The 144,179-nt window shown below is 51.6% G+C and overlaps 1 protein-coding gene and 1 long non-coding RNA gene across 6 annotated transcripts; one reads left to right on the top strand and one right to left on the bottom strand.

The window, feature by feature from the left end:
• Positions 1-68,800: 68,800 nt before the first annotated feature.
• On the bottom strand, positions 68,801-126,377 carry ELFN2 (extracellular leucine rich repeat and fibronectin type III domain containing 2). 5 transcript variants are annotated; one of them, XM_065581455.1, is made up of 4 exons: positions 126,254-126,377; positions 106,513-106,699; positions 87,821-87,869; positions 68,801-71,950 (listed from the first exon to the last, which is right to left on the bottom strand). In XM_065581455.1, exon 4 carries the CDS (start codon positions 71,412-71,414, stop codon positions 69,009-69,011), a length of 2,406 nt encoding a protein of 801 aa, XP_065437527.1. In that variant the 5' UTR covers positions 71,415-71,950; positions 87,821-87,869; positions 106,513-106,699; positions 126,254-126,377; the 3' UTR covers positions 68,801-69,008. The 5 variants fall into 5 exon arrangements, with proteins under 5 accessions (XP_065437527.1, XP_042699505.1, XP_065437544.1 ...); XM_042843571.2 differs by lacking the exon at positions 87,821-87,869; XM_065581472.1 differs by lacking the exons at positions 106,513-106,699; positions 126,254-126,377 and adding an exon at positions 125,880-126,087.
• Positions 126,378-126,575: 198 nt separating this feature from the next.
• On the top strand, positions 126,576-139,993 carry LOC101934536 (uncharacterized). The gene is made up of 4 exons (XR_256460.4): positions 126,576-126,710; positions 127,876-127,971; positions 128,898-128,991; positions 139,959-139,993. It is a non-coding gene; the product is annotated as an uncharacterized LOC101934536 (long non-coding RNA).
• Positions 139,994-144,179: the final 4,186 nt, after the last annotated feature.

Below are 144,179 nucleotides of genomic sequence, written 5' to 3'. Positions count from 1 at the left end.
ATTTAAGCTGAAATGAGTTCATTATCCTTTGGAGGTGTCCTGGTAACTGACTCATTGTTATGGAAACTAACCCACCAATCCGATTCAGGGCATCATGCCCCAAGACGCTGGAGCTGAAGATTCCTCTCAGCCCATTAGCCAAGCCCAAGCCATCCTGAAACAGCATCACCCATGCAGAACCTGACCTGGCTTCTCCTGCTGAACCTCCCCCTCCAGAAAACCCTGTGTTACCTCCAGCACAAGGTGGAGAGACAGATGCAGGTTAAAGTGGGGTCGGGGGTGGTAGGCCTTCTTGTGCAAAGGCAGGAAGTAGCCTTGCATAGACCATAAGCAGGGGAATATCTATGTTGTGGCACTTTAGGCTGTACCATGGGTGGGGCATTGAGGGATGGAGGAGCTCTTCCATGCACGAGTCCCTCCCAGAACTGAGAATGGGGATCTTCAGCCGAGGTCAGCTGCCATCACTTGGGTCACTGACCAGAGCCCAGAAGGGAAGGCTCTTTGGCTAGCTGGGGATGGACTGCCTGACCTGCTGTCCCTAATTGCTGTGAACATGGCAGCCAGCCATGATGAGGAGACATGGGGTCCAGAGATAGGAAAGCCAAGGGAGGCCAGGAGGAGACCAAGGCTGCCTAGCGAAGGAGGAACATTCCTATAGGGGCTTTACTCTGACTCCTAGGGGGTGAGGTTTGGGATTCACTCAGGCAGGGGATGGGTGCTGATGGAGCCCATTCAAGCTACCCCACTGCACCCTTCTCTCTGACATTGAAAGGTGGGAATGGGCAAGCTGGGTGGGACTCTACCTGTCCTCCTTCAGCCTTTCCACACAGTACCCAGACTAGCCACTGGGTGTCGCCATTGCTCCACTGATAGCCCCCGCGGCAGGTGCAGTGGCGTGGTTGGGCAGGCCAGAAGGGGTAGTTGGAGGAGGGAAATGGGGACTGCTCATCTCTCCAAGAGGGGTCTTTGGGATCCCGTTCAATTCCTCCTCCTCCCTCACCAGCTCAAAGATATTACAGTCATCCCCCCTTCCATATGAAGAGCTCTGGACCAGGTCCTCTCTGGAGCCTTGAACCAGGTTCTCTCTGGAGCCCCTCTGGACGGGGTCCCGAGCAAGGACCGGATGCTGAAGGACAGCAGTAAATTGTCACCTAGTGCAGTGCTGGAGCAGGGCGGGTGGTACCTCCATCCTCCAGGGCTGGAGCACACCCAGATAAGGAAGGAGAGCTTCGCCGGGCTCCCTGGTGGGGAACTCGCCTAGGAGGCATAGGCCAGCCGCTACCCAACACTTCACCTCCTAACACCGTGATGGGGCGCAGGGAAGACAGGGCGGGCTCCAGGCTACTCCTGCCCAGCAGGTTGGGATGGGAGCAGAGACCACAGACCTCCTGCAAGGAGAGCGGCACCCTCATTCAACACACCAACTGATGCACCCAATTGCCTGCTGCCTCTTCCTTTCCCCTTACCCCCCCCCCCCGCCCAGCCATTCTCCCCCCCCCCCACACACACACACACACTGGATTTGCCATGGCAAGGTGGGGACTCTTGCAAGTGAGCTCCTTGATGGGGTGGGAAGTGGCTTCTGCAACTAGCATGCACAAGCTGCTGGCTCTTCTCTCTCCCCCTTCGGGCTCCATGTGCCAGGATGAGATGGATCCGGAGAGGTACCGTTTTGCTAAATCTTGACACTGACACTTTTAATATCCATTAGCGCCGCCAATCTGCCGGAGAGCATTAGCCGAGATATACGGATGTCTCTCTCCCCGTTCCCCTCCCCGCCAACCCAACACAGCTGCGGCATCAGCTACTGACGACTTAAGAGGCCTTGGTTATTTTTGAAACCTTCCCCCTGCCCCTCCCCTCCCCCCAGTCTCATTTTATCTCTTGGAGAAAGGCTGGTGCCCACCTCCTCCCAGCCTGAATGTGAGCAGGAGAGGGTAGCAGGGTGCCTCCCAGGTGGGTGGCGCTGTGTGTGGTGCTCCATCCCCCCAGGGCGGCTGTTATTGACTTTCAAAGATGGCAGAAGAGCTAAGGAGGTGCAGGGATGAGGGAGTGTGGAAGGAGCTGGGCTGCAAGGGGCCCTGGGAGCGGGAGAGATGGGAGACCAGAGGATTCAGAGGGATGGAAGGGACCGACAAGATCACCCAAGATCACACGCTGCTGCTCCTGAGAGTGTTTGGAAGCCAGAGGACAAGCAGAGAGGTTGCGACCTAAAGACTCAGCGTTCCTCCGTTCAGTCCGTATTCATTATTTGCATTGCAGCAGTGCCCACAACAGAGGTCCGCCTCCCACCCATCCACCCCGGTGCTGGACACACACATAGTCAGAGATGGTCCCAGCCCTGAAGAGCTCACTAGCTAAAGAAAGCCTCAAGATTAGTGTCTTCTTCTACAGATGGGGAACAAAGGCACAGAGAGGGGACGTGAGTTACCCCAGGTGGCACAGAGAGTCAGTGGCAAAACTGGGAATTTAACCTAGATCTCCTAAGAGCCAGTCCAGTGCACCAATCACAGCTCAGGCTTCCTTTCATTCTGCCACTGACTCCCTGTCCAGCCTTGGGCACATCACTTAATAGTTCTACGTTTCAGTTTCCCCCTCTGCAAAACAGGGTTAGCCTCACAGGGGTGTCACATGAGGTTGAATTGGAGCTCTCTGGTGAAAGCTGTCAGTCAGTCTTGAAAGGCCAAGTGCTCACTTGATGACAGGAGAGAGTCTGTGATGCATTCAGGGAGGTACCACTAGGTGCAAAGGGCCAGAAGCATGAAGCAAGGTGCTAGGGGAAGTGATTAAAGGTAGCAAGGAAAGGGAAGGAGTTTGAGAGGCTCCACTTTGTTCAGAGAAAGGGACCAGAAGGAGGACTCTCCAGCTGGATTTTCAGCTGTCTGGCTGACTCCAAGCACCGACACACATGCTCATGCAAGGCCAAGGAGGAGTCTAAGGCTACATCTACACTACAGGGGGGAGTCGATTTAAGATACGCAAATTCAGCTACGTGAATAGCGTAGCTGAATTCGACGTATCGCAGCCGACTTACCCCGCTGTGAGGACGGCGGCAAAATCGACCTCTGCGGCTTCCCGTCGACGGCGCTTACTCCCACCTCCCCTGGTGGAGTAAGAGCGTTGATTCGGGGATTGATTGTCGCGTCCCGATAAATCGATCCCCGAGAGGTCGATTTCTACCCGCCGATTCAGGCGGGTAGTGTAGACCCAGCCTAAGTCAGACACGCTTCCCCAGAGGTCATTCCCTTCTTCCTAGGCTCATCACTGAGTTCCTCCCAAGTGGAGGGTTTTATGAAGGCACTGGGGGACCTGCAGATGCTAGAGCCAGTGCAAATGAGGCAATAACCGTCTGTCACTAGCACTCAGCTGTAGTGAGACACCCCTGTAAGGTAGGGAATCGCTCCAGTCTGGGGAAACTGAGGCACAGAGTACCGGCGTGACTTGCCCAAGATCACACAGGGAATCTGTGGCAGAGCTGGGACTAGAGCCCAGGGGTCCGGCTGTAACCACTCTAAGCAGGCATAAGATCCCAGGTGTGTGCGGGCCCAATGGACCCAATCCCATCATCACAGTATCTGAGCACTTCACTTGGCAGCAGCTGCTGGGGGGGAGGGGGAAAGTAGCATCTTTCTCCTTCAGCTCTTGGCTCCCTGACACCCCCTGACGCATTGACACCATCCACCATGTTCCCAGCCCACCAGTTTGCACGGAGAATCTTTAGCTGCCTGGTGTTGGCACTGCTGCTTCCCTGCCCCCCCACCCCAGCTGGTGACAGAGGTAATACTGCCGGGCTGGCGTTACCTGTGCCCTGTCACAGACATAATGCCATCTGGGCACTGGTAATTTTAATGGCCTGCCTGTTGTCATTTTTCTTGGCACTGTCCTCCCACAACATCTGGGAGCCCAGCAGCAGCTGCCTCCTTGCTCAGTGTTTCCTTTGAGGCAGTTAGCCAGCTAAAGGGGAGCCCTTCCCACACGCTGCGTCTCTCTGACCTCTGCTGCCTTCCTTGGCGCTGGGACTGGGATGTTTGTGCATGTGACATACAAGAGCATGCAGGCACGGGAGAGATTTGTCTGTGTCAGTATGTGAGACACAGGACAAGGGGGTGTGGAGGTGTGTGTGGGTGTGTGATATGTAGGACTGTGTGCAGGCCGCTGGGTATTTGTGTGACAGTGGTGGGGCATACATGGAGGAGGCCCTGCACAGGTCAGTTACTGAATATGATCCAACATGAATGTGTCAGATTGTCTGTGATATGGGACTACATGCAGGCATGTGGCAGTGCAGGCCTATGAAACGGGAGAGGGTGTGGGTGTGGCAGAAAGAAAGAGAGATTTAGGAGAAAATGCAGCTGTCAGTACACGAATGCAGTATAACGGTGGGCGCGCTGGATTGTCAGTGTCGATATGAAACAGAAATACAAGCCTAATTTTCAACGGTGCTGGGCACCCACGGTTCCCATTGACTTCAGCTGGAGTAGCAAGAGGTCAGGACTTCTGAATACTGTAGAAGACCTCCTGTCTGTGTGTATGGTACAGGAGACCGTTTGTGTATGTGCACCAGTGTGTGTGTGTGTGTGTGTATGCACCAGTGTGTGGTGAATGCGAATGCCAGTGTGCATGATATAGGAGAATGTGTGTGTGTGTGTGTGTGTGTATCATTGGGGAAGATAAAGGACAACGTGTGTGTTTGCATTAGTGTGCGTTTAAATACATGTTGCACCCATGTGCAGAAGCCTTTCTCTCTGTGAAATATAGAAATAAATGACTGAGCGTGGTGGAAAATATGCATGTGCTTGTCTGTCATATAGAGGAACATATGTGCATGTCAGTGTCATTGTGTGTGATGCAGTGGTGCTTGTATTTGTCGGTACTGTGTATTTGTAATTCTAGGGTATATGCTGCTGCATGTTTACTATACGCATGTGATGTAGCAGAATATGCATGTGCATGTCAGACTGCGAGGCATTATTAGGAGAGCAGGTGCGGGCATGCCTATGTGTGAGATAATACATGCATGACAGTGTGTGTATTACAGAAGTGCATGCATGTTTCTATGTGTGATATCAGAATCTAAAAATGGCACAGGAGTGCATCTATGTATTCAGTATGCTGGGATATAAAGGTACATGCATATGTGTTTGTAACAGAGGTGCATGCACATGTATATCAACATGTGGATGTGTGGTCCAGAAGTCCAGTGCATGTGTGTGCATGTGTTTGATACAGGAACAAGTGCCTACATGGATGGGAGAGAGACTCTAGCATGGGCTCACAATTTGGCTCATGAGACCAGATGCATGATCACATCAGGAGCTGATTGAACCCCAGGGTAAGGTCTTTAAGTATATCAGTTCCCATGTTGGCTCTGTCTTCAAAGCACCAATGAGTTATTTTCACCTTGTTATCACTCCCAGACCTGATGAGATGATCACTGGGAGATAAGTGCCCATGTGTCTGGGAGACAAGCAGAAAGAATCACAGGCTGCAAACCATCTGTACAGCGTTCTTCAGATTTTCTCTTGGGAAAACCCTTTCAAGAGCTTGGCTGCCTGGGATCTGATAACCGGTTTAAAGTCTCTTGTGAAGTCTCAGCCTCAGCCCCAGGCGGGTTGCTCCCCTACCCCCAAACCACCAGCTCCCTGTTCTCAGCTGCTGAGGAGCCTTTGACGCAGTTTCAATCAGGGAAGCTGTCACTCACTCCATTGCTGGCGCTAGATGTAGAATTGTACATGTTCTTGAGTCAGTGCCCTTCTGAAAGGAACTTAATAGCTTGTCAGAGAGTCAGCTTCACTGCTATGGGGAAGTCAACAGCTCCAGATTGTCTATAAGGAAGGAAATTACACTCTGGGTGCCACCCTCAAATTAATCTAAATTTCAGTCTAGGGGGAAAAAATGTCATCTTCTTCCCGCCAGCTGATTGTCATAGCCCATGCATCCTGATCAAGGCTGAAGTACCATGGCAGAGCCAATAGCAGGGGATGCTGCAGGTCAGGATTTAGGGTCCCTAGATGGGTTGTACTGGGAGCCGAGGACTAGAATAGCAGAGGGAGCTGAAGGCAGGCAGAGAGGGGCATTGGCAGAACTGTGGGATGGCCTGGGAATGGAATAGCAGGGAGCTGCCGGGCAGAGGTAAGGGCCATTGAGGGAGCGGGGTTGGGGTGTGTCTCTGGTCTGGAACAGCAGGGGATGCTGCAGAGCAGGACTGAGAAGCATGAGCAAGGGGGAGTGATGGAAGCTTCTGAAACTCTTTGCCAAGCTCGAGCTTGACCGTAGTGTTTTGTTCACCTAGCGCTATAGGTGGGCGTGGTGCTGTACAGAGATAAAAGAATACACGGTCCCCGCCTTGGAGAGTTTCCAGGCTCAGCCAGCAAACTGGCCCTGATTCCCACCTGAGGCCTCTAGACTGTACTGTAATGCCCAGTTAATACCACTAACAGAATAATAAGAATGGCAATAACAGACCCATGTCTTCACTCTCGGTCTCCGGTATTTCAAACGTCCCTGGAATTCTTCCAAATGTAACAATAACCAAGAGGGAGGCAAAATCAAGGACAAAACCTTTTGAAGCAAAGGGAGCGCGTTGAGGGAGGAGGAAATTACCTGTGATCAACCCTGCCTTTATTTCAACACACTACCGTGGGCAGGGGAAAAGGTCCCTGATCTCTCCCCCCACACATACACACAAACATGCTCATTTACCACCCGGGGTTTCCTAAGAAAGCGGGGGAAGGCCAATACCTGCAAACACACACACAAAGCAGTGTTTGAGTCAAGCACCTGTCAAAGGCACAGAAGAGGTGGACAAGTGACTCTGTCCTTGAGGGACAGCACCTGCTGGGCTCTGCTTCTTGGGCTCAGCATGGGATGAGATTAATTCCCTGTTCATTTGTCCCCCGGAGGGGCCCTTTTAGCTGCAGACAGCCCCTTCCTCTCTTGCTTTCCTCAGCCCGCCTCTTGCGAGATGCAAATGGACGCCTGCAAACCTAGAGAGAGCCCAGAGCACCACTTGGCCTGTTGCCTTTTTGGACTGGTGCTCCAAGCCAGACACATGGTGCCAGGTGTGTGTCTCCCCACCATGCTGCTGAGTCGTGACACAGGCCTGTTCAGCTGTCCTAAGATGTGGGAGACAGCTGTGACAATGGGGGCCCGCCAGCAGATTTTGGGGACAGACAAAGGAGACTGGGATGGTTCAGCTAGATTTCCCCCTTGCTCGTGAAAAGCCACGGAGCCGTGGACGCTACCATAAATCTGTGCCTCAGTGATCTCTTAATGTGGTCTGATCTATTGTGTGTCTGTCCGTTGTGTCTGTCTGTCTAGGCTATCTACAGGAGTCTATAATGTGATCCGTTCGCCCACCCATCTGAGTGTCTCCCATCATCGTGGTATCCGGGCACCAAGCAGCGGTGCTTCCGCCGCTCCCCAGAAGTGACTGCATCGAGGTTTGCTGCAGCCATTCCCACTCTAGCATCCTGCCATCCTGGCCTAGGAGAGACTCCGGTCCCCCAGGAGAGGCTACAATGACTCAGTGACTCCATGATATGCCAGAGAGCACTTGTGTAGGTTTCGTCCATGGATGGGCAGAACACTGTGGAGACAGATGGAAGGGACTGGTTTGAGTAATCCCAGTCCTCACCCGATATCTCTGTAAGCATTCATGCCACTGTTCCAACTGGCCCTGTGTGTCTCATCCTGGTAGCGAGGATATTTTTAAGTAAGCCCAATTTACCCACCCTCCCTTTCCCTTTGAATGCTCTCTCCACCCACTCAGTGGGCTCTAAAGGCATGGCACACTCTGGGGGATGACTTAAGGACACCAGGGTACAATGGTGCCAGGTTTGTGAGGTGAAGACCTCTGGTCTTCATGCCATGATGTTGTTATGAGGACAGGGTGCTGGCTGGCTCAAGGTGATATGGGAGCTGAGGGACATCCTGGAGTGCAGGGAGACAGCATCTGGGGGCAGTGTGAGCGTTGCGGGGATATTGGATCCTGATGGTGCATGAAGAATATCAACTCCCACTGTGGGGGATATGGAAGCGAGGGGTGACAGGTTATGATGGTGGCATGAGTGCAGGAGTGGTGACTTTGGGCGGGCAATAAGGGAGCTGGGGGCATCTAGTTCTGGCCATGCCATTAACATTATGTCAACCTCAACATGAATCAGCAATGTGATGCTGTTGCAGAAAAAGCAGATGCAATTTTAGGTTGCATCAACAGAGGCATAGCATGCAAGACACAGGAGGTGATAGTTCTGCTCTACTCGGTGCTGGTTAAGCCTCAGCTGGAGTACTGTGTCCAATTTTGGTCACCAATGTATAGAAAGGATGGAGAGAAACTGGAAAGGACCCAGAGGCAAGCAACAAAGATGATCAAAGGGATGGAATGCAAGCTCTATGAGCAAAGGCTGAAGGGACGGGGTATGTTCAGATTGGAAAAGAGGAGATTAAGGGGGGGAATATGATAGTGGTCTTCAGATACTTGAAAAGCTGCCATAAAAATGATGGAGAAAAGTTCTTCTCTTGCCATAGAGGGCAGGACAAGAGGCAATGGGTTCACACTACAGCATAGCAGATTTGCATAAATCTCAGGAAAAACTTTCTACCTGGAAGAACAGTAGGACAATGGAACAGACGCCTAGGGAGGTTGTGGAAGCTTCTTTAGTGGAGGTTTTCAAAAGGAGGCTGGATCGCTGTCAGTGGTTTAGACAACAAATCCTGCATCTTGGCAGGGGGTTAGATCCTTGCGGTCCTTTCTGTGATTCTATGTGCACACAGAATGAGACCACCAGCTGGAGTTACCACCCACTGTGACGATGACAGGCTGGTCCCTTCTCCTACAAGGCCAAGTCACAGGGCAAGTGAGTGCTTAGATATTACAATGAGGAGGCAGGAGTTGTAAAAACCAGATAGATAGACAGATAGACACTAAACAGCCCTGAATTCACATCAAGCTTAGCAATATGCTCATTTTGGCCCCTGGATTTGCAGTGACTGCAGTCGATAATGCAACCCCGAGAGGTGAGTAATGGGCCTCCTCATGGGATCACCTCTTTACCCAGCCTCTGTCTCTTCCTGCAGCCTTCACCCCATTTGAGGAATGAATACATTCTTTTATGATTGAAATAACGCTGATAAGAGGCAGGTCTTCAAATTAAGAATCTGAGACTTGATTGCAGCTCTTATCATATTTTTCCATTCTTCCCCCACCCCCACTTCCCACCAGAAAATAAATTGCTTCAATAAATTACATCTTTAATCTGCACAGGGGACTGGCGGGCTGGGCTCTCCTTCTAACGTGCTGTACGGTGAGATAATCATCCCCTTCCTCTTGCTGCACGGAGCAAAGTAATAGATTTTAAACAATTCCATTATTTGACGATTTCTGCTTTTATTAATACAAATTGCCTCCACTCGCTTTCAATTAGAGGGTTTTTATTTTCTAATAAATCCTAATCAGATTCTTTTAAAAGACACCTAAAAATGGGGAGGATACAACAGTTTCCAGTTAAACAAAGTGCCAATGAGATGCTTGTTCCTGGCCGCCCTCCATTTTTTGTCTCTGTTTTTCTCTATTCCCCCCCTCCCACACACACACACACACACACACACACACACACACATGCCCTGTCTCTCCTTCAACTCCTCCTTCCTCTCTCAGGTTCCCCTCCCCCCCACCCCACCTCATCTTAACAGAATCCACTTTCTTCTTTCCAGTTGGCTTCTTTGGAATCAAATTGTATCTCCCTGTCTCAGATAAGGAAGTCAATAAGGTTCCCATTAACTCCATTGATTGTTGCCCTCTTCCATTATTCTCACTGGGTTCCCAGGAGCTCTGCCCACCAGATTGTGGCTTTTGTGCTGTTCTGTCGAGGTCCCCTTGGATGTCCTGATGTGAGAAAACTGAAAGCTTGGAAGCCGTGTTAACTTCCAAGTGACCGGTGCCTACTGTAGTGCTGCACGCTTGGTTTCCAGCCAATGGTTCCCTTATTTCTTGGTGGCATATTAATTATTATTAATAACAAGTCCAGTAGGGCCTAGAAGCGTCACGTGAAGTCAGGGCCCCGCTGTGCTAGAATCTATACATATAGAATACAAAGAGTTTACAGAGGGCGGCCGAAAGGAAGTATCCCCATGATTTGGGGTATGTTTACACTGGAAAAGGGAGGTGTAATTTCCAGCTTGTGTAGACATACCTGTGCAAGCGCTGATCAGGCTAGTGTGCTAAAAATAGAAACGGAGCCACAGTGGTGCAAGGGGCTAGCCATCCTGAGTGTGATCCCATCTGAGACCCTTGATAAGCACTCAGGTGACTAGCCCCTCCTGGTGCTCATGCCATTATACTTCTATTTTTAGCACTCTAGTTTGATCCGAGCTAGCACCAGTATGTCTCCTCCAGCTGGGCACGACGCCTCCAGCTCCAATGTAGACGTACCTTCAGATGGAGAACAGAGGCACAGACAGACTAAGTGACTTGTTCAAAGTCACCCAGAGAGACACTGGCAGAGCTGGGAATTGGACGCATGTCTCCTGATTCCATACAGTTGGATTGCTGCTTCACCTGGAGGTCTCAGGAGAGTATTAGGCTGAGTAGGCCTCAGCTGGAGTATTGTGTCCAATTCTGGAGGCCACATTTCAGGAAAGATGTGGACAAATTGGAGAAAGTCCAAAGAAGAGCAACAAAAATGATTCAAGATCTAGAAAACATGACCTATTAGGGAAGATTGAAAAAATTGGGTTTGTTTAGTCTGGAAAAGAGAAGACTGAGAGGGGACATGATAACATTTTTCAAGTACATAAAAGGTTGTTACAAGGAGGAGAGAGAAAAATTGTTCTTCTTAACCTCTGAGGATAGGACAAGAAGCAATGGGCTTAAACTGCAGCAAGTGAGGTTTAGGTTGGATATTAGGAAAAACTTCCTAACCGTCAGGGTGGTTAAGCACTGTAATAAATTGCCCAGGGAGGTTGTGGAGATTTTTAATAAAGGTTAGACAAACACCTGTCAGGGATGGTCTAGATAATACTTAGTCCTGCCACGAATGCAGGGGACTGGACTAGAAGACCTCCTGAGGTCCCTTCCAATCCTGTGATTCTACTGTTATAAATGTCCTGTGTCCCATGAGCATGGGCCATTAAAGAGCTGCATGTTAATGTAGTGCATTGTGATGGTGTCACATAATGACTGTGCCCCAGGACACACAATAGTGTCCTGCAGTGAGGCATCATCACAACTAAAGATGCAAACAATGCAACACAGTATCATAGTGCCCTGGCTATCATGCCAGCAGGATACCAGTACTTGCCATTGATGCACTTCATGCATTGTGCTTTACAGAATACATCCGTACAGACAGAGACACCATTCATCCCAGCCTGAAATGCAGCTGCTTCTGGGGTGGAACTTGGCAGCCAATTTGCACCACAACGGTGTGACAGAGGCAACAAAGTGAAAAATGTCTCCTCCTGTCACAACTGCAGGGGCAAGATGGGTCAGCAGGATGCAATCACCCACGCTGGCCAGGAGAGGAGGGTTAAGCAGTGAGGAAGTGGACTCTTTAGTGATCACATGTGGTCAGGACGTTGGTTTTAAGCTTCCTCTGAAAGATGGCGGCACAGTGTCCCCATAGCATCATGCTGCGGCGCTGGTTCAATACTGACTCCGAGGGAAGGACTCGGCCTCCTGCGTCACCAGCCCAGGAGCAAGAGCTCACCCAGGATGGCTCAGGAGGTGTTTGGCCTCTCCTCTGGGGAGGGCTGAGTCCAGAAGGACGTGCTGGGTGGGTGTTCCAGGAGGCATGGCCCTGCTGCAGGCCTCTTCCTTCTGGGCCTGCCAGGGAACATTGCTCAGCTGCTGCTGTTCTCCCCAGAGGTTCGGCCCAGCGAGTCGGCAGCTGCTATGGCAACCAGCCTTGGCTGGAGAGAGTGAGAGAGAATGAGAGTAGGGGTGGCAGCGGGGGATGGGGGGGCACAGCCTGCTTTGGGGGAATTGATATGCAGAGGTCGTTCCCTGTCACCATCCTCCATCCTTAGCACACCAGCCAGCTACAGGGGACACATGGCTGAATGTCAGAGGCAGGGGTGAGGCAATGCTGTTGGGAGCAACACGCGTTGGGATGGGAACACAAGGCTCTCACCCATCGACGTGCCAATGTGCCATTGTGCCCATGGCCCACACGCCAATGCACGCTCACCTACATCCCCCCAACGCACACCCCACACAAACACACATATGCTCCCCGAAACACATGCACCAGCTCCATGCACAGACACACCCCCCCGTCTACACACACCCAGAGCCATGCAGTAACATCACCCTCCTATGTGCACAAACCTGCACCCACATCCCTGCACACTTCCATCACCTGCAGACACACAACCCTGCACCCATACATCACCCACATACACACACCCCTCCATGTACACCCATGCACTTAACTCACCCACATACACACACCCCTCCACGCACACCCATGCACTTACCTCACCCACATACACACACCCCTCCACGCACACCCATGCACTTACATCATCCACATACACACAACCCCACGTACACATGCACCCTCATAAATACACTTGCATGTACACCCAGTCCATCCACACAAGGACATGCATACATTTGCACAGACCCCCACCAATGATATGCACCCAAACACCAACACAAACTGACTTGCATTCCCACATCCACCCTCGCTCCACGCAGCTACAGCCGCCCACGCAGACACATATACCCCCTCCCCCCCTCCTAGCCCTCAGTGAGCTGGTGGAGCAGAACAGATGGCTTTAGCAATGAAAAAAACAGTCATTCACTCCCCAAGTTCCTTCCTCCACGTTCTGTTTGTTTTCGGAGCGCATCCGCCACCGGAATAAAAACCAGACAAGATGGTCTGATACAAACACCCAGCCCTGTTCCCACCAGGTGTGAAGTCCCACCCCCTCGTGGCACCCTCTCCTTCTGGCTCCCAATAACTTCTTTCAGCATCCCCTCTCAGATCCCGGCTGCATCTTCAGGCCCCAGCCCTGCTTCCTTGCTTGCCAAGGACTTGCAGGGTAACCCTTTGCTTGCTAGAGACCAGTTAGGCCCTGGGCCCTCTGTCAAATCCTGGTGCCCACCTCCCACCAAACGGAAACTCACTCCAGCAGGTACAGACACGCACCCCATCCACTCAAAGACAGCCTCCTTCTCCTGCCCCCTTCTCTGTCCCAGCTGTCGCACTGTGGAATACAACCACACAACCCTATGTCCTGCACCGTTCTGACCACTTGCTTCTCGTGGCAGACAAAACCCAATGTGCAGTCAAGACAAAGAGAGGCCCTGACTCTGTCCCCCCCGGAGGGTTTCTCCCTGAGCAGCAATGGGACCAGGAGCAGGCCCCTGCTAGGGGTTTTACACTTTCTGCTGCTGAGAAGAGATGGCATTTGCTGTGCCAGTGGGTCCACGTGAGAGAGGAGACGCCCAGCTCCCTCCAGCTGCAAGGCTGGGTGTGATGGCCTTACCGCAGGCATCCCATGCCTATGTTCTTTGGATTGCTGTAGCCGGTGTGGCAGTCAGGCGGGAATTAGTGTCCAGTCTCTGTCACTGGGGCACTCTCCCCATGCGGGGCCATCAGTGGGCAATGGGCAGACAGACCCCCCTTCCGGGACACTTTACCCCATCAGTGGGCCTGCACCCAGTGGGCTGGCTCCTGGATCCCCACATTTCAGCAGCTGAGCCTCAGGCTCACGCACACACACGCCTGTGGCAGATGAGCAGCGAGGGGGCCTCCCTCCGTCTCTAAGCCAGGAATCGAGCAGAGCATCGCCAGGCTCAGAATTCCCACGGGGGCCTAGGAAACGCCCACTCTTCTGGGCTTTGTCGTCCTCTAGTGGCTGGTCCACGAAAGAGAGTTATGGGTCCAATACTGTCATGGCTCATGGGCTCCATTGTTTAGCTCAAGCAGAAAAGGCTCTTGCTTTTGGCACAGAAGATCAAGGGTTCACACCCCCCACAGGGAGCCCAAGCAGCATCAGACCCTGGCAGGCCAATTAACAAATTGTACGTCCGTTTCTGAGTCAACTCAGAGAGCCCAGGAGGTGACAAAGAGCTGGCAACAATGTGGTAGGAGCTGCCAGCTGGGGTCGCTGGCTCTATATCTTACAGGCTGAATCATCTCGATTCCCCCTCCTCCCCCCTTAGAACATGAGACTTTGCCTTTGCCATGTTTCCTTATATAAAGGAGCGGCAAAGCTCCGTTTCATCGCTGAGAAAAGGGCTGATGTGCCAGAACGCAGCCAATTAAAAACTGTGCAACAGATAAACAGCCTTTGTATTTCTAGATGGGCTGGGGTCCCCTCCCCCCATGCTGTCTTTCCCCTCCCCCCTCCACGTGAAGGAAACAAACCATAAAGAGAAAACCTTCTGAGAGATGAAAAAGAATTTTTTAAAAGGAAGGCTGGATAAGGAGGTAATTGATAACACAGCTGGTGCGAGGCGAGGCGGGGGGGGCGACGTATGGTGTGGGGGAAGAGGCGAAGGTTGGAGTCAATATTTCATAAGGAGGAAGCGGGCCAGAGCTCTGTAACCTGGTGTATTTGGCAGGTAATTAACAGCTGTCAGGGCAGGGGAGCTGAGAACACAAATTTGGATTGCTCTGGAAAGCAAAGCCCTGCAGAGAGAGGGCGTGGGGGAGAGAGGGGAGTGAGCGAAAGGGGTTGGAAAGAGGACGAGTGGGTACATTCTGGGGAAGGGGCGTTCAGCGTGCACTAGCGGGGGGAGTGCAAGTTAACCCTAAAGAAAGGCCTCTGTTGCCAGAGCAACAAATATACCAAACCTATTTCCACCATATATAGAGACACATACAAGGATGATACACCCTCAGTAAAGATGTCTTTCCTACATGTCTGTAGACCACTTATTGCCAACAAAGCAAGGTGGGTAAGGAGGGGGCATCACAGGTGGCCTGCTGAGCCATGAGGAAATCAGGACAGCAAAGAGGAATCCTCTGGAGCTAGGGTTGCCAACCTCCAGGATCAGCCTGCAGTCTCCAGGAATTAAAGATTAATCTTTAATTAAAGATTATGTCATGCTCAGAATCCCCTCTTTTCTTCCTTAGCATTTATAAAGCACCACACAGTTTTCAGAGTGCTGGATAAGCCTCAACTAACTATAAGAGTATGTCTACACAGCAGCTGGGAGCTGCTCATCTGTCTATTCACACTGGGAAACACCCTCCCAGCTGCAGTGCAGACAGACCCTTAATAGCATTCGTTATTTGTCTTGTAGTGCCCAGGAGCCCTGATCATTGTGCTAGGCACTGTACAAGCACAGCCCTGCGAGAGAGGGGAGCACTGACCCCAGCAGACAGATACCCTCTCTGCCACAAGTGACTTGCCCAAGCTCACAGACATAGCAGAACCAGAATTAGAACTCAGGGCTAGTCCCCTGTTCAGCCCACTAGACCAGGGGTTCTCAACCTTTTCCTTTCTGTGGCTCCTCCCTCCACCCCCCAAATATGATATAAAAACTCCACGGCCCACCTGTGCCACCACAACTGGTTTTCTGCATATAAAAGCCAGGGCTGGCACGAGGGGGTAGCAAGCAGGGCACTTGCCTGGGGCCCCATGCCACAATGGGCCCCACAAAGCTAAGTTGCTCAGGCTTCAACTTCAGCCCCAGGTGGCAGAGCTCAGGGCACAGGGCTTCACCTCTGCACAGCAGGGCTTCGGCTTTCTGCCCTGGGCTCCAATGAGTCTAACGCTGGCCCTGCTTGGTGGAGCCCCTGAAACCTGCTCGTGGCCCCCTGGGGGCCCCAGCTCCCTGGTTGAGAACTGCTGCACTAGACACCACTTTCCTTTGGGAGGCTGCCTTCATAAATCCAGATTTCACTATCCTGTGCTATCTTACCCATCCCCTTAGCCTGGGTCAAGGAGGGTGCTGCTTCTCTGCCTCTCCTCTCTAGGTCACCCTGGGGGAGATCACAAGGAGTAAATTAACATGGGGACAGTCTTTCCCCACTGCCTCAGCAGAGCATGCGGGTGCAAGCTGGGGGAGAATGCGGAAGATCCTTCCTCCCATGGAGTGGTGCCCTCCCCCCTTCTGTTAGATCCCCATCTCCTCTCCTCCGGAGGGACTCCCTGCAGCTGGGGACCTGGTTCAGTGAGGTATTGATTTGCCATTTACACTGAGAAGTGACCATCTCCGTTTTTTCCGGCTATTTATTACCGCAATGGCTCATTATGGATAATTGTTCTCACCGTGACTCCATTTACCAGGGCAAGGAGGAGAAGGAGCCCCCATTCCAAATGACAGTAAGCTCATCAGGAGAGATGTATGGGCCTTCCTTAATGTGCAGAGATGGGGCCCATGGCAGGCTGGGCAAGGGTAAGGCCTGATGGCACCTGCAGGAGTGAGAAGAAACAGGGAGGTGGGCTGGGAAAGGAGGGGTGGAGGGAAGGAAAAGCGGGGGAATGGAGGAGAAGCAGAGAGCTGCTGCTGCTCATACAGCCCCTCTCCTAGGGTGAATAGATGTCCCGATTTTATAGGGACATTCCCGATTTTTGGGTCTTTTTCTTATATAGGCTCCTATTACCCCCCACCCCGTCCCGATTTTTCACACTTGCTGTCTGGTCACCCTACCCTCTCCTGAGCTCCTGGTCTGCATGGCGCTGCCTATCTTTGGAGGTTCCTATTAAATTCCTAATTCTGGCAGCTTTTGTTTTGCACTGGGCTTGTATAACCTGACAGCCCTTTTGGTGATGTTAATAAGCCCTTCAAAGTGGAGTGGTGGCAGGGCCCCTGGGGAAGCCAGCAAGGAATTTGACTCTTTCAAACATATGCAGGAGCTGCACTTTACCCAGCTTGGAGGCAACGGCTTTCCCAGTATGTGCCTGTGTTCCTGGCCCGTGTGTGTGTGTGTCACTGTACACATCTGTTTCTTGGGTGGCTGGAGGAAGGTGGGACAAATGTGGGATTTTTGGCAATATTTCTATGGTGGCAATGTGTTTCTCAGTTTCCCTCTGGTTTGTACTGCTATGGACTGAGTGTAAACAGCGGGAGACATGAGATGTTTTGTCATGTAGCTGTGTGGGGTGATATGAATGGGCCACTAAGGACTGGCTGGGACCAATCCATCTCAGTGGAAGACCATGAGACAATGGAACCCCAATGACTGAACAATTGACTTGGCTAGGCAATCCTAGCAGGACAATGGGAGGAGATGATGACAGGAGGCGTTGGTAAGAATTGGGCTCACACAGAGAGAGAGCTCTCCTGGGACTAAGACAAGGGAACAGACACAGAGAAAGGAAACTAAGATGGTTCCTAGCAGCCTGGCACAAGGGAGCCCTGGCTTTGGCCAGTGGGAACTTTGTCTTAACCTTTGCTTCTCTGTGCTAACCTAAGAACAATCCAATACTCGTTCTGGTTGACCAATAAACCCTGCTCTGTTCTGAAAGGCTGCCTGGTGTGATGTCACTGCAAATACTTGCTGAGGTGCACTGGTCCCTGAAGAGGGGGAAAGTCTCTGACCACGAGTCTATCTTCTCAGTTGGACTCGCTGGGCAGAACTCATGGGGTGAAACTGGAGTGCTGGATCCAAGAGGCTCAGTCTCAGATGTGCTGAGGCTACATGACCTGCCCGTAAGGAAGAGTGTGACCCCCTTGGGTGTCTGGCACTCTGAGAGACAAGGGATTGTTAAAAATCCAGGGAATAGCACAGATCACTGGATCCATGGCAGAAGGTAAAGGAAGTGTGTGGACATCTGTGCGCCCTACTGTGGGGTTGTGAACCAATGGATTCTCACCAGCCCCAGGGAGTTTGGCAGACAATCACAAAGGTGACTTGGCCATCCAGCTAAGTTCCAAATTCCACAGCATGGGTCAGGATAAGACTTACAAGGAGAGGCTGAGGGAAATGGGCTTGTTTAGTCTGCAAAAGAAGAGAGTGAGGGGGGATTTGATAGCAGCCTTCAACTACCTGACAGCGGGGGTTCCAAAGAGGATGGAGCTCGGCTGTTTTTAGTGGTGGCAGATGACAGAACAAGGAGCAATGGTCTCAAGTTGCAGTGGGGGAGGTCGAATATTAGGAAACACTATTTCACTAGGAGGGCGGTGAAGCACTGGAATGGGTTACCTAGGGAGGTGGTAGAATCTCCATCCTTAGAAGTTTTTAAGGCCCAGCTTGACAACGCCCTGGCTGGGCTGATTTAGTTGGTGTTGGTCCTGCTTTGAGCAGGGGGTTGGACTAGAAGACCTCCTGAGGTCTCCTCTAACCCTAATCTTCTATGATTGTATGATAAGCTGACCACTACAAAAAAAGCAGGGGGGGTGGGAGCAGCAGATCCTGGCCCCGGGGGTGGGGGAAGGAGAGAAGTCAGAGAGCATGTAGTAGTACTTAGAAAAGGGGTAGATCAGTATTTAGTTCAGTATCACCTACACCCAAAGTCACTAGTCCCACTTCCCCCATAAAACCTCTCACTTCTCAGACAAGTCTGAAGTTTCTTAAGGAGGCAGGCCCCAGCCTGTGCCCAGCTCTCACCAAATTCAGTACCTTTTCCCCCAAAGTGATTGCCTGGTTTTCCCTTAGTAATTCCTTCAGCCTCCCAGTCTTTTTGAGTGCTACCTCACTATTTTCTCTCGCACACACACTCCATGGCTAGAATGAGCTGGCTGGCTCCCTGGTTTATGTATACTCCAGACCACACCCACTCCCAGCAGCCTCTGAGAGGATTGGTTAATTGGAATCAGCTGCTCCTCAGGTTATTTTTTTCCTCTGCCCATGTGACAGTTCACACTGTTACATTGGTGTGTGCCCATCTGTGCATCCAAACACTGGGTTGTGTGTATTCACATCTGTGTGTGGCCATGCATTGAATTGTGTGCACGTCTGTGTGCCCACACATTGGGGTGAGTACAGCCATCTGTGTGCCCACGCCCTGGGGGGTGTGCACGTGTAGAGGTGTATACACACATCTGTGTGCCCATGCACTGGGGGGGTGCACGTGTTGAGGCGTATACACACATCTGTGTGCCCATGCGCTGGGGGGTGCACGTGTTGAGGCATATACACACATCTGTGTGCCCATGTGCTGGGGGGTGCACGTGTTGAGGCGTATACACACATCTGTATGTCCATGCATTGGGGTTTACGGATGTAATAGTTTTATGACCTAGTTGCAGGACCCTCTACCTATCACCTTAGTATTGCTCCTCAGAACGTGCCGAAGGGTTAAAAAGCTGCCCATTAGGGAAAGCAGGAGACCACCTGAGGTGTTTTGTCATGTATGTCATGATATGAATGGGCCAGGGTCACTAAGGACTGGCTGGGGCCCTACAGAGACAATGCAAAGCCCAGTGACTGACCAATTGGCACTTACCAGCAGGAGGCTCCCAGCAGGATGAACATGGGCTTGGCTTTCCAGCAGAACAATGGGTGGCGGTGACAGGAGGCAGTGATAAGAACTGGGCTCATGGAGACACAGGTCTCTTACCTACAGCAACAGAAAAGCCCCTTCGGTGGCTGTAGGACACTTCTGCACTATGGCTCTACAGCAACCTAGCTACAGCGCCGTAGCTGGCGACTGTCGCATCCATAGTGTAGACAAGCCCAGAGAAAGGCAACCAAGGTGGTTCCTCATTGGAGCCATTGGCTTTAGCCATTATGGACTGTGTCTTAACCTTTGTAGTGCTATGCTAACCTAAGGATTTCCTGCTGCTGTGTTCCAGCTGACTAATAAACCCTACTCTGTTTGAAAAAGGCTGCCTGGAATCGCTGCTGCTTACCTCAGTGGGACTCACTGGGTGATGCTCACAATATGAAACAGGAGCATTGTAGCCTGGAGGCTCAGTCTGAGGCATTGAAGCTGCGTGGCCTACCCTTATAGAAAAGCAAGACCGCCTCGGGGATCAGCACACTGCAGGGGTCCTCCCAAGGGACTGCTTAAAGGCCAGGGCATAGCACAGATCCTGTAAATCACACACATCTGTGTCCATGCACTAGGAGGTATGTACACAGCTGTGTCCATGGAGGGGTGGGGTGTGTGTGCACACATCTGTGTGCCCATGTGTTGGGGGTATATATACCCATGTGTTGGGGGGTGTACACATCTGTGTGCCTGTGTGTTTGGGGTGTATTCACCCATATGTTGGAGGGGTGTACACATCTATGTGTGCATGTTTTAGAGAGTATGTATGTTCTGGGCTACGGGTGTGCTCATGTGAGATGGGCATGTGCCTATTTGCAAGGGGATGTGCACATCTATGTGAGCATGTAGTGGGGTGGTGTATGTATATTGGGGCTGGTACATGTGTGTTTATATGTTGGCAGATGTGTGTGTGGGGGGTGGCCTCCCTCCTGTACCAGCTGAGCGCCCGTGGAGCTGCAGGGCGGATGATGTCTGGATGGCAGCGCTGCACTCACAGATGCTGTGAATGATACAGGCCGGCTTTGGCAGTTCTCAGCCGCTCAGGATGAGACGCTTAACTTGCACAGACAGCCGGCGCTGGGGGCAGCTGGCAGGGGCTGGAAGCCGATCGGTTATGACAGGGCTCTGCGAGGGGTGGTTGGGGGCTTCTGCTTGTCTGGTTTCCGCCATAGACTGATTACCTAGCATCAGGCTAACGGGGACATCTCCGACTCAGGCAGATCCGAGGGGACAAGTGCAGAGCGAATTAAGTGGAAGACCATCAGGGAAGCCAAAGCATTAGAGAGCCAAACGCTCCCCACTCATAACACCACTGATCCCACCTCTCCCTCTGTCACTGGCCACCTCGCACACTGCCGCTTGTTTGCTTATTGCTCTGTCCCTCGCTTCTCCCTCTCTCTGCCTCCTACCCCAGAAATGCTCCCTCTCCCAGAGCCCCTCTACCCACCCAGCCCTGACACTGCCAACATCTGAGCTGGTGGCATCAGTGGGACTTGTCCCTTCACTGCTGTTCGACAGGGTCTATGTCTACAGTAGGTTTCCCCACCACCGCCCCCTACAATTCTGACTGTTGCCAGCTCCAGTTCAGCTCCCCCTACCACTAGCCACAGTGGGAGCCCTATTAACAGGCTGCCAGCTGTCCCTGCTGTTTTCAACACCCTGCCCTGCTCTGCCTTCACTCTGGTGTTATTCTAGGTGGGCGGAAGTATCCCAGGGGAGGAAAAGCCCAAGTATCTATGGGCCAGAGCCTGCTGAGGAGAACCCAAGAAGGGGTGAGCCTCAATGGGTGTACAGAGGGTATCAAGGACAGGAATGGGACGGGCCCAGATCATACAGCACTCCAGTTGACCACTGGTCAGCGCAACACTGCGGGACTGTTGCAGCCAGCATAATTTAGAACTATTCCGGTAATTGCTTTAAGTTACACCAAGGGCCGTTTTGGCCCCGAGTGGCCCCAGGGTCAGGGAAGCGGAAAGGTGGCAAAAGCTCAGCCCAGCTGAGGATCTGGCTGGCTATTGATCACATGCTTTCTGTGGTGGGGGGCGTGGGGGGGTGTTGCAAATGTTTTTGTCCTGCCTACACTAGCAACCAAAGTGCTGTCAACACCAGACGAGGGGATGCGAGGGGGCTCGTTGCTAACAACCCTTGTCAGTGATGGGAAGGAGGAATGGAGGGAGGGAGGGATGGAAGGAAGGGGAGAGGCGAAGGAGGGATGGAGGTGAAGGCGAAGGAGGAACGGTAGGTCAGCCATTTTTTTTTAGTGTAGACATCTTCCATTCTCACCCAATATTCCCCCTCCTCAGGCCTCCATCCCTCCCACACATTCCTCTCTGCCATCTCCTCATCCCACTCTCTCCCTCTCGCTCGCTCCTTCCCTCCATGAACAAACCCTGCGACTGCTGGTGCTTTCTCATCCCACATTTCCTAGCTTGGCGGGGCACCTGATTTCTCCTTCCCCGTGTCCCACAGACTGAGAAAGAAGGGAAAGGCAGTGGATAGCATGCCTTGGCTGGGAGAGCAGCTTTGCCAGCCATCACCTCGTAAATCTCACTCCTGTTGGAGCTTTTAGTGCTGGAGTCACTTAAAACTGCTGCATTTTATCAGGTTAAATTGATTAATGGGGCAAGGAGAGGTGGTGTCCAGAAAGCTCCGACGGGAGACTACACTGGTCCTTGCCGATGGCAGAGTCCCTCCCTCGGTTTTATTCTGCTTCCTCTCTTTGCCACTGCTGCCTTGTCTCCTTAAATAAGGAGTAAGCGCTGTCCAGGTTAGTGCCTGGAATAGTCAGTCCTTCCTCAGGGAGACCCGGAAGAAGTTATGCTCATGTTCAAAACTGTTCAATAAAGAGGGGGCAAAGGGAGAAACAGCGTGCGAGGGCTCACTGGGAAGGGATTTCTGTGCCACCTCCCTCTCTGGGCAGCAATCAATGCCCAGACATTGTGCCAGGGAAGGTTTGCACTGATACAGGCTTGAATGTCAGTGTGGGATCAGCGTGGACATTCTCAGCGTGGAGGGGATGTGGGGTTTGTCTAGGGCAGCACTGGGACCCCGTTGTGCGAGCAGTGTGGAGCACAGCTTGGCGGGAACGGTTTTCCTGTCTCGTGAAAATTTTCAAGGTGGTAACATTTTTTCCCATTTTGAATGAGGCCGAAATGTCAGAATCTCAAATGTTTTTGCAAACCAAAAATTGGGGGGAGGGGGGAATATTCAGTTCAGGTTCATCACCGCATTTCATTTTGATTTCAACCGCTGGCTATATGTATTCTTTTTTGCTTATAATTCACTTAAATTTTAAAATAAAATGTTGCTTCAAACCGGAAAACCCCAATTTTTCCATCTGTAAAATGTCAACACCAAACACAAAGTGTTTTTCAGTGAGGAGTTCAACAATGCACGTACACACACACACACACACACACACACACACACACACACTTCCTCAAAACAGGTTTCAGATTCGACAAATCAGAATTGTCTGACCAAAAAATCCCCAACATTTCATTGAAAAGTTCCCGACCAGCTGTAGCATGGAGGGCATTGGGGCCAGTTGATCGCAGCAGGGCAGAGTTGGGCTTAGGGTGACCAGACAGCAAGTGTGAAAAATCGGGACGGGGATGGGGGGTAATAGGAGCCTATATAAGAAAAAGACCCCCAAATCGGGACTGTCCCTATAAAATTGGGACATCTGGTCACCCTAGTTGGGCTCCCACTGTGGATACCGGGTATGTGGAGTTGGGGCTCACCCAGGGAAGAGTTTTGACCCCACTGCAGCCAGCGGGACCAGGTGGGTAACCCTCGGTCAGAGCGCGTCACTGGCTCTCTGGATCCTTCCCTCTTGGGTACATTGCAGGGATTTCTGTCTGATTAGATTTCATTTCTTTTTTGTTTCTGCACTTCTAATGGCAAAACTCCAGTATCACTCTCTGATAATGTGAGATGCCGTTTTCCATTTCCTTCTGCTCTGGGATCAGACACTGCCGTTTTCAGACTCTACCTGTTCCCTGGGTCTGGCCAAGGAGAAGGTTGAAATCGGCAAGCTGCAGTGTCCCCTGATATTCTAGGCCTGCTCTCCTCCTCCCCCACTCCCTGCCAGTTCATCTCCCTCCCAACTGAGCAGCACCACCTTCTATGCCTGGACCCAAATCTCTGCTCTGCCAGTGCCCCTCAATCCTCACCTGAAGCAGTCCCCACCCCCCACACTCACTTCCGGGCCTCTTCTGTGTAGTATGTTTGTCAATGTAAGTTTCTGCTACCTCTTCCCTGTTAACGTCCCCATTGCAAAATCCTCCCCGGCCCTTACGTCATTGTTCTCACAGGTGCAGAGCTGATTGGTAATGAAGATCACTAGTCACATTTCTCGCCTTGTCTCCGCTGGGCATACAGGGGTCACAGACCTGAGCTTCATGTGGCAGCTGCCACACACATTCCCCAGGAGACCTAGCCCCCACAACCCAACCACAAGGTGCACTAGGCTCCCGGCGCCAGACTCTCTGGCCCAGCTGAGCTGCCCCAGAACCAGAGGCCAATGGGGTGGGGTGGGGAAGGAGGCTTTAAATTAGGGGCAGGCCCAGTCCCCAAGGCTGCTCTAATTTACCCTAAGGGCTGTTCAGGCAGCAGGGGGCTGGGTTTGCCCCCACTACCTTGGGGGCCTCCTCTACTGATTGGTTTAAGATTTCTTTGTGCCACCAGAGTAGCCTTTACACACTGGAGAATCCAGGCCAGGGTGTTTAGTCTAGTGGCCAAGAAGTCCCAGCTGGTAGCCAGGTTTCCTCTGGCTTAACAAAGGTTCGCAAAGGCTGGTTGTGACCCTAAGAACCCCACAATGTCAGCTGGCAAAGGGGTCATTGTTCGATAACAGCAACTTCTGTCAGGCCTGACAAACTCACTACACTAGCACCTCCCTTTCCCAGCATTTATCCATAATGAATGCTGTGTGAGATCTTGAACAAAAGCCAGGATCGCAATGGTAATTAATAGCGCTCTGAAATGTAGGTACTGACACGCTGTAAGAAGTCACGTGTAGATATGCTGGGAAATGTGTTTTAAAGTCTGAATCAAGGCAGGGCTGACAAAAAAAATGTCTGCCAAATAGAGGCTGTGTATTCACCTGTCCACTTCGGTTCACATGTAAATTACGCATTGCAAGCCGACACAATGGATGCCCCGAAGTCAACATGAGGCTGGGAAATCAATATGGGGTCAGCACATCGAAGAATGAATCCCAGAGTCATCCTGACACTGGTCAAACAATGAATTTTGGAGTACATAAGGGAAAGGCAAAAAGGCCTGCCTTTATCCTGGACCAAGGAAGCAAAAAGCACAGCGTTTTTGCACTCAGGAAAGAGGGATCCCAGCCATGTTGGTTGGAGATGCTGGGAGATTGCTTTAGGTGAGATAAACTACTTTGGACAATGGTTGAGCCTCTTAAGTTTAGACTCTAGGAAACTTTTGTTTTATATGGAACCATTCTGTTTCCATTATCCTGACTCGCTACTCCCTTGAATCTTCGAGTCTCGACTCTTTGTTACTAAACTTATTTTTCTTTTCACTACAAACATATTTCAGTGCAGTGGCTTAAGCAAAATGTTGCTTCTGGATTGAAATCCACCTAGGCGGTGGGTGTATCCTCCCTTTGGGGACAGCAGGCCTGGTAATTCTGTGAGTGTCAGGTGAAGTGGTCTGGATGCTGTAGGGACCCCTCTGAGGACTCAGGGCCTATCACCTGAGCGAGTGAGGTCTGCGGGGACCAGGAAGGCAGTGCTGGTGGTTTCAAGGAGCTGAGCTATTGCAGGTGCAGACAGGACTGCCTCACACTACGGGCAGGTAGTGGTGAGGTGCCTCACAACCCTGGGGAGTGTCACCCACTGCCACCCAGCTCTCCTCCTGATTCTCCACTTGTCACGGCCCACATGTGGGACACAGCGTATGCCGAAGGCCCAGCCTGAGGGACATACCACCGTCACCCAGGCAGGAAATGTATCCTATGATGAGGCCCATTCCTTTCATGTCAGTGACACTCTACAGCCTCCACTACGGGAGTGTCTATTTCTGGTGTAAATCATTTCCCACATCAATAGGGAGAGGGACACCAAATCGGTGTGCAACATGGGGTGCTTTGTGTCTAAAACGAGCCACCGCCTTCAAAAAGAGGAACGTTGGAGAGGTGTGTGAACCCAATGCTCAAGGGTGTCTAGGAGACACTCTGGCTGGGCTGTTCAGAGGGGCCTACAGGATTCAGGCGCTCAGTTCCCACTGAAAATCAATGCCACCGACAAACCTTGCCCAATTTGCCAGAACCACTCAGGGCCGGCAGGCCACAATCCATTAGTGACTTGCTGCCTCCCCTGGGGAAGTATGGTGGGAGAGAGAGAGAAGGGTATGTTGCAGTGTTACTCCTGGCTGGCACCCATGCTCTTTGTGCCTCAGAACAAGGGGAGAAATCTGGGGATCCTGCAGGGGGCACCGGAATATCGGGGGGGGGGGGTATCAATAAACACAGGAATCAACATACCTCCTTGGTGCTTCAAGGGATTCTCACTGAGGTTTCTGATGGAACTGGAGGTGGTGGGCGAGGTCAGGGATATGTAGGATTCCTAGCGCCACATGTCTTTAGCTAGCTGGGATGGATCCGATACAGGCAATGGATGGGCAGGCTAAACAGAGCAGAAAGATACACAAGCAGATACTTAGGAAGGATGAGGAAGTCAGACGATCCTGGGGAGGGATGGCTAGCCATAGCATCCCTCCCGCAATGGACCCCAGTGACAGGCTCCGATGGGCTGTGTGGTGCTGTGGCATTTCTAAACTCTGGCAGCACTGATGAGTGGGGCCACCAGGTTGGGTTTGCCGCCTGGGGAGAAAGTGCAAGGAAGGAGGGGAGGGGAAGAGCAGAGAGGGGGACTGCCGGGGGAGCTGTGACTTCAAACAGCTGCTGCCTCCTGTTCGCTCTGCCTAGATTCTGGGTGCAGAATAGCAGGACGCACCTGAATGCAGAGCCAAAACCAAGCCACTCAGGTTACGTCTACACAGGAGCTGGGAGGTATAATTGCCCACTCCAGCAGACACTCTGGTGTGAGCTCTGATCCAGCTAGCATGCTAAAAATAGCAGTGCAGCCATGGTAGTGCAAGTGGCGGGAGGGGCTAGGACCCCGCGTAGGATCCCATACAAACCTATGGGGTACATACTCGGGCGGCTAGCCCTCCCAACGCTCATGCCGCTGCAGCCACACTACTATTTTTGGCATGCTAGCTCAATCAGAGCAAGTGTGGGTATGTCTCCTCGAGCTGGGATGACAATCCCCATGTTGGTGTGGCCATACCCCCATATGTGGATACTCCCGGCCAGAGAGACAGGAGAGCAATAAAGTTCCCTTTCCGTCCCACGCATCTCTGCATGCCCCTATGCTGTGGGTCTGGGGTCAAACAGGCTTCCGGAGGTGCCTGCAGCCACTCCCTGCTCTACCTCTGGCTGCTTAGAAAGCCTCCAGGAGTCCTGGCTTTCTGGAGGTGTCTGAGAATCCGAAACTCCAGCCCTGCACTTGAACCTTCCCCTGTTCTTTGTTTTCAGGAACCTCAATGGTGAGATAGGCGTTCAGTGGCCCAAGCCCTGATCTCCTTCAGCTTCTCTCTGCTGAACGTTCATCGCTCTTTAACCATCTCGGCAGAGTGCTGGCTGTGGGGGTCGCTGTAGGTAAGAGGGAGGAAGCACTGGCTGTGGGGGGAGTCACTGGAGGGAACATGGCGGGAGCGCTGGCTGTGGGGGGAGTTGCTGGAGGGAATGAGGCAGGAGTGCTGGCTGGAGGGGGGATCATTGTAGACCAGGGGTTCTCAAACTGAGGGTCAGGACCCTTCAGGGGATCGCGAGATTATTACATGGGGCGTCACAAGCAGTCAGCCTCCACCCCCGACCGCGCTTTGCATCCACCATTTATAATGGTGTTAAATATATTTAAAAGTGTTTTAATTTATTTGCGGGGGGTCACACTCAGATGTTTGCTGTGTGAAAGGGGTCACCAGTACGAAAGTTTGAGAACCGCTGCTGTAGACAATGCGGCAGGAGCACTGGCTGGAGGGGAAGTCATTCTAGTTCACAATATGGAAGCTCCACATATGGCCCCCGCTCCCATACCTCACGCTCCCCACAGCTGTCAGACACCCTGCCGCAATCGTGCCTTGTGCGCAGCAGCGTGCGAAATCTCCATATCATTCCAAGTGGGTGCCTCCCCTTCCCCTTCGGCCATGTGCAATCGGCACCGCGCACAGACGGCGTAGGCTGACTCGCTCCTCTTTATGTCACGGCTCGGGCTGCCTGGTCCATCTCCCCTGGAATCATTTTGATGAAGAGAGAACCAGAAGTACCTCCCCTCTACCCTTCCCGCAAAGCCCAACTCATTTTCCCCAGTCAAGGGCAAGAACATTTGGCTTCTGTCTCTCCCTTTCTCCATCTCTGCCCCCCCCCACACCCTGTGCTATATTTTCTCTTCTAATGAGGGCAACACCTGCTTCCCAACCACATTTCAATACTCCAGAAACCTTCCCCCATGCATGTGAAACATCGTAATTGGAATGGGGCAGGAGCTTCCACAGTCTGCAGGACACCGCGGCATCTCAGGTCCCCCGTGCATGCACACATCCAGTGCCCCTTCCCTTCTCCATTCCCCCCACCCTGCAGCCCGGTTTGGAGCAAGCCTGCAATGAACTCCAGCACATGGAGGAAATAGGGAAAGGGAAAGAGAGAAAGGGAAGCTCTGTAACTAGCTTCCTGGGGAATGAGAGCAGTGAGGGAATTGGGGGTGGTTGGACGAAGGCGGGGGCAAAGAGCACCAAGACGGGACTGAAGGAATAACAATGAGCTGGCCAAATCTGTGGGGTACATCAGACTAGGAATGAGAGGTGGTTCGGGGGGGCAGTGGTGAGCCCCATATGGGCTCCACAAAGGAGTCTCATGGCTGGAGATGGAACCTGGGGTTAAGTTGCTATGGGACTGGATATGAAGGGCTCAACTGCCTGGATGCAAAGCTCTAAGAGTCCCACTGCCCCCAGCCTCCTGTGTCCAGTATAATCACGTGTCTGGTAATATATAATACTCATGGTGCTCCATTTATCCCGCCCAGGCTGTTGTGCAGAGGGCAACGCCTCCTTATAACACACAGGGCCAGGCTTAGAACCCATCCAGTTTATGGGAGGCAGATTCAGGGTAAGCATCATATCTGCACATCTTGTGCCATCCTTATGGGAGATTCTGCATCTCCTCCACCTACCCCATCCATCTGTCCCCACTAAGGGAGCTCCATGCCCTTAGTCCCAGCCCATGGTTTGATGAGGCCATACTGCAGGCCAGAGCACCTCAAGCCTCTAGAAGAGAGGGGCCAGGAGATATGATTCAGTGCATGGATCGCCCATCAGGAGACGATGGGATCACTGTTGCTAGAGGTGTCCCCAAAGAATCTGGGCGAAGCTAGGTTCTGAGGGCCAGCGGGGAAGCCTGAGGCACGGCATTCACGGGAGTAGCATCAAGGTGCGTCAGACCAGCAGTGAGCACCTGTCCAAAGAGAAACCTGGTTCTTTCACTCAAGCAGCACTCAAGGCAGCAGCAGCTGCACGGCTGAACCTGGTGAGAGCGCACCTACGGGAGCTGTGCTAATTGGGAGCACAGGGAGAGAGAGGCAGAGACAGGCAGAGAGAGAATGATTGTGAGGGAGGGAGAGAGAGACAGAGGGAAGCAGACAGAGGGATGGAGAGACGTGTGGAAGGACATGCTGAGGGACGGAGTGACAGAAGGAGACAGAGGAGATGGAGTAAGTGAGCTAAGCAGAGAATAGGGGAGAAATGAAGAGGGAAAAAGCTGGAGGGAGAAATGCAGCGAGCAGAGGCAGGGAGCGAGGGCTGGTGTCATTGGCGAGGACTCTGTTAGGTTGCAATATAAATGGAAATTCTCTCCGAGCGGGATCAATGCGGCATTGGCAAATGAAACAAGGAGGCTGTAGAAACAAACAAAAACAAGACAGCCAGGGCAGCCTAGCTAATCTCTTCCCAAGACCCCTCAGATAGCTTTGCCCCATTCAATTAGTGTAGCCTGCCTGGCTGAGTCAGTGCTGTCAGAGGGTGGGACGCTGCTTGCAGATCATCTCAAGGGTGGGGGCAGATCATTGTCTCCATTGCTCTCCTTATGGGTAGATCAGCACATCCATCTACTGGGCTCCCTCTCCATTTCTCTTTTCCCTGTCCCCCTCTTTCTCTGGTCACTAACTGGCCAGCTCTGGTAACTATGACATGTTGGCTTTACCTCAGCTGTTGCCCCTCCCCAACTTCCACAGAGTCTGTTATGCTGCATTGGCGTTTCTAAATGGCCCCCTGGGGGCCCATCAAATACACTAATGGCCCCTGGAGCCGTAGCCACTCATTATTATCCCTCAATAATAGAATTAATCCTTCCCCAACAGGTCCCAGTGGAGATGGAGAGGCCGGGCCCAATCATAGCTCATGACACACAGAGTATGTTGCTGTCTAAAGACCAGGCAGTGCCTTGAGAGGGGCTGTAATCAGTAGGACTGGTTGTGTATGTATGGTGGGGTGGATGAGGAGAAGATCCCTTACAGTCTAGATGAGTTGACCTAGCCCCTGGAAGACCTCTACATACCCCCAGGGGTATGCATATCCCTGGTTGAGAACCACTAGTCTAGAAGACTATGGTCCCCAGGTGATCTGGACCCTGGAATCCTGCAGCACATTCACCACCTGACCTTGAATCTTGATCATGACTTTTTTCTTTTCTCCTCTAGCTCTCTTTCCCCCCTCCATCTACTCTTGCCCAATCCCCGGCACTCCACTCTCTTCTAGCTTCACTTCCTGTTCAGCCTCCTCTGGGCTTTTCATCTCCTCTGGTCCCACTCCCAAAATCACCTTTAACCCCTTGTCTCCTCTAGGCCTTCCCAGCTCTTCCCTTTCCACTCAGCCCAATTCCCACTTCCAGGGCCACCTCTAGGCCTCCCCTCATCTCCTTTAGCCTCACTCCCCCAACACTTCATTTTCTCTAGCTCCCTACTTTCCATCTTCTCCCATCTCCTGCCTGCAACTAATCATGCTGGAGCAGGAGTTTATTGCATGGAACAGGGTGTGACGGTCATATGCCCTTGTCTCTCACACTCCCTAGCTTCATTAGCTGCTCATTCCTATAGGTGCCCTCCAAGGGGAAAGCGGCATGGCTGTAGGAAAGCAATCACTGTGGCATTAGGGAAATGGGGTCTCACCATATTAGCCACTGTCATCTTTTCCCTTGGCTACAGCAAATTTGCACCTAGGCCTCAGGCAGTGTAAGTCCCAGAGCTGGAATGCTGAGAGGGATGGGAGTCTCTGCTTCCCCGCAGAAGAGAGAGTCTCCTCTAGCTACTGGCAGGTTTTATTTCCGTAAATGAAAATGTTGCTTACCCATCATTCCACAGGGCATGGGAGAGGGCATGGCGAAAGGATCCCCTCGGCCTAGGTTTGAACCTGGCTCCGACTGCTGCCATTACCACCTGGCAGAAGGTTTACATCAAAGCGAGGTCCCATCAGCAAGCGTGAGGCAGCCTGCGTGTCATCATGATGGCACAGCCTCCATGATACGCCTTGTGGAGTGAGACCCGGAGGATTCCCTCCCTGTGCCACTTCAGCCCAATAGCACCAATTCCACAGCCACCAGGGAGATAATAGGGAAGCTTCCCTTGAGCACCGTTAGACAGAGTGGGCTTCCCCTGGTCAGGGACATGGACGCAGTGCCATGCTGAGGGAGCAAAGGCTGGTCAAAGAGAGAGGGGATCTGGGGGGGATTCATGTTAGGTGGCTGTGCAAGCTCGATATTGCCCCAGGTAATCAAGCCCTAGTCTCCCAAGTGCAGGAGGATCGATATCCAGGTGCCTGTAAATTTAACTCCACTCTCCCTAATGCAACAGGATCTACCTCCTGGTGTGCAGGGATTGAACCCCTGTCTCCCCAGTGCAGTAGCATCTATACTGCAGTCCCTAGGAATCAGCCCCCCTTCCCTTCCCCCCGGTCTCTCCAGTGCTATAAATCTCTGCCCACAACCTGGAGGTCAAATCCCAGTCTCTCCAGTGAAGTAGGAGCTCAGTCAGGACCCAAATCCCAGTTTGCCCACTTTGGCAGAAGCTTTACCCCTAGGACAAGAACTGCGGTCTGCCCCGTGTGTCAGAACTGATGGCCCAAGCAAGCCCTGGGAATTGAACCCGGGTTTATCTCCCCAGGAACACCTCCCCAGCCCTGCCGGCTGCCTCTCTGCAGCAGCTCCCAACAGATTTCAGGGACTCTGGAGCTGTTTGTTTCTCTCTTGATTTTTCACAAGTGATTAAGAGAGTCAGAATTTGTCACCCACACAATGAAAGGAAAATGAACCTTTAATCACAGAAACACTGATCGACCGGCTGAGACAGAGTTGGGGGGGGAGGGAGAAAGTGGGGGAGGAAAGAGCAGGGAGAAGAAGGAGAGAGAGCGAGAGAGAGAGAGCAGAGAAGAGAGAATGGAACAGACAGCAAAGAAATGATACAGGGACAGAGGGGGGGAAGCATAAAAAAAGAGATTGAAATGGAGACAAATGGAGAGCAAAGAAGAGGAATATAGTGAAAAGTGGACTAGACAGAATAAAGCCGAGAGAGAAGACAGATCATAACGTTTTGAGATGGAGCAGACCGAGTCAGTCGTCAGGTCCCTTCCCTTCCCCCTTCTCCCACCTGGCCCAGCCCCTCTCTTGGCCCAGCTCAGGATTGGTCCCTGCAGCATATTTGTCAGTGCTTGCCCCATCTGGTTCTAAATGCCCCAGCCCTCCCTTGACAGTTGTTCCGCAGGCTAACTGCTCACTTGGGCAGGTGGTGCTTACTGCCCTTCAGCCTAGATGGCCTCCCCCCACCCCAGATACAGCCCCTACCCCATGCACTGCCCTAAATAATCCCCCTCTCTTCTTGTTGTTCTCATCCCTCAGATGTGTAGATGGTTATCACATGTGTTCTTAGTCAGCACTTAGCGGAGCTAAACATATTTAGCTCTTAATCTTCCCTCGCAAATCAGCTCCCCTTCCCCCCTCAATTTTGTTGCTCTTCCCTGAATGCTCTCCAGTTTGTCTCCGGTTCAGTTAATAAGTTGTCCAGCCATGCAGAGCCCTCTAGAGAGGGGCTCAGCTCCCTGCTCTGGGACCACGACGCCTCTGCACAGGCAGCCCCAAAAAATGATTGTGCCACCCTCCTGCCTCGCGCACTCCTGTCTAATTTGCCATCCACAGCGTTGCCAATTCGGGAGATTGTAGCACATTCGCAATCTTTGTTGTTCTCCTCCTAGCCCCAATGCCCAGAGTCAGATGATTAGGTGAGACTCTCAGCTTTCGGTACAGAATAAAAGTACCTTTGCTAGTCCTTTGATTTACAGAGAAAAGCTTGAAAATGTGATAAGTGTGTAGTGCAGAGGCTTAGAGACCAGGAAGGGAAATATAAAGAACCCAAGATGTATTATTACTTTTTAAAATATCATGATTTTAAGCAAATCCCTTTTGTTTTTTCCTTGGGGGGGGGGAATGGCTCATGAATTTTGAGCATTTAGGGTTGGCAGTACTGCCTCTGGTATCACCCTAGGCCTCTTTAGATCTGCCCTCTACATACTACTCCATGGCATACATTCAAGCTATTCTGCCCCCAGTACAGTCCCCCATTCCTGCTCCAAGCACAGGGATGGAGCACAGTTGCCAACTTTCACGGGGTAAATAAGCACCTCGACTTTCACAATAAGCCAAAAAAAAAATCAAGCTCATCCCATTTCAAAATAAGGCCGAAACAAGCCAGTCCCTAAGAACCCCAACACTCTATGTCCGTGGTTTTCAAACTTTTTTCCTGGGGACCCAGTTGAAGAAAATTGTTGATGCCTGCGACCCAACAGAGCTGGGGATGAGGGGTTTGTGAGGGGCTCAGGGCTGGGGCAGAGGGTTGGGGTGAGGGCTGTGGGGTGGTGCCGGGAATGAGGGGTTCAGGGTGTGGGAGGAGGCTCTGGGCTGGGACAGGGGGTTGGGGTGTGGGAGAGGGTCAGGGGGTGCAGGCTCTGCCTGGGGGTACAGGCTCTGGGGTGGGCCAGGGATGAGGGGTTTGGGGTGCAGGAGAGGCTCTGGGTTTGTAGGGACTCAGGACTGGGGCAGGGGGTTGGGGTGGGGTCAGGGCTCTGGGGTGGGGCCCGGGATGAGGGGTTTGGGATGCAGGGAAGGGTTCCAGCTTTGGGGGGGGGTTCAGGGCTGGGGCAGGGGGTTGGGATGTGGGGTTGAGGCGTAGACTTATCTCCGGCGGCTCCCAGGCAGCGGCGCAGCAGGGGTACTAAGGCAGGCTTCCTGCCTGTCCTGGCACTGCGGACCGCACTGCGCCCCAGAAGCGGTCAGCAGCAGGTCCGGCTCCTAGGCAGAGGCACGCAAGCGGCTTCCCGTGACTCTCACCTGCAGGCACGGCACTGCCCCCCACACACACACACAGATCCCATTGGCCGGTTCCCAGCCAATGGGAGTGCGGAGCCAGTGCTCAGGGCAGGAGCAGCGTGAGGAACCCCATGCCCCCACCGCCCCCCGCCTAGAAGCTGAACCTGCTGCTGGCCACTTCTGGTGCGCAGCGCAGTGTTGGAAAAGGTAGGCGCTAGCCTGCCTTAGCTGGGCAGCACTGCCGATGGGACTTTTAACATACTGGTCAGCAGTGCTGACCAGAGCCGCTGCGACCCAGTGCCTGACATGCCACAACCCAGTACTGGGTTGTGACCCACGGTTTGAAAAACACTGCTGTGTGTGACTAGATCCCCCTGGCGTGCAGTCTGGGACTGTGGTTGGCCTGCTATGCACCCCTGACTCTTTCCCCCACTCCTGCCTCTGCTTGCCCCCCCTTGCCGGGAGACAATCAAAAAAAAAAGAAGCAACAAGCCTCAAACTAGCCAACAAGCAGCTCACAAGCCAGTTAAGCCAAAAACAAGCCCAATTTCTGCGTTTTTTCCATGGGTTTGGCATGTCTGGGATGGAGCAAATTGATCTCGGGGCCTGCGCCAGAGAGCCAAACAGAGAAAGGGCTGGGGAGGAAAAGAGGATAGTGAGAGGCAGGGATGGAGGAGGGGAGTGGGAGAGTGGGGAGGGCGATGGAGTGCATACAGTAATGGAGGCTGTGCTGACTCATTTGTCAGTGCTGTGGAAGACAGTAGCACATGGAAGTGGTGGACGGGTCCAGTCCCACTGCAAGCAGCTGAGGAGACTAGGAAAGCAGTGAAGTTGATAATGAACTGTCATGGCATGAAGGGGCCGTGCCTCCAAGACAAGAAGGGGATACATGCGCCAGCTGCTCCCCCTCTCCTTCATCCTGCTCTGTCTTCTCCTCCACAGAGCCACTCTCAGTGCTCCTGCTGGGTTTCTCTCCCTTCAGAAGGGCTGCTTGGAAAGTTCATGATGAAGAGAATTGATCTTGGAGCTGGGATGCGGGGAGATGATTGCTCAGGGAAAATCCGGAGAGCCAGGGCTTGCTTTTCCTTTCACCTAGCCTAGGGCCAGCCAGAGTCCAACAATCAGGTCCACTGCATTGCTCAATCACCGTGTAACCTCAACAGCTTCAATAGCATCCCAGCAGGACACAACACACAGACACTAACACCACACTCATAGCAAACACACACCAGCACACCAGGGCGGCACACTCAGACCCAACCATAGAGAATGCACACAAATACACAACGCATCGCACATCTACACAACACAAACACCGTGCAAAAAAATATTTATCAGCATGTCATGCAGCAAGCATACACACTGAAACCTGGCACAAAGATGAACACAACTAACCTTCAGTCCAGACACACACACAGCACACACACACAGACTCAACACACAGACAGAATGCAAGTACACATAATGTAACACTCAGAGCACACATACTCTGAAACCCAATGCAAACAGCCCATGCTAACACCCAGAACAAACTCAGACAAATCCCCTGATACTCAGCATGCCATCACAGAATAAAAACACCACACACAGGTGCAACATAAACACCGACACACAATTAGCAAACACACATCAGCACAACATAAAAAGTAAACAAGCTCACGCACGCTACAACCCAAACCACGACAGCTAATTACAACACATTCTAGCATAGCATAATCATACACACATGCACACAAACACTAGACAGCAGCACTACACACACACTGACCCAGCACACAACTACACTGGCAGGGCAAGGGTAGGCTCCATTGTGAAGAGCAGTGTGATAGTGACTGTAGGCATTTAATGATTGCTGCGGGCTCGAATTACTGTTTTGTTCATCTAAGGAGCAAAGTCCCACAAGATGTCAGCTGAAGTACTTGTCTTGGGCTCTCATTTAAACCCCAGTTATGCTTATCATATGCAGCTCTCTCCTCCCCCTGTTCACCACTTCTGTCTCTTCTGTCTAGCCCATCCTTTCATTTATTCCTCGCACTTAGCTAGTCTCAAGTGAAACATATGACTAAGTCAGACACTGAGTCCCTCTCTTTTCTAAAGCCGCCAGCCCTCTCTCCCCTCAGTGCCATCAACCTGTGTGTGACCGGGAGGATCAGCCACAAGTAGCCATCAGAGAACCTGAGCTGCCCACCCACCTCTCTTGCTGGGCAGAGGAGGTGGGCAAGTGCAGAGAAGGATGACAAGAAAAATCGCTCCTGACTCCCAATTGCTCCCCATTGAAGTTAAAGGAAGTTTTGCTGTGCCTACTTCAATAGGAGCAGGACCCTAATTAGGAGCATGGCCTGACAATGCTAGACCCTGGGCGCCTGGGGGCTTGAGGAGAGAGAGCCTGCCAAAGGATCAGTTTCATTAAGGTGAAGAACAGCAAAGAGCCCTTCCTGAACTGACATCCATCTGTCAGCGGACGGTCTGCATGCAGAGACAGAGCTGACAGGGGCCCCAAGGAGAATCTCATTAGGAAGGTACGAAGGAGCCTCCTGGCGAGAGAGATGGGGCTTGTTTCACATCTGCAGGGGGCCTCTTGTGCCTGTCAGTTTGTTCCCTCGCCACAGTGGCTGAGCGGGATGGACGGGTAATACCAACGGAAGTCACGGGCACAGAAACGTGACCAGGGAGCGAGGGGCGTTGTGCTGGCTGGGACGACACAGGTGGGAATCAGAGGGAGACATTCCAAGGGTGACCCCAGACCTGGCTCTGAGCAGATAGCCTGGGCAGAAAAATGTGGGAGGCAGTCAACTCCCCAGTGACTGTTTGTGCAGTGAGTCTGGGCCACTGCAGGTGGACTTTGGCTGTGACAGCAGCCCCCCAGTGCTAGCCAGCCAGAGGCGGCTCTTGCATGGTCATGGCTATGTTCAGCATCCACAAGGTGGTGTGTTCGCTCCTGAAGGTTTTTAGACAAGTATCCGGTTGGTTGGATCAGTCCAAAGCCCAGCATGGGGTGGATGTGGGGATAGGTTGTGTGCTTGTTCCCCCCCAACACACACACACACCACCTTCTCCTGGACCAGAAATGAGGAGCTCTTGCACTTCTTCTTAGCGTATGTGCAACATGCCTCAGGTGACCAGGATTCATCACTGAATTTGAGCCGCTGGGTGGATCATTAGCTTCCCTGGCCCAGATCGGGAACTGACAGGGAGTGCGACATGAACGCTGATCCATGCCCCCCGCTCTTCCACTCCCTGGGCAACAATGGAAACAGGATGGTATGAGCATGTGCTCTCAGGGCTGTATCTCAGTGTCAAGGGTCTAATCCTTCTGCAGCACCCCTTGGGGTGTGACGGGGGCATGTGCTCACTCAGGCTCTCACCCATCCACATTGGGGCAACTAGCATGACTCAGCCCTCCATCTGCACCCTTCTGGAGCTCACCCTTGCTGGGGTTCCGAGGAAACAAAAAGAAAGGTGCAGGCAGGGACAAAAAGAAACAAACAAAAAAATCAGTCCGAGGAGCCACCAGCTTCTCTTCCTTCAGGTGGGCCTTGGGCAAGTCACAGCCCAGCTCAACGTCCTCCAGGCAACCACCAGAGAGTGCCTTGGTAATCATAAAATATCAGAGTTGGAAGGGACCTCAGGAGGTCATCTAGTCCAACCCCCTGATCAAAGCAAGGCCAATCCCCAACTAAATCATCCCAGCCAGGGCTTTGTCAAGCTGGGCCTTAAAAACCTGTAAGGATGGAGATTCCACCACCTCCCTAGGTAACCCATTCCAGTGCTTCATCACCCTCCTAGTGAAAAAGTTTGTCCTAATATCCAACATAAACCTCCCCCACTGCAACTTGAGACCATAGCAACTTGTTCTGTCATCTGGTGCCACTGAGAACAGTCTAGATCCATCCTCTTTGGAACCCCCTTTCAGGTAGTTGAAAGCAGTTATCAAATCCCCCCTCATTTTTCTCTTCTGCAGACTAAATAATCCCAGTTCCCTCAGCCTCTCCTCATAGTCATGTGCCTCAGCCCCCTAAACATTTTTGTTGCTCTCCGCTGGACTCTTTCCAATTTTTCCACATCCTTCTTGTAGTGTGGGGCCCAAAACTGAACACAGTATTCCAGATGACGCCTCACCAATGCCGAATAGAGGGGAATGATCACGTCCCTCGATCTTCTGGTAATGCTCCTACTTATACAGCCCAAAATGCCATTAGCCTTCTTGGCAACAAGGGCACACTGTTGATTCATATCCAGCTTCTCATCCACTGTAATCCCCAGGTCCTTTTCTGCAGAACTGCTGCCTAGCCACTTGGTTCCTAGTCTGTAGCAGTGCATGGGATTCTTCCGTCCTAAGTGCAGGACTCTGCACTTGTCCTTGTTGAACCTCAGATTTCTTTTGGACCAATCCTCTAATTTGTCTAGGTCCTTCTGTATCCTGTCCCTACCCTCCTGCATATCTACCACTCCTCCCAGTTTAGTGTCATCTGCAAACTTGCCATCCTCCAGATCATTAATGAAGATATTGAACAAAACCAGCCCCAGGACCGACCCTTGGGGCACTCCACTTGAAACCGACTGCCAACTAGACATGGAGCCATTGATCACTACCTGTTGAGCCTGATGATCGAGCCAGCTTTCTATCTACCTTAGAGTCCATTCATCCAGCCCATACTTCTTTAACTTGCTGGCAAGAATACTGTGGGAGACTGTATCTAAAGCTTTGCTAAAGTCAAGGAATAACACGTCCACTCCTTTCCCCTCATTCACAGAGCCAGTTGTCTCATCATAGAAGGCAATTAGGTTAGTCAGGCATGACTTGCCCTTGGCAAATCCATGCTGACTGTTCCTGATCACTTTCCTCGTTTATGTCCAGCCTACCTCTCTCTCAGGGAGCTCAGAGAGTTTGTAGGCATGGGAGCTGCCTCCTACTGAGCTGGGCCTCTCCCTTGCAGGTGTGGCAGGGCAGGGCTACTTGGACCCAGAGCATCCCTTAACCCCTTCCTGTCTGGTGCAGGGTTTGTACAGCCCCATCACACTCAGGAATACCTGGCTTTCGGGACCTGATCCAAAGCCTGTTGAAGTCAATGTGCATCTTTCAGTTAACTTCAATGGACTTTGTATCTGGCCTTTGTTTTGGAAGCCCTTTAGGGCAGGACTCCTATCTTCTTCCAGGTTAGGACAGCACACCGTGAGCACCACCGGAATACAAATGAGTAATAGTAAGCGGAGAACGTCAAAGCCATTCTATGGCACTGACACACACATCCCCAGGAGCGGCGCCAGGGTTTTTGCCACCTTAGGCGACAGAGCTCCTCCTCTGAGCATTCGGCGGCGGGGGTCCTTCCGCTCCACATCTTCGGGGCACTTCGGCGGCGAGTGAAGGACCCGCCACCGAATTTCCGCCGAAGACCCGGAGTGGAAGGACCCCCTGCCGCTGAATTTCCACCGAGGACAGCAAAATGCCGCCCCCCAAATCCTGCCGCCCTAGGCGACTGCTTAGGGTCGCCTAGTGGAAGCAATGTTTGCATGGATGATATCATCCTGCCTCTTTAAAGTCTCATGCTGATGATGTTACACGCTGGTACTTTCTCCCATTTTGATGGTGTCATTCAGATCTTTAGGCTTGCACTGACGCTGTCACTCAGGGTAACGGCAGGCTGCTCCAGGGGCCTATTTCACAGCACAGTGGCTGTGAGACTATAGCTAGAGCAGTCTTTATTTTCTCAGTCTTCTGTGGCTTGGTGAGAATCCATCTCGAAGCCCTGACCAAGACTAATGAGCCTCGGCACACCAGCCTTGAGTCCCTAACCTCCCACGAGCTGTCAGCACCAGTACAGGCACAGGCGGACGGATCAGCACCTGGAATGTAACCTCTGTCCATCAGCAGCTTTATCTCTGTTCTCCCGAGGCCTCGGGAACTTCCATCTCCAAATCAAACAAGCCGGGTGAGCGCAGGGCCAGGAAAGGTGATGCCAGCTGCCAGCACACAGCAAACGGGCTTCTCTGCCAGCTGCGGCACGCTTCTATCACTTATCTCAGCATTCTCTCCCTAGGGCTCCTTTCCCCGGGTGCTGGCAGTGCATTCAGAGCCAGTGAGCGTATCCCGGCTAGTACCCAGGAGACACCTCCATTCCCCAAGCTCTGAGTCTTGAGGGACCACACATACACCACACACACACACACACACACCCCACTCCCAGAATGCGTGTGAGATCTCATGCTAGTGGCTGGCCCATAGAGAAGATAAGGAACCCGCTACTACTGCTAGCGAGGGGCAATTTCCTTCAGCTCAAGTGGTGCGGGCTCCTGCTTCTGGAGCTCAAAGACAAGGCCTGTAGTCCCCAGCTCCTGTGTGACAATTAGTAGCTGTGTCTGCACCTGGTGGATTCATTACAAGTGCAACTTGACTTAGCGAGAGCGACTCTGTGCTGACAGCAGGCAGCCTCTCCTGCTCTCTGTTCCCTCCGGAGAGGCAGCGGGAGCTGGCTGTGTGATGGGTTATGGCCAAGCAGGTGTCGGGAAAGGACAAGATGTCCCCGCTTTCTAACCCTGGGCCACCATGGCTTTTCCAAGCTGATTTTGCTAAGGGCAGGACCTGTATTCACTGCACTTGGTGCCCCTGCTGGCTGGGGTAAGGCAGAATCTTTCATTTTCTCCAGTCCCGAGGGAAAGTGCACAAATCACACACGCAGGCAGCCGGATAGGCAATACAAGCAGCTGCTCTCTGCAGAGCACGTGCGCCTCTGATCCCCTTGCCCTCTTGAGGGAGGGATGGGTACTGTCAGCCTGCCACCTCCCTCCCCCTGCCCTGGCCGTCACTGCCCGGCTTTTTCTGATGCAGCATTGGCAGTGGCAGAGGGCAAGCTCTAGCACAGGGCAGCCATCTATATGAAAATGAGGCTGCTGCTTCGCTCCAGCCGCTGCTGACATAACTGACCGGGCTCACAAAGAGTGAGTGCCTGTCCCTTGGGCCACCAGATCCCCTGCGAGCGCCAATCACCCACTGCCGCCCTCAGCCCCGAGGTATCCTTGGAGGCCAGAACACGGGCAAGAATTCCTGCAACAGGTTCTGCTCAAATGCCACGCGCCTCCTTCAGTCTGTCTCTTACACACACGTGCACGGACAAGGTCTCTCCCTCTCCAGGGATTGTGGGTGCTTTTGAGAGCGAGGCCGGCTTTGATAGGTGCGATGTGCATAAACCATCTCTCTACTGGTCTACGTTCGGTTTGCTTGGTTCCTTGCTAGTTTCATTGTCGCAGGGGGATTGTCTTTTCCCCTCCCCCCTTTTCCCAGGGGGCTGAAAGGGGCCCACTTCAGATGAGGTCAGCACTCAGCCCCGGTTGCATGGTGTTCGGGTCATGCCTGCTGGCTCCTGGTCCATGGAGGAGGCGTTGCTGAGCGTAGGTGAGGTTATTGGCTATGCTAGTCTAAAATGTGCCTCTCAAAACCAGCAAATCTGGTTCAGGAAGGTGTCTGGCTCAAGGAGTTCTTTGTTCCAGGTTTCACCCCACTGGTGAAGTCATTTTTTCCCACAGTGTCTCCCCTTCCCCCGCAATGAGACCCCGCATCTGCTTTCTCCCGTGCTGGGAAGGCGGGTTCTGCCATTCGGATGACCCCACTGAGCTGTGAGAGCCTAGATGCGAGGCACGTCATGTCCCTCCAATGGCAGGCTTAGGCGGTAAGTAATGCCGAGCAGCCCCTGCAGCTGGTTCTGAAGCACCACATGATTGGGATGGATTATATGGTGTTTGCCATCACTCAGCACCTGAAGCAGCTCTTGTATGGTGAGCTGGGTCGACTGAGAGGGTCTTGTCCGCTCAATGCTGGCTCTGGGTGAGAACATGGGATCCCAGGGGAGGGAGCTGGGACATCATGGAACCAGCAGGAGACAGAGTCTATGCTAGTGGGATGTGTGTTCCCCCCTCACCCTACAAGGTCTGTTGTTCAGGGGTAGGCTGCCCTGGAGGAGCCCACCATTATGATCCCATTGCCTCTGCTTGGACAGAAGTGAGTCCTGGAGCCAGAGGAACACCTCTTTGTGAACGGCGCAGAGACAGATGCTGGAGATGCAGGAATGTGTTGGTGATGAGGCAGATCCACCTAGGTTTGCTATTGAAAGGGGTGAGGCTTTGGAAGCCCGTGAGCCACCAGTCTCTAGGGAACAGGATTGTGCAGGGCTAGATGGTGTATCCCTGTCTCACCACACCTGAAGGAGGCCCAGACCTCTCGCTCTGCACCCTGCCTGCTGTGGTGATGACACCAAGTCCAGCCCAGGGCTACCCTGCCCCTCAATCCTGAGAGGACAGATGCGATCGGCGTGCCAACCAGGCCTGCTGAGCCAGTCCCCCTCCTGAGCAATATGGATACTGCAGCCGCAGCCCAATGTTCTTTGAACTGGCAGAATCTGAAGGAGAGGAGGAAGATGACGACCCTTTGACTCCTTGCTGGTCCCGATGTCCTGACCAGTAAGCTGGACCTGAAGGGTGAGGGCAACATGCAGATCGGTGACTTTTTGAGATAGCACTAAGAGGAAATGGGGAGTCAAGATGCAGGTCTGTTCCCCTAGTTTGCGATGCTTTGTCCTCCTGGATTTTGCGGGATGCCTCATTTCATTGCCGGAAAACGTTCCCATCTCAAGAAGCAGCTGTGCAAGGCTAGGAAGCACACATGCGCTGTTCAGGGCATGTAGACTCCCCAGGCTCACATCTCTCCAGGTGACCACACTTCCCATCATTTCTCTTTGCTCTTTGGCCTGCTCCTTCTAACTTCCATGGCGCTGCTCATGCTGGCTCTTTAAATGTTCACGGGTGCCAGGATGGCCCTAAAAGGCACTGCTTTTTGAATTTCTCAGACAAAAACGGGCTATATCTTTTTCTTTGCAAGAGACATCCCAATCCCGCTAACCAGAGGGACTGCTTGATGGAGTGGAAAGGGGAAGCGTTCTTGAGCCACAGCTCAGAATGTCAGTGCTGGGGTAGCTGATCTTTTTTCCTGGGGGAGCTGGGACACAGCTCCTCTCTACAAAGGAGATTGGAGGAACCAGCCTTGCACAGAGAGGCACATGTTGGTGTTGTTGATTTTAATTTTTTTTACTCTCTCTGCAGATATTGTCTTTTTGCAGACACTTGGCCCTGCTTGGCTATGATCCTGATAGCATTATTGTCCTGAGGTGTGGAGGGGGACTTCAACTGCACCGCTGACTAGGTTTTAGACCGGAATTGCAAGGAGCCAGACCCTCACTCAGCCAGGGAACACATTGTCCCTGCACACCTCCAGGTTAGTGGGTTCTCACATGCTGTTAGGCAGTATTCCTGGCTGAAGGCCACTCCCAAACACATCTCAGAGGGAAAATACTCCTGGGGGAATTCTGCACCAAAAAATTAAAATTTCTGCGCACATTTCAACATTCTGCATTATATTATTTTGACAAATAAAATAATCACACCAGTTTCAATTATTTTGGTAATTTATTTCAAAATAGATGTCTAACAATACAGACAACAAAAAAGATCCAGGGATTTTTTTTTTTTTTTGACAAATAGATTCCTTACAAGGCATATTAATACAGAACTTTGAGTAATAATTAATTTAAACTAGAATACAGATTTCAAGTTACAGCGAATTCACCATTTACACTAGTTTAAACCTGCAAGTGACCCATGTCCCATGCTGCAGGGCAAGGCCAAAAGCGCCCAAGGTCTCAGCCAATCTGCTCCAGAGGAAAATTTCTTTCTGCCCCAAATATGATGATCAGTTGGACCCTGAGCATGTGAGCAGTTATCTGGGAAAGAATTCTCTGTAGTACTCAGAGCCTTCCCCATCTAGTGTCCCATCTCTGGCCATTGCGGATTTTTGCTACTGGCAATCACCGATGGGCCACATGCCATTGTAAGCAGTCCCATCATATCATCCCCTCCATAAACTTATCAAGCTCAGTCATGAAGCCAGTTAGGTTTTTTGCCCCCCTCTGCTCCCCTTGGAACCCTGTTCCAGAACTTCACTCCTCTGAAGGTTAGAAACCTTCATCTAATTTCAAGTCTAAACTTGTTGATGGCCAGTTTATATCCATTTGTTCTTGTGTCCACATTGGCATTTAACTTAAATAACTTCTCTCCCTCCCTGGTATTTATCCCTCTTGATAGGATATAGATATTCAGGCCTGTCTGCAAAGGCCTATACTTTAAGAATTTACATGTATTCTTATCGCATAGCTAGTTAGAGAGATATAAAAGAAAGAATCAAAATCACTGTCTGTCTGTGAAAGGGCCTTCTCGTACTGTGACAGTCTGAGGCTCTGTTCTTAGGGTAAGTAAGGCCTTTGGCTATGCAGCAGAGGCAGCCATAAGCTGAGAAGTGAACGGTCACATCCTCACATTCCAAACTAGTCACATGGAAATAAGGTGCTATTGGGCTGTTAGGAACACAATCCTGTCCTGATATTCCTATCACCTCCAGACAAAGGGAAGAGCCTAGAAGCTGTAAAAGGAAACTTAGTGTGATATAGGGTTACCATATTTTGAGTGTCCAAAAAGAGGACACTCCACGGGCCCAGGCCCTGCCCCCAGCCCCGCCCCTTCCCCAAAGTCCCCACCCCAACTCCGCCCCCTCCCCTGCTTCCCGCGAACATGTGATTCGCGGGAAGCCTGAAGCAGGTAAGGGCGGTGGTGGGGGGAGGAGGCGTGGCCCAGTCTGGCCCCCCCGGCGTCTCCAGCCTGGGTCGGCTCGGGCCCTGGGGTGCTGGCCCTGGGCCAGCCCCCGGCCGAGCACCCCCGGCCCAGCCCCCCCTGCCTGGCCCCCGGCCCAGTACCGCCGGTCCGGCCCCCGGCCCAGCACGCCCGGCCCCCGGCTCAGCACCGGCCCCCGGCCCAGCCCCAACCTCCAGCCCCCGGCTCAGCACCGGCCCCCGGCCCCAACCCCCAGCCCAGCCCCGCCAGCCCCGCATGTCCCGATTTTCCCGGACATGTCCGGCTTTTGGGGATTTCCCCCCGGACGGGGATTTGAAGCCCAAAAAGCCGGACATGTCCGGGAAAATCCGGACATATGGTAACCCTATGTAATAGCATCCTGTCTGGCAAGAACTCACTTATCAATAGCTGGAATGTGAAATCCTCATTTCTGTATTGTTCCATCACTGTAGTCTCCACTTCCCTATTGTTTGTCTGTATAATCTCTGTCTGGTTCTGTAATTGTTTCTGTCTGCTGTATAATTAATTTTGTTGGGTGTAAACCAATTAAGGTGGTGGGATATAATTGGTTAAATAACCATGTTACAATGTGTTAGGATTGGTTAGTTAAATTTCAGTAAAAGGATTGGTTAAGGTATAGCTAAGCAGAACTCAAGTTTTACTATATAGTCTGCAGTCAATCAGGAAGTAAGGGGGGGAATGGGAACAGGAACAGGGACACAGGCAAGGCTCTGTGGTGTCAGAGCTGGGAAGGGGGACACTAAGGAAGGAAACTGGAATCATGCTTGCTGGAAGTTCACCCCAATAAACATCGAATTGTTTGCACCTTCGGACTTTGGGTATTGTTGCTCTCTGTTCATGCGAGAAGGACCAGGGGAGTGAGAGGGTGAAGGAATAAGCCCCCTAACACCTCTGATGTATTTATAGAGAGCAGTTATATCTCCCCTCAGCTTTCATTTGGTTGGGCTAAACAAGCCAAGCTCTTTGAGTCTGAGCACCTGAGGAATGAGTGTCCCTTGCTGAGTGAAGCTGCGGCTTCTCAGAGCCAGGCTGTGGCCTCTTTCCACACAGGATTTGTAAAGCTTGCTTCCACACAACCAAGCAATGAGCATATGCATGCTGTTAAATTGAATGGTCAAATGCTTCTTGGATTAAGGGACACGGGTGCTGAGATTTCTGTGGTCAGGAGGGACCTGATCCAGGAAAAGGATTTGTTGCCAGGTAAAATGGCAGAATTAGAGCTGGTCGGGGGTTACAAAGTCCTTGCACCTTTAGCCAAAGTACACATGCAAACTCGGGATTTGCAGGCTGAGTTGACTGTTGCAATGGTGGCACACAATATTGCACTGATTCTACTGGGGAATGATTTCTTTAGTGTGGCAGAATCTGTCCCAGGGTTGGTTAGCAGTGAGAAGGAATCTTGTGCTAAAAGCCCTGGGGAAAGGGGGGGTGAAGTCACAGGGACTGCTGGGGGAATAGGGGAGTGTCTCTTAGATTCCTCTGCAGCAGTAAAGGATGCAGCTTCGGGGGCAGGGCTGGTTGTAGCCAGTTCCCATAGCCCCGGGGCTCAAGGGAAGTTCCAGAGGGAGGAGCTGGACGAAGCCAGCTCCTGTCCCATAATCATCTCCCCAGGGGAGGGGGATGTACCACCTTGTAGCAAGGAGGTCGCCACAGCTGCTGACTGCCAGGAAGTTGCAGGTCAGCAGGGGGCAGGGCCTGCCCTGGGGTACACAGAGGCATGTGTCCCAAAAGTAGAAGTTGGAGTCCTGGGGACCGCTGCGGTGGAAACAGGCCCCAAGACTCTGTAGCTGGGTGCCAGCCCAACCCGAGTGAAAGGGGAGGGGATTTTGCTGGCCAGTGAGAGGTCTGTCGTAGCTGGTAGCTGTGAGTCCACAGCTGGGGCAGGATCACCTTCCCTTTTGGGGGACACAAGAGTGTCGGACCCAGAGGGGAGCCCAAAGAGGGAAGCCCAGATGGAAGGTCGGGGGGGGGGGGGCAGAGAGTCCACCCACCTTTTGTAGGGAGGGGCTTTCCCAGGAGGAGGGTGAAAAGTCTGCATTCAAAATGCCAGCCCCCTCTCCTGTGGATCAGGTTTTAAGGAAGACCTGGAAGTCAGGTCTCCTGGAGGGGGGGTCCATCCAGCTGACCTGTTGAGAACAGAAAGTGGGGTGCCCAAAGGGGTCCAGAGCACCCCATGGAAAGATGTTGTTCTTGCTACCCTTGCAAGAGATAAATCTCTCTCTCCAGGGAGGGGGGGTGGAAATCTCTGCATGGGTGGAACTTCACAAGGGAGTGAGGTCCAGCCCAGAGAAATTCCAGAGGGAGGAGCTGAGGGCAGGCATGGTTGTGGCCAAAGACCCAAACACATGCCCAAACTAGAAGTCTTCCCCAAAGAGGCAGAAGGATCTGCATCAGAGGGTCTACCAGAGGGCACAGAGAACTGGGAAAATGCAATAGACGCTAAAAAAGTCAAATTGAGTGAACAAAGCCTGTCCACCGTAGATTTGCTGTTAACCTTGTGTCTTTTGCTAATTCACCTATGGGATAAAACAAAAGAATTCATACTAGTGGTAAACCCTTTAAAGATGTGGGACATACCTAATTTGTGGAAGAAGCTGTTGTACATGCTGGGGATGGTGACAAGACAGCCCACCAGCATGTTACTTTACAGTCCATACCTGTAAAAAGCAGCAAAAGCATAACAGGCCCATGCTGCTGTGTAGAAGGGGAAACTGAGGCACACCTCATGGCATTGGTGGCTAAATGCCAAGACACCTCCACTTTAACAGATATTGCTGTCTGCATCATGTGCCAGCAGTGCCCCTCTGCCATGTATATTGGCCAAACCGGAAAGTCTCTACGCAAAAGAATGAATGGACACAAATCTGACATCAGGAATCATAATACTCAAAAGCCAGTGGGAGAACACTTTAACCTGTCTGGTCATTCAATGACAGACCTGCGGGTGGCTATTTTACAACAGAAAAACTTCAAAAACAGACTCCAACGAGAGACTGCTGAGCTAGAATTGATATGCAAACTAGATACAATCAATTTAGGATTGAATAAGGACTGGGAATGGCTGAGCCATTACAAACATTGAATCTATCTCCCCTTGTAAGTATTCTCACACTTCTTATCAAACTGTCTGTACTGGGCTATCTTGATTATCACTTCAAAAGGTTTTTTTTTTCCTCTTACTTAATTGGCCTCTCAGAGTTGGTAAGACAACTCCCACCTGTTCATGCTCTCTGTATGTGTGTATATATACATATCTCCTCAATATATGTTCCATTCTATATGCATCCGAAGAAGTGGGCTGTAGCCCACAAAAGCTTATGCTCTAATAAATTTGTTAGTCTCTAAGGTGCCACAAGTACTCCTGTTCTTTTTGCGGATACAGACTAACACGGCTGCTACTCTGAAACCTCTCATAAGCTAGGTTTTCCATTCCTCTGATCGTCCTAGTAGCCCTTCTCTGCATCTGTTCCGGTTTGAATTCATCTTTCTTAAACACGGGAGACCAGAACTGCACACACTATTCCACATGAGGTCTCACCAGTGCCTTGTATAACCGCACTAACACTTTCCTGTCTACTAGAAATACCTCACCTGATGCATCCTAGGACTGTATTAGCCTTTTTCACGGCTGCATCATATTGACAGTTCAAAGTCATCCTGTGATCAACCAATACACCCAGATCTTTCTCCTCTGTTGCTTCCATATAGCAAAAAATCTTGTAAGTCCATCCCTAAATACATGATCTTGCACTTTGCACTATTCAATTCCATGCCATTTCTATTACTCCCATTTAAAAGATCCAGATTTTCTTGTATGATATTCCAGTCCTCCTCCATATTGGCAATACCTCCAAACTTTGTGTCATCCACAAATTTTATTAGCACACTCACTTTTTTATGCCAAGGTCAGTAATAAAAATGTTAAATAAGATTGGTTCCATAACCAATCCCTGAGGAATTCCACTAATAACCTCCCTCCATCCTGAGAGTTCACCTTTCAGTATAACCTGTTGTAGTCTCCCCTTTAACCAGTTCCTTATCCTGCTTTCAGTTCTCATATTAATCCCCACCTTCTCCAATTTAACTAATAATTTCCCATGTGAAACCATATCAAATGCCTTAGTGAAATCCAGGTAGATTAGATCTACTGCATTTCCTTTGTCTAAAAAATAAATACATAAAAAAAAATCAGTTATCTTCTCAAAGAAGATCAGGTTGGTCTGGCATGATCTACCTTTTGTAAAGCCATGTTGTATTTTATCTTAGTTACTGTTCACCTCTATATTCTTAACTACTTTCTCTTTCAAAATTTGTTCCAGGACCTTGCATACAATTGAGATCAAACTAACAGGCCTGTAGTTTCCTGGATCACTTTTTTCCTTTTCTTAAAAAATAGGAACTATATTAGCAATTCTCCAGTCAGAAGGTATGACCCCTGACTTTACAGATTCATTAAAAATCCTTGCTATTGGGCTTGCAATTTCATGTGCCAGTTCCTTTAATATTCTTGGATGGAGATTATCCGAGCCTCTTGATTTAGTCCCTGTCTGAAGTTGGGTTCCCCCCGCGGATATGGTAACTTCTACCTCCATATCCTCGTTGCCATTAGCCACCCTATCACTACCCTAAGATCTTCATTAGCCTCATTAAAAGCTAAGGCAAAGTATTTGTTTAGATCAGGGGTCGGCAACGTTCAGCACGCGGCTCGCCAGGGTAAGCACCCTAGCGGGCCGGGCCAGTTTATTTACCTGCTGACGCGGCAGGTTCGGCCGATCGCGGCCCCCAGTGGCCGCGGTTCGCCGTCCCGGGCTAATGGGGGCGGCGGGAAGCACTGCAGGCCGAGGGATGTGCTGGCCGCAGCTTCCCGCCACCCCCATTGGCCCAGGACGGCGAACCGCAGCCAGTGGGGGCCGCGATCGGCCGAACCTGCCGCGTCAGCAGGTAAATAAACTGGCCCGGCCCGCTAGGGTGCTTACCCTGGCGAGCCGCGTGCCAAACGTTGCCGACCCCTGGTTTAGATGTTGGGCCATGCCTAGGTAACCTTTTTTCTCCACCCCATCCTCAGTGCTTAGCAGTCCCACTTCTTTCTTTGTTTTCTTGTTTATACGGCTATAGAACCTTTTACTGTTGGTTTTAATTCCCTTCAGAAGGTCCAACTCTGCTTGGCTTTTGGCAGGGCTCACTTTGTCCTTACCCTTTCTGACCTCCAAGTGGTAGCTTTCCTTGCTGATCCCTCCATCCCCAATCTTCCATTCCTTGTAGGCTTTCTGCTTTCTCTTAATCACCAGTTTGAGATACTTGCTCATCCAGCTTTGTCTGCAACCCTTCCCTACAATTTTTTGTCCCTTGCTTGCAGTGCAGACTTCAGACAGCTTCTGCAACTTTGACTTCAAGTAATTCCAAGCCTCCTCCACCTTCAGATCCTTGAGTTCTTCAGTCCAGTCCACTTCCCTAACTAATTCCCTTAATTGTTTTTAAGTTAACTCTTTTGAAATCAAGGACCCTTGTTAGCCCGTGATCACTTGAACCAAGGTTGTCCTCTACAACCAGCTCTTCTATGAGGTCCTCGCTACTCACCAATACCAAATCTAAAATGGCCTCACCTCTTGTTGGTTCAGTGACTATTTGGTGAAGAAATCTGTCAGCTATCACATCAAGGAAAATCAAGGCCTTATTATTATAAGTAGCACTTGTCCTCCAATCTATGGCATGTGGCCAGAGAGCCCCCATATGGAGATCTGCCTAGTGCCTCCAATTGCCTTAATCCAGGCGGCTGAGTGTGGCTGTTGCAGGTTGCATTTGCCATGCAGGACAGGCCTGGTGCTGTAGAAAGTGCACCTGGGAAGGGTGAGAACTGGGGGGAGGGAGAGGACTAAGTCATACCCCACCCCAAATGCCACCCCTCCCCCACACACATACTCTCACTCTTCCTCATGCAAAGTCCCTGCCTCATTAGGCTCAACTGATTTAGAGCTTCAAAGGCTTTTGGGGAATTAATGATCTGGGTCATGAATATTTCCCACTATTTTGTTCTGAATGTGGGCCGGGGGGAGCTGCAGTTATCACTCAGTGCTGGGGGGAGGAGGGAAGTCCCCGCCCCTTCTCTGAAGGCAGGCACTGGACAGCATCTGATCAGAAGTGAAGGTGAAGGGAGAGGACCCACTGACCTACCCAAACAAAACCCTCCCCGAGCCCAGAGCCACAAGGATTTACATCTCTGTCCGGGGTAGGGACAGGTGTACCAGAGTAACTACATTAATGAAGTATAACCCCAACTGGGGAAACCACCAAGGCATAACTGACCCCAGAGGAAAGCAAACTGGTGTGTAAACATGATGCCCTGGCCCATTGTCAGCAGTGGGTATTGAACCCAGGACTTCTAAAAGTATGAGCCTCTGTTGCCTGAGCTAGAAGGGCCAGGTCTGCTGGCTTCCAGGCATCAGCTGGTGTGTGTGGCCCAACCACTAGAGGGGTACGGAGCACCCCACTGCATAGGCATGTTACTGGTGCAAGTGCCATCTTATGCCAGTGCAATGCATCTAAACTGGGGGTTGCATTGGCATAGCTACATCGGTGCAAAAAGACCCCAAACATAGGCTGGAAACGTGGCATGTTACAGAGCAGAGCAGACACGGATGAGAGGGCTCATAGAAATCTCAGGGCCTATCTATACACAGCAGTTGTAGTGGCATAGCTTCTATCACCGCAGTTAAATTGATGCAACTAAACCTAGCACATGTGTTCATGCACGGTGCAAACTACATTGCATGTGAAGCCATGTGTCTGCACAACAGCACTACGTCAATTGAAGTGCATCTCACTGTGAGGTGGGAGCCCAGATCACCTTTCATTGCTGCCAGCGGTTGCAGTATTCTGAGCAATTTTCACAGCTGATTGGGAAGTATGTCTTGGAGGCTGGAGTTACTGTGGGAGAAGGGGAAAATCCCATGAGTAGGGCCCTACCAAATTCATGGTCCATTTTGGTCAATTTCACAGTCATAGGATTTTAAAAATCGTGAATTTCATGATTTCAGCTATTTAAATCTGAAATTTCAGATTTAAGTTGTTGTAATTGTAGGGGTCCTGCCCCAAAAAGGAGTTGTGTGTGTGGGAGGGGAGAGTCACAAGGTTATTGTGGGGGGCGGGGGGTTGCAGTACTGCTATCCTTGCTTCTGCTCTGCTGCTGGTGGTGGCGCTGCCTTCAGAGCTGGGCAGCTGGAGAGTGGCAGCTGCTGACCAGGAGCCCAGCTCTAAAGGCAGAGCCGCCACCAGCAGCAGCGCAGAAGTAAGAATGGCCTGGTATGGTATTTCTGCGCTGCTGCCTGCAGAGCTGGGCCCTCAGTCAGCAGCCGCCATTCTCCGGTGCCCAGCTCTGAAGGCAGCAGCGCAGAAGTAAGGATGGCATGCTATGGTATTGCCACCCTTACATTTGCGCTGCTACTGGCGGGGCACCACCTTCAGAGCTGGGCGCCCGGCCACCAGCCGCCGCCCTCCAGCCACCAGCTGGCACTCTCTGGCTGTCCAGCTCTGAAGGCAGCACAGAAGTAAGTAAGGGAGGCCCCCCCCCCCCAAAAAAAAAAATTTTCTGACCTTCCTGCAACTCTCTTTTGGGTCAGGACCCCCAATTTGAGCACCAGGGGGTCTCCCCTACAAAACCTGTATAATATAGGGTAAAAGCACACAAAAGACCAGATTTTATGGAGGGAGACCAGATTTCACGGTCTGTGACACATTTTCCATAGCCGTGAATTAGGTAGGGCCCTACCCATGAGCCCTCCGGCTGTAACCCAGAATTCACTTGATGCCCCCAGATATATCAGAAAAGACCTATGAGATCATCCAGTCTATGTCCCAGTCTCCAGTGCAAGGGAGTGTGCATGTGTCCGTCCCACTCTAGTTTTAAACATCCCAAGTGATAATGTTTCTACCCCCACCCCTCTTTGGGGAAATCTAGTCCACAGCCTAATTCATTTCCCCATTAGGAAGATTTTTCTGCTACTCAGCCTTAATAGTCCCTTTCTTCATTTCGTCCCAGTATGTCTAGTTCAAACCCTGGGAGGTTTCACCAACCTAAATAACTCCTGTGGCTCCTCAGAGCGTGTGCCCTTGACATACTTGTGGCTGTTTTCATTTCCTGCCCCTTAGTTGTTGCTGGGCTGAACTATCCCTCGTGCGTCAGTCCTAGTTTCCCGGTCAGTTTGGGTGCTCTCCTCAGAGCTCCTTTCAAGTTGCTGAGATCTTTCTGGGCCCAGGACTGGTGATAAAATCCCAGTAGAGGCCACCCCGGAGCCTATATGGAGAGAGACTATTCTACCCCTGTTCTGAGACAACGTCGCTGCATGAGCACCGAGAGTCTTCATTTTGCTGCCCCGTTCTCCAGTCCCCTGAATGCAAACTGGTTGATTTGAACAGGGTTACATCTTCTACATCTTCCCAGCTCTTTAGTAGCAGGTGTTGTTCAGGGAAAAGAAATGGAGCACGAGGAAGACAGCTAGGCCTCCATCACAGTCTGGCACACAGCAGGCTAGTGGCTTCAGGCATCTCAGTCCTCACTCAGTCTTACAGACAGTCCAGCAGCAGGCTAGTGGGGTCAGGGAGATCAGCCCCCACCCACTCCCAGAGCGTGTGGTCACGGACTGAAGGAGGTTACAGTAGAAGTGCTAGGAACTGCAGGCAGTTGCAGTCTCTCTGTGGGGACAGGGCTGGGTGTGCAGGGACAGCGTCACAGTGGTTAGCGTGGCAGGCGCTCTGCCATTTGCAGGCCTCGGAACCTCTCGGTGGTCACCTGAATGTTTCAGCAGTTCCCATGGGGGCTGACGAGTCAAGCTCTATTTCCCCTTGTTCAAGCACTTCTTCGCCGCAACTCCATGCCCAGCTCAGCTCCCCACGGTGGCAGAGACAGAGCTGCCCGCAGCCTCCTCCCCAAGGTCAGAGCCATTCGTCAGCACTACGCGTGACCACGGCCAGGTGGGAGGTAGAACATCCCCTCCCCCCTTTACCTTCCTCACCCCACCCCCTTCCTCTGCCAACCCAATATTAACATTCTGCAAAGCTACTGCTACTGTCTGGCAGGCACGTGCTGAGAGACGTGGCCCCCACTTCAGCGAGTGTCCTTACTGCCCACCGGGGCGCTGGAACGGGGGGGCCAGAGGGCCATGGCCCTCCCACTTTTTACCATCCATAAGGGCAAGCGAGGGGGGGGGGGGAGGCGCAGAGAGGAGTGATTGGGGGATGGGGCCTCGGAAAGGGGTGGAGCGAGGGCAGGGGCCTTGGTTCGGATGCGATGGGCCCCCCACTTTTAGGAAGCTTGTGCCACACCCTGGTGCCCACAGTGGTGATGCATGTGATAGAGGGCTCCCAGGGGAAAGAGGGATGCCCACTGCTGGGGGCATGTGACGGGGGGTATGGCTATTTGTGTCTCCGATCCCCTTTCCAAACTCCTGGGACACGCAGTCTTTTTCTGCCTAAGCTTGTGCAGAAGGGGCTGAAGGACCAGACACACACACGGGGGCCCAGCTTGCCACCCCACGTGCTTTGGGGAGTGAGGTGCTGTTCAGCGTTGGCTAGTCACCTATCTGGCAACACCTACGTGCTTTCTTGGGAGGATTTCAGTGACCTCCCTGCAGTAGGATAGCTACTGAGCCCCATGGATCCCTGGCCCTGTAGCCTCCTGAAGCTCCTTGTTAGAACTTCCATTGGCCAGAGATGCCCCTGCTGGGAGAACCATCCCTGGACAACTCATGTCCATGCCTGATCTGACCTGCGTGCCCAGTGCAGGTAGCATTGTGCCCAATTGCACATGCCAGGGCCTCTCTGATGGCCATGAGGTGGCCTGTCCTATGGCCAACAGCAGTTTGCTTCATCCCCACTTCTTCCGCCCCTGTGGAGAGGGAAAGGGCACCCTTTTCCCAGTTACCACTTTGGTGCCATCAGCTTCACTTCTTCAGTGCCCCCCTTCCTCAAGCTCCATTCCACCAGATGGTCCTGAAAGGGGGGGTATTATCCTTACAGAGCCTGTGTGGAAACAGAGCCCCCAGAAGCCTGTAATTAGCCCTAATTATCTAAATCACAGCTTCGTTCTGGCAGCGCCTGTCGCAGAGTGCTCAGCAGACGGCATCAGAAATACCAATTAGCTCCCTGGCTGCCACTCCAGAGATGGGAGTCATGGGCAGATGGACAGCAGGGACATAATAACGAGGAAGCGAGGCTGGGGTAAACTGAGGCAGCAACTTGCTTTTTCTCTAGGCAGCATTGGCTGTGACCGATATTCCCTACCTCCTTGCTGAGGGGATGTGGTGCCCCTTCATGATCCTTCCCCCCAGGAGAGGGCTGGAGTGGAATTAGAAGGAATCACACACAACAGGTTCTAGTCATGTTTAGCTAGACGGTGTTCAGATACTACCGTGATGGGTGCTGTATAGCAGCTTGACTAGAATCTAGACAGCAGAGACACCACTCTTCTGGATGAGGTAATGGTTAGAACAGAGGACTCCAACTCTCTCTGCTACTGACCCCACTGGGTGACCTCAGGCAAGTCACTTCACTGCTCTGTACCTCAGTTTCCCCATCTGAAATGGTATTTCCCTACCTCACAGGGCACTGCGGGGTTTAAGCAGATAATGGGCCTTGTTCAGACTGATGTAAGTAGGAGCAGCGCAGAGACTTTAATGGAGCTGGACTTGCTAATGCTGGATCTGAATTTGGCCCAGTGCTAGTAGAGCACTTTGAGCTCCTTTGGCGGAAGGTGCTAGAGACGTGCAAAACTATGAATTCTCCAAGCGCTTCACCAGCTTCCTGCCCGCCACCTGCTGGGAAATACAACACAGGACACTGAGGTAGCCTCTACAGCCTCTGAGTCCACCCCAAGCCCTTACTGCCCTGGCGAATCAATGTCTTGGGTTCACAGGTCTATAATAAATACCGCAGTGATCCCTACCCCCTAGGCATAACTCCATTGAGCCCCCAGCCCCCTTACACCAGCTGTGGATCTGGTCCCCACTTGGCACCATGCAGGTTGAGACTTGTATCCTGTGACATTATTGACAGAATCTGTAATCGTATAGATCACTGTTGCAACCACTGCTAAATATTTGCAGCAAATATTGTACAAAGGTTGTCGTGTGAGGTGTCTATGGGAAGGTTATGATTTGCTGGTTGTAATGATGCTATCTGTATATGTGTATCATTTTTGAAGTTGAAGTTATGAATATTGGCTCTATACTGTCTGTATTTCAAACTTATGCTATGCTTCTGGGTGATACCCCAGACAAGTTGGTGTCAGCTCTGTCTAGCCTGTATCCTAGCCTGCTTGATGGCCCATTAAGGACCATCAGCTATACAATTGACCCATTGAGAGAAGGCAAACACACCTTGTGACTAAGCAAGGTATGCAGGGACCTGCCTATGGACAGAACTCTACGATTTTTCTATGCCATGTGCTGGATAGCGTGTCCTTGGGACAAAGAAATCAAAGACCACATGGCAAGGGACTATAAAAGGCTGATGCCTCATCTCCATCTTGTCTTCAATCCTGCTTCATACCTCTGGAGGGAGTCTGCTATAAACTGAAGCTCTGAACAAAGGACTGAGTGACCCATCCCAGCCATGGATGTAGTCCAGAGACTTGATTTGAACCTGCAGCTTATTCCATCACTGCTACAAGCCTGAACCAAGAACTTTGCCATTACTCTATGTAATTGATTCCATTTAACCAATTCTAGCTCTCATCTATATCTTTTTCCTTTTATGAATAAACCTTTAGATTCTAAAGGACTGGCAACAGTGTGATTTGTGGTAACATCTGACTTCTATATTGACCTGGGTCTGGGGCTTGGTCCTTTGGGATCAGGAGAACCTTTTTTCTTTTACTGGGGCATTGGTTTTCATAACCATTCATCCCCATAACGAGTGGCACTGGTGGTGATACTGGGAAACTGGAATGTCTAAGGGAATTGCTTGTGTGACTTATGGTTAGCCAGTGGGGTAAAACCAAAGTCTTCTCTGTCTGGTTTGCCTTGCCTTGGTGTGCAAAGGAACCCCAGCCTTCAGCTGTAACTTTCCTGCTCTAAGCAATTTGTCCTGAATTGGCACTCTCAGAAGTGTCCCACCAAGGGCAGCATCATTACATACCCATGATTATAAAAGAGTCCCTTGCCCTATCTCTCTTTCCTCCCCAGACAGATCCAAACAGCCAGACGCCTAGGGCAGCAAAATAGAAGGCACAGGAAAATGCTCAGTAACTGTTTGTGTGGGTGACTCCAGGCTGGTGAGGAGGATCTTTGCCTGTTTGCCAAGGGCAGCAGAGAAACCCTAGAACCAGCCCTACTCTTCCCCACAATTCCTGGTCTCCTTGAGAGACGTCCCCAGCTCTCACTAAGCGGTGTTATCAAGACATCCCTCCCCTGCGCTCAGGGCAGCATCTCCGTCTCCTCTCGCTTCCGAAGCCGGAGTGAGACGAGCAGGGCAAGGCACTGGGCTGGAAAATTGGGTGCAGGAGCTGCAATGAATTCTTAATGCAGCCCTTTTGGGCTATCTATATGGAGATACGTCTTGGAATATGTTATTTTGTTGATTTTTTTTTTTTTTTTTTTTTTTTAGGGTTTTCTTTAGCTTCGTTATTTAAAAAGCGAGGATGCTTTTGATTCATTTCCCAAGGCAGCACTGACCAGGCTCAGTCATGCTCCCAGCCCGCCGCTGCCTGCAGGCCAGACGCCACACTAATGCTTCCATAGAGGATTCAAGAAGGATCTGTTAGCAAGAGGGAGAGTCACCGTCTTCATGGACTAAACCAGGGGTAGGCAACCTATGGCACGCATGCCAAAGGCGGCATGCAAGCTGATTTTCAGTGGCACTCACACTGCCCAGGTCCTGGCCACTGGTCCGGGGAGGGCTCTGAATTTTAATTTAAATTTAAATAAGCTTCTTAAACATTTTAAAAACCTTATTTACTTTACATACAACAATAGTTTAGTTATATATTATAGACATAGAAAGAGAGCTTCTAAAAACATTAAAATGTATTACTGGCATGCGAAACCTTAAATTAGAGTGAATAAATGGAGACTCGGCACACCACTTCTGAAAGGTTGCCAACCTCTGGACTAAACTCACAATCCCACACACCATCCTCTGTTACCCTTGTCCTTCCCCACCTTCAGTATTTGTATTATGGCCACAACCGGTACCAGGGCCCCTTTGTTCTAGGAGCTGTACAAACACACAGTGAGAGAGGATATGACAAAGGGCAGGGCAACAGCAGTGTCAGGATCTCTGTTTTACACATAAGGAACTAAGGCACAGAGAGGTCATGTGACTTGGCCAGAGTCAGACAAAGTGATCTGTCGCAGAGCCAGGCACTGAGCACAGATCTCCTGCATCCCAGGCCAGTACCTTGACCACAAAACCAGGCCATCCATCTGTGGCACCTGGATGCCTCTTCTAAGTACCCCATCACTGGAGTATCTGAGCATCTCCTAGTCAGGGTATTTCTCTTCACAGCTCCCTGGGAGATGGGGAATAACAGCACTTCCCTATTGGGCAGATAGGAAACTAAGGCACAATACCTTCGAAGTCATGGGCCTAAGTGACTTGCCCAGGATCATACAGGAGGTTTACTGCAGAGCAGGAAATTGAACCCAGATTTACCCCAGCTCAAGCTTGGCCTCTAACCCCCAGACCATCCTTCCTCTCATCAGCCAGTCCCCATCCCCTTTAGATATTTAGGGATTCTCCCTCCCCGGCAATATTTGCTGCATGGGATAGAAGTTAGACGAATACAGGTGGTTATTTGGCAGGATCACTCCTCAGTCCTCTGCTTGGCTATTGTGTGCATTTGCTTTTCGTGTACACCTCCTATCCCCTCTAGGGGGCAGGGAACCAAGGCTATACCAAGACCTCTTCCCACACCAGAGTCCCGGACCAGAAATATCCCCTCCCCATCCAGTCCCTTATATTTTACATAGACTGCCCAGCAGCCCTCTCTCCATCCCCAGAGCTAGCACAACATGGCAAGTATCTCTCTGCTCCACCGATGTGTCTCAACCTTCAGTGGGCAGTTCAGTCTCCTTGACCAGTTTAATCTTTGGCTTCCATACCTGCTGGCCGGGGTCTCAGTTAGTGCTGTTGGTGGGGTGGCTGCGAGTTCCCAAGGAGCTGAAATACCCACCCATTTCCTGTAGGCCTCTAAACAACCAGCTGAGGGTACCTGGCAGGGCCAGCCTCAGGGTCATGTAATCACGGCAGGGGCCAACTCACAGGGGCACCAAATTGTGTGTGGGTGGTGGGGCGGTGTTTTAGTTTTTACTCAGCCATTTGGGAAGGTGCCAAAACCATTTTCCAGCCTGGCCAATACACAGGGCTGGCCCTGGTCGCTGCTGCTGTCCTAGCATGGAGGTGGAACGGATAACTGGCCCCATGTCTTATTGCCGTTCTACTGAAACACACACCGAAGAATCTGCAGCCTTACAATGAGTACGGTCTATCTCCTGGGGCTTTAGACACCAGACAGACATGGGCACACTGCCAGGCTTGACACATGCCCTCCAGTAGAGGGCAACACTGCACACATACCAGCACATTGCACAGGCCCTTGGCTGTAATGTTGTGTGCAATCTGCAGCCATGCAACTTGCCATTGATTCTACCTCTTACCAAAAAAGAGACACAAATTCTGGTGTACGGTAAGTTTCTAGCCCTCATGGCTGTGAAAATAACCTTGAAAACAGGAACTAAGTTCAGCCCGATGCAACACTGACTTCCTGAGTCTGCAGACAGCCTGAAACAATAGCTGAGACAACCCAATTCAACTGGATTATACATCCAACCAGAAACCAAACAATGGCAATTTAGCACTGGTAACTGTTTCACTGCTGAACATTTAGCAGAAGCACTTGGTTAATGTGCTCATCCCACAATCCCAAAGTGACTCCAGCGCCTTCTTGGGTACCACAAGCCACGACTGCCCCTTACTCAGTTACCAAAACCACCTGATAGCTTTTACCATGCAATTTATACAGTCTTCCTTGTAACCGTCACTGCCTCCAGTGCACACCCTCATGGCCTGGGATGGCCCTGCAGCACCTCTGCCTGAATTTCCACTCTTCAGGGCTCCTTAAAAACACCACAGTCCAAGGCATTCAAAAACAAGACGACTCTTCTGGGGTCCAGTTTATTAAGCCCTTACACAGTTTCCAGTTGCCCTCCAATTACTCTCTTCTAGCTCCATCTGGACTGGCAACAGAGTCTGTCAAAACAAACGGAACTCAAAGCCAAGCGTTCTCAACAGCCCCTCCTCAGCATCTGCTGGGGTTCAGTGGTAACACCAGGCTCAAGAGATCCAGAGTCAGGAGTTGGACCCCCCCAAAAAATCATGAGTTGGGGTTTTTTAGATTAAATTGTGGGGTTTGTTTCTGGTCGGTCTCTGATTTCTAAACTCCCCATGCCCATCGTGGGTGTGACAGTGCTGCTCACACTCCCAGTATTACCAGGTAACAGGATTTCAGCCCCTACTGCAGGAGCTCTCACCCCATATCTGCCCGTCCCCTGCCCAGCAATTAATTCTGCCCCCATCCACCTAGTTTCAGCACCTCCATCAGTGCAACCCCCTCAGTCTCCTCCACCCCCAGTTGTACCCCCATCAGCTCCTGCCTCCTCCAGTTCATCCCCCCTACCTCATCTCTGCTCCTCCTGGGATTCTTCACCCTCCTTTCCCAGGCCTGGGGGGACTGCTACAGGGTCCCCTCTCCCCCTACCAAGCAAGGGGGAAGATCCAGGGGCCCTTCATTCCTCCACCCCTTCCTAGGCTGGGGGCTGTGCAGGGAGAGGAAAGGGGGGACACTGTCCTGTCCCCATTGCTCACAGGAGGGGAGGGGATAGGAACAGAGCCCCCCTGTGCTGCAGAACTCTTACTCTTTCTGCTTTGCCTCCCCTCCTGCCAGGATAGCACTGGGATGCTGAGGGGAGGGGGAGAGACAGAGAACTCTGGCTGTAGCAGTTTGGATCCATTGCCCAGCCCCAGGAGGCCAGCAGCTAATCAGACGGCTCAAGTTCCCTAGGGGGCTGGAACGTCTCATACCATCCCAGACTGGTCAGCCCCTGCCCAGATACTGTCACAGGTGGGAAGGAGAAAAAAAAAATCAAGAGAAATGTCAACACTGCAATGCACTGCATTCTGCCTACCTGCTGCCATGGCTTGGAGGCCAGATCACAGGGTAGGGCAACAGGCAAAACAGCCTTCCCCTGCTAGCTCAAGGTCTTCTGCAGGAGCCTTCTTGCTCCTTGCATCACCACTACCATAGCCCTCAGCTTCAGCCAGCACTCTCTCCAGGTGTCTTCTTTATCCACCCCAGAGGCCTGACAGTCACCTGACCACCTTCATTTTCCCCACCTGGGGAGAAGAATGGTTGGCCACACAGGCCGGCTCAGACCCATCTCTCCTTAAACTAAGGGCCAGCCACCCTGTGACATGCTGACCAAAATCTCTATTGTATCAGACACAGAGAACGTGGGGCCAGCATAAACAAAATCTAATCTCAAAATAAATGCCAGGGGCTACTGTACTGACTGGATTGTTAATGGTTATATTTAATTCATTAAACTTTCCCAGATGTGTAGTTTAACAGCTATAGATCCCTCAGGCTCCCTTGTCTGCACCAGAGTGATGCAGAATCCAGGGAGCTTGTAACACCTTTCCATGGTGTACACAGGGCCTTGATTATATCCAGGCCTACTCCTCTTTCTTATGAGATCATGCTCACCTCCTCGAGTCCTCCCAGTCCTTCCCATGCTCAGTAGGTCTCCCCAGGCCTCTCCTTTGTATCTCTACATGTACTCTAGATGTAGTGAGTTGAATTCTCAGAACAACAGCCAGCCAGGTACCCTAGAAGGGCACCCAGGGACTCCTTCTGACACAGAGGAATCCCTGAGTGAGGCACATCTGCTGTTGCCATAGTACCACACTCCCTGCAAGGTGATGTCAGGACAGGAAAGGAACATAGCTGGAGAGGAAGGGGGTGGAGAACCACACATAACACTGTCAGTGTAGTGGTTGGCTGCAGAAGGCATAACTTAGAGCATCTCCAAGGCTGCTCTGCGTTAGGCGGGAGCGGTGTCAGTCCCCAGCAGTCCTGAGATCAGGGGGAGCAGAAAGTGTGTTCGGGCCACCTTCCCTCCCCAGCCCAGATTGTAAAATCTGTACATCTGAGGGCTGGCTCATTTGCTTTTGCTGATACAGATAGGAAGTAGAGGCTGCTCAAAAGCTGCCATTAGATGTGTGCAATCGAATCTACATGCACAAGAATAGTATGAGAAGCCCTGGAGAACACACAGACCTTGGAGAAATTGGACATGGAAACAGCAGGAGGGGACCTGGAACCCAGGGGTGCAAAGGTACAGGGAGCAGGGCAATGAAGTGGGGAGTGAACTGGGTGTGGGATGGAGGGAACAGAAAGGACCAGGATGCAGGGTGAAGGATGGTGCCAACAAGACATGGGAGGAGGTGGGACGTAGGAGGGAAATGGGGTAGACTTGGAGAGAGGCAGTGGCTAAACGGAGCAGATGCAGGGCAAGAGCAGAGATGCAGGTGACATGGGCATGCCTTTGTTCTCAGTGGAATCTGCTGGGGGCTACGCACCACTGTGAATTCAGCCATTCATCTTGCTCTTTCTCTCCCCCAGCTCATTTCCATCACGCCCCACTCCCACCCCAACTTTCCCTATGGTCACTCCCCCATCCCAGGAAGCGCCCCTCCCCAACTCCATCCCACCCCGGGCGGCAAGAGACAAGCAGACTCAGACACAGACTTGCTCATTTCGTTTTGTTTGTTTTTTGTTTGCTTTTTTTTTTTTAATAAGAAATTTATTGCAAATATAGAAATTGATTTTCTCCATACAGGAATCTCCGAGTTGAGGAAAAACGATTTCGTGCCATTCAGTTTAAAACAAAGGGGGAAGGGATAAAAATAAAAACAAGATAAAAATAAAGTGTGTTCGTACACAACCAAGGGTCACAGGGTCGTTACAGGAGGAGGGACAGGAGCGGGTGGCGAGGAACCAATCCGGGCAGCTGCCTCCGGATCTGAATTACATTCAAGGGGTGCATGGGGTGGGCACTGGAGAGGGAACCGCTGGCTCTCTGCCCTTCTCTGGCCCTCTGGTGTTGTTCTTGTGACAAAGCCATGTGAGTGGGAGAGCTGGGCTGACCTCACCCCTCACCACCAGCCTTCTCCCCAGTGTGCCCAGGGGCAGAGGAAGTGGGCTTTCTAGAGCAGGGGTCACCTGAGAGCAAGGCCTCATGTGGGGTGGGGAAGTGGAGGCAAAGGCTAAGTGTCCCTATGATGGTGTGGCCTGATGGGAGGAAGGAGGGAGCAGAGGACAAAGGGAAATCCATCCCTTCCAGGGAAAGGAGAGGAGATGGAGGCATCCCACCCAGAGAGGGTTGGGGGGAGCAGCACAGAGACAGCCCCTGGCTGTGTGGGGGGCGGTGGTCTGGTGGGGGTGAGGTACAGAGACAGGCCAGTGCCACAAGAGACTTCAATGTGTCACAGCCTCTACTCTTCCCTCCTGGGGTAAAACGCCAGAAACCTCTGGGGGAGGGAAGGGAAGGGACAGGATTCTCCAACACAGCAGATCCCCACGGGGAGATGAGTTAAGAACAACCCACCCACCACCACCAGTAGCTTGCCTTGTTCAGAGAGACATAGATCCCAAGGCCAGAAGTGACCACGGTGATCATCTAGCCTGCCCTCCTTATAACACTGACCAGAGAACTTCACCAGACTAATTTCTAGAGCAGATTTTTTAGAAAAACAGCCAATCCTGATTGAAAAATTGCCAGCGATGGAGAATCCACCACAACCCTCGGTAAGTTGTCCTAATGGTCAATGACCCTCACTGTCAAAAATGTACACCTTATTTCCAGCCTGAATTTGTCGAGCTTCCACTTCCAGCCATTGGATCGTGTTACACCTTCCTGTGCTAGAGTGAGGAGCCTGTTATCAATTATGTGTTCCCATGTTCCTTGGGATGCCATTGGCCAGGAAGGGATGCCCTACAAATCTGGGCAGCTTCATGTGCGCCAGGCACTGGTTGGCCACCCCAAGGTGCCTCCCGTTGGGTAGCAGGACTTGCTAAGCATTCCCCATGCTGAGCTATGCAGAGGAACTCCCTACATCCCAGGCTGAGACGGTGGGGGGTTGCACTGGGTAGGTTCCAGATGGGAGGATCTTCACCAATTGAGGCGTCCACAGAGGAGGAGTGTTCCAAGATATGCTTCTAGCCATAGTTCGATTGGGCTAGCCTTCCAGTGATGCGCGCTCTGAATGTCCCCACTTGGCCCATTGCTCTAAGTGCCAGCTCCCTGCCACGCTGCTTCCTGTGTCCAGCCCTACTAGGAAATGGTACAGTACCCACAGAGAGAGGCCAGAGCCACCCCATCGATCCAGCCTCATCCTCCACTGCTGCCTCTCAGATATCCTATCTGCTCCTCCATTCAGTCACTTCAGTCTCCTCCATCCTCTTCCCTCTTTGTTCTCTCCTCTCCATCAGTCCATCCCAGCCCTGTCACTTCCTCTCCTCACTTGACACCCCTCCTCTAGTCCCATCTCTACATCTTTGCCATCCCTCCTTTATCCTCCCTTCGTATACTGTCACCCCTTCCCCTCCATCACCCCAACTCCTCCTCCTCTCTGTCAACCTCACCCTTCTTCCTTGCCCCCACCCACTTCCTCCTCTCCAGCATCCCCACCCTTTTCTCTCCTTTCCATTGTCCCGTCTTCCTCTTCCACCTCCCCTCCATTGCTCCAAATCCCCCACCTCCCACTCCGCCACCTTCCCCTCTCATCTCTCTTTCCCTCCCTTCTGTCTCGTCTCATCCCTCGCTCCTCTCTCTGATCCCTCCCACCCATCCCGCCTCTTGCTTTCTGCTGCCCACCCCCGCTCCCCTGCGCCCCTTCTCCTTGTGAGCTGCCTCAGAGAGACTCTGGCGGGCAGGGGCGCTGATTAGCATTGCAAACACATGGACACCGCCTCAGCTAGCATTTCTTGACATTAATTTTCATTTGTTGTTCATGAATATTTCACACCTGCCTCGGGAGGAATGGTACGACATAGGACGCAGGGCAGCGAAGAGTGAACAATACAGCACAAGCGGGGGCTGAACCTAGCATCTCTTGCAAGGGGAACAACAATCCACTTAGGGTTCAGAGTCCATCCCAGGGGCACAGGAATCCAGTTCTTCCCCTTCTCCCGAGGGGGGGGGGCTGCACCCAGTGTCCATCCCAGGAATCCAGCTCTGCTCCTTCCAATTGAGCAAAGATTCCTGTCCTCCCTGCCATGAATCCTGGGTTCTCTCCACCAGCACAGAAACAAAGCAAGAAACTAGCCATAAGCTTCAGGCTCTGAGTCTGCCCCAAGGAAACCCTTTCCTCTGAGTGGTTTCACAGCCTGGCAGTGGGAGGTCCAGGAACTGCAGACAGAGCAGGAGACTCGGGGCGGCCCCCTTAACACACCCCTCCATCCCAAAGGCATTAGCAGTTCCACCACACAGTGCCCCCTGGCCAAGCTCCGCCCTGCCAGCTATCTGAGGGGGGGGATGGAAAGGGTCAGCCCCAAAGCCCACTCGAATCAGCAGGAGTCTTTCCATTGACTTCAGAGATCAGCCCTGAAGACATCAGAGGGGTCCTCAAAGCTGGGGCACTCCATGTCACCCCAAACCAAGGCTCTGCCTCTCCACTGACAGGCCTCACTCGTGGGTTCAGGCTGGAGCAGATGCTGGGGGCCTTGCTCATGCAAGTGGCTCTATTGACAACCGTGGGGGCCGGAGGAGGGGCTAACGACCACAAGAGTGAGCAAGGGCTGCAGGGCCAGGCCCATCACACCTGACCGTGATGTAGCCACTACCCTAACCAGGAGCTAAGAAACCTGCAGGGGATGGGATGAAGGGGCTGGATAGGTGCAGAGTGAAGGGCTGGGGCATCGTTCAGCTGGGGCACCCGGCTTGGGTTCTCTCTGGCGTCCGCTCCCTCCAAAGATCTTAAGTCTCTCGTCCAATCACAACGGGGTGAGGGTGGGGAGGGGAGGGACCAGGGAGAGGGAAGGGATTAAATCTCAACGAACTGGCACATACACAACAGGTGTTTGCTCAGAAAAATACAGTCAAATCATCATGCAAAGATAAGGTTAGATCTGCTCGTTTCAGCCATGGTGTGTGTGTACTTTGCTGGCTGTCCTTCCCATTCGCCAGCCAGCGGCGGGGAGGAGGGGTGGGCTGTTCCCCCTCCCATCCCCTCAGAACAGTCCTCTTGTGCAAACCTTTCCTCCCCCACCCCAAGGCTGGGGGTCACTGTGGGGCGGAAGGAGCTTGGGTTGCACACCCCTTGGAACCCACCCCCAACCCCACCCCAGGCAACAGGAGGAGTTTCTCCTTCCAGGAGACCAGCAGCAGCCCCCCACCCCTTCACCCACCCCCCTTATTCTCCATCTCCTTTCCTTCCCTTGGGGATGGAATGGGAGCTGAGATCCTGGCAAAGTATAGCCCCCCCAGCTCACCCCACACCATGTGGCCACATGGAATAGCTTATGGGACTTCCCAGGCACTGGCAGTACCATTGAGGAAAAGCAGAGGGGAGAGAAAGATAACAGGACAGGGAATTCACAGGACTTGGTCCCCCGCCAACCCCCCAGCAGATTCTCGCCCTTTCCTAAAAAGATGGGAGTCAGCATCGTCTAACCCCTTCTCTTCATCTGCAGGCTCCCTTGTTTCATGAGCCCCCTGGAGTTGTTCTGAACCCCAGATCCCCATGCACCTTTCCCCTCACTACTCAAGCTCAGGGGGCAGAGGGGCTGAGTTACGGCTGGGGTCAACGCTTGGCAAAATAGCCCATGATGCATGCTGACAAGCAAAGGGGTCTGAGGAAACATGAGCCTGGGGTTGCATTTGGGTATTTAACATTGGAATCGTCATAGGGACGATGCCCCAAGAGCCCTTCCCTAGGACCTTCTCTGGGATTATACCCCTAGGATCTCTTCCCTAGGCGCTCCATAGGGAATACACTTTGCAATCTCCACAGGAAATAATCCCCTGGGATTTACCACACCAGCCACTGGATGGTGCTGTTGCCCACTAATAGCCGAGAATCTGTTTGACAGACTAGGTGGGTGAGGTCGATGGCTGGAAAGCTTGTCTCTCTCACCAACAGAAGTTGGTCCAATTAAAGCTATTACCTCACCCACCTTGTCTCTCTCATATCCCGGGACCGACAGGGCTACAACAACACCGCATATGAGAATCTGTTTATACTAACTAGCTCCTATTAATAGGATTCAAGCTGTCTGACAGATACTGGTACCTGTGCCCAGTGGCTCCTGTGGAGAGATACCCATGCCCTGTACCCTTGTCTCCCCTGGCCCCAACCCTGCAACATAGCCAGAGCCTCTGACCATCCCCTAGGCTCTGAGCAGTTCCTCGGAGGGAACGCCCCCCTCCCAGGCTCTGTGTGTGGCCTGGGGGCAGAGGCTGGAGCCAGCCGCAATGCGGCCTCCCCCTGGAGAGACAAGCTCAGACAGCGTTGGACGGGAGGGAGGGGAGACCTTGGCCTCTGCCTTGCTCCCATCTGAGAAAGGGGAAAGATTGTCAAAGGTTGGGGAGAGGGGCAGCCAGTTGCACTTGAAACAACCCCCTCCCCACAAGCAGGCTCCCCCACAATGGACACGGCCGGGGATTTGGTGGGTACCAAAGATTGTGCTTTGTTAGTTTGTTCAGAGACAGGGGGATGGGAGGGCAGTGGGCTGTAGCCCCCGCCCCCGCCTCTCCCCAGTTGGCGGGGAGCTAGGGCCCAAGCCCCAGGGAGCAGTGCAGGGAGGAGAGCGGACGGGGCATGTGGGGTTTGCAGGCACATTGAGGATTCCCTCTGAGGGGTGGGCACTGTGGCGAGTGGCACAGAGGACCAGCCCAATACGGAGGAGGAGGAGGCCTGTTGGAGTTTTGCAGAGGGCGGCGAGAGAGCTCAGCCCAGGAGCTGATAACTCTCCCATCCCAACACCACCTCCATGGCAGAGCCCACAAAGGGAGGGCCCAGGAAATCATCCCCCAAGGCTGCACCCCTTCCCCACCCCTTGCCCTGAAACCAATCTCCTGGGCTGTACCTCCTTTCCCCTGGCCATTACCCACTCTCTCTCCCTCCCTCCCATATTTTACCCCCTCTTCTCAAAGCTCTCGCCTATCCGTGGGAGGCGCATGTGCCCCATTTGTGTGGAATCCAGGTCCCACACACTGTCCTCTCCAGATCCAGCCTTTTTATACATCCACTCATTCTCCCCCCCACCCCCCAGGGAGAGGGGGCCCTGCTCTGATCTAGCTGGGTGGGAGGAGGCATAGGAGCATCCTGTGATTGTTATTCCTCCCCGAGGCCCTCCTCAAGGGTCTGATCCCCCACCCCCACCCCGAAGCACAAGGGGGGGTGCAGAACCTGCAGCACAAATGAAGGAGGTGGGAGATGCGTGCCCCTCCCCAGCTCTGGGGTGGGGGTGAGAGGGGGAACCCTTCAGATCTCAGCACAGTTGGGAATTCCCGTCTTCTTCCCCACTTCCCCATCGCCCTGCCATTAGCGAACCCCATTTTGCCATGCCAGAGAACATGCTCCCCACCATTTCCTGGAAGACAACTGGACTGTTCAGCTGGGGCTGGGGGTGGGGGCTTCCCAGGGCCTTAGAAAGCCGGTGACCTCTCTTCTGAAATGCACCGGAGGCGGGGAGAGCCCTGTGCTGTTTGCCCTACCTCCCCTTCCTCAGTGAATGAGGGAAGCTGATGTGGCCACGAGCCAGGAGACCCAAACCCCAAGCTCAGGGAACCCTAATGGAGTCGGAGGTGGAGGAAAAGGAGAGAGAGCCTCCAGTTACATGCTAGAGTCTGTACAACCCCCATGAGTCTTGGGGAGGTGGGAGAAAGCCTTGAAGACCCCCAAACCCTTAAAATGCCAGGGAGGGGCTCTTTGTTTGGTGACATCCCCCATTTTCTCTTGGTGGGGGCTGCCCCCCAAGGGAGTACGCAGAAGCCCCACCCCCATCCTTAAAAACCCCCACAATCTGGAACAAAATAACAACAGGAACATAAAAGCGATGGTTAGTGGTTTAGTCTAGGCCTGGTTAGCATCCTTCTCTGCCCCCCGCCCATGCCTAACCCCCTCTTCGTCCTTCCCTCCCGCTAGCCCATCAGCATCATTACCACAGTGTCAAAGCAGGCAGCTCCTCCCAACCAGCTGCAGGAGGAACAGTGGTCCCCATAACACAGGAGAGACAATTCATTGCGGGAGTTTGTTTTTTGTTTGCTTTCTTGCTTTCTTGCTTTTTTTTTTTTTTTTTTGTAAACTTTGTAAGAAACGGTTCTTGGTTCATTTTTGTCATGGGGGAGGGGGCTGTTCGGTTTTTGTTCACAGTCAAGTGGTTCTTTTGTTGGTGGTTGTTGGGTTTTTTTCTTTCCTTTTAAAGAGACAGTCACAACTTCTGCTGAGCGGAGACGCCTTTCCAGTAATCCAGGATGTCGTGCAGATCCTCATCCTTGGCAAACTGGACTTTCTTCCGCAGGGCGTGGCCAGCCGCCATGTAAACCTCCTCCCGGTGGTGCTTCTTGTAAGGCCGGAAGCGCTCCCAGATCTTGTGGGTGCTCTCAGATGAGTACTCGGGGCTGGAGGAGTAGCCCGAGAAGTAGTGTCTGGGGGAGAGCTGGGAGTACGTGGAGTCCCGCTTGGAGCGGGAGAGCGGCTTAAGGAACGACACCCGCTGGCTCAGAGTGTCAGCGCTCTCCTCGTAGTACAGGGCCGGGAAGGAATGTCGGTGCTCGCTGCAATGGTAGGAAGGTTTGACCTCCAGGTGGTGGATGGCACCCGGGGACACCAGAGGAAGACGATCCAGGGGGCTGTTGAGTGGGCTGCCTTTCTCGATGTACTTGGAATCCGACTTGCTCATTGGCGGGTGGTCTGGCACGTCAAGGCTGAAGACCTTGGCACTCTTGATGGAGCCGCTGGATGAGACGCTGCAGGTCTTCCTGGCCACAGCTGCGTCCGCGCTCAGCTGGCGCTGCAGGGGGTGATGGGAGCTCTCCTTGTACGGTGGCGACAGGAAGCCAGGCCGCTCCAGCCCACCCGAGGAGCCGGCAGGGATGGATTGGCACTCAAACGCCATGTCTGAGTCGACGCCACTCCCTCCTCCCAGGAAGGAGGCCGTGTCCAACTTGAGGGCGTCGATACAGTTGTTGATGATCTGGTTGACCTTGTCTACCTCCTTGGCGATGGTGGAGATCTCAGCTGCCGAGCCTTGGCCGTTGTCAAGCTCACGCAGATCGTCATCCCGCTGGGCTCTCTCCAGGGCATCCCCGCCACCCGTCCGCACCTCAATGTAGTTGCCCTTGGTAGTAACTTTGGGGGTCTCCATCCCAGCCTCCATTGACTTGGATGGGGGCAGCTTCTCCCCGATCATGGAAGGGATGGAGGACATCCGCGAGACAGGGATGACGGGCGGCTCGCCCAGCTTCTGCGAAGAGTGGACGATAGAGCTGGTGTCTATATCCGAGCCGTAGCGCATCTCCAGGATGGTCTTCTTGACGTTGAGGGACTTCTGCTTCTCTTCCTGCATCCTTCGCTTCCTCAGACAGTAGTACACCACCCCCAGGACGATGACCATCCCGAAGAGGCAGCCCAGGATGGTCATGATGTAGTGAGTGGTGGTGGAGGTATTGGGCACTGGATCCTCCCTTCCCTTGCTCCTGGTGGCAAAGGACAGGCAGGTGTGGTTGTAGCGCTTGGAGTTGCGGATGGAGGCCACACAGAAGGTGTAGTCCGTGTGGGCCTTCAGCTTGCTAAGGGTGACATACTCCTTCTTGTTCTTCAGGGTCGTGACATCAGAGACGTAACTGTTGTTGTACTGGACCAGCACGTACATCTTGCTGAAGGGTGAGGGGATCGTCACCACCAAGGTGGCTGAGGTGATGGTCACGTGGTGCAGCTTGATGCTGGGGTTGAATGAGGAGTCGGTGGTGGAGGAGGCCGGGGGCTCAACGGAGAGGAAGTCCCCGGGGTTGAACCCCGAGTTCTCATCCAGGTCTCTCTGGGAGTCAGGCGTGTAGGGGGTGGGGTTGATCCTTGAGAGGGATGGGATGGTGCCTCCCCGGCACATGGACTGGAAGATGGTGATGGCATTGCGGTTGTGGTGGGGTCGAGGCATCAGGAGCGGGTAGCCGGCGAACTCCCGGGGGGTCTCACACTGCAGCCGGTCGTAGTTCTTGGTGACGTTGTTGAAGACCACCAGCCAGGTGAGGAAGCTGTAGAGGCTGCAGTCGCAGTTGAAGGGGTTGCCAGCTAGCTCGCACACCATCAGGTTGCTCAGGCTGGTGAAGGTGTTCCCCTCCAGCCTGCTGAGCCGGTTGGAGGACAGGTCGATGCTGATCAGGCTGGGGCACTCAGAGAAGGCAGTGGGTGTGACCACCTCAATCAGGTTGTGCTGCACGAAGAGGAACTGCAGCCTGGCCATGCCGCGCAGCATGCCCTCCGTCAGGTTGGTGAGCTTGTTGTAGCCCAGCTGCAGGACCTGTAGGTTGGCCTGGCCCATGAAGGCCCCGTCCTCAATGTAGGAGATCTCATTCTTGGTCAGGTTCAGGTCGGTGAGGTTGCTGAAGCGGTTGAGGGAGGAGTACAGCACCACCTTGAGCTTGTTCTCATTCAGGCGCAGGTCATGCACTGTGCTGTTGATGTGCTGGGGGATGGTCTCGTAGGGAGGCTGGTTCTGGCTGCAGATGGCCAGCCACACGTAACCCTTGTCCCCCTCGATCAGCCAGCAGTCGCCATGCACCGTGCCAGGGGAGAACACACAGAGCAGGGCGGCCGCCCACAAGCCCAGACACAGCATGTTCAGATGCGGCGCCCCCCCTCCCCCCACGGGCAAAAAAGAAAACAAGCCTCCGAAGAGCAAAGGGAGGGGATGAGAGGCGACGCTCCCTTGCTGGTTAGCGATAGGAGGGCACAGGCACCTCAGTTCTATCCGGTGCCGTCACCAACATTTTTCTTTCCCTCCGTGCCAACCCTGGGGTGTAGAGCAACAGGGGGCAAAATCCACTCCTTCCTGCCGCTCCCAATCCAGGAAAAAGAGGGGGGAGCGGAAATCTGTGCTTCTCTTTAAAACAAAACAAAAATTAAACAACAGATCTTCTTGGAGGCTCAGGAACGACACCCCCCCACACACACACACCCTCCCCGCCTTCCCCCACGACCACAAGGTGACTTGGAGGAGCTGCCACTTCGGTCGCTGGGCTCCCGGGGTTGCTCCTCCTCCCCCTATCCTGGGTCCCCTCCGAGATGCTTCAGAACTTCAGATCAAACATCTTGAAAACAAAAATATAGAGAGCTAGAGAGCGAGCGAGCGAGCGATCCATCTGTCACCGGAATCTGGAAAGGAAACACACGAGAGACAAGAGGAGGCATCAATCAGGGGGGCTTTGAAATACGGAAAAAGACAGCTAGGGCTGTTAGTTTCTTGGGGACAGGGAGGAGCAGAAAAGAGAGCGTTGTGGGTGGGGGGAGGCGGTATTGCCTGCTATGCTGATAAGCCTTGGCAAAGGGATCCCTTGCAACATAATCTTGTATCAGTGATAGCCAGAAGGGTACTTGGGTTTCGTTATGTAATGGAATCACAGCCTGGTTGTGCGGGGGGGGGGAGAGAATGGAACAGAGGGAGGGACACGGCTGTGTTATGATCGGCTTAAAACTCCAGAGCATAAAGAAAACACAACCCAAGCCAACCCAGCCCCAAGGAGTTTGTTGCCGGTGTAGAGAACGGAAAGCGCGCCGTACACAAACGCGCGCATGCCGACGATAAATAAATAAGAATCCCAACTAAATGGGGTTTTTTCCTTGATGCAAAATGATAAATAATTCATTGGTTGTATAACCGCTCTCGTTCCGAAAATAATTCCCTCGTCTCGGTGCAGGCGAGGATTGGGCACAACGCAGCCTTCGCGAGCAGGGCTCAGAGAGGGATGTCTGGACCCGGGGGAGAGGGGATTGTGAGCGCCGGACGCCCATGCCGGAGCAGAGGGGTGTTTTGGCACAGGGCGGATGGGGGCTGTCAGGCAGAGCCCTCCAGCAACGGTTGGCTCCTGTACTTGGTATGGGACAGGTATACAGAAGCTGCACCCGGTTGACGTGGGCAGCATGTGCTGTATTATTAATTTTATTTATTTGTGCTCTTGTGGTGCCTACTGCCAGGACAGGAGACCAAACTATTTCCTGCCCAGGCTGGTTAAAGAATCCAACCAGCTTCATCAGGATGAGGGGAAAGGATCATTAGCAGCTTTACCCCAGCGTGGGAGAGCACCCCCTGTTGGTAGCAGGGAAACATTGCTGTCCGCCCCCACTCTCAGGCTCCGAGACTCATCCTGACCTGGAGAATAGCACCCCATACTGACACCAAACCAACATCCTCTCTGCTCCATCCTAGAGTCCCCTCTTCCCAGGGGCTGCCAACACACCCCACTCGGGTGAGAGATCCCCCACTAGTGCCAAGGAGCCATTTGCAGTCTCCCTTCTCTGGCCCGATCTACCCTTCTCCGTTCCACGCAGGAGCACCCCCTGCTGACACATCCCCATTCTCACACTGACCCCCTCTCCCACTATGCTGTCAGTGCATCCCCAGCCTTGGCTGAGTTCCCTCTGCTGAGGGCTAAGGAGACATTCCCATTCTCCAACTGGGGCATGGGTGGGGGGAGCAGGAAGAAATAAGAGAAAAAAATGCATCTTAGTTATTTGAGATTAAGGATTCTCTCTTCATTCTTCTTTTTTTTTCCAGGGACACTCACTAAAGATATTGCTAAACCCTCTGCTGCTAAACCCCAACCAATTTCCAATGCAGAGACCCGAAGGGCAGAAATAGGATGAAGAAGCGGCAGGGTGGGGTGGGGGTGGAGGGGAGCAGGGAAGAAAAGCAAGCCCTTGAAGAAGGAGGCTTACGTCTGTGGAGAGATCTGAGCTGATTTGGGGCTGCGGAATTACCAGGGCAGCTGGATTAAGGGATCAGAGATGGTGTCAGCGAGAGACACTTGCATATTCAATAACCCAGAAAGGAAAGCCAAGAGCCAAAGGGGAGGGCGGGGGGAGGAAGGAGTGGGGGAAGGGCAGAGAACGAGCGGGATCCAACCAACAGGACGGAGGAAAAGACCCCTTCCCCACCGCTGACTGGCTGAGGCCTCCACGCTTCTCCCACCTGTGACCATCACGCAACAGCCCCCAGCTGAAGCGCAGGTTTGCTTTGGCCAGGGACTGTGCTGTAGCAAGTGGTGCTGGTTTCCAAGGTCTGGCTCCTCCTGTCTTCCAGTCTTAATGTAATGATAAATAATACCCTGACTCAGCATCCCCCGGTGGGTCGAGGGAAGGAGGCTCAGCTGGCCCCAGCCGGGTCACTGCTGATTTGCTCCTGTCGCTCCCTAGCGCTCCTCCCCCCTCCCACTGGAGCTGGCTTTCTCTTGCCCTTTTCTAGGGTATATCTCCCTACCTAGGTCCGGCTGAGTGGTTTTTGCTGTCCTGCACCCCTACGCTGTTCTCTTTGGCCCTCTCTCTCCCTTAGCATGGCCTCTGCGTTCCATGCTCGCACGTGCCCTTTCGCCAGCCAGCCAGCTCCACAAACACAAGGAAACAGGATAAGCAGATAGACAAACTTATTGTTTCCAGAGAGAGCCCGGGGAGCAACACTCCCAACACGCCCTCAAGTGGATTGTGGGAGCAGCCCCTTGCAGGGAGGGGAAGAACCTGAACTGGGTTTCTCGCGCTCTCACACAAGTTCCTCCACCTTTGCTACTGTTTGGCTTGGCAACCTCCCCTTGGCTAGCTGTCCCCAATGCCACCCCTCACCCCTCTTCACCATGGACGCAGTGCCCAGACTGTTTAGCCCTGGCGTGCTGCTTCTGGCTTCGGCCCATTTCATTATGTTGGCTGGAACCGCCGGCGAAGCGGGAACTGCCGCAAGCTCCCACGCTCGAGTCGCCGGGCCAGCTCTGGGGTGCGGAGCCACCCGAGCGCTGGTGCAGGGTGGCACCTGCACAGCTGAAGGGGAGGCAGCACCCAGGACAGGCCCAAGGTTCCTCTCTCGCAGAGGCAGGCCTGGCTCCCCAATGTGACTTGTGCAGAGCAGCCCCTTCCCGTGCAAGTCAGATCTGGCTGGTGGCTGGTGCAGGGGAGGGGGGACGAGGAGGAGGTTTGCCTCTAAGGGCTGGTGGACACCATGGCACACTAGTCCCCTGTGGCTGTAGCTCCCCCTATGCTTGGCCTATACACATGCTGGATCCCTATGCAGTCCCCCTCCCATGCAAAGGGACAGCAGCTTCGCACTCCCAAGGGTAAAGGGCACAGGGTGGGAGAGGTTTCTCCAACCCCAGCTCTCCCATCTCTGTGCCTTGGCTCCTGGCTCATCCATAGGCAGAGTTCCTAGCCAATAAACTGGCCAGTCCTCACATTCCTGCAGCAAGCTTCACCAGCCCCTTCTCTCCCCCTGGGGCGACCCCCTGAACTGTCCTCCAGGTGAGCACCCACGATGCCTCTCCTTCCTCCGCCCATTCCTGCCTCTGCCATCACAGCCAAGGCATCCACCACTCAGGGGCAGGTAGGCAGACCGTGCTGTCCTGCAGCCAAGCCCTGCTATAAATCAGCCAGCAGATGAGTCCAACAATCCCAGGAAACAGCAGTGTCCTCAGTATTGGCCGGGAAGGTGCTGACACCACACTTGGCCACGCTCCTCCCTCTTGTTTCTCTGAAGCCCCAGCAAGATTGATATGCGTGGGGGGTGGGGGTGGAGGAAGCAGCTGCAGACTAGGGTGGAGGTAAGGGGTGTGCTGGGGAAATGCGGGTAAGAAGGGCAGCCCCATGGGGCTGGTGTGGAGGGAACCTCAGGAAAAGGTGACACATCCCAGAGCAGGGGGTTGCGGCCCCCAGATAATTTCCTTTGTGACAAAGTGGGAACTTTTGGTAATATTTTTATGAAATCTGTGTGTATGCCTCAGTTTCCCTTAGACTTTGCATTGCTACCCAGTGGGGAGTGGAGGGAAAGGATTAAGTTTGCTCTCAGGGCAGCTAACAGACATGGATGTGTATGTGTTGCCGAGCTGTCTGAGTGAGTCTGAAAAAGGACTGGCCTAGGCTGACCCATATCACTGGAAAACCCAAGAAGATGCTGAAAAGCCCAAACACCGGGCCACTGACACCTAGCAACAAACCACCCAGACGAAGATTTCCCCGCCTCTCAGCAGGGAAGCTGAGCAGCTTGAGAACAAAGGCTGGAAAGGCGGGAGATGTAGGTTATGGAGGAAGCTGGGGGCTCTCTCACCTGGGAACTGACTAAGGAAGTCAGAGAGAGACCCAGAGCCTGAAAACGGAGCTCAATACAGCTCGGCTGGTGAATTGCTCGGGGCTGTCCAGAGAGGACTTTGTTTTAACCTTCAGTGCACTGTGCTAACCTAAGCACTTCCTATGCTGCGTTCCAGCTGACTAATAAACCCCACTGTTTTGACAACGCTGCGTGAGCATCACTGCAAATGCTGGCTGAGGTGCATGAGTCCCTGACAAGTGCACAAGTCTCCACCAGGAGTCTGTCAGTCGGACTCACTGAGCAGAGCTCACAGGGTGAAGCAGGGGTGCTGAAGGCCCAGAGGGTCAGTCTCAGGAGGCTCTGAGACTGTGTGACCTGCCCTCAAGGAAGAGTGAGACCTTTGGGGGGTCTGGCACATCTAAGGGGTTCCTCCACCAGACTGTTCAAAAGCCGGGGGCATAGCACTGATCCCATGGATCCGTGAAAGGGGATCAGAGGACTGGGGGGTTAGTGAACCTGGGTGGTATGGAGGAATTGGGGGGGTGTCAGTGAGCCTTGGGGACTGGAGGGGTCTGAGGGGATCAGAGGTGTGGGTGGGGCTCAGTGAGCCAGGGCAATATGAGGGGACTGTGGGGAGAGTCAATGTTTCAGGGGTATTGGGGGTTTTAGAGGTCAGTGAGTTGGGGGGATCGGGGGGAAGTGAGTCAGGTGGTGCTGGGATTGGGGGGGTCAGTGAGTCAGCGGTAGTGGGGGTTTTAGAGGTCAGTGAGTTGGGGGGATTGGGGGGCAGTGAGTCAGGGCAGTGCTGGGGGGTTGGGAGGTCAGTGAGTCAGGGGCATTGGGGGTTTTAGGGGTCAGTGAGTTGGGGTGATCGGGGAGCAGTGAGTCAGAGCAGTGCCTGGGGATTGGGGGGGTCAGTGAGTCTGGGGCATTGGGGGTTTTAGAGGTCAGTGAGTCAGGGGTATCGGGTTTTAGAGGTCAGTGAGTTGGCGGGATCGGGGGCAGTGAGTCAGGGCGGTGCTGAGGGATTGAGCTGCCAGGCAAGGTGATATCAGGAGGAACCAGGGAATGGGGTGGCTTCAGTGTGCCGGGAAGGTTCAGGGGGCCAAAGCGCGGGCTCTGTGTGCCAGTGAAAGCACGAGTCACTCAGGGAAATCCTAGGAGTTGGGGCCTGTGTTGCTAACATGCCGTTCGCATCCCCTCCCGGCGGGGCCCAGCACATTAGGAAGCCGGCGTTTATTCTACCGTCACCTAAACGGCGCTAAGAGCCTCCACATTAGAAATTTATGCTTTAAAAACCCACCGAACACTCCTTGCTCCCTGCGGGACTGGAAATCCAGAGACAGGCCGAGCTGCCCTCCCTCCCTGCCTCTGCTGGCCCTGTCCAGATGATTGCTCACCTCCACATACTGCCTGCCTCTAGCTGGCTATCTCCCCTGCGCATGGGGCCTGCTCTGCTTTCAACTTGGCTCTCCTCCCCCCACTCATTTCCCTCCCCTCTCTTTTGCTCTCCCCTAATCCCCGTGCAGACTCTCCCCTGTATGAAGCTGGCACTTATGCCCCGTAATACTGCTCTGCCCCACAAAGATTTGTTCAGCTTTTGCCCCGTGGCTTGTTATTTGAGTTCCAACCACCCTGAGTCAGTGACATGTGCCGCCTAACCCCCCCCCCCCCCAGGGCTCTGCTTGCTGGGTATCTTCAGATCACCCCCCTGCCCTTCTGTGCTGGCACAGATACAGCTGGTTCCATATACGCCTGGTTCAAATCATAGCTCTCTCCCTCCCCGGGGCACTGTGGGCTGCAGGAAAGCTCCACTGTCGTAGCCCCAGCTTGCATGGCTCTAGTCCTGGCTGGCACTGTCAGGGCACTGCTATGAGGAAGCTCACAGTACCTGGATCCTGGCTGGCACTGACAGGGCACTGCTATGAGGAAGCTCACAGTGCTAGAGTCCCCACTGGTACTGGCTGGGCGCTAAGTTGAGGAAGCTCCCACTGTCTGAGTGCCAGCACGCAGTGATGCAGGGCCTCCCCAAGGAGGCACACGTTGCAGAGGGCCCAGCTGGCACCGACAGGGCCCAGCTGCAAGGAAGCTGAAATATTGGCTGCACACTGCTGGGCAGAAGGCAGCTCACAGTGCCAGAGCCCCTGCTAGAAACTGAATGGGGAAGTTCCCACTACCTGCACCCCAGCCAACAGGGCATGGCTATGCAGAAGCTTCCATTGCAAAGGTCTGGGAGCACACAGATAGGCTACTGCTGCATAGACGCTCAGTCACTGGTCCTGGAAGGGACACACCGCATCAGGAATCTCGCAGTGCAGGAGTGTGGGCTGGTTCTAACAGGGTACAGCTGAGAAGCAGCCTCATGGTGTTGGACTCCTAGCTGGTATTGGCAAGGCACTGTGACAAAGAAAGTCTCACCACCTGAATCCCAGCAGGCACCGCTGTGAGGAAGTTCACACTACAGGAGTCCTGCACGGCACCACTGTGGGAAAACTAACTCCTCTGAAGCTCTGGTCGATACTGAAAGGAACACTGCTGTAAGGAAGCTCACGCAGCCTGCACCTCGGCTGGCACTGATGGGGCACTGCTGTGAGGAAGCTCACAGAGCCTGCACCCCAACTGGCACTGATGGGGCATCACTGTGAGGAAGCTCACGGTGCCTGCACCTCGGCTGGCACTGACGGGGCACCGCTGTGAGGAAGCTCACGGAGCCTGCACCCCGACTGGCACTGAGGGGACACTGCTGTGAGGAAGCTCACGGAGCCTGCACCCTGGCTGGCACTGACGGGCACTTCTGTGAGGGAGTTGGCATGGCTGAAGGGCAGAGCTTGGCACTGCTCCAAGGAAGCTTTCAGCACAAGTCCTCCCCAGTGCTAATATGGAAGGGGCTGAGCTTAGCTGACAACCCAGAGCCACCCTCTTCTCCACACACCTAGCCTGAGGCAAAAGAACACATATTGACTGTGGTGAGGAGCACAGGAAAATCTGTGCGGAGCCTAACATCTTCAAGGAAAAGGTAACCACACAGCAAGGAAAGCAATGATGTAAATAAGCCCTTGCAGCGATTACATCCCTCATCTGTCGGACAGGAGGAAAGGGAAAGCTCCGGATAGTTAGAGCAGCTCAGGAGTGCAAGAGCACCACACACATGAGAGAGCTTTCAAAGAGGAAATCTCATTTAGGAGTCCTGAGTGCTGGAGAAATGGTCTTCCATGCAGGAGCCACTTCCCCGGCAGGCCAGAGAGAGCACCTTTTGTTTTCCCAAGTGACTCAGTCACTTTTTATATTCATAGCGCTATTAAAGGTTCAGGGGAATTTGCATCAACCCAAGTCCACCTGGAGAACCCGCAGCAGCTTCCAGCAGGGAGGGGGAAGGTGAGCAAAAGGAGGTGGGGAACAGGGCAACAAGAGATCACAGGTTCTGTAAATAGCTATTAGCGATAGAGCTCTCTGCATCGCTCTACCTGACAAGGGGAGGGAGGGCTTCAATGTCTCTCCTCCATGTGATTCCCCTGGACTGCACGGGAGGAGGAAATGTGGGAAAGAATGCAGAAAGTGCTGGCTTCAAAAGGAGTCGCTGTATGGGACGGGGCAGGAGCGCTGGTTGTGGGGGGGTGGCTGGAGGGAATGAGGCGGGAGCGCTGGTTGTGGGGGGGTCGCTGGAGGGAATGGGGAAGGAGTGCTGGCCGAGGGGAGAGTCATTGTAGGGAACAGGGCAGGAGCACTGGCTCGGGGGGAGTCGCTGGAAGGAATGGGGCGGGAGTGCTGGCTGTGGGGGAGTCGCTGTGGGGAACGGGACAGAAGCTCTGGCTTTAGGGGGAGTAGCTGTGGGGAACGGGGAGGGAGCATTGGCTGTAGGCGGGTCGCTGTGGGGGATGCGGTGGGAGCACTGGCTCTGGGGGGGTCACTGTAGGGAACGGGGCAGGAGCGCCGGCTGTGGGGGGCAGTCGCTGGAGGGAACGGGGTGGGAGCGCTGGCTGTGGGGGAGTCACTAGAGGAAACGGGGCAGCTGGCTGTCAGAGGGTCACTTTAAGGAATGGGGCGGGAGTGCTGGCTGTGAGGGGGGAGTGGCTGGAGGGTACAGGGTGGGAGTGCTGGCTGTGCGGGGGAGTAGCTGTGGGAAACGGGGCAGGGGCACAGGCTGTGGGAGAGTCACTGTAGGGAACAGAGTGGGAGCACTGGCTGTGGGGGAGTCACTAGACGAAATGGGGCAGGACTGCTGGCTGTCAGAGGGTCGCTGTAAGGTATGGGGCAGGAGCGCTGGCTGTGAGGGGGGAATGGCTGGAGGGTACGGGGCGGGAGCACCGGCTGTGGGGGGACGTCGCTGGAGGGAACGGGGTGGGAGCGCTGGCTGTGAGGCGGGAGTTGCTGGAGGGTACGGGGTGGGAGTGCTGGCTGTGCGGGGGTCACTGGAAGGAGGCGGGAGCACTGGCTGTGGGGAGAGTCACTGTGGGGAATGGGGGCAAGCACCCTGACTGGGGAAGAATGGGGTGGGGACACTGGCTGTGGGGTTCGCTGTGAGGAACAGGGCGGGACCGTTGCCTGTGGGGAGGAAAGTCGCTGTAGAGAACGGGATGGGAGCTCTGTGGGGGATTGCTGGAGGGAACGGGGCGGGAGCGCTGATTGTCGTGGGGTTGCTGTGAGGAACAGGGCAGGAGCGCTGGATGTGCAGAATTCGCTGGAGGGAATGGGGCAGGAGTGCTGGCTTGCGGGGGTCGCTGTGCGGAACGGGATGGGAGTGCTGGCTGTGGGGGGGGGTCGCTGGAGGGAACGGGACAGGAGCGCTGCCTGTGGGGGGTACGCAGTAGGAAATGGGGTGCTAGGGCTGTCTGTGGGAGAGGCGCTGTAGAGAATGGGGTGGGAGCGCTGGCTCGGGGGGAGTCGCTGGAAGGAAAGGGTTGGGAGCACTGGCTCGGGGGAAGTTGCTGGAAGGAATGAGGCAGGAGCTCTGGCTGTGCAGGGGTCACTGTGGGGAACGGGATGGAAGCACTGGTTGGGGGAATCGCTGTGTGGAACGGGATGGGAGTGCTGGCTGTGCAGGGGTCACTGGAGGGAACGGGGTGGGAGCACTGGCTCTGCAGGAGTTGCTGTAGAGAACAGGGTGGGAGCGCTGGCTGTGGGAGAGGCGCTTTAGGGAACAGGGCAGGAGCACTGGCTGTGGAGTGGGTGGGTCACTGTGGGAGCACTGGCTGTGGGGAGAGTCACTGGGGGATGGGGTGGGAGTGCTGGCTGTGGATGGAACGGGGCAGGAGTGCTGAGTGTGGGGGGGGGGAATCGCTGTAGGGAATGAAGCAGCGCTGGCTGCAGGTGGGGGGAGGGGGAGTTGCAGCAGGGAATGGCCAGGGAGCCCTGGCTGTGGTAGGGTGGCGCCATGCTGGAGAAGGCCTATCTGCAATCCAGCATCCCCTGAAAACAATTCCTCCCACAGCACAGCTCTTGTCTGTGGGATACAAATATGTGAATCTTGCCCAGATTCCTCCACTGTTTCCCCCTCAAAATCCCACTCCATGCTCTGAGGTCTAGCAAATCCCTGACCTAGACACTCCCACTCCTCTCTCATGTTCCTTCTTTGTTGTTCCCTGTGAGAGGCCTGCATCCAGGAGACCTACTCCCATTGCATCCCTTCTAGAGCAGCGTGCAAACTGCATAGCCCATCCATCTTGAACTCAGGCACAGCCCCCCACAGGGAGAGGCACTGCTCCCAAACTTGGTACAACTCTGCACATGTCCTGCTCATCGTGGTTGCTAGATACATGCATTTTGCTCTGCCCCCCAAAATCAGAGTGAATCTGCGATCTCTGGCTCCAAAGCACAGACCTCTGATTCGCCAGGAGCAGTGCCAAGTACCTATGCTCTGTGGCTCTGCACACAGGAGTGGTCATGTGCTCACTTGGCCAGTGGGTTACACTTACGGCTGCACCTTTGCTTTGAACTCACCCTCTTCCAAGAAAAGGGATGCAGCCCTCCTCTCTGCATCCTCAACACCTGGGCAGCATCAGCAGCTAGGCACTGCTTGAGAGCACTCTCCCCCACCCACCAGAGAGCTAACACCTGACATGCATTTTGACACAGCCTTGCCTCTCTCCCTCCCCACCTCCACTTGCTTTAGAGCCTGGGTTTTTTCTTCCATTGCCAAAACACAATGACTGTTATAATTAACAGATTATCTCAGCGCGACAGCTGCAGTCCTTTGAAAATTAGGTTGAATAACAGGATCCCAGCGTATGGTAATTTCTTTTAGACTCCAGAATATTTCTCTCTATTTCTCTCTCTCGTCATTTTTTCCTTCCCTCTCTCACTCTCCCTGCTCGTCGGAGTTATTTCTTTGTGCTTAGGTGGGCTTTCTGGGTGCGCTCTCCCTCCATCAGTTTCTTTCAATCTTCTTTTTTCTTCTACTATCGTCTTTCCAGAGGAGACTAGGGTTGCAAACAGGAATGTAAACATGGCAGAAACAGAAGCACAAGTGGCGCCCAGATACTAGGATGATGGGCACATAAGAAAGCCCAGGCAGCCCACTCATCTATTAGGGGGATCAGCACGTAGGAAAGCCCAGGAAAGGAAGCCAATGGAATTGTATTTGCACCATATATACAGACAAGATGGCTTTGGCAACTTAATTCTACTGTCCCCTAGGTACATCACACTGCTTCACTGATCAGTCTGTATCAACCCTACCCCAGTGGTGCCACCCACCCACTGAATCAGCAGTTGCACTGAGTCACCCTATCCCTCTCAGAGTGGGTACTCCCACCAACAAATCCTAGGGCTCCTCTCACCAAGCGAATGGCTCTCCCACTTAACACCTGCTTCAACCATTATCCACCCAGATCTGTTTCTCTATGAACTACATCAGCTCACTCGATAATTGCCTTGAACCCATTCAAAATCCTCCACCTAGCTCCACCATTCACTAAAACCACATGCAGGACTGACTCAACACTTATCACTGAACGGAACGACGGCTCTTTCCTCTTCAAAAAGGAGCTACTGCACAGAGTTATACTTCCCTGCCTTGTTCAGTACAGCCCCAATGCACTCACTCATATAACTGCTGCTCCATACAGCCCAAACTCACTCACCCCCTCCATCTGAACTTATTCTTCCAGTCCTTCTTACCCCTGCTCTGTACAGCCACAATCCATTCATTCACTCTTCTCTAACCCTACTCAACACAACACAAGTCACTCATCCTTTACTCCCTACACCTACTCAATACAGCCCCAATCCACTCCATTTCACCCCTGTTCAGTAGAGTCCAAGTTACTCATTCACTTCACCCCTAATCAGTACAGTCACAATTCATTCATTCACTCCACCCATACTCAACTGAATAACAACTCTCACATTTGCACCATTACTCTAGGAAAATCAGAATAATTCAATACACTATCAGTCAGTCATTTATGCTAATTCTGCAATAATGTTCCTCCTCTTCACTCTATAGCAGGGGTAGGCAACCTATGGCACACGTGCCGAAGGCAGCATGCGAGCTGATTTTCAATGGCACTCACACTGCCCGGGTCCAGGCCACCGGTCCAGGGACTCTGCATTTTAATTTAATTTTAAATGAAGCTTCTTAAACATTTTAAAAACTTTATTTACTTTACATACAACAATAGTTTAGTTATATATTATAGACTTATAGAAAGACAGCTTCTAAAAACATTAAAATGTATGACTGGCACGCGAAACCTTAAATCAGAGTGAATAAATGAAGACTCAGCACACCACTTCTGAAAGGTTGCCAACCCCTGCTCTATAGTCTTCCTCTCATTTGAGTAAAGACCCTTGTCCTTCATTCCCTCTTTCTTTCTCTTCAGCCCCGGGCAGGTTCACTTCATTTACTGAACATCTCCTCATTTATTCAGTGTTACTTATTCAAATATTCCCTTTATTTCTTAATCTTCCTTTTCTTCAGTAATATCCCCTTGTTCAATGCTCTGTGCCAGTGATACTCAGACTGAGACTCAGGTGCTGCAAGTGGCTCTTGAACGTGTCTCCTGCGACTCCTCGCAGCACATGATACTAAAACACTGTGTGATTTAATTATTCACCTATCTAAGTTATTAACCAATCGGGATGCTTTTTCTATGTTATTAACCAATTGTGGAATACTTGGTCATTTTGGTGTGAAAATAATATATACAGCAAGTGAAACAATGACTTCACACTACCGTGACGCTTCTGGGTCATGTTGATTGCTAATTTGGCTCCTGAACCACTGAGGTCTGAGTATCACTGCTCCATACAGTCTTGTTTATTTATCCAATAATAGTGTTTTCCTAACCAGTGATTCATACCCCCCGTTGGCAATTACAGTTCTCTTTATGCTTAGAAACACATGCTTATTCATTTTCCTACCTACAATAACGTATGTCTACTCATTACACTACACTCCTTTCAAAAGCCATCCAAGGAACAGATGATCAGTGTAAAATAAATCAATAATGAAATAAAATAATAAGACTGGTGTATATGTTTTTAGGTATAGGGGTTGAATCCAAACTATTTTTGCAAGTCACCCAAAAGTTGGGGCATTCAGATAGAAGGGGTCCCCAAATTCAAACCCTCCTTAGTTTTGGTTTATACCACTGTTCTGCCCTCTCTCAACTCCTTACTCTCTATTCTATACCTTTTCCCATTCTTTACTGGATGTAGTAGTAGTAATGGTAATGCCCAGCTGAGATCAGGGCCCCGTTGTACGAGGCACTGTACAAATATTGTAAAAGTCAGTCCTTCCCCCAAAGAGCCTACAGTCAAAATACACAAGACAAACAAAGGTATCACAGAACCATAGAAGCGTACGACTGGAAGGGACCTCGAGAGGTCTTCTAGTCCAGTTCCCTGCATTCAAAGCAGGACTAAGTATTATCTAGAACAGGGGTCGGCAACCTTTCAGAAGTGGTGTGCCGAGTCTTCATTTATTCACTATAATTTAAGGTTTTGCGTGCCAGTCATACATTTTAATGTTTTTAGAAGGTCTCTCTCTATGTCTATAATATATAACTAAACTATTGTTGTATGTAAAGTAAATAAGGTTTTAAAAATGTTTAAGAAGCTTCATTTAAAATTAAATTAAAATGCAGAGCCCCCCGGACCGGTGGCCGGGACCCAGGCAGTGTGAGTGCCACTGAAAATCAGCTTGCATGCCGCCTTAGGCACGGGTGCCATAGGTTGCCTACACCTGATCTAGACCATCCCTGACAGATGTTTGTTTTAAAATCTCCAATGATGGAGATTCCACAAACTCCCTAGGCAATTTATTCCAGTACTTAACCACTCTGACAGGAAGTTTTTCCTAATGGCCAACCTAAACCTCTCTTGCTGCAATTTAAGACCATTGCTTCTTGTCCTTCCTCAGAGATTAAGGAGAACAATTTTTCTCCCTCCTCTCTGTAACAACATTTCATTTACTTGAAAACTGTTATGTCCTCCCTCAGTCTTCTCTTCTCCAGACTAAACAAACCCAGTGTTTTCAATCTTCCCTCACAGATCATGTTTTCTAGCCCTTTAATCATTTTTGTTGCTCTTCTCTGAACTTTCTCCAATTTGTCCACATCTTTCCTGAAATGTGGAGCCCAGAACTGGGCACAATACTCCAGCTGAGGCCTAATCAGCGTGGAGTAGAGCAGAAGAATTATTTCTTGTGTCTTGCTTACAATACTCCTGCTAATACACCCCAGAATGATGTTTGTTTTTGTAACAGTGTTACACTGTTGAATCATATTTAGCTTGGAATCCACTATGACCCCCAGATCCCTTTCCGTAGTACTCCTTCCTAGGCAGTCATTTCCCATTTTGTATGTGTGCCACTGATTGATTGTTCCTTCCTAAGGAACATTGCATTTGTCCTTATTGAATTTCATCCTATTTCAGACCATTTCTCCAGTTTGTCCAGATCATTTTGAAGTTCAATACTATCCTCCAACGCACATGCAACCCCTCCCAGCTTGGTATTGTCTGCAAATTTTGTAAGTGTACTCTCTATGTCATTATCTAAATAATTGACGAAGATACTGAACAGAACCGGACCCAGGACCAATCCCTGTGGGACCCCACTTGATATGCCCTTCTAGCTTGACTGTGAACAACTGATAACTCTCTGGGAACAGTTTTTCAACCAGCTATGCTCCTATCTTATAGTAGCTCCATCTAGGTTGAATTTCCCTAGTTTGTTTATGAGAAGGTCATGCGAGACAGTATCAAAAGCCTTACTAAAGTCAATATATACCACATCTACCACTTCCTCCCTATCCACAAGGCTTGTAACCCTGTCAAAGAAAGCTATTAGGTTGGTTTGACATGATATGTCCTTGACAAATCCATGCTGACTGTTACTTAGCACCTTATTATCTTCTAGGTGCCTGCAAATTGATTGCTTAATTATTTGCTCCATTGCCTTTCCAGGTACAGAAGTTAAGCTGACTGGTCTGTAATTCCCCAAGTTGTCCTTATTCCCTTTTTTATAAATAGGCACTATATTTGCCCTTTTCCAGTCTTCTGGAATGTCTCCCATCTTCCATGACTTTTTGAAGATAATCGCTAATGGCTCAGATATCTCCTCAGTCAGCTCCTTGAGTATCTAGGATGTATTTCATCAGGCCCTGGTGATTTCAAGACATCTAACTTGTCTACGTAATTTTTAACTTGTACTCTCCCTATTTAACCCTCTGATCTTACCTCATTTTCACTGGCATTCACTATGTTAGATGTCCACTCACTACTAACCTTTTTGGTGAAAACTAAAAGAAAAAAGTAATTTAGCACTTCTGCTATTTCCACATTTTGTTATTGTTTTCCCCCCTCATTGAGTAACAGGTCTTCCTCTTGCTTGGTCTTCCTCTTGCTTCCATAGGGGCATAGTAAGTAACATTTGTAGAATGTTTTCTTGTTACCCTTAAGTCTCTAGCTAGTTTCACCTTGTTTTGTGCCTTGGCTTTTCTAATTTTGTCTCTCCATACTTGGGTTATTTGTTTTTATTTATAAAGGATCGTTATCCCCATGTTACAGATGGGGAGCTGAGGCACAAAGAAATTAAGTGACTCACCTAAAGCCCCAGAGGATGTCTGTGGTGGAGCAGGGAATTTTAACCTAGATCCCCTCAGTCACAATCCATCCTTCCTCTCCAAAAAGCCCTCATAAAAGGCCCACATCCATTCCTTACTATGCCCCTTGCTCATCGTCCAGTCCTCATTCCCTCTACCTCTGCTTATACTTTCGGGCCTTGAATCAGCAAACCACTGAAGCACATGCCCAACTTTAACCACATGCATAGTCCCATTCCAGGGCCCAAATTATTCTTTCTAAGGATCCGTACTGATCCTATCCACATCTCCCAACACAACAGATTCCTCCTGCCTGGGTGCTCTCTCTTGCCTTTGAGTGATTCACCCACCAACATCTTCTTTCTCTCTTCTTCTCTTTCCCTTGCTTCTAAAAATATAGTCTCCCATTTACTGCTGACTGGACACCCCAGCCTGTCATTTCATCCTTCTTCCCCTTTCCCCTATGGTGTTCCAAAAACACCTGATGTGCCTTTAAAGAGGGAAGTTAGGTCAGGGCACTGCTGTCCATGGTGCTGAAACAGAGCACTGTCAACAAGGTCTCCAGGGGTGTGAAAGAGCAGGACTGTGACCAAAACTATGAATTGCCATTAAATACATCTCCCTGCTCCATGTTCATTCCCCGACATTTCCACAATCAACTCAGCTCGGTTTTCCAGGTCAAAATGAGATTCTACTTCCCTCCACCAAGCCACCAGCATGGGCCTGAGGTCTGAAATTTATAATTCACATTGACAATACAGGTTGGGGTGGTCCTGCTGGCTTGGATAGAGGCAGGACAGCAAGAGTGGCTTCTGCACGGCTCTACTAAAGTGTTTTCTAAGCCCTTGGTTTTAACTGTAAGCAAAGCAGGAATCACTCAGGAGGCAGAGACACCTCAGAGATGGGGGAAGTACTCACAGTAACCTGGTCTCAGCAAGGAGCTGGAATCCCCTCATTATCTCCAGTTCTATGGAAACAGAGAAGTGGAAAGAGGGGTTACAGCACGAGGGATGGAGATGGCTGTTTGGAAGCGAATCCATGGGATAGTCCAGCTATCGACCCATATATTTATCTCTGTCTCTATGCCCTCTTGCATCAAACATCAATTTGAGTGGTTGGTAAACAAGTCAGGCTGTTCAGCTGTCCCATTAATTTGCTCCTTGCCTCACTAGTCTACCTGTAGTAGGAGAAAATGTATGTTTAGAAATTGGCAGTGTTGTGTATGGAATTACCAGGCTGAAGGCCCACTGACTGCTAGAGAGAGAGAGATTAGATATTACAACATCCATGCCTAGATATTATGATGATGGGCACATTAGAAATTAGAAAGAAAAGAAAAGAAATCCAAATTAATTTAGGAGTGATATACTGAAAACAATCTTTTCAACAACAAAAAAAGAGAAAGAATTAAATACGCATTGACAGAAAACTGGGAAAGAATATTTTTTATGAGCTTGTTAACATTTGTGAAGTAAAGTAACCCAAAATTTATGCCATTAATTTGCATGTATTACATCCCCCCCCCCCGTGCTGCCAGTTTATAGTCTCTGTGAAACCTTTAAAAAGTTGTGTTTTTTCCCCTTCGCTTGTGTTAATTAATGCTTGTGAAATAGGTTTGTGGTTTTTTTTACACAGCTGCTGTTGTACACTGCTAAACTAAATCATCAAATGATCCCTATGCCTTTTTCCATAGGCCACTTCTGCTGCCTCCCCATTCACTTGGGTGTGAGGTGACCCAGGGTCCACTAAACCACATTGTTAACTAAGCGTGCCTAGAAGCAGGAGACTCGTGCCAATCTTCTTTCCAGTTTGCACCAATTGTCACGCGGAGATGGAAGGGGCTTTCACCGGGGATGGTCTCTGACAGATGAAGAGTTAACAGCTCCAAAGCACTCCTGCTATCACATTGCCGTGCTGAGGCAAACTGTATTTAAACATTAGCAGTCACTAGGGAGCCTTGAAATCGGATTCCTGGGGGAAATCCAGCCAAAGACTCATTGAGACTCCTAATGAAACGACTGACGGCCACAGCTGGGAAAAGTAACCAGTGTTTGGACTACAGCATATTCTCATGCTGGTGATAGAGGAAGGATCATCCCCTGGGTGTTAAGGGGCTCCAGATCTGGAGCAAGCATTCAATAAATTCAATTCAGGTTCTTCCCCTCCTCCCAGGGGCTACCCCCAGAGTCCATTCCAGGGACCACAGCAGCCTAGTTCAGGTTCTTCCCCGCCTAGGTGAATCCTGGTATTCCCATTGCAGGCAGGCATACATTATTCCCAGGGAGCTAGCAGAGTTGGAGAGACCCTTTTCTGCCTGACTCCAGCACAGAGTGTATCTGACAGATCCTCTTTGAGCTCAGCAGGTATCCCAGCATGTGGTTTTCTGTGCTCAGCTGGAGGGGAGTCTTAGTCCTGGCCTAATTATGTCCTGACTTTCTCTGCATGTCTCTAAGGCCCCATCCTTACCAGAGCTATGATGACTTTTGTTAAGCAAGAACACGGGTTTTAAGCCTGGTTTTGACACAGGCTGGTTCCCAATGGTGCTGGCCAGCCAAACCTTCTTAGAAACCAGTTCTGCTAGGACCACAATTCCGCTGATGTTCAACATGGATCCTTGTGGGCACGGCCCCTTCTCGTGCAGCGAAGGCAGGGAACAGCGGTGAAACTGTTAATCATTTCAACAGTGAAGATGCTTCCCCCCCCCTTCCAACCTAATTCTCTGCTTTCAATCAACTGAAGGCTCTGGCAGGCACTTTATTGGTATCCAGAGGGGTCTCTGTTGAATTGGAGCGGGAGGGTGGGGTGTGAACCAGATTTCTACTCTGACATTATTACATTGCGGCATGGGGGTGTTAAGCACTGGGGAGGATACTTTCATTTACTCCCTGGCTTTCTGTTGCCTTGGCAACATGAACAATGAATCCGAACCAGGAATCCAGCTGCAATGTGGTGGTAATGGGGCGGGAGTTGGGTTCCCACATGCTTATTTGTTTGGAGGGGAGCAGGGCAAAGTGGTGAAGAGCACCGAGGTGACAAAGGGAGCGGGGATGGACTCCTACACAGACACACACAGCCCCCCCCCACACACACACACACACCAACACAAACACAGACACACGGCCTCTACACTGAGAAACGCAACCACACACCCGCCGGCGTGCAGACAGACACAAACAGATACACAACAGGCACAAACTCGCAGGCACATACACATGAACACACAGATACACCCTTGACTTTTTATTCTTGCCATTAACTTGCACCCCCTGCCCTCCTGGACTACTGGAGCTCGTTTCACGCACTTAGACACAGAGTGTCCCAGGCTTCAAACTCAGGGCTCTGAAGCACAAGGAATACCAGAGGGCCATCCCTGCTAGCTTAGCCAGCAGAGGGATTTCCCATCCCTAACCTGTGCCAAAAGGCGGCCGTGGTTTGCCCGCAGCCTATTCACTCTCCCAGGAGATGCCAAGCAGTTCGTGGCACGTGCCTGCTCAGCCCCTCCCCCTCTGCTAGGCAGCTGGCATCACCGTGCTCCCATTTACACCTTTCAGCACCTGAAACTAGGGCTCTGGCTTGGACTAGCGACAGGCTGTCCCCTAAAGTGTTCCACATCTGGGAGTCAAAGCCAACTCTCCCAGCCAGGAGCTGCCTCCCCCATTACAGCCCTCAGCTGCATCCCCTGCCTCCACCCCAGCCCTGCTGGACCACTGAGGGCCCTCATAATCACAGCAATTCCCCTCCACTTCTCCAGGCTGGCCTGTCACAAAGACACAGCCTTCTGACCACAGGGAACGGAACGGGCGCCCAGCTACACACCGCCAAAGAGGGACACTGGAGACCAACGTTAAGTGCTGCTTTGTTTCTTGGCCCCCTGGCGCCACAGATCTCCCAGCCTAGGCCGCGTTGGGTGAAGGAGCTAGGCAAGAGCAGTCACCCTCCGAGCACCCTTCCCGGCCGGCGAAGGGGGAGCAAGCGGAGCAGTGAATTGAATCCCCGTCCTGCGTTCCCACACAGCCTCTGGGCTGCTCCCACTTACACTCCCTTTCCCATGGCCCCCTCTGAGCCCTGGGAGCAAAAGACAGTTGTGGTACAGTGCCATGTGGGCATGCCCCCTCCCTGCCCTCAACAGACCCCTACGCTGGGGGCTGGAGGCAGGGCTAGCCCAAAGCCCAAATGTCAAATCTGCTCCAGCCAGAGGGGAGACTGGCTCCACCCACTTCCAGAGTGATATTAAGGGGCCTTCGTGTGATGGGGAATCAGCCCTCCCCTCAGAGGGGGACTCTGCCAGGGGCAGGATCGGGGTTCCCATGTGGTAGAGAAGGAGGCAAGGCCTGAGCGAAGCTGGAGACTGAATTCCCCTCAGTCCAGCAGAGCAAGGGCCTGGGGATCAGGGGGGTCAGGCCTTAGGGGAGCACTGCATGGGGAGGGATGGGAAGTAGAGAGGGGATGCCCCACTCAAGAGGCCTTTGCATGGCAGAGCCAGGGTTTGTTGTGGCTGGCACAGCATTGTGTATGTGTGTATGTCAGGGGGCGCTGCCTCCTGTCCACCCCACACCCACATGGCTTTCGACTCCCAATTAGGCTCCTGGCTGCCTCCCATCCTGTGACTCCAAACTCTCCATCTGCTCAATTAAAAAAAAAAAAACACCACAGGAAAGGAGAAAAACAAACACTTAATTTCTAATCTCATCAGTCCTCTCACTAATTAGCACCCTCTGAGCTCAGGCACAGGCTTCCTGAGACACCGTGGGGCCGGTAATGACCCCCGACCTGCGCACACATATGTAGGGAAAGGAGGGAGTGGGAAGGGGGTTTCCAATCCCTTCAAACAGCGTCCGGCCAGGAGCGGGGAGGCCTTGTTTGCTCTTGGTTTGAATCTACTTTCATGCGCTCTCTTTCCCCCCCGTTCCCCCCTGTCCCCCCAGTAAACCGAGAGAATGGGATTCTGGGGCGACGCCCCTTCTTGGCAGGATCCCTGGGGTGGGGGGAGTGGGGAGTATGGGTTTAGGGGAGGGGAGGGGACTGGAGTGGATTTCTGGCACTGATCCCACCCTGAAACACACGCTAATTTGTGCCTCCCGCAGTCACATCAGTGGTAATGAAGGGCTCTGTTCAGGACACGCGGGACACTAATTAGGGGTCTTCCAAGGCAGCGTTCTGCGGTGTGCTCTCTGAAGGGGGGCCGGGGGAAGGAGACAAGAGTGGGTGTTCTCTGCTCAACTAAGGAGTTTTGGCTGCTATGGCTGCGGCTGCAGAGAAGGCTCTTCCTCCTTCCCTGTTCTCCCATCTCCCATGGCAACTCTAACATCGGAGCAAGCAAGTTGCAGGCCTCTGATGTGTGCAGCCCCCCGGCAGCCCGGTGGGGTTTGGTACCAGGCGTATGATGCCAGGGGATGAGTTACAGAAGATAGGTCCCCACTGCTCTTGCAGAGATGGGGAGACAGAGGAGAGAGAGGGAAGGAGACAGAGAATGAAGAGGAGGAGAGAGAGCATGAAGGAGTGAGGACAGAGAGAGAGATGGAAGATGAGACAGACCACAAGTGAGGGAAAGAGAGGAAAACAGAGAAAAGAGGAGACACTCAGAGAGACAAAGAAAAGAGGCAGAGACAGCACTCTACTCATGCCAACTGGAGCTGGTCACGCTAAGCTTGGTTCCGAAACCAGACCCTGTATTTTGGGGAGCAAATAACCGCCTGACTCTGCTTTCCTCATTCTCCAGAGCATTTGGGCAAAGTGCTCTTAGCCTCTGGGTCGTCTGCAAACTGCGCGCTCTGACTCTTCACTGGCAGGGCTGTGTGGCTGGTTGGTTGCCCACATCACATCGCGTTATTTCTGCTCACCGATTGGATGGCTGACACGTTTTCAACGGGACGATAGCAAGTAACGGATCAAGCGCTTGCCACACAATCATCTGTGCAACTTCAGAGACTCTCAGGCATTTTCACAGACGCCTGGCGCTCATCCAAATACTGATGACTAATGAGTTCCACAACCACACAAATCAAAGCAAGCCCAGCTCGTGGGCACATCAGCCTGTCTATCTAGGCACCCATCTGGCTTTTGTCACCAGAGCATCTGAGCACTACACAGCATCCCAGGAGGCGGAGAAGCACTAGGACTCCAGTTTTACAGACAGGGAAGTGAGATATGGGATGGATTAAGTGACTCACCCAAGGCCACACAGGGAGTTTGTGGCTGAACTGCTAATTGAACCCAGGACTCCTGATGACTGGTCTAGGGCCCTAGCCACTAGACCATCGTTCCTAGCCTAGGAAACCTTTATGAAACAGCTCTGGTGGTAAGTATCACAGTGCTATTAAATAGGCACAGAGTTAGAGACAGGAGAAGAACAGACAGAGAACACTAGGGACAGAAGGAGAAAGAATGAGGGGGAGAGACAATGAGAGATGAGAGGAAAAAAGTGTAACTTTCCATTGTCCTCCATGGGCTTTGGATCAGGCCCAGAGAAAGAGAGAGAACAAGGGAAAGAAGAGGCGGAGGAGGAGAGAAAGAGAAGGGGAGATGAGCAAGAGAGAAACCGAAAGAGATGAGAACTGACTCAGAGAGATAGCCTGGTCTACACTGGGGGGGGGGGGGAGGTGGTGTCGATGTAAGATATGCAACTTCAGCCATGGGAATACCGTAGCTGAAGTCGACGTATCTTATTCCGACTTACCTCCCGTCTTCACGGCGTGGGATCGACTGCCACGGCTCCCCCCTCGACTCCGCTACCGCCGCTTGCTCCGGTGGAGTTCCAGAGTCGAGGGGGAGCGCATTCGGGGATCGATATATCACGTCTATATCAATCCCCGATAAATTGATCGCTACCCTACCCGATATGGCGGGTAGTCTGGACGTACCTGAGACTGAGAGGTGCAGTTTGACTCGCGATGAACAGCAACGTGTGAAGTGCTGCTACCGAACAGGCCACAGTGTGGGACAGAAACCCCAACCAGCCTGGGCTAGCCTAGAGGCTCCCCACAAGCAGCTCTCGTTGACTCCAGTGGGGGCCACACTATGTTCTGATGGGCCAGGACCTTGAATGTGGCTAAGCCAGCCCAGCCACCTCCTGCAGCCACCTCCTAGGGATGCCAGGCTGGACCCCCTCGGGGTGTCAGAGGGCATCACTGCATTACAGCCAATGTAATTTACACCAGCTGAGGATATGGCCCATGCCATCGGGCTAGCCCTGGTGCACCAGCCGTCCCTTCCCAGACATGGCCACTCGCTGCTGCGGCCACCCCCAATTTCCATTGTAACATCTGCACATTCAAATCTCGGCTTTATTTAAAAAGCATGCTGTTTTCTTAGAGCCGAATCTCCCAGCTAACGAGTCTGAGCTGGTGATGAAGCCTCAGCGTGCTAGGAAAATGGCTACCTGCCCCACCTCCTCATTGCTCAGCATTGCACCATTAGCAGCCCCATTCTCTCCTTCACACACAACGCTTCATCCGCGCCCTGGCTCCAGCAGCCCCTACAACGAGTGCCCGCCCTTTGGGGAGACTCCAGGATTAGCCAGTCTCTCCATGTCCTTTGCTTTCTCTCCCCCTCCACCTCTTTCTCTCTCTCCTTCCAGAGAAAGCACCCCAACGCATCCACCTATGACGGGGCAGGACTGTATCATGGACAGGGCAGCCCTAGCTCCAGGAGATGCTTGGCATCCCAATGCTTCCCTCAGAGGGAACTACCTACTGCCCCAGCAAACAATATCCCTGTAGTAACAGCCCCAGAGTCACTGGGAAGCAGAGGGTCTAGGAGTCAGGACCCCTGGGTTCTATTCCCATTGGTGCTACTGTCTCGCTGTGTGACTTGGGCAAGTCCCTTTGCCTCTCTATGCCACCTCCCCTGTCCCACAGGCGTGTTGTGTTGCATGTCTGTTCAGTGTATTGGAACAGGTGAAGTTCCCTCTTTGTTGTGAGTGGTGGTGTTACAGGAGATGGATTCTCCCAGCAATGCCTCATAGGAGACCCCAGATGCTCTCAAAGGAAACACCGTGCTGAGCTAGGAGGGGAATACCAGGGGACAGGGTACCTCCATGCATCCCCGCAGGGGTGCAAAGCATCCTAACCTATTCCTCGCAGTACACACCGCACTGACCCAAGGGATAGCACCAGTGAGACAGAGCTCCTGCCACCGCCCCAACAGGAAACACAGACACCCCACTGACCTGGGTGGGCCTACCAGTTAGCAGCACCCCATTCTCTGCTCCCTGGACTCTGCCTGGTTAGGAATCTCTCTCTTTCCCTGCCTCTGCCTAGTGAGGGGAGCTCTCTGCATCAGCAAATCCTCTCTGATCTCCCAGCCAACTCTCCCAGACTGGAGAGGAGATAAAGATCTTTGAAGTGGGATTGAAGCTACTCCTCCACTTGAGAACCCCTCACTTAAGGAAAAGCCACCCAGCATTAACCTGCATCTCTGCACACAACACAGCATGTCAACAGACAGAGAGGAGTCAGGAGAGAAACGACAACAGAAGGGGAGGGAGAGAAACCAGCCCCACATTTTCCCTGCTTCTGCAGCCAAGGCCGAAAACTCTTCAATGGAACCTTGAGCCTCTCGATCACCCCCCTTCCCTGCCTCCTTCCGTAAGCTATGTTACTCTTGTTCTCCTGACTGGCAACACTGTCATGGCTCTCCCAACACCCAGCTCCAGAAAGGAATGCAAGGCCCAAATCTCCAAGGTCCCCCTAGAAACACGGCTGGGAAATGGGCAGGTGCTACTGTTTGCATCTGCTTGCCCATTTGGCAGGCGCATTTTCCAAGGCGAGGTGAGAATGCAGGTCCCTGTGGGAGGAGACTGTGCTGTGTGCACTTGTGTAGTGCATATATCTGTGCAACATGTATGTGTGTATTTTGGAGGCCACGGGCCCCCAGGAGTGCCTTCACATGCATCGGAGATTGTAAGGACACCTACTTACACTCTTGCTCTCAGAGTTGGTGCACCAGAGGGAATATTCATGTACATGTGTGGGAGAGTGTATTAGCATATGTGTGAGCATGTGTCTGCCCCAGTTGGTGCAAGGCATGGAGGGTGTGTGAGCACTTGTGCACACGAGTGTGATTGCTTATTTTGGTGGGTGCCTGTGTGGGCTTGAGTGAGCCCATGTCCATATAAGCATGTCAGTGCAGAGACTAGTATGTGAGTACACACACAGAGGTGTGTCTGTGAGTGTCAATTCAGATCCATCAGAGTTTATCCGCATGACAAGCATCACCTGTGAGCATGTATGCATGCACAAAGCAGAAAATGTATTATCCTGCGAGTGTGCATAGGCACGTGTGGATATCAACATGCCTGCATACGTACATGTAGAACAATGTAAACCAGTGCCCAGCTGAGGATTGGGCACAAATGCGTGTGTGTGCGTATGTGAGTGTGTATGTATGAAACTGAGTGCAACCGCTGTGAATGACAGCATGCCTGTCTGCTGGGGAACTTTCCATCTAAACCAGCTGACAGCTGCTCCCCTGAGTTTCCTGGACACCAATAACGTTTTCCCTTTCCTAATCTCCCTGATGTAAATCCATTCGCTGCGAGTGCCTAGAGACTTTTAATTCCATCGGCATTAAACTCACTAAAACCTCTATTACCAAAAGCTTTTAGGATTTTCCCCGGAATCTACAAGTCAGGTTTGTAACATGACAAACTCTTCTTCTCTGGGGCGTTTTAGAAATTAATTTGTACATTCTAAATGCCAGGATCACAATGGGACGATCAAGATATCCCCCTTCTGACTGTAAGCTCCAGCCACTGTGGTGTCCAGGCAGAAGCTGTTCCCAGGTGCTGTGCTGTATTCCTGCAGCGATGGCTCAGGGCTAGAGGTTCCCAGATGCACTAATATACAAGAGCAGACATGCTGTCACAGTCGCTTGGTGTTGGAGGTTCCCAGACGCTGTCAAATAGTGGAAGCGATGCAGCTCTCTCTTAGTGCCAGGGGTTCCTTGCTGCTTTGATATAGCAGAGGGGATGCAACCGCATCATAGTGCTTGAGGTTCCCAACAAGGCAAAGATGATGCAGTCCTGTCACAATGCTGCAGATTCCCAGTACTGTAATAGAGCAGAGATCATCCACTTATGTCTCAGTGCAGGGGGCTCCTGGACACTGTGATAAAGAGGAGAGGAGCAGGTGCGGTGAGTTGCTGATGGAGGTTTCTAGGTGCTGTAATATACCAAAGGTGGCCAACTTTATCCCTTGGCCCTGAACATGCTGGATGCAGGCATATAGCAGAGGTGAAACCACCTGGTCTCAATCCCAGAGGTTCCTGGGTGCTGTAATATAGAGGTGATGCAGTCGTGTCTCAGCCCCAGAGATTCAGGGTGCTATAATGGACATTTCTAAGCATTCCAAAGTTACCTCCAGTGGTATCGGAGCCTTTAACCTCTTGAAAAGGTGAGATATTGACGCTTAGGTCTGATCCCTTTACACTTCCAATGGAAGCAACTCTGAGTGAGTCATCAAAGAATCAGGGAGCTCCTACAGAGCAAGGTACTTCAGTGTATGGAATCCAAACGAGGGGTAAAGAGAGAGGAGTACAAGAGGGTCCTAAGAATCTATTTCCCTTTGGCTAGAAGGCGCTGAGCAGCCATACCCCTAATCAGTTTTGCTGCCCTTTTCTGAACCTTTCCCAATTCCAATGTATCTTTTTTGAGATGGGGCAACCACACCTGCACGCAGTATTCAAGCTGTGGGCGTACCATGGATTTATATAGAGTCAGTATGATATTTTCGGTCTTATTATCTATCCCTTTCTTAATGATGCCCAACATTCTGTTCGCTTTTTTGACTGCCGCTGCACACTGAGTGGATGTTTTCAGACAACTATCCACAATGACTCCAAGATCTCTTCCTTGAGTGGTAATAGCCAATTTAGACACCATCATTTTATGTGTGTAGCTGGGATTAATGTTTTCCAATGTGCATTACTTTGTATTTATCAACACTGAATTTCATCTGCCATTTTGTTGCCCGGTCACCCACGAGAGCAGTGAGCTAAGGTAAAACTGCTAAACTGGGGTACACTCTTCCCTTGGGAATGGAGAGCCTGGGATTTCTGGGGGTATCCAGTGATAAGGGGCTGGACACCACAGGAGGATACTTCGAAGGCTCAGAGGCGGGGAGCATTTATAGTCACCTGCTGGGCAAAGGCAGGGCCCATACAGCCCAGAGGAGAGCGCCTGAGAGGCTGACAGGCTGACTGTGTTAGGAGCTAACACCCAGTTGGCACAGGCAAGACGCCCTCAAGCTGGAAGCTGCTGGCAACAAGGTGGCTCACAGTCCTGCGTGCCCCAAGAAGAGCAGCAGTCTAATGGTGCACTGTGTGAAAAAGTATTTCCTTTATCGGTTTTGAATTTGCCACCCTTCAGTTTCATTGCATGGCCCTTGCTCTTGTGGGATGGGACAGGGAGAACAGAAGCTCCCGAGCTACCATCTCCAGACCAGTCACTGCTTTATAGAGTTGAATCATATCCCTCTTTATTGATCTCCCTTTTAGAGGTGAACAATCTCAACCGTTCTTCATATGAAAGAGCTTCCAGACCCTGGAGCATCCGCTGAACCCCCTCTAATTCTACACGGTCCTTTGTGAGACGGGGTGACCAGCACTGCATACGGTATTCCAGAGGAGGCTGCACCACTGACTTATATAAAGTATAATGTTTTCTGTATTATTCTCTAGTCCATTCCTTACGCAGCCTAACATCCTGTTCGATTTTTTGAACGCATCTGCATATTGAGCGGAGGTTTTCGTTTAACTGTCTACAATGAAGCCACGGTCCCTTTTGTGGGTTGACACAGTTAATTTAGAACCTGATGAGGTGCATGAGTAGTTTAGATCTTCCGCTCCATTGTGCATTACTTTGCATTTATCAACACTGAATTCCATTTGCCATTGCGTTGCCCATTCACCTAGCTTGGTTAGGTCTCTCTGAAGTTCCTCACAGCCCTCTCTGGTCCAGACTAACTTAAATAACTTTGTGCCACCTGCAAATGTCTTCCACCTCACTACCTCTTTCCAGATCATTAATATATTAAAACAATGCAGGATGTCGTACGGAACCATGAGGTTCCCCCACTCTTAACCTTCTGCCATGATGAAAACTGATCATTTAATCCTATTCCTTGATTTAGTCTCCCAGCCAGTTAATGACCATGCCAATATTTGGCCTCTCATCCCATGCTTCTTTAGTAGTCTTGTGTGTCAAAGGCCTTTTGAAAATCTAAATAAATTGTCAACCTGTTCTCCTTTATCCACTACTTTATTGACACACTTAAAGAATTCTAAGAGATTAGGGAGACCCAGTTTTGCTTTGCAGAAATTGTTCTGGTTAGACCCTATCAGATCAACATCTTCCAGATATTATCAACATAGCTTTTTATTGTTGTTTCAACCAATTTGCCAGGTACAGCTGTAAAGCTCACTGGTCTATAATTCCCCGGATCACCACTAAAGCCTTCTTTAAATATAGGTACAACATTTGCTACCGTGGCTGTCATTAATGAGAGATTGCATGTTTTTGTTAGCAGCTCAGCGACTTCATACCTAAGCTCCTCTGAACTCTTGGATGCACCATCTGGGCCTGGTGACACTGATTTTTAAATTATCAGTTTGTTCCAGCACATCATCTCCTCACACCTCCGTATCTGAAAGTTCCTCGTCTTTGTTACTGGGCAAGAACAGGTCTGCGGTAGAAATCTCCCCAATATTCCCAGCTGTGAAGACTGACACAAGAGGAATCATTTAGCTTCTCAGCGACATCCTTGAGACTGGGACACTGAGTCACTTTAAACGCACAAAGCATTTGAGGGTGATCAGTATGGATTTCCCCGCATAACCTCCATCCCAAACTTGCCTCGCTCTCTTTACCTGCTTGGGTGTTGCCTCCTAGTGAGCTCCAGCCTGACCCTGGCCCCCTCACTGGAGGTTTCAGGGCTGGGGAGCAAAGGTTTGACTATCTACAGTCCAGGGCTCAGTGAAAAGAAACTGACCTGAATGCTGAGGGCTGTGTGAACCTGGGAGGAGATGAAACCCAGAGAGGATGAAAAGGAGTAAATCAGAGAGGGAGATGAACAATGCAGAGCTGTTAGCTCCATTGATTGCCTTTCAGCTCTGAATCAGCCAAGAGACATAAAATAGGATGGGAAATGCTGGGAACTCAAATAAGAAGCCCCATTATCCAAGTACCCTCTCTCAATGCCAGCACTGCTCACTGCCTTCTCATTGCTCGTACTAACTTCAAAGGGTCCTGGGGATCAGATCAGGCTAATACACACATGCTAAAGCACACATGTGTAAAATAATCCCCAGGGTGCAAGCCACCAGAACACCTGGGTTTGCATGTCTGATTACCACCTGCTCCTGCAGGAAGCCAACCACACACACACGGCTGTGGGTGTTTGTGACCATGTGCTTGCATAATCAACCATCCACTGTAGACCCTGATGATGTGTGTTAATGTGGCAGTACACGAGTCCTCACCTCACGACGCCCCCTTGTCCCCGGATGTGGCATTGCAGGGGACTTTTCTCTGATTCCCTTTGCCTCACGATGGCTAGTCCCAGCCAGGGTCTTCTCCCAACTCCTTCTGTGGCTCAGCCTTCAGGCCAAGTCACGTAACAGTTCACTCTCCTTCCGGGGTAACTGGAGAGGTCCAACTTAAAGTTCACAATGTCCTCACTTATAGTTCTGCCCCTCTCGGGCTCGACTGAAATCCTCTGCTTTCTGGCCCCAGCACAGGTTCCCTTGAACCACTTCTTCCCCAGCAGGATTCCCCCACTGCTTCCCGTGGCTGGGGACTCCAGCAGTTTACGTCTGAGAATCTCCCTGTTCTTTGTAGACCCTATCTCATGGCTCTCCCACAGGCACATACCCTGCTCCTGTGGGTGTCTCCAGGCCTTAATTCAGGGCATCCCCACATCCTGGCAGGAGCCTATCCTGCTCCCTGTGGGTGCCTCAGCTTGACTTCCTCAGGGGAACTCCCTTGTTCTTCCTTCCTGCACTGTGTTCCCAGCTCTCCCTGCTTCATCATCACAGCTAGGGTCAGTCTGTCTCATTAAACCCCATTACCCCCTGCTGGGGTCACTAATTAGCCCATAGCTTACCAGTGAGGCTGATGGCTGAGCCCAGCTTGCCTCAAAGGGCCAGCCAGCCTGGGACTGTGGCCCTATCTATTCTCTGGGAGCTGTCTGGAAGCACAGAAGCAGCTGTTCACACATATTGAGGCAAATCTGTGGCCAGCAAGCCGGAGCCACTCACTTCACAGTTGTCACTATGCTACACATCACGGTAAGGCAGGATTTCACGGCACCATGAGAGACAGGACTTGGTCCTGCTCCAAAATCCCAGGCCCTTGCCACATGCGCTAAAGGAGAATCTCCACTAGCTGTTATGGTCTTTGACACACAGTTGGACGGTTCTGATTCCATCCAGTAAAGGGCAGCTTGAACACACATCCTAGCCACTTCATTGCAATATCAAATATGGCGGGGGAGGGGGGGGGTCTTTCTCCTCTGAGTTTCACTGACTACTTTACTCTGCTTGTTGATTATTTGCTGAAATTTCCTTTGAGACAATGAGCAGGCACAGCAGAGGACATTAGGGAGGGGTCTGCCAGCAATGCCTCCGACCTCTGTACTCAGAGCACAGGACAAGGGACTGAACAGAAGAAGCAGGATTAGAACCAGCTGCCTGGAGTCTCAGGAGATTCCCATAAACTCTCCGAGCTGGGGAGATGCCTGGGAGAGGCCAATGGCGCAGATTCAGAGTCTCATCCCGCTCACTACTAATTGCATTCTTGGACGATACGGCACTTTCCTGATCACATAAGCTGGTGTCTCCAGTACAAAGGCTGTTGGGTAAAACTACTGGGCTGCCATCTGCCTCCCAACTGTAATCTTTGTGCAATGTGGGGAGAAATGGATAACTGACCCCCACACTGGACCTCTCACCAAGGCGGTCCATGGCCTCACCTCCCTGAGGCGACATGGTTCTCTCTTTCTCTCTCTCTTCCTTCCTTTTCTCTTGTTCTTTCTCTCTTCTTCTCAATCCTTCCCTCCTTTTGTTATACTGCTGCCTCTTCACTAGGTATCTGCCTCTTCCTTTCACTCCCCTTCCCTCTGCCGCGTAGCGCTCCGCTTCCTTCTCTGTTTCACTCCCCCTCTCTCTCTGCTGTGTATTTTTCTGTCTCTCTTTTTTTCCCATCACTAGGCCTTTCTCCCTTTCTCTCCCCCTTTCCCCATGTTCCTCTCCCTTCCACTCCCTGTAACTTTCTCTCCCACCGTGTCCTTCTCCCTGGGTGGGTACTTTCTCTCTCTCCGTTATGTGTGGCTCTGTCCCCGGGTGTATCGCAGTCCCATGCTCTGCATCCCCAACAGCGTGTGTGGGACAGGGTTAGCAAAGCTCCAGTCATGCCCTCCACCGGCTCCCCAGGTGCACATACCGCACGCCCGCTCCGTTAGACCCAGATAAGACGTCTGTCCATCGCCAGTGAATTCTCATTCTGTTTCCAAAGTGCAAGGCCACAAACTCCCTTTCTCTCTGCAAACAAACAGTGGCTTGAGAGTCTTGCTGCTTCAGCCCTGGCACACAGCAGTCTTTCCATTAAGGATTCTCCTCCACACCCCAGCTGCAACCCCCTTACCCAGGATGGTGCCACCCAATTCAGTTTCCTGGAGGGGGAAGCAGCCACCTCTCTTGTTCATCGTCCCCTTTCCCACAGCTTTCATACTTTGCAGACATTACCAAAGCTTCACATGTAAGCCAGTCATTGCCATCCCTATGTCACAGATGGGGAAACTGAGGCACGGAGAGGTTGTTTCCCCCCCCCCCCCCAGGTAAGGGACTTCCCAGAGCAGAGAGCGGAACTCAGGAGTGTCTGGCTCCCAAACCCTCATTCCTTCCAGTACTTCATGCTGTCTCCTGACTTCACTGAGGGAACTGATTCCAGGCCTCTACCTCCTACCTCACCCGAGCGGTGGGCGCATACTGGAGACACCATCCCCAACCTTCTGGCCTTGGGGTATAAAGGGAGATTGATGGTGTCCCCCCTATAGTCAACACTTGCATTGCTTTCCCTTCTGAGTAGCAATTGCCAAAGGGACTCCCCTCAGCTGAAGTGGAGAAGACATCCCTGACCCCCACCTGTCAGCAGGATTCGGGGTCCCTCATTGGGGCAGCACAACTCTCTCTCGCTGTCCAGCCCTTCGGGGAAAGCCCAAGGGGAGGTATTTCTGTAATCCAGCAGGAAATGCTCTTCTCTCTAAGGTGAAGGTCTGACGTGGGCTCTAATACAGGTTTAAGCCAAGATGCCCCTACCATCCACACATAAAGCCTTGAGACATGTACCTCAGAACACAGGCTTGCTGACTCAACTGGGGGCATAGCGCGAGCCCGTGTTCTGCTGCTGTGAATGTCTCAGCCTGCCCACTTTTGGGACGTAGCTAAAGCATGTGATGCCAGGCTCAAGTCTGGACAGTCCACCAATGCTATCCCACAATTCCCAGGGCCTGTGTGTTCCAGCCCTTCTACCTCCCAACTTCCCACTTGCCTCCCACGCACCAGACATAACCTGCTAGCTTAAATACAGCTGCTCGGCATTTAACCCTTCATTGCACATGTTTTGCTCCGTTTCCAACACAGCTAAGCCGAGCTCATAGAAAGGCAGGGGAAACTGCCCCCCGCTCAGCGCTGACCCCAATACCCCAGCCGGGTACTAGAGGATGCAGAGCTACCGAAGGTGGTGTCCACAGCCCAGCAGGAGGCAGTCGTTCTGACGGCCCACATAGCCCTGGGGTGAGTGGTGCTACAGGCAGTGGTCTGCAAGACTCAGGATGAGGCGCTCTTCTCGCTGAGTCACTGCCAAAGCAGTGCCCCAGGAGGCTGTGTCATTTGACCGGCACTGAACGGCTTCTGATTTTCCACCTCACAGGGAGCTGGCTTTTTGTGACCAAAAGAAATTATATCCATAGCAGAGAGCTCTGTGCTCACTCCTACGTCCCACCCCGCTCACGCCCCAGACAGAGAACAACAACATATCAGCAATAAAGTCATCACCCTCTAGAAAAGTGTGAACCAGACGGATCTGGAGGAAAGATCGCCTGGAAATATTGTCAGCCTGTGAGAAAATTCACAGACATCCCACGCATTAATGAAAGCCCCTCCCATTCCACATGAGCCAAGGGGGCTTAAAGTGGGGAAGGTGAATGCTGATGGGGACGGGATCTACTGAAGAGAAAAGCCAGGGTTGAAGGTGCTCATGATATATGCAAGGAGAACATACCCATCAAATACACATTGAAGGCTGAGCACTGTGTAGCTAGGGTGGGGCTGGGTTTGGAGGGGGGGTGCTGAGAGGCTGTCTATGATAAGGGGAGTGTAGAAAGGGACTGGGCTCATGTAGCACATAAACCCACACACACATACACAGAGGAAATATAGTGAACCATAACTAAAGGCTCATCCATCAGCAGTGGGGAGATGAAATGGGTTTAAGATATGGACAGCCCCTCATGCAGCACAGTGCCCACTAGTGTCGTGCTGGGGATATTACCTCCAACAGCAGAGCATCCCCTGGTGTCACACAGGCACAGCCTCTCCTGCAGCATGACGCCCCCCAAGTGCCATGCTTGGGATATCACCTCCAGCAGCACATTGGTCTAATCCAGCTGGGACCATAGCACCACGGGGACAGTCCCTTCATTTAACCGCAGGGCGCCCTAGAGCCACGGGGACAGTCCCGTCACCCGCATGGCGCCCCCTAGCACCACAGGGACAGTCCCTACAGCTGCAAGGGGACCCCTAGCGCCATGGGGACAGTCCCTTCATTCACCCGCAGGGCGCCCCCAGCACCACGAGGACAGTCCCTTCAGCTGCAGGGCGCCCCCTAGCACCACGGGGACAGTCCCTACAGCCACAGGGCGCCCCCTAGGCCACAGGCACAGTCCCTTCAGCCGCAAGGCGCCTCCTAGCGCCACGGGGACAGTCCCTACAGCCACAGGGCGCCCCCTAGCGCCACAGGGACAGTCTCTATAGCCGCAGGGCACCCCCTAGCAGCACGGGGACAGTCCCTTCAGCCGCAAGGCGCACCCTAGCACCACAAGGAAAGTCCCGTTAGCCGAAGGGCACCCCTAGCGCCACAGGGACAGTCCCTACAGCCGCAGCGCGACCCCTAGCAGCACGGGGACAGTCCCTACAGCCGCAGGGCACCCCTAGCGCCACGAGGACAGTCCCTTCAGCCACAGGGGGACCCTAGCGCCATGGGGACAGTTCCTTCATTCAGCCACAGGGCGCCCTCTAGTGTCACAGGCACAGTGCTTCCTACCACCAGAGTAGGAACAGCACTTTCAGCATCACACCGTAAGGGCTGTGGGTCTAGCCACACAGTTCCCCCTCATTCTGCAAGAGCCTGTTGGGAGTTGGAAGCCATGAAAGATAACAACTCAACACCCCCTTCCTACCGCAGTGCCACGCTAGGGACAACAACTCCCTCAGCATGGCGCAGCCCATTGCCAAGCCGGAAACAGTGCCACTAGTATCTCTGGGTCCCACAACTCCAAGCAAGATGGGCCGTGGGATGGGATACGAAGGACGGATCTCCCAGCAACACAGCAGCCCCTGGCATCTGCCCTGGGAGATGGGAGCCCATCCAGCTAATGAGGGCATGACTCCCAGGAGCGTTGCACGCCATAGCTCCATGGGGAATAGGTCAGGGTCTGGTGATGAAGGTCAGCCCCAGCAGCAGGACAGTGCCACTCCCCATTCTGTTCTGGGGCACTGGAGCATGCCCAGATATGAAGCACAGCACAAGATCCCTCATCCCTGTGCCGGGGTGCAGGAGAAGGAGCATGGTCTAGGTAGTAACAGACAGCATTGTCAGCACCACACCACCTGCAAAAGCAATGCTGGGCTGCTCAGAGATGGAATGTGCCCAAGCTCTATCCCCAGCTCCAGGAGGCCTCCTAGGATCAATCTGGTGTTCTAAGAGATGGAGCGCCCAGACATGATGGAGGACGGCGCCTCCACCCGTGAGCCCTAATGCCATGCTGCAGTATGGAGAGCAAGAGAACATTGCAGTTTAGATGGACAGTGACCTCCAAAGCCCTCTCTCCCCCCCGCCCAATGCCATGCTGGGACAGCACCTCCTGCAGTACAACACCCCTCAGTACATTGCTGTGAGATGCTTCTCCAGTAGCCAAGTGCACCCCTAACATCACGCGAGGGTGCACAGGGACAGAAGGTGGCTGCACCATAGACTGCACCCTACCTCTTTTCTGAGCAATGTAAAAATCTCTGTCCCTTCCACCGAGAAATGGAGGGAGAGGGGAGCTGGGGGGAGACAGAGGAAGAGAGAGAGAGGCATATGTGGGGAGGAGGGGGAGGCAGAAAGCTCCGGATTACATGCAGCAAACCTGCACAGCTTCTTCCTACAGATTTGCAAAAGGCCCCTCCCGTGCCATGCATGCAGCGCTGCGATCGGGGGTGGCATCAGCCCCTAACCACGGGTATCAGTTTAAGCATAGATTCAATCAACAATGTTGCAGAAACTCAGCCTTCCCACCCCCACCTCTGGGGACCGAGTGACACAGAGAGAGAGACACACAGTTAGGTTTTCTTACCTCGGTATGCTGTGCTTTGAATGCTGGGGTGCGTGGAAATAGGGGCAGGTACATCCGCGCCCCCTCCCTCCCCTCAGAGCTATAGAACGGACTCTTTCAATCACACAGAAGAGCAGGCGGTGGCTCATCGCTCCAGCTCTTTGATGGACCGAAGCTGCCACAGTTTCATTGCAAAAGTCTTCGCCTTCTGCAAGGAACGGGGAGGGGGGAAAAACAGCCTAAGACTTGAAGGGGATATACACTTCTTTCTTAGGTTTCCAATGGCAACCGAATATACCACAGATGAATATCCAGAGAGAGAGAGAGAGTGTGTGTGTGTGTGCGCGCGCGCATAAGACACAGAGAGAGGAGTGAGATGCACAGCTGCTGAGTCCACAGGCAGTGCAGGGTGTAACCTAGCAGGGGCATGTCAGCGCTCATGGGAAGAGACAAGCGGACATAGACAGAGGGGCAGACAGACGGTCTGAGGGAAAGAGCCTTGAAGCATGGAGGAGAACGTGGCCTTTATCCTAAGGCCTGAGCAGTCCCACCAGTGATAGGAGTGAGCCAGCACCTGGCAGGGTGGGAACAGGGAGGGTCTGCTGTCTGATTGATACTCACAGGGGCAAAGTATAACTACACCCCCATACACACAGGCACGCTCGTAATCCCACACACCAACTTACTGTGCACATGCACACCACCCTACACACACTCCATACATGCAGCCTCACACACCAACTTGCTGATACACACACACACACACACCTCAGCCCCATACACATACAACCCCCCGCAGTGTCACCAATTTACCAATACACACACACCAGCCCCATACACATACACCCCCACAGCCTCACACACCAATTTACTCCGACACCCACATTTACACACACACAAACTCACACACCAACCTACTCGTACTCACACACCACCCTACACATACCCCTACACCAACTTTCTCATACATATACTCCACCCCTAGACATATGCAGCCCCCCCACAGCCTCACACACCAACCTGTTCACACACACACACACACATACAAACCCAAACCTCCACCCACCGAATGAGAGGCTCACCATTTCTCTCAATCACACCCAACATGCCCACCCCACCACAAAACACACACACACACACAGCCAAACATATGCTGTCTTTCAGATACTCATCACACAAATGCTCATACAATCAACACACAACATACACCATCACACACACACAAATACATGCCAAACACACCACATCACAAACATTCACCATTACACAACACACACCAACCACTTGAACACATACAACACCACACAAACACACCCCATTAAACAAACACAAATACATACCAAACACCCACACACAGAGATATGGATACATGTACAACCACCATCATTCAGACATGCTTATCACACAAATATACTATAAATACAAACCACACATAACACACAAACTTACACCAAAAATACACACCAAACCCCATCACACAAACATACACCACCACACAGGCACAAATATACACCACACAAGCACAAATACACAGTAACACACCTGGACAAATATTTTTCATCACACATACTACACACAAACACACCACCACACAAACATACACCAGGAGACAAAGACTACACACATAACATCAACACATCCCACTGCATGCAAAAAAGTGACATTCTCCAAATAGCTGGTAAACAGGAACTTCATTTGGAAATCAGTGTATTGCTCTATACACCTGCGCACCACACACACTCACTCTCTCACACACACACACACACACAATTGCACCTAGTCAGCTTTGACTCTGCCCCTCTCTTTTATCCATTTCTCCAGTCTCCCAGCACTGTCCATCTCTCTGTCCACCAATACACATTGCAGTTCAGTGACTGAGCATCTAGAGGAAAAGCATCCTACATACATTCACACTCCTCCCTCCCTCCTCCTCCCTTCCTCTTTTCCATTGGCATCCGATGGATATAATTTGCATGCATAGAAGAGTGCGAGGTCCCACCAGCCCAGAGTGCTGTGAAATTGGCTAATAGCGGCATCAGGGGACGTGACTGCAAAGTCTAAACACAGTGAAGTAATGCGTGAACCCTAATGGAAGGTGGGGGGCTGGAGGGGAAAGTGACCGTTTCTTTTAGGTCCAAGTAGGGACAGGGAGACAAGGGAATGGGTGGGAGGGGGTGGCAGAGAGATGCAGGCAGGCCGGATGACATTGAGAATAGAGTTCTGTAAGGCTTGCTAACAGGCATGGTAATGCCACTGCATGAGGTTCAGAGTTCATGACTGCGGGTGAGCAGGGCCCTGTGTAAGGTCAAGTGAGTGTGTCTGTGCCTCGTTAGAGAGGAGAATACCTGTCTGCGTGCGCGGATGTGAATGCGCACGGATGACGTATGGGGGTGTCAGGTTGGGTGTGGCTGTGATTGTGAGTGGATTGGTTCATGAGGGGAGGGTGAAGGAGCACGTACAGTGTATGGGTTTGGGGGTTTGGGTATGTGGCCAGCTGTACGTGTGCACAGATGCTACATGAGTTTGTGTCTGTATGGATGGTGCGGGTGTGAATGGGTTTGTGTCTGTCTGGGAGAGGTGTGTCCCGGTCAGTATACGTCTGCGTGAGCAGAAACGCAATGCGCAGCGTGTGTAGATGTGCGCAGACAGCCCAGGAGCCCAGCGCAGCCCTGGTGGAAGCAGGGGATGAGGTCAGTGTTATCATGCCTGCCTGCCCCAATTTGGAATCCCGCCCTGTGTGCACCTGGGTTTTGTGGGAGGAGGCACGGGCAGAGCAGACAAATCCTGAAGCCGCTGCACACGCAAAGCTCTCATTGAAGGCGATGGGCCAACTCAATCAATGAGGGGGCGGCTAGAGGTGCAGATTCCCCCCACCCCAGCAGTTCCTGGGGGGCTCGTGCTGACTCAGGCAGGGGAATGGCCCCGGGAGCTCACCCTACAGCACACGCTGTGCCACCCTTTGGAAAGGTGAAGTGTGGCCTACACCTGACCCTGTCTGCTGGTGCAAGGGAGGGGCGGATCCTGCCCTCCCCCAACTCCAGCTCCGTAGACCGGAGGAGGAGTCCCTGGACTAGGAGAGCATAGGCCTTTGCAGGGCTGGACGCAAGCCAGACCTAGTTTCAACGACTCCCTACCAAGGCGGACTTCCCAGTGACATCAGTGAGTGATTTCCCTGAGCGAGGGCTCAGGAAAAATGGAGGAAGGCCATCAAGATACGGTCCTGTTTGTGTGTGTGTCTGTGTGTCTGTTCTGGTAAGTACAAACAGACACACCCGATACACACACAATCCTCAACACAGTTAGTGAGACACACAAACACTCTCCCTCACAAAACTGCCTAGCCAACACAAACACCCCTGCACCACACTCCCACACCTCCTCACACTCCTAAAAGCACATACACACACACAAACACAAACACAACGCTCCTTAGCTCAAACACTCCTCCCTCCCCCTCCTACACACACACCAAACACACACACAGACACAGGTTCTGATCCTGCTCACACAGCCCCACAAAAGGGGATAGAAAGAGGGCTGGGGGACTCCCACATTCCCCCCCCCCTCAGCAGTACCAAAACGAACTCCCCCTCCTCGTATGATGCCAGCTCTCTGGAGGAACCCTCTCCTTGCCCTCTGACCTGCAGGGGACCCACGGTACTGAGGATCTGGCTTGCGGTGGGTATCCTTTCCTCCCCAATAGCACCTGCGTATGTTCTCCGCTAACATTTCTTTTGCATTATAGGTGATAAATAATGTAGGCTGCAAGGGGAGAGGAGAGACAGTACACTGGAGCAGAGGATGGCACACCCGTGATACCGGACGAAAGCCGACACATGCTACCCACACTGGTGGCTGTTGCTGACCCCCATTATAGCCACGCAGAGCTGACAGCTATTCCAGTGAAAGCACTGTAGGAAGGGCGCTTTAAAAGGGCTCTGTAGTCCATGTTTCTTGCAGTAGCAGGAGGAAGGCCTCTCTCATACAGGCAGCAAGGTGGATCTTCAGCTCTGAGCTAAGCACTGACAAGACTTGCCAGTGGAGATGGGAGCTGTCACCCTAACCCTGCCCTTCTTGCCATCTGCTGTTGGGCTTTATGACACGGCAAAATCACCTTAGCTTGTTAAACAAAGAATGAGAGAGAGAGAGAGAGAGAGAGAGGAGAGAAGGCGCATGTGTGTCTGAATGGTGTGTTTGTGGGGCTGCGAGTGATGTATGCTGTCTTGTGTGTATGCCCTTTTGTGTGGTGTCTGACAGGCACACGCACACACATGCACATGTACCAACAATGTTATGCCTGAGTATTTGTGTAGGATCACTGTGGATAACTGGTGTGTGGCGTGTGCATCTGTGAATGTTTTCTGCATGTGTGTAGCCTCTGCATGTCCGTGACATGTGAATACATTCTGTATGAATAGCACCTGTGCGAGTGTGGTGATGTGTGTGTAATTTGTGTGGAGGTGTGTTCTGTGTGCACATGAATATGTTCTGTATGCATAGCACCAGTGTGAGCATGGTGATGTGGGTGTAACTTGTGTGTAAGTTTGGGGGGGGGGGGTGTTCTGTGTGCATGTGAGTATGTTCCATTTGCATAACACCTGTATGAGTGAGGTGATTTGCGTGTAACTTTTGTGTTTGTGTGGTGTGTGCAAATGCATTCTGTGTGTATAGCACTTGTGTGCCTGGCAACTGTGGGATCTGTGAATAACTTCTTTGTGTTGTGTGTGTTTTTGTGCATGTGTTCTGTGTGTATAGCATCTGCATGGCTCCCATTGTTAGGGTATCTGTGTACAATGTAGGTCGTGTGTGTCTTTACTGCATGCGGGCGCGTGTGGTCGTTCATAGGGTGTTCCTTTCTAAGGTGAAGCAGACAGGCTGGCTCTCCTCCCAGTCTCTGGTTCTCCTTCCTCACCCTCCCTCACTCGTTTGTTCAGTGACCGCAGGTCGCTCAGCCCTAAAAATCATTCCCCAGAGCTAGGTAGACCAAGGAGTTCCCATCCCCAGAATCCCCGATACATGCCTGGAACCCTACTCTCCCCCTGGCCTGGGAGCACAACACAGACACTGCCGACAGTCAACAGGAACACAGAAGCTAGTCCCCCGCTCTTTATACTTAGACTGAGGAGGCTGGGATGGGCGGAGGCAGGCTTGGAGGACAGAGACATGTGTTAGAGAACAATACTGGTCACCTGGAGGATGCAAGAAAGAGACCTCCATGGGCTACCCAGCACTATCCACCCCCGGAACGCACGACTCCCATTGATGAGGCAGGAGCCACGAACCAGACCAGAAGAAAGAAGATCTGACCAGAATCTTCATCCCAACATGAGTTGAACCATAAACCTTTAGCCACATCCACATCCAACCTCCCAAAACCCAACCACGACCCTGAACTTTCACCTAAATCCCTGAATCCAACCTTCACCCAACCCCCTTGAATCCATCCATGACCCTGAACCTTCACTCAAACTCCTGAACCCAACCATGGCCATGAGTCTTCACCCAACTCTCCTGAACCCAATCACAACCCTGAACCTTCACCTAACCCCTGTGCACTAAAGCCCAAGCCTTTGCCTAACACCCCTGATCTGAAGGAGGGCAGGAACACCAGGGGTACTGAGTCTTTACCCAAATATCAAACCCTGAACCTTTCCCCACAATCACTTGACCAAACTTCAGAATCAAGCAGCCCAGGAGCCTTCTTCCAAATGCTGTGACCTGAGCCCATTACCTGACTCAAACCACCTCAGTGCCCTGAACCAAAATCCTGAGCCCCAAATGTTTGTCCAACACCTCAGTCTTTGTCTTTGCTCTGAACCCTGGATCTTCACCCAAACCCTCTGAACTAAGCCACTGAAACAAAATTCTAGCACCTGAACCAAACCCCCGAATGGGAACCTTCCCTCAAATGCCCTGAGCAGAGTCCCGAACGTCCACCCACCCACCTGGAGGCAAGCCCCAAACTCTCACCCAAGCCTATAGTTCAAGCCCTGACCCCAAACCTTCGCCCCACATCCTTCAAATTGAACTTCAAGCCCTGAATCTTCCCCCATTCGTCCGGATCCAATCCCAAATTTTATGGCGAAAATCCCAAACCTCATGGAGAAAATCCTGAATCTTCACACAGCCCCGTAAATTGAAGATCGATTAATCCTTTGCAGGTGGGAAAGTTCAACCTTGGAACCCTCCCTCGCACCAGTGTCTCCCACCTGGTACATCAAAGCCTTATGGGAAAATCCTGGTTGGGTTCTTCTGCTGCTCTTGGGGGGCTGCATCCAGAGGCCATTCCATGGGGCTCAGGAAGCTCTTCCCAGTCTTGTCCCCACATGGCAGAAGAGGCTAAAAGGTGCCCCTCTCCCAGTCTGACACCAGTGCAAATTTAGTGACCATTTCACTGGTGACGCTCCAACCAGGAAAACCTCCCTGTTAATATTCAAACACACAGCTCCGCCAGAGCCCTCTGAGTCTGGCCCCCAGCACCACCTGCTATTCTACTCTTGGGCTCTGCTGATGTATCTCACTCCTGATCTGTGGCACCTCTTCCCCCATGCGAATCCTGAGCGCCACACAGAACTCTGCCAAGGTGCTTCAACCCTCACCTGCAGCCTGCCCTCCCCTCCCAGCTATTCCAGCCCTGGACACACACACACACACACACCCCACAGCCCTGCCAATGCAGTTCAATCGTCTGCCCTGCAGCATAACCTGCTGCTCCATTTCTAGGGCCCCCTTAGGCAGAAAGAGAGACCGAGTCCCTGATTGCCATTCTGGCTAGATTCTGATTACTAAAACATGCCCCTCCAGAAGATACATTAATAGCCCATAAAGTTAACTTAATCCAGCCAATCTTGTGTGGTCTCTGCCTGAATTCTTGATTAAATTAACATTATTGAGTCTTAATTAGCATGTGAGGCAGAGGTGGCATTACTAATGGAGATAATGCACAACGTTAAGAATAAACAGGCCGCCCTTCCCCCTGCCGCACATGCAAATCTCCTTTGGGATTGAGGTGATGTGAGATTCCCCCAATGATAAGCCATGCTGAGGGGAAGGGGTGCTCTGGGCCAGAACGACTGACAGGACACACGGGCAAATCAATGCACCAGGGAGCGTCATTCCTCTCTGCCAACATCCAGCCCCAGCCCCTCATCCCCGGGGGTGAGTCCCACATCACTGGCCTTGGAAGCAGAACCGCAGCTGATCCTGACCAGATTCTACCTCCAGGTGCTTCGGGGCACACAGCTCGCTCAGGGAGTGAGAGTGCTCAGCCCACATTGATCCCTCCGGCCTTCCAACTCACCCTCAGTAGGAGAGGAGGGCTAACAAGGTAAGATCTCAAAAGGCCAGGGCGGCACCAGTGGAGACTGCTCAGAGGCATGTGGGGTTGACAGGGAAAGGAGCTCAAAGGAGGCAGACAAGGGATCTCTGGGAAGATTTAGAGGGCTGCAATTCACACATGCATTTCTTGACCAGGTAAGAAATGGACTGGGGTGCTAGGTTAGTGTACAGAGGGACAGTGTAATGGGGGCAGGCTTGGCAGTGCAGTGGGTGGTTGCTTGAGGCTGGGGCTTAAGATCACAAGTTAAATGAGTTCAGTGGGTCTGAGGCTCGTGTGCTGTTTGTGCACGCCTCAAACCCACGAGCCAGAACCGAGCCGCTCTGTTACTTCCAGCCAGGACTGACTGGCTCTGGCCAAGAGATCTGCTGCAGTGGAATAGCAGAGGGGAAGCTGCAGGTCATGACAAGCCTGCACAGCCAGAGCTGTGGGTGGGAGCTGGACTAGCGGTGGGTGCTGAAAGCCAGGGTAAGATGCATTGGCAGAGCTGGGAGTGGGAGCTGAAGACTGGCACAGCAAGCAGTGAAGCGGGTCTGGACTGGAGCGCCTCAGCAGAGCTGTGGGTGGGAAGCTCGCCCAGTGCCTGCCTGCGCTATACTGCCTCTAGACAGTGATTTCAGACTTTTATTTTCATGGGCAGGAAAAATCACTCACAAAATGTGAAGAGAAAAAAACTGAAGAGCCAGCGAAGGGGGGGATGTCTGTACCCAGGGCAGTGCTGAGAGCGTGTTGCTGGCACCCCCACAGCGCAGCCTTGCCTCTCCCTCAGTGCCCGCAGAGCACCGCTGCTCCCAGAAACACACGGGGAGACTTTGTGGAGGTGCCAAGGCACATGAGAGGGGCAGCCTGGCACACTCACGGGTGCACGCCGTTGGGTCCCTAGGACATCACACAACTATCATCATCATGCTCTGGAGGAGGACATGTCCCAACGGGCTGAAGTCTCTCCCATCCCTCTTTCCCTGACCGCTAGCACCCATAACTGCAGAGATGGAGACTTGGGGCCTGATCCAACGCTCACTTGAATAGAAAGATTCCCAATGGGCTTTGGATCAGGCCCTGAAGCATCAGTCTGCACTATGTGCCTTGCTGTGGTGGAAGCTGGTTATAGTCCCTCTCACACACGGCAGTGACATTCAGCACCAGGTCTGCTCCCTGCAGCATTCCCAGGCCCCTGATGGTCCCGGGGCTGAGGAAGCCACGGCAGGGACTTAGCTCTCCCACAAGGCAGTGCAGAACACTCACCCCTCAGGCCAGCCAGCCAGCCCCACCAAAGCCATTTCTTGCAATCTTTCTTCTCTAATCCTGTTGAGCCATTTTTAAGTTCCTTTGAGGCGGAGATGGAAAAGCCGCTGCTGCCCTAAGATGTTTTCCTGACCTGGCTCAACTCAAGATAAAGGCTTTGATTTCAAACATTGCAGTGGGATCTGTCAATAGTCCATAATATGGTTTAAGGAAAACAAACAGAGACACATAGCCCTGCTGGCATTAGGTGAGAGAGTGCGGATGGAGAAGACAGAGGGAGGAGAGAGAGCACAGAAGAGAGAGGGAAAGGGAGAGCGGGGAGCGAGGGAGGCGTAGGAGGAAAAGAGATGGAAGTGGGGAAGGAGAGACAGAGATACACGGAGTATATTGCAGGGATTATCTCCTGCCCAGCCTCTCCCACCCATAGGTATCTCCAGCAGACATAATGGTACCAATGGCAGGGCTGTGGAAAACTCCAGGGACCCGGTTTTTCACACCAAATTCCCTCTCCTTCCCTTGTGCCCCTCACCTACACGGCAAGCACATGCTCCAGGTGACTGTCCCCACCACCCTCCCCCTTGCTATAGTCTACCTGGAAAGTTGCCTTTTATCCTGACAGCTACAAAGAGGATCTGGGAAAGGGGAAACACCCACAGTATTAACCCAGACTGCACAGCCAGGAGGTCTCTGAGACTGGAGATGATGCACAGAGCAGCCCCTAGTTTGCCCTTAGCGTGACCCTGACTCAGGGGGAGGAGATGGGATACAACCCAGGAGACTCTCCTAGTTGGTTGTGGGTAGACTACAGCTGCATGCCAGCCAGGTGGGCGCCGCACTCCAGACGGGGCCTCCAAAAACTGGGCAGAGGGCCAGGGGAGCAGCCAGAGGAGCAAGGGCTGAGGAGGACAAGGGGGGAGATTATGGGAATGAAAAACCAGAGGCCCTGCAAGGCGGTGATTCCGGAGTCTTGTGATATAACTGGGTGCTACAGATAGAGCGGCTCTGTTCTGTGCCCCAGACCTCCCCATGCTGCTCACCTCTGCTACTTCCTCCTTCCCCTCCTCCCTCACCCTGGGCCAATCGACCACCCCTGAGCCCTCCTTCCCTCTCTCATCATTAAGTCCCCTCTCCCCTCTCTTGCTCCCTACATTGCAACCACCTTCAGCATCCCACTTGCAACTGGTCCCTTCCCCAGCTCTCCACACAGCCCTCCCTAGACCCTGACGCTCTCCGTAACCCATCCCTAATTCTCCCTTTCTCAGCAAAGTGCCAGGGAGAGCAGCTCTCTCACCAGCCACCTCACGCAGCCCTTAATCTGGACGGCTTGGAAACCACTTTCCCTCCTTAGAGCTGACCTCCTTCTGTAGGCTGCTGCTGGCTCCTTCTTCCCACCCCTTCACCTCCATCGCCATGGACCACTCCATTCCCCCCAAACCTTCTCTAGAGCCCTAGTTTCCTCCCGTCCAGGTTCTGCCCCTCTTTAGCAATCTGCTCTGTCCCAAAGGGCACTCCTCTCTGCCTACAGGCCCGTCCCTGCGGAAGTCTGGGGAAAATTCTTTCCTAACCGCAAATATGGTGATCAGTTAGACCCTAAGCATGTGGGCAACACCCACCAGCCAGATACCTGGGAGAGAATCCTCTGAAGTAATTCTGTGCCCTCCCCATCTAGTGTCCCATTTTCAGTCATTGGAGATACTTGCTAATAGCAAACACAGATGGGCCATATGCTCAATGCCTCAAAGACAGACATGCTCCTCTCAGAGCCTCCTCAAACACAACTCCAGCTCCTCTAGCTCCCTCCTTGATTCCTGTCTCCAACCATTAGTGTCCTCCTGAATTTCCCGTTTCCTGTGCCTGCAGATTTGCCTAGCATCACTTCCACAACCTTGCCTGTGCGTCGGTTGCTGCCTTAAAATCCCCATCCAGGTCCTCATCTCCTCTGGCCTTGGCTTTGACCTCTCTTCTCTCTAGCCTCCCCAGGTCTCGCTCTCGAGGCTTCTGCATGTGCAGAATCACACTGCTGGACTTCTCACCCATGCAAAGGAGCAGACACATCAGTCTGAGATTCCATCGGGTCCCCGTATATCCCAGAATGAAGTTCACAAGCACCTTCCTTGTTTGTAATGCCCTCTGTGGTCTTGCTCCACCCCACCTCGTGGACCTTGACTCTCTCCACTAACCACAAAGCCCCCTCCCTGCTTCTTCCACTCATCTCATACCAGCCTCCTCTTTGTCCTTTCACACAATCCCAGCACTGTTGGCGTGACAGCCTTCTCTGCATTTCCTGTTCACCATTTCTCATTGCCATATCATATCAAATCTCATCTGGAAACACCCCTTTTCTCTCAGGCCTATGTCCCTCTGCCATTATTTATTATTTAATTCTGCTCTGGCATATTGGGGTCTGCCGTGAACGAAAGACACTGTTCAATGCCGTGCTTTTTTAGTGAGCAATGAGAAGAGTAGAAATAACAGATTTAAGATGGACAAGAAAGGAGCAGTTGAAATTGCAGAAAGAAGTTGGTTTTTACAACCAGATTAACACAGGAATGGAATCAAATTCCAGAAGGAGCAAGGAAAGCAAAATTGCCTGAGATCTTCCACATGAGCCCATGACGGGGACGGGATAGAGACAGATGTGACACTCAGGCTCCAGATACCCCAAGGGGAGAGCAGGGGGGTTGAACCCAAAAGAATAAGAAGTCAAATCAATGGATTGTGTACAATAAATGTCACAAAAAGTGGGGCAAGGCAATCAATTCACATGGGGGGTGTCTGTAGGGGCATCCCTTCCCGCAATCTTGGAGCTGGACTGTGACTCAGGTCTAACTGCTATCAAAGATGACCTTCTGTCACGGAGTTCGGGATGCAGTCCAGACCAGTGAGGTGTTATGTCACCTTCTACCCTGTAACTCCCTGCCTACGACGTTCACAGTCAGCAACACTCGTGCATGTCACACCCTGAGTGTCTCTGTATAGCTGCAGCCCTGATCCAGCAGCCTGCCAGCAACAAACCAGACACACTCCCTGGTCTCTACCCACCTTGGTTACTACCTGCAGGGTGTCCCCAACACCCTACCAGTCCCGAATTTTCCCAAAACAATATGCTCTACAATGTCCAGCCCTGTCCTGGACAGTTCAGAGAAATAATATGGTTCTTTTGTTCTTCTGAAGACACGAAAGCACATCACAGCTTATTAACGTAACTGGGGTAAATACACCCTTCCCTTTAAACACAGCACTGAGTTGGTTTATAAGAAAAAATTAAAAAAGATTAACAAAATAGGCAGAAGATTAACTGAGTTCATGCACAAGGAATGACAGAAAGCGTTACAAGTAAAACAAAACAAAACATGCTTCTAAAAGTCTAAAACTTAATCTAGCTAGATACAGGCTTTGTTCAAGATGGTTACTCTCACCAGTCATTGTTCTTCCCAGCCATGGCTGACTTTCCCTCAGTTGGGATCTTCCACAGAAGAACAAGAGGCTGGTTTCCCTTGTCTTCCTAGGTGAAAGAGCTTCGCCTAAGCATGTTTCTCACCTATAGTTAGTTTCCAGAAACGTCAACCCCCCCATTGGTTGAAGGACCCATCTTTCTCAGCTTGCAAGAAGAGCTCTCTTCCCTTGTGTCTGCCTAGTGATGGATAACCTAGGGGTTCTCTACCCCTCCCTTTATAGTCCAGTAAACCTTTGAAAGCATCTCTCTCAAAGTTCATTGACTTCACAGGAAGGGAAGAACAGCATGAGGTCATCCTGAAGCAGTCTTCCCAGCCCCCTGCTAAATTCTCTGTAAATGGGGCTTCCATTGTTTTTGGCCACACCTTGCTTAATTTCTTTGAAGACAGATAGATAGCTGTGACATTCAATCCCTCCTGTCTGGGAGAGACCTGTTTCTCCCTTTGGGTCACTGACTTTAAAGCATAATATCATTAAGTATCCATATTTCCTCAGATAGTGTTAATACACACATTTCACAATTATATTAATCACCAGTGTGATATTAGCTTTCAAAAAAGACCTCACTCTATACACTTTTATAATACAGTAATATTGTATACAATCAGCATCACTTGAGATGTAGCCCCTCTATTTTTTACTGACCAGTAAACCTTTGCAATGTATTCTTTGAAAAGTAAAACCCAGACCAAGTTTCTCTCTCCTGCTGGGACACAGATGCCATGCTGTCTCCTCCCTGACTTGTTGGCTTGATAGCTTTGTTTACCAAATATGTAAAAAATAGACCTTCATTGTCTTTGCCTGAAGTCCCGGCTGGTCAGAGAACCAACTACACATCACTTTGTCTAATGTGCTTACTCACTGCTTGCCAAACATATTTTAAGAATATAAATCTAGGGCATATTCATAACATTTTGTACACACCTCGTGTATACATCATGCAAGAATATTAATGAACAGTGAGTTATTAGTTTTCCAATGATATCCTGCCTGACATCCTTTAGATACAGATTATAACCATAGTGAGTTGGAGTACACTGAAATGGTCAGGCCATCTGAAACCCCTCACCTGATACCAGTGAGCCCCTTGCCCTCTGGCACTGGGATGCTCTTAGGGTCACAGCTCCCCCATTACAAAGCTGCAGGAGGGTTAGCCACTGGCTGACCCAGACGCAGCAGGTCAGAGCCCTCTTTCCTGGAGAGGACATCTGCCACCATATTTCCTTTGCCCTTTATATAGAAGAAACCTGTGTTGTCACCTTTGTCTGTTTGCAGTCTCCAGGACAGAATAGCAGCGAGTATCCATAATTACACCTACTGACGTGTTACAAACATTGCACAGTGATATAATGACCAGTGTGTTATTACATTTTACACGATATATTACAAGTCACCTTTTAAATAAGTAGTATGACTCCAGTGTATGAGGTGTAATGAATATGTCAGGCCTGACAAGAGTTGCTGACACACCATACTGAACCCCAAATGGGTGTCGGTGTCACACCTTCCCTGCCCCAGAACCCTGTAGGGAGAGTGTCTGTGGGATGGAGTTAATTCCCCCGACACCTTACCTCCCCTCTCCAAGGGTGCTGTTCTGGTGCCTGTCTGTGACTAAAACCTAATCCCACTCAAATCCCCGTTCCCACTCACTGAACATGTTGTCCCCTTGCTAGATTGTCTGTGACAGAGCTAATCCCTCTGAAGTCCCTTCAACCTTCCTGGACTTCTATCCCACTGCTACACTATTAGCATCTCACGGCTAATCCTTTTGTTATCTGACCCCATTGTCCTGCTTTGTGACTGGGGGGCTGATCCCCTTGACCCTGCAGTCCTGGTGCTGGACTGTCTGTGACAGGGAGGGGGGCTGGTCCCCCTGAAATTGTCCTTCAAACCTAGATTATTCTAGCAAGTTTTTTTTGTGACAGAGTTCCCATCTGACCACAGACCATCCCTCCCCTCCTTATGAGGCCACTTCCTATACCATGTTTCTAGAACACCTGGGAGTGGGGGTCTTACCCCCCTTGCAGGCTCAGTCAGTCTACAATGGGGCAGGTCCCCTCTTCTCTGGGCTCCCTTGGCTTTTTCAACCATGTCTGCAGTTTTCCCCAGCAGCGAGACAGGAACGCAATAAAATGAAAAACGCAGTCAGCCGAAGCACAAGATTATGCAGAAATTAGAGACGGAAAAGGCCTCTTAAGTCATATCCTCCTGACTCCCGGCCAAGGCAGGATTGTTCCCCGCAGTATTTTTCACCTGCCTATCTTTAATTGCCCCGAGCGATCACGTCTCCAACACTCCCCTCGGGAGAGCCTTCCGTAGCCTAATCGAGCCTCACGGCAGGAAGTGTTTCCTGACAGCCAGCTGAAATTTTTCCCTTTGCTCAGTTTCATCCCATTACTCCAATTTACACCGTCTTGCACCACCTTAAGCAATTCCTCTCCCTCCTTGGTGTTTCCACCTCTTCACTGTGTGCAGACTGTTATCGTGTCATCGGTTAGCCAAGCTCTACATATTTAGCGCGTTTAATCTTTACTCATAAATCAGTCCCTCCAGTCCCTTAATCATTTTTCTGCCTCTTCTCTGAATTCACTCCAATTTGTCAACATCCTTCTGCTAGCAAGGCACCCAGGACGGAGCGCTGTTTTCTAGGCGGGTCTCACTAGAGCAGTGCAGAGAGGAACTATTAGCCGCTCGCTCCGGGGCATGTCGTCTCTGGATGTTGTCATATACAGACACCGTGAGAGCTAGCTCATTACATACAGCTGGCACCAGGGAATAGAATTCAAGAGCTTTATCTTTTGAAGCACAAACTCTCTGCCCAGGGAGTTAAAGTAGCAGAACAGGAGCTCTGACAGGAAAGGGGGTTGATATATACCTGGGCAAGGCTGTTCAAGTCTAGGAGGGGGCAGTGGTTCACACACATGTCCCAGCACAAAGAGTAGCTCACTTAGTTCATCCAGGAGAGAGGACCTCAGATACCCCAACAACTCTAACACACAAGCCATAGAAAGAACTGATGTGAGCCCTGACATATCCCAGCTAGCCAAGCGGACACAATCAGGGTAAGAGTTTGTATGTCTAGAGCATCTTCCATCCAATGATCTCAAAGCACTTCACAAACATTAGCTTGTACCAATAATGATTAATGAAGTACAATATGTGAATGTTAGGCCCATATTACAGCTATGGAACCTGAGGCATGGAGCGATGATGTGACTTGCCAAAGCTCACATAGGACAGCCAGGGCAAAGCCAGGAAAAGGACCCAGGTATTCTTACTCCCAGCCCCCACACCTCACCCACAGGACAAGCCACCTACCAAAAGCAAATACCCACACACGTGCCAGAGAACGAGACAATGTATGTATGTGCAGTGAATGGTCACTGCTCCTCCTCTGCATTGGTACCCACCAGCACAGACACAACAATGCCGATAACAGCAACTTGCATTTATATAGACGCTTTAACTCAAAGCTCACCGAGTGCTCTACTAAGATGAACCCATCCACTCCCCTCTGGACAAAATCTCTCCTATCAGAACCCTGACCTCAAAATTGTTCTTCCCAACCCCGGGGAACCTTGTGCTTTTCTATAGGTTCAACAAAGCTTCTTCTTGACCTAAGTTCTCAGAATGCCTGAAAGTCTTCAGATTTCAGCATGGCCGGACAAGACTCACTGGGCCTGAGGCAGAGCCCAATAGTAGGAGATACATTCCCCATCACTAGCTGGAGACTGGGATGGAGGGGTCCTTGGACTCAGTTTATCAACGTATTAGATTATGCAAGGTGTGGCTAAATAGATAGATCTGGGTTTTCATACCATATTCATCACCATGGTATCAGATACCATTCCATATATAGAGTGCTATTTAGCAACAATACCTTTCCAACCCAGGGCCAGCTGTGAGTATTAATTACCTGTGTGAGTACTGATGACCCCAGTGTAAACCCTAAGATCATTAACCTCAGCCTAATGGCTGATCAACTTGTTTCCCCCTAAAATACCTTGGGCACAAGGCACCCCAAAGTACCCATCCCTCTTCCATACATCAGCCAGGTAGAGATCTCATTGTCTTTGAGTTTCTATTGACTGGTATGTATGGAGCACATAAAACCAGTCTCCTCAGTATTAGAAAATTATTTTATGGATTCCATCTCCCATGTATTTTTATAGTTCTCCTCACTGTGGTATGTGGGCACCTCTTAAACCCCCATGACTCATGAGGTAGGTAAGAATGCTAATTATCATCTTCTAAACGAGGAACCAAGGCACAGATAAACTACAGTAGAACCTCACAGTTACAAACACCAGAGTTATGAATTGACAAGTCAACCACACGCCTTATTTGGAACTGGAAGTATGCAAAGGCAGCAAAGACAAAAACAAACAAACAAAAACAAACACAAATAAAAACAAAAACAAAAGTACAATAGTGTGTTAAACATAAACTACCAAAAAAATAAAGGGAAAGTTTTAAAAAAAAGATTTGACAAGGTAGGAAAACTAGTTCTGTGCTTGTTTTATTTTAAGATGGCTAAAAGCAGCATTTTTCTTCTGCCTTGAAAAGTTTCAAAGCTGTATTAAGTCAATGTTCAGTTATAAACTTTTGAAAGAACAGCCACAACGTTTTGTTCTGTGTTCTGAACAATTTGGAGTTACGAATAACCTCCATTCCCGAGGTGTTTGTAACTCTGAGAGTCTACTGTAAATGACATGCCTAACATCACCCAAGGAGTATGTGGTAGAGGTGAGAATTAAGCCCAGGTCTTCTGAAGCCTAGTGCAATGCCCATAACCACAAGACCATCCTTCGCCTGAAGCTCCCAACTGGCTATCCTACCGTTGATGTCATTCCTGTGACACCAATGCTGCCTAAGTAGCACACCTGGCTCTTTTTTGTCAGCACGTATAGCATTAATCCTGTTTCGTGACAGTAGGAAAGCTCTCGCACCAGATCACCTCTGGAAGGAGGAGGGTCACTGACCTTCAACCTGGTCCCTCACCTTTGAACTCTTGCCTTTCAGCCCAACACAAGCCATTCTATAAACACCTTCTTTCTAGAAATGTGCTGCCCAGAATATTTTGTTCCTTGACACGCCAACATTCAATGTGGTGCTAGGATTCCTGTCTTTATGACCTGACTCAACATCATCACCAATTGAGGCTATGTCACTTAGTTGCAAAGCCTCATGTGAAACTGAGATTGCCTGATTGCCTGTAAGAATGCAGGCCAAAACCATGACCATCCAGAGAATTTCAAAACGGCAGTGACCCAGGCTGGGGCTGGCCTAGGAGATTTTACACCATCTGTAGAAACTGAAGGATATGTCTGAGGGATAGCACTCCCTAGTTTTCTGCCAGCACTGAGGACATCCTGTCATCCTGGCCAGCGCTTTTGTTCTTTTGAAAAAGGAAACAAAACCACTCACACTGAATGCAATGGGGACTGCTCCCTAGGCAAATGGCACCAACACCTTTCCATATGCGATTGCTGTAGCACCCCGACCCCACACTGCCACCTGGTCTACAATGGGCCAGGTTCTTGTCTAAAATGAGGCACTGCTGTGGTATGTCTTTTGTCAGATGATGTGTGATGTGCTCTCCTGAGTTAAACTGGCTCTGACCCAGCTGCTAGGATCTGCTGGAGCTTTCGAGGATCTAAACAGGCCTCCATGCAGCTGCTATGATTTTTCATGGCTGAAATGGCTCTGATATGGCCATTAAGGTCTTCTGAGCCTAAACTAGTTTTGATGAGACTGCTAAGATCTCTCCTGCTTGAACGGGCTTTGGCATGGCCTCTAAGAACTCCCATGGCATGCTCCGGGCTGCATCCATTAATGGAGCAAACGCCAAGCGGGAGAGAGGAATTTAAGCCACTTTTCGCCCCTCTCATTTCTATCCTCATTTGATCAGTTTATGTACGTGAAATTAACAGTCTTCTTGTTTTAATCCCATCCTGCAATCCGCATTGCATGACACAAGCTGGATTCCAATAACCAACCCAGAACCAGCCCTGCTTTTTGGCAGGTAGATCCCATGCCCCCAGTGCCTGGAGAGGTCTTCTCACCCACCCACTCTCATCACCATGGGGTGAGGGCCACAGCCCTGCCTATGGTGCCTTAACAGTTGGGCAGGGCCCCCATCCCCAGGTTTGCACCCTTGTTGAGCTCCTGCTTTGCATGCGGAGGGGCATATAGGGGGCAATTTGTTTGATGCGGGGCTCGCCCCTCCCTCATCGCGCCCCCGCCGTCTCCTCGCCTGTGCCTTCCTGCTGTGCAAACAGGGAGGGGGCGGCGGAGGGAGGTTGGGGGCGGCGGTATTTAAATAGATTAATAATGCATGTTTCATGCAAATGAAGCTTTCCCGGGCTGTTGCATTAGCGCTGCCGGGAGGCTGCACCTCCCCCGGACCCACACGGGCGGGGGCTGCTCAGCACACAGCGCCGCGGTGGCAGCATCACGCCCAGGCGCTCGGGCCCCGCTCCCCAGCGATCCCACCCCCGCCCCGGGCGTGACACAGCGCGGCGCAGGCGAGCCCCCCGGGTATGGGCCCGGCCACCCACCTCCCAGACCGACCGCCCCAGAGCCCCGCTCAGCACCCCGGCCTCGCGGGGGAACCATTCCGCGCTTCCAAGTCCCACCCCCACATGCATGCATGTGCACTCTCTCCGACCTGCAGCAGGCACCCATGTGCACTCACACACACGTGCGCACACAGGAGGACGCATGCACATCCCGGGGCGCGCACGCCTGCATGCATGCTGGCACACATGTGCACGCCACACGCGCACACAGGAGCAGACGCACAGACAGCACCTCCCGAGCATGTCGGCTGCTGCAGCACCTGCAGGTCTCTGCTGCTCTCCGGCCAGCTCCACTGTCTGTCCTGGGATGACAATGGGATGCGTCCGGTCCCCCTTGTTCAGATTCTCCTCCCCGCACCCCGTGGTCCAAAGCAGGGGGCTGCTGACGCATACAAATGTGGGCACACTTTCTCGGGTGCAATAAACCGGCGCGCGGGCACCCTGCTCCCAGCACACACACAGGCACCCGGCTCTCCGGGCTGGCCCCCGGTGGCGCTGGCCAGCTGCAGGCGCACGCCACACATTCCCGGGGAGCCTTCTGCAGCCAGTGGAGCCTGCCAGCACAGCACGGGGGGAGGCAGGGAGAGCAGGAGGCTGACTTTCCCCACCCACTCAAAACATACCCCCGCCACCCACGCACTCCTGCCCCTGCAAAGAACCCCCGCCAAAGTTTGCAAAGCCACAGAGGCTGGAGAAAAGGGGCGGGGGAGGGGGGAGACACACAATCTCCCTCTTGCCACTATAGTTGCCAGCGCAAAATTAAAACCTACCCCTCCTGCTCCTGCAGGGGTTGCAACGGAGAAATCCAGCCGACCCCAGCTGCACGCCGCCGGCTCGGCATATTCACGACCCCCCGGCATACAGAGAGACCACCTGCATGCAAGGCAACGCTCCCTCCCCTCTTCACATGTGCTTCATGTGGCCGGCCAGCCCCTCGGAGCCTCTGCCCTGCCTCCACCTGGCCCCAAAGCAGCTACAGCTCTGGAGAGAGACCGGGGAGATTGGAGGGGGGAGGGAGAGATGCAGAGGGCGGGTTTGATCCTTCTCTCCCTAACCTGGCTGGGAGACAAGGGGCGACACGAAGAGCCGGGGCGGAAGCCAGCCCCACTGTGCATGCACAGCCGCCGCCGAGCGAGACACATACCTGCCGATCCAGCGGGGAGACTCTCACCCCCTCTTGGCTTCGATGATCGCTAGTGCAAGGGCTGACGCTCCCGCCGCGCGCGCGCGTGTGTGTGTGTGTGTGTGCGCGCGGGGGCCCCCTCCCCCGGCCTCACCCCTTTGCACGGTGGGTTCCCCTCTCCCCCAGCTGCTTCATTGCCCCGAGGCCCAGCGGCCGGGCTCACGATCCCCCGGCCGGGCGGAGGCGGAGGCTGAAGCCGGGGCGGGCAGAGACAAGCGGGGGATTCGCCGCCGCTGCAGCTGCATCACCGGGAGCACCAGGCAGAAGGGGCTGTAGTGGCATTTAAACCGCCAGTGATTAATTCGGCCCGGGCTCTGGGGCGAGAGGCGATGCTGCTGCTCCCAGCTGGGGAGGCTGTGACAAGTGAAGGTTTGTCTCCCATGGAGCTAGCGCCCAGCCACAGCTCCGGTGCACACAGGTAAGGGGGTGGGCCTCCCTTAGCTGCTGGGGACCTACACCCTTCCCCTCACACGATCGCACACATGCAACAACTGCTGGGAAACTACCCACATATACATAGCATCACAACATGCAACAGCCGCTGGGGAGCTACACCCCAACCCTCACACGATCGCACACATGCAACAGCTGCTGGGAAACTATCCCCTCCCCTCACACAATCGTACACATGCAACAGCTGCTGGGGAGCTATAGCACTCCCCTCCCACAATCACACACACGCACATACATAGCTGCTGAGACACTATCATTCCCCATACACACAAGCACAACAGCTACAGGGAAATCATCATATCCCTCACAGAAACAGACACACACAAGTGGTGTAGAGAAATAATGCCTGTCTCCAACCTCCTGCCCTTGCACACCTAGATATATGCAACAGCGCCACAAGTACTCCTGTTCTTTTTGCGGATACAGACTAACACGGCTGCTACTCTGAAGCAGAAAGGAAGATAGCTCTGTTCCTCACACTCACAAACACCACAGCTGTAGAAAAACTGTCCACTCTCTGAGGCACAACACACACACAGACAGACACAACAGCTGCAAAGAAACTCCTCATGTCCTTCACCCAAACACACACATGCAACAATGGAAGGGAAATGGTCCAAGTCCCTCAAACACAGCTGCAGAGAAACGGCTCACATCTCCTTCTCCCAATACACACACATGCACACAAACAACAGCTGGAGTGAAACCAGCAGCTATGCACAAATATAAACATACATACAACAGCTTCTGGGAAACTACTCATCTCTCTGTCTCTCTCTCTCACTCACACACACACACACACACACACACACACACACAAGCTGGGAAACAACTGACATCGCACACAAAAATGCAGCAACCGTAGAGAAACTATCCTGTTGATCAAACATCCACACAAGCATATGAAAGAGCGATGTTATTATTAATTATTATTATTTGTATTGTAATATTACCTAGGAGCCCCAGTCATGGACTAGGAGCCCATTGTGCTAGGCCTGTCCAAACAGAACAATAAGTTGGTATAACTACTCCATCTATCAAACACACGCACATGCACAAGTGTAGGGAACAACTATAGAGAAACTCTGTCCTTTGTTATAATAATAATACTTAGTTCTTTTCATCCATAGATCACAAAGCGCTTTGCAAAGGAGGTCGGTATCATTATCCCCATTTTACAGTTGGGGGAAACTGAGGCATAGAGAAGTAAAGTGACTTCCCCAAAGGTAAGCCAGTATGCCAGTGAAAGAACCGGGAATATAACCCACTTTTACTCTCTCTCTCTCTCTCTCTCTCTCTCTCTCTCTCTCTCTCTCCCGCTTCAGGAAAACTACTTTATCTTGCCCATCCACAACAACTATAGGAAAACCGCCCACAGTGCACACACACAGACTTGAGAATCCAAAGGACTATGAATGAACAAGATATATTAAGCCCCATCGGGTCCATCCCCTGGTCCAGTGCAGAATTCTTCCATGCAATATATTCTTCACGGCTTTGTCCACTCCATTTGTAAATGTTCCTGGGGATTATCCCATGACTGAATAGACTACACAAGTTAAGAATGTTTTCCACACTTTCTGCCTACATCAGCTGTAGAGACAGTCCCTCTCCCAGTTCATCACTCAATAAGCAAGGCCTTCTCCTCTCCTGTATCCACTACCACCATTAGTAGCCTAGCCTTCCAGACAGCCCTCAGCACTCAGTTTTGTAAACGTCGCCCTCCATGAAGATCAGTAAGCAGACAAGGGGGTAGGGTCTGGGTCCCATTAAGGCATCTATATGTCACTCTGGAGAAGGAGGGTTGAAGTAGCCCCATAGAGCCCCCTCAGGGTGTTTGGGGAGGGAGGGCACAGCCATTCCCAAAGGAGCATGAGGGGAGGAAGTCATTCACCCTATCTTCCCCCCACCCCCCTCCACACACACACTTCTTGATCCAGGTGTGACCCCATGAGTGGGAAGAGGGAGGGGAGGAAAGTGGCTGTATGCACAGGGTAATCTGCCTTTGGAGCTTGGTGAGTGGTGGCAGGGGAAGGGGTCACATTGGGAGGGATTCCAATCACCAGGCCAGCTGATATCTCTCTCTCTCTCTCCCCCTCCTTCCCTTTGTCTGTCCGTCTGTCTCTGTCCCTCATGGGGGCTGCATTCGCAGTTCCTGCTCTGCCTGGGAAAGAAGGAGGGACCCATGAGGAGGCCAGGCTCAGCCTCTCGCTGCAGTCAGAATCTCTCCGCTGATCTATAATGCGGTGAGCAGTGACAGATTGATTTTACAGCTCTGCTTGGAGCCGGCCGCTGGCCCTGGGTGGGGGATGAATCAGCTTTCTCTGGGCCTTGGCTTTTAGTTCATTATTTTCACTGAACCTCCCTCGCAGGCAGCTGGAGAGAAAGAGAGAGGGAGAAACACAAAGTTGGCAGAAGGGGTTTTTTTTGTCGGCGGTTCCCACCCTCACAGCTTGGGGAGGGACTCCAGAAGGTGGGAAAGAAGAGGGAGGGGGAAGGGAAGGGCCTGTTGTCCATTACACTGGTACCTTGTTCTGCACCAGCTGCCCTGTTCAGAGAAGCCACGTCCATTTTACGTGGTTAACTAGTTGCTCCGTGTACACTGTTTGGGAGATGGAAAGCACTACATAGGGCTAAGTAGTATTCATGATGATGATGATTATACCAGAGCCTTATTCTGCACTGAATGGAGCCTGGGTCTATTTTAATGATACCAGTACTGGGTCTGCAACATGGAGATTGGGTTCATTTGACATAGTGCCAGTACCAATTGCTGCCCTAACAGCCCTGTACATAGAGGCCAGTTCCAATGACATGTTGCTGGCGCTGGCAGACTGAACGTCGTCCCCTTGGCAGGTCTACAGGATTGCTGACTAGCAGACGCTCACAGGGGAGTTGAGTTGGAGAGTTCTCTGCCCTAGAAATCAGCTCCGAGGGGTGGGCATGGCACTGCTGGCATTGGGCAAACTACCCTTAGCAATCTGAGCCAGCCGGATTCACCACTCCATCCATTGCAAACCCCACTCAAGAGGAGAGTAATAAATCCCACTACCCAGTCTGAAGGGGCAGGATGGGGGCAGGTTTTCAGAAGTGTACCCAGGAGCATTGTGTACCTCCAGTATTGGGAGGGAGCGATCAGGACCTTGCATGGAGCCATGGATTTGTGCAGGACGAGGGGCTCTGGGTGACATATGCCTAATGAGAGACAGGTGCAGTTTGGTATCTAACGAAAGATAGGGTTATTCTGCTCTCTGTCCCCAGCATCTGTGTAATGAATTGGAGCTGATCTCTGCTATGTCTGAATCTGAGTCTAGACCCACTGCTTAAAAGACATGTCAAAGCTGCCTATGGACTCTAGGGAATGTCACTCTGACGGGACACTCCCCTCCCACTTGCCCTGCAGGACAGAGAGAGGAGAATCCTACATCCAGTTCATTCCGTTGCAGCCTTCTTCCCACTCATGGCTCCCCCAGTCGGACCCCACCCATTCCTCCCTCTGCTGGGGTGAAAGAGGAGCTTGGCCCCAATGTTCAGTCTATCCCAGGCTTCTCCTTCATACCCTGCTCTCTGAATGGGAATTGAGCCCTGGGTGAGACACAGGTTGCCTCTGATCCTCCCTGGCATACCCCAAAGCCTCCTTGGAGGGAATAGATCCCTGGACTTACAGGGAGGAATGAGGGCATCCTGTGGAAGAGAGGAAAAGGGGTGGAGCTGGAGTCACAGGGGGCAGCTATGCAAAGGGAGCTATGATATCATTATGGTGGCTCCACCAATCCTAGGCAGGCAGCTTTCCACATCAATCCCATTCCCTCCCTCTCTCCCCGCCCCCCCATCTCTCCGTCCTGCAACTGCCTGTTGACCTGCACACCATGTTTCAATCACCCCCTTAGGGGACAGCTGGACAGGGATGAGAAAGTGGCCTTCAAGACAGACGGACAGACTTGCGTACTTCAAAATCAAAAGTCCTTTTGATCTTCAAAGATCAATGGGAGATGAAACAGAGGAGGGTGGGGAAAGAGGTGGCAGTGGGAGACAAAGAGACAGAGTGAGGTTTCCTAGATTTCTACCCCAGTGAGAGGAAGAGAGAGACAGCACATTCCGTCTCATCCACTTTGGTAATCTTTTAATCTCTTCTGTTTTAATCTTTCACGTCAGGAATGAGATAAAATAAATATTAAAACAGAAAACCCCACAGTTGGAATGGGTGAAGGAGGGGACAGACAGACGGACAGTGTGTCCCTCCCAGGCATTCTCTCTCCTTCCCTCCCTTTCTCCGCTGTCAAGCAGGAACCTGACTCGAGGCAGTGTGGTATGTTGGATCGCACACTTAACTGGCAGCCAGGACACCTGAGATCATGGCAGTACCATTGACTCACTGTGTGGTGTTGGGTAAGTCCCCACACCACTCTGTGCCTCAGTTTCCCCAACTTTTTGAAGGGCTGTGGGAGCAGGAGATGAGAAGCAGTAGATGTGTGAGCAGTAGATGTTGTTAGTAGGATTTCAACCTTCTCATGAGCTAAGGGAGAGAATAACAAATGAGCCCAGTGAATCACAGGGAAATAATCCCAGCCAGGGTGGCCCATGGAGGGGAGGAGAGTGGGGGCATCATCAATTCCCAGAGCAGAGCTGGGAGATGGAGATTATGACGTGAAAAAGTCATGGCCGCTCCCCACCTTCTCCCATAGCTAATGGCAAAGGATCCAGTCCTGCTCCCATTGAAATCAACAGCAAAACTCCCATCCGTTTCAAAGGCAGCAGGATTGGACTCTCGTTTATTTCTTCGGTGCCCTTTCTAGGCTATTGATTGACCTGTGTTTAGTGAGAGAAAGCTAAGATATTAAATGAGACATTTGTTTAACAAAAATATAGATCCCAGAAGGAAAATTGTACAGACTTCTATAGCACAGTAATAGATGCAGTCAAAAAACGAGAGAGAGACAGAGAGAATCTTCCTATATGCATGGAAACTGCTCAGCACGTAGTAATGCATTTATTATTATTATTAGATTTATACAAAAATATCCAAGGCTACAGATTTCACTGTCATAAATTATCAAAACAAATAACATTATGTATATTTTACGTATCTATCTCCCTTATATACAGTCCTAGCCTATAAAATATCACTTACTAACCCATGGATCATAAATATTCTAAAGAACCTAAAATTGATACATTATAAAATAGTCAGTAACTTGACGACAGGCTCCACTTAATTAGAGCAGGGCCACAGGGATGCTGAACTGGCCTCGTGAACTCATATACCATGGGTAGTTCCTCCCTCTCTCTCTGTTAACAAATTAGCCCTTCAACTGCTGCACTGAGGTGACAGCTGCTTCCCTCTTGGTGCTTGATTCTGAAAGGTGCCGAGCACTTGGGGTGAGATCCTGGCCCCGCTGAGGCAGATGGGAGTTTTGGCACTGACTTCAGTAAGGCCCTCGGACTGTGCTCCAGCAAAGCACTCAAGCCTGCACAGGAACAGTTCCACTGAAGTCAACAGGACTGTTTGTGAGCATTGTTGGGTTGGGACCAGAGGGTTCAGTTCTTTGAGGATGGAGCCCTCAGTGTCTGGCTCAAACCCCCATGCCAGGCGAGTGCAGTATAAAGGGGGTTTCCACTGGTGCTGGGTGAATAATGCAAACACCTTTAGGCAGCTATTCAGTCAACGCTTTCTGTGGATCCACTTGGCCATATCCATGTCCCTTTCATATTCACTTTCCATAAGAGTTTGAGCAATAACGTTTTGCTCACAAAAATGTTGGCAGAATATGAATTTCAGAGTTGCAACAGTTGTGAATACCATGGAGACGGAAATGTCTGTTCACACACAAGTATGCTTCTTGCATCTTCACTCAATCAGAGAGCAGGAAAAAAAGCATGTGACTTATCTGACCAATCACAACTCAGCAACGTGGTTTGATGTGGGATAGTTGCAATCAACCTAACGAATGCAAAAACATTGAAATAACATATAAATTGTGATCTGCAAGCAGAAAAAGAGGTTCAGTTGGTTGAATTATTATTAACAATTAGTTGCTCACCTCTGCTTTCAAGATTCCAGAATTTAACAGAACGAGTCAAACTGGAAATATGGCCAGGAACTTATTAATGGTTGCTCTTACTTCTTAGTCCAAACCTCATCTTCTGTTGTTTGTTACCATGCTTCCTTATATCCTATCCATCTCATGCCTATTGCTATTTAATATCAGTCTGATAGCTATTACTATCCATCCATCCATCAGGCACCTGTCACTGGTACCTATGCAGTGCTCTCACCTGGTATCTCATCCAACTCCCACTGAAGTCAAAGGGAGCCTTGCCATTGCCTTTAATGGGAATTGGATTGGGCCTCCTGGTCCTTTTCCCATAATTCCCCTCTCCAGTCCCTCCACCTGCCTTGCAATCTCCAGCCAGCAGAGTCCCCCACCCTTCACTCCCTGAGGGCCACACTCTTGCATTCACTTCCAGAATGCCAATGGATAAAGAGACTCTAATCTCCCAACCAACCCATCTCCGCCCCATCGATAAGGCAGGAAGATGGCTTTAATGAGGAACAATTTGCTATTCAGTAGGTCCTTAATTAATATTAAAATCTAAGACAGGTGTTGAGTTTTAATTTTAAATCTTCTCTCTTTTTTTTTACATTTATTTCACCTTGTTAACGCATTTGTGATTTAGATGCAGTTTCCTCTCTCCACCGTGCTTAATGAGTCGCAGGCTTTATTCCCTCTCACTCTTGTCCTCACGGGAGCATGCTTTGATTTTCTAGTGGGTGCATGAAAACACAGATTAAAGCAATTAGACAGAAATAATCTTAGGGAGAGGAGAGAGAGATCCAGAGCGCCTAATTATATCATTTTAATCAAGACACAATTATGCAGAGACTTTTATAGATTATAAATTAGCCAAACTCCAAAGGCAAAAAAATATCATTTTAAATACTGTGCATTGCGCCTGTTGTTTCCTCCTTTCAATCTTTCCTGAACTGGATTTCTAGGGCTCACAGAGCCGCCCCGAACCAAAACTGCATTTCAGTGCTCACTGGATTTGTTAGCATTTTACTGATTAGCTGAGGAAGTTGTGTCTGCTAACAGGCCACAGTTTACTGCAGGAGAATTCCAGCAGTTTATCAATCTCAGACAGAGCTAGGTTTTTGGTAAGAAAAGACAGGGATCTGGATGCTTGCAACTACACCCTGTTTTATTTCCCCCAATACACCCCAAAAGGATACACCCAGCAGCTTCCTGTTAAGGATTCTGGGTAGTGTAGTCGAAGAGGCAATTTCCTGTACTAAGGGTTACAATTAGAACCACCACTAGAGGGTTTCCAAAATACTATGGGCAAGATTCTGCTCTGTGTTGCACTGTTATAAACCTAGAGTAACTCCAACCAGTTTTGGAATCTGTGAAACTGTGATCAGAATCTGGCACCATGAGCGCATTACTGAACCGGATGCAGCCCCCCCAGAAGAGTAGGGAGAAGGGGAAATGGAATGCTTTCTGGGTGCAGCCTCTAAGACTAGGAGAACCTGAAATGGATGTCAGGGCCCACCAGGAATGGATTCCAGCTGCATCTCATGGACAATGAAGAAGAGAATCGTTCAATCTCCATAGCCATTCAATACTTGGCTTCTGCTGAGGCTGCCAAGAGAAGAGTCAATCAACATCATTCATAATAGGGAACACCTCTCTTCACAAATCAAGTTTTTATTTGTATTATAGTAGCACCCTCAATAGGAGTAGAGAGGTTATTTTACCTCTGCGTTTAGCAGCAGTGTGACTGCTGCTGGAATACTGTGTCCAGTTCTGGAGACCACAATTCGAGGATGTTGATAATTGGAGAGGGGTCAGAGAAGAGCCACAAGAATGATTAAAGGATTTGATAACATGCCTTGTAGTGACAGATTCAGAGAGTTCAGTCTATTTAGCTTAACAAAGAGAAGGCTAAGGGTACGTCTACACTTACCTCCGGGTCCGGCGGCAGGCAATCAATGTTCTGGGATCGATCCTGGAAGTGTTCGCCGTCGACGCCGGTACTCCAGCTCGGCGAGAGGAGTACGCGGCATCGACGGGGGAGCCTGCCTGCCGCATCTGGACCCGCGGTAAGTTCGGACTAAGGTACTTCAAATTCAGCTACGTTATTAACGTAGCTGAATTTGCGTACCTTAGTCCGAAGTGGGGGGTTAGTGGGGACCAGGCCTTAGGAGTGTCTTGATGACAGTCTATCAGTATCTACATGGGGAACAAACAGTTAACCATGGGCTCTTCACTCTAGCAGAGAAAGGTAGAACATGATCCAATGGTTGGAAGCAGAAGCTAGACGAATGCAGACTAGAAACTATGCAAACATTTTTAACAGTGAGAGAAATTAACCATTGGAACAACTTACCAAGGGCTGTGGTGGATTCTACATCACTGGCAATTCTTTAATCAGGATTGGCTGTTTGTCTAAACGATCTGCTCTAGGAATTAGTTTGGGGAAGTTCTCTGGCCTGGTTATGTAGGAGGTCAGGCTAGATGATCACAATGGTCCCTTCTGGCCTTGGGATCTATGACACTCTACTGAGATTGGGGCCTCATTGTGCTAGGCCCTGTGCAAAGACCTAGGAAAAGACAATCTCTGCCCTGAAGATTTGATCCTCCAAATAGACAAGACAGACAAAGATATATTATCATCCTCATTTTACCCATGGGGGGCTGAGGCGCTGAGAGATTAAGTGACTTGCCCAAGGAAGTCTATGACACAGCTGGAAATTCAACCCATCTTGCCTGAGCCCGAGCCTAGTGCCTTCACTACAAGACCATCCTTCTCTCATTTTGCACATGCTAATAAATGTCCATCCTGTGTTGTGTCATGGAGCTGTCACAAACTAAGAAGGGCTGGACTTAGCCAGACTTCTAAGGAACACCGAGATAGTGCCAGCAGTAGCACTGGTAATTCCCTCTCGCCCTGACGTCCTGATCACTTGCAGTCATTGGGGTTTTAAGAGAGAGAAGGAATCATGGCACTATAGGGCTGGCCTGGACCTTGAGAAATCATCACGACTGTGGTCCAGTGATTAGGACTTGGGAGACTCAGGTTCAGTTCCCTGCTCTGCCACAGACTGCCTGTGTCAACTTCTATAAGTCACTTAGCCTCAGTTTGCCATCCCTTCCCCTTCTGAGCTCTGGCCCTGCATCTCACTGCTACTGTAAAATGGGACTAATAGCACTGCCCTACCTCACAGGGGTGTTGGGAAGAGAAGTATGTTAAAGGCGGTGAAGCACTTTGAGATCTACTGCTGAAAAGCAATTCAAAAGAGCTAGGTATTATTGTTTGTCTAGAACAGGTGAGCTGGTGGATCATGTTAGCTAACTCAATCTAACTAGTACCTTTACCGGTCTAGTCAAATAAATTTAAATTAATGGAGATATCCTATCTCCTAGAACTGGAAGGGACCTTGAAAGGTCATCAAGTCCAGTCCCCTGCCTTCACTAGCAGGACCAAGTACTGATTTTTTGCCCTAACTGGCCTCTTCAAGGATTGAACTCACAACCCTGGGTTTAGCAGGCCAATGCTCAAACCACCCCTTCTGTTCAAGATGAAGGTGGTGCTATAGCACATGCAAGCTGGTCAAGCTAGGCTGTAGCTCAGTTTCCCATTGTGTAAGACAAGTCTAGCAATAAGATCACTTCTGCAAGGGGTGCTGTGAGGCAGTACTTCTTTAATTGTCCAGTGCTTTCAGATGCTAGGAATGAAAGTGCCAGAGAATTATTAAATTCCCTCTCCACTTGCAGGCAGCTATAGTATTCTTCACTCCCTGGCCTATCTGGCTGTGCAGTGTTTCAATGTGCTATTAAGCTGGTGCTGTTTTCCCCCCAGTGATAAGTAAAGGGAGTTCTCTCTAGCCATTAATGAGCTCATGGGGATGTTGTGAGGTTTGAGTCATTAGTGCCAGATTCTGCCCCCCTTTCTCACTGAAACCAGTGGACCCACATGTGAAGTAAGGGCCTATGCAGTGTGAGTAAGGGGAGCAGAGTCCAGCCCACAATATTTGTATGCACCCACCTCTGTAGTGCCCAAGTACTAATACCTGAGATGAGGTGCTTTGCATCCCAACCTAGGAGTGAAAGGCTCAGCAACCCATTCCACAATGCCCCCAAGCTGTTCCGTTTCCCAGACTGGAGTGGGTAACCCGAAGGTGAAAGGCTGTCCATATTTAGCGTACCCATCCTCAGAGCGTGTGTGTCTGTGAACGTGTGTGTGTTTATGAATGCAATGCCTTGATTTGCCATGCCAGGGAAGTGTGATTGAATATTTATGTGAACCGAGACTGTGTGCGGGTGTGCCTGAGCGACAGCCTGTCTCCTAGACATTTCTCTCATACCACTCGTGTTGTCTATTACTTCATCTTGCAGAAAGTCAAGTGGATTTGCAGTCCACCTGCCGTGACTGGGAAGATCCCTGTTCACCACCCCCTCACCCAAGAAGACACACCCCACACCCGAGATCCAAACCACACAAACAGGCTAGGGGACAAGGAAGAGGTAGTCAGCTTCGGGAATCTGCCTGCTCTCACAACCAAGAGCTCAGCCCTCTATGTGTGTGTGTGTGTATGGGTGGGGGGTGTAAGTAAGTAGTGGTGTTGGAGTGCCCCCTGCTGGCACTCTCTCTGGACTGCCAGCTCCTTCACAATCCTCCAAACCCTGCACACTCCCTTACACACACACACACACACACACACACACACACGGTGGGTAACTCTCCTGCAGATAGTCTGGCCTCAATTTCCCTCCCCACCCCCACCCCACATTGCTACCATTACAGTCACTGCTGGATCAGTTATGCAAATGAGTCCATCATCCAGCCAACAGCGTCTCTGTGACCGCAGCAGAGCCAGTGAGCGAGCGTGATGGGAAATCCTTGGAGAAGGAAGGACATAAATAGTGATAAATCTGTGTCTGCCTCTGTGTGTGTGTGTGTGTGTGTGTGTGTGTGTATCTCCCTCCCCTACTGTTGCTGCAGAGACACAGCAGGGACTCCCAAGGACTATTTGGATCTGTTCCCAGTGCTCTCGGTTGAAGGGTCCATCCCCTCCTCTTCCCTGCCCCCTCTAATCCAAGAATAAATAAAGCCAGAGAGGCTGCGCAGGGATGACACGAGGCCTCTCCCAGGAGCCTGGGCATAATTCAGATTTCAGGCTGAGTGGTGGTAGAGGGGAGATGAAGGCCTTGCCACAGAGTACTATCCTGTCTTTACTGATGTCTCCAGGACTATGGAGGTGACATCCCCCAACTGAGCCCCCAGGACCCCTGAGCAGGCCCCAGACAATGCCAGCATGTGCATGCTTTGACTCGTCAGCACAGCATTTTCCTTGAAGCCCCTGAAAATGTTTCCCCTGCCTGTATTCCCCGACTCTTTAGCACCACGGAGCGGAAGGGGCTGGTGCACCAGCCAGGGAGATGAGACAGTAAAAGGTCTAATGGTTAGAGCATAGGATTGGGAGCCAGGACTCCTGCGTTCTAATCCTAGTTCTATTATTAAATACAAGGTCATGTTGGGCCAGAGCCTCAGATGATGTAAACTGATGTAGCTGCACTGAAGTCAGTGTGGATTTACACCAGCTGAGGAGCTGACCTTCAGTCTATTCGTGCCTCAGTTTCTCAATCTGAGGATAAAATCCTGACCTGACAGGGGCATTGTGAGGGTTAATTAGTATCTTTTGGTCTCTGTGTGATCCTTGGAATTAAGGTGCTAGAAAAATACGAAATAACAGTATTAATGATTGTTATGAACAAAAGTGCTACTGTGGGTAAATAGAAAGCAGGGATGGAGAATCTGTCTGCGTCCTGGCTCCTCACAGCGGGGATTTCTTGGCCCCAGAGGAAAGTGTGGGGCTTAGAGAGACTCAGAGATGGTTCCTGCCAGAGGCCGAGCATCCTTATCTGCTCATAATTCCAATGCCAACTGAAGGGGCTAAGGATCAGCTAGGATCGGCCCCTGAAGCAGCATTGTCAGCTGGCATTTGAAAAGACGCAATCAGGTCAATTCAGGCTACAATTTAGGTTTGGCGAAACCCTAAACATCAATGGAAATGTTTTCAGGGATTTTCTTTTGTCAGTAAACAAACCCAGGTTCCATGAACACAGTTTGCTTTCAAAGGAATACCATTTTCCTGCGGCGTCTGCAAGCCAAACAGCAGAGGATCCTGTGAGCCTAGGAGAACTGGAGAGTGACACTGACCAGGCCTCCGATCCAGGAAAGTACTTAAGATGGCTCACAAGCAGTAGTTTAGTTTACCGGAGTGGGACTACTCACCTGTTTAGAGAATTCCACCTGTGCTTAATTGCCTTGCAGGCTGGGGGCAGGCACCTAGAATCAGAAGTGAAACTGACTGCTCTGTCTTCATCCTCCCAGCTAAAAGAAATGCAAAAAATAAACAAACAGCAGCGAGGGTGGATAGTAAATGGGATTTTTTTTTTTAATTTTTAACTAGAGATGGGCCCTAACCAAAACCTCCTGTATAGACACACCTGACAATGAGAAACTGTGGAGCGATCCCCAAGCTTAGCTCACCTCTTGTTTTAGTAACCTAAGGTGTTAGGACTACCACAGGTTCGGAAATCTGTTTAGTAAAAATATTGGAATGCCAGTTTTACAGTGCTCCCTTAAAAAGCAGCCTCCCCCGGGGAAAGCCCCTCACTTTCACAAGTGACTTCTGGGCTGCTGTTGAGGAAGCAATCTGTATTGCTGAGATACTGGTGTTGAATAGCCTGGCTGTGCTGTCTTGCCAGACCCAGCCACTCACCCCTCCTCCTCCTTGGTCCTGCTGCAGCATCCTAATGCTGACTACCCTGCGGCGCCAGGGGGCTGAGGAGGGACTTGTCATCTGCATCACAACACGGACAGGCCCATCTTTAAAGAAAGCAGAATATCAGGCCCCGAAACCGTTCCAGGAGGAAGGGAAAGCCAGAGAAGAGCACCCCCTTCTGGATTTGTTAGGAAAAGGGACACACAGTCTGGATCCCGTGCTCATCTCAGCACTCATGTGCTACAGTCTGCTGAACATCAGGGAGAGGGTGACTGACGGAGGAGGGGAGTTGTAGGGCCTTTTGTAAATACCCCTGGTATGCTGACAAATGTCCAGAAACACAGGCAAAGTGATTTGTTAGCCCCGATTACAATTTTCTCCAGGAGTCCACATAAAGCCTCAGATCCAATTCTTCCCCTACAGGATACCAATAGCTACCACTGAAGTCAATAAGAGTTGATCTGGACCCACTCTGGGGTGTATCTGGATTTGTATAGCCTTGGAGGGAATGCCTGAACTGGATTCCTGAACAGCCTGGAATGGACTATGAGAGGAGGAACTGGATAAGAATCTGAACTGGATCCCTGTGTTCCTCTGGAATGGCCTCTGGGTGCAGAACCCTGTTGAGAGGAGACTCAGAAGGGGATTTCTGTGTCTCATTGGCTGGAATGGACTTTGGGTACAAGTCCCTTGGGTGCTTTTTCACCCCTTCTGCTCCTGTAAGTGTTTGTGCAGTTTCCTACCCCATTCCCATGCTACTTGTGTGCAGGCACATACTATAATGCTGTCCAGTGAGGATTAGAGCTGTTGTTAGAAACTTAGACCAGTGGTTCTCAAACTTCTTTTTCCACAGCCCACTTGAAAATTGCTGAGGGTCTCGGCAGCCCACTTAATGATCTTTCCAAATGTTGTTTGTACTGTTAGCTAACTACTGTAAAGCGCTTTGGATAAAAGCGCTATATAAAAAAAAATAACATTTTTCGTTCTACAAATAAAAGTACACAACTCGTATTTAAAAATATATATATATCAGTAGTCTTACCTTTCTAATGTGATGGATGTGCCCTCTCTCCCCCGCCACAGTAGCCCCGAGCTGAGGCTGGGAAGGAGGGGGGTGTCTCTCCCCGGCAGCCCCAGAGCTGGGGCTGGGGAAAGTCGTCTCTTTCTCAGGCCGCTGCAGCCCTGCACATCCCAAATTCCCCCCACCCCCTCTTCTCACCCCACTGCCCCCTCCCACCTACCCCCTATTCCGCCCAAGGCCACCACCTCACCTTACATGTTCGTCTTCTCCAGGGTCCAGGCACCTAATTAATGGAGCCACACCTGCGGGGCTCCATTAATTAGGTGGGTGGCCCTTCATTCTTGTGTGCGGCTGTCCAGGTGCGCACCTTAGAGGGAACTATCGGTGGACTACCTGAATGGAGCTCGCAGACCACTAGTGGTCCACGGACCACAGTTTGAGAACCACTGCCCTAGACGAATGCAGTTGATCTAATCTAATCTGCCTATCTATGGATTTTCTATAGTGCCTACCACCAAAGTCTCTAGGTGCCTGTGTCTACTCCCTCCTTGATTCCTTCTTTGTGCTGCTATTGACCTGTATCATCCAGGAGGTGTGACACTAGACTGACTGGGATGCAAGGGCTTGGCCTGCAAAATGGTTAATGCTTCTGCTAAGTATTCCAGGCTTCATCCGCTGTAGGAGGGCCATGCCAGATCGGCCACCCCTGGGTGTTTGTGCCTGATGATCTCTGTGTGCAGGACTCCAGAGCAAAGAGGCAGCTCTTTGATAAATTCATGGCTCCTTGGAAAGGAGCAGCTCAGAAAGGAGGGTGGGGAAAGGAGGAAAGAGGGAGGGGGAACAGATAAGAAGGAGATAAATATGGAAAAAGGAAAGAAGAGAGGCACTGCAAGAGTTAAAGAGAGAAGAGAAAACTGTATATGTGGAGAGATGGTAATAGGAAAATAGACAGGAATCAAAAATGAGGGGAGACGGGAAGAGATGCAGAGAAAGAGAAGATAGGGGTGAGGGAAAGAAAAATGCAGAGGCTGACAGAGAGAATGAGCTAGTGAAAGACACAGGGAGCGAGAAAGAGAGGGCATTGGAGGGATTGTCTGATGTCAAATCTGATAGAAAAGAGGATTTGTCTGCAAAAAATAACCCAAATCTAAGCCGCAGCCTCAGAGCAGCTGCATATTTAGCGCCATCGACTCTGCATATTGGTTCATAAAGAGGAGCCAAAGGGCTGCAAAATGAAAATTGTTGCTGTTTAGGAAGCAAAACAAAGCAAGCAGGGATGAGTATGATGGTCCCTTCCGACCTTAAAGTCTATGAGCCCCAGTTAGGCTGAATGAACCTCCAGAAGGATCTAATAATGACACAGGCTGGGAGGAGATAGGCCAGGTGAGTGGGGTTAGCCGGACTTGGCTGTGCTGTCCATGGTGCTGAATGGAGTCGGCTCCTCAGTCTGGACTGGCCAAGAATGTAACTCCCCCTGTACACCCCTCCACTCACACCCCCACACTCTTCACTCAGAGTAAAAGGCACCAGTTAGAGGGTGCAATGCACTGAGAAGAGGCTCACACATCTGTGACATTGCACTCCATAATGTTTTATGGAAATATGCTTATGAGTGTGAATACAATGTAACTGGAATATGCTTCATGCAAAAGGTCTCTTGTAAGGTATCATTACAAAGCTTATGATCTACTGAGTGTGATCATCCTATTTGTTTGCATCTATTATTTCTATGTCTGAAGTTAGGAAAATAAGATATAAACTTGTAATACTGATGTAAACTCATTAAGTGGAAACCATTAAGGGTGCTTTAGAATCAATGATCTGTAAATGGCTCTGTTTACTTGCAAACCTTGCTGGGTATGTGTGGGTCATCCCTGGAAGAACGGAGGCTGGGGTCTTACAGGACATGTGAACATGTCACTGGATACTGGAATCCATCTAAATCATTTAGTAGGAGGGGTGGGGACCCAGAGAGACAAAAGATTCCTGCCTTGTGCCAAAGCTATAAAAGGGGGCTGCCAGTCATGAGAACACCCCTGCTTTCCACCTAAGATGTCTGCTGGAACTAACAAGGACTGTACCGGGGAAAGGATTGGGCCCAGACTAGGAAGGAGTCTAGTCTGTGAAAGAAGCTTATTGGAACATCTCTGAGGGTGAGATTTTACCTGTAAACAGTTTCTTAATGTATTAGACTTAGACTTGCGTGTTTTTGCTTTATTTTGCGTGGTGACTTACTTTGTTCTGTCTGTTATTACTTGAAACCACTTAAATCCTACTTTTTATACTTAATAAAATCACTCTGACCTCCCAAGGGGGCTGTGGTGCCCTGGGATCCCAAGATGGACCTAATTGGGGGGGGGTGTCCTGTTGCCTGTGCCTGCAAGACCTGTCTTGGACTGTGTTCCTGTTGTCTAAATAAACCTTCTGCTTTACTGGCTTGCTGAGAGTCATGGTGAATCGCAGGAAGCGGGGGGGGGGGAGGGGGCAGGGGCTTGTGTCCCTCCACATTCTGTGACATGTGCTCACACATACATGTGGGGAAGAGGCTTTCATGATGGAATGAATTTGAACACATGGCCCAGATCCTCAAACGTAGTTAGGTTCCTAACTTCCATTGAAATCAATGGGCGTTAGATGCTTTAATACACTAGAGATTCTTGGCCTTAGCTCCCCTCTTGCACTGCGTAATCAGTGTCGCACTAGGGAGATGTGTGTTTGTGCATTGTGCAGGCACACAGTGGGGCTAGGGCTCTCCGGATGGGAGGAGCATAGAATCACAGCAATAGATCTAGAAAAGACCTTTTAAGTGATCCTTTCTCTCACATTCGCACCTCACCAGCCAGTGCATGATTGTTCCTTAGAGAACCAGCTGGGGTTCTCACGAGAGGCTGCATCCTGCCAGATGATGACAAATTGACAGACCTGTTGAACACTGAAGTCATTAGGAGATGAGGGCCCTCAGCACCTCCAGGAGTAGCTCCAAACCTTGTAGGACTGGACCTCAAAGATAGCAGTGTCCATCTGCATCTGGGCACATATGGTATTGTTGCCCCTTCTTTCGATCCCAGTAACCCCATCATTCCTCTGCTGAGCAGTTGCAGATATCGGGGTCTTACAAATCAGCTTCCCCATGTGGCATTTGATATACTCAAGTGTAACTTGGTATATTTACACACATACACCAGTCCTGGAATAGAGGCAGGACAATCCCTTCTTTCAAGGATCTATCCGACACCAATGTCTGGTTCCCAGGGAGTAACTCAGCCTCAGGAATGAACTCTAATCAAAGAGCAGGGCAGAGATCTGACTCGCCTGCCAGTCTCACAGCTCCCTCTACCCAGAATCTTGTGTAACCCCAACAACAACACAACACACCTGCATTTCTGCCAAGACTAAAAACTTGCTCACACACTAAGAGGAAAAACAGCTTGGAAGATTGTGTGTAATTGTGCCACCTGGCAACTCTCACCATAACAGTATGTTTTCTAGCCATGATAAGGGAGGGCTGGTGATGCTCTGGCAGCCACAGGTTCTGTGCTCACCATATCACTATGAAAGCCTGAAAAGTGCCTTGCAACAAGAAAGGGAGGGTGGGGTGGGGAGCAGGGAAGAGACCCATAAAG

The sequence above is a fragment of the Chrysemys picta genome, chromosome 1, assembly GCF_011386835.1.
Source record: "Chrysemys picta bellii isolate R12L10 chromosome 1, ASM1138683v2, whole genome shotgun sequence".
Classification (NCBI taxonomy): Eukaryota; Metazoa; Chordata; order Testudines; family Emydidae; genus Chrysemys; species Chrysemys picta.
This window is presented reverse-complemented; position numbering and strand designations above follow the sequence as displayed.

Bases quoted from the DNA above. Each gene is read 5' to 3' on its own strand.
- ELFN2 (XM_065581455.1), bottom strand. From the start codon at position 71,414: ATGCTGTGTCTGGGCTTGTGGGCGGCCGCCCTGCTCTGTGTGTTCTCC.